Source organism: Engystomops pustulosus, chromosome 4 (assembly GCF_040894005.1).
Source record: "Engystomops pustulosus chromosome 4, aEngPut4.maternal, whole genome shotgun sequence".
In the NCBI taxonomy this organism is placed as follows: Eukaryota; Metazoa; Chordata; class Amphibia; order Anura; family Leptodactylidae; genus Engystomops; species Engystomops pustulosus.
The window spans coordinates 48205663-48307348 of NC_092414.1; the positions used below are offsets into that span (position 1 = coordinate 48205663).

Genomic DNA, 101686 nt, shown 5'->3' on the forward strand with positions numbered 1-101686 from the left:
GGGACCACATCATCAATTTCAGATCAGCATCTGTCCATATATGGTCTCCTAGGGCTTCCCCAGACACAAGCTCTTTATTTAATTGAATTAAATAAATGTTTACCCAGTCTGGGATTCAAACCCCAAAGCATTAGAAATAGGAGTCTCTACCAACTGAGCTATAAGCCCAGTGATTATCTAGCTGAGGAATTTTTTTAACTAAGAACTGTTATCTGTTACTGTTACACTGTGACACAGACTCAATGCACTGATATTTAGAGATGGATCTTCTCAGATAACATTATTGTAATTATTGAGACAATTATTATAAATTTTATTATTTTTATTATTATGGAGACAATTATTAATAATAGTAAAAATAATAATAATCATCTCAATAATAATAATAATAATAATAATTGTCTGAATAATTACAATAATAATCTCTGAGAAAAACCATCTCTATATACCAAGGCATTAAATCTGTGTCCCAGTGTAACAGTAGCAGTAACAGTTCTTAGTTACCAAAACTCCTCAGCTAGATAGTCACTGGGCTCTTAGCTCAGTTGGTATAGTTGCTGTGTCATTATTGCTCGTGGACTCTACAGTTTCTAGGTTCAAATCCCTATCAGATTAAAAAAAATTATTATTGAGATAATTTTTAATATTTTAATATGGTTAAAATTTGGGGCGTGGCCAGGGAGTGATTGGGGGTGTGGCTTAGGGGGATTATGTCCTACTTTCCCTTTCACAAATGTTGGGAGGTATGTATTACTGACTGCTCCACAATTATTACTGACTGCTCCACATTTATTACTGACTGCATCACCTTTATTACTGACTGCTCCACATTTATTACTGACTGCATCACATTTATTACTGACTGCGTCACATTTATTACTGACTGCTCCACATTTATTACTGACTGCACCACATTTATTACTGACTGCATCACATTTATTACTGACTGCTCAACATTTATTAGCGACTGCATCACTTTTATTAAGTACTGCTCCACATTTATTACCGACTGCATCACATTTATCACTGACTGCTCTACATTTATTACCGACTGCATCACATTTATTAATGACTGCTGCACATTTAATACCGACTGCATCACATTTATCACCGACTGCATCACATTTATTACTGACTGCGTCACATTTATTACTGACTGCTCCACATTTATAACTGACAGCGTCAAATTTATTTCTCTGGAGAGAAAAAATATCATGGGTTATGGGGATAAAACATTTATTTAATTCTTAAAGGTTGGACTTGATGGACTTGCGTCTCCTTCCAGCCTTATATACTATGATACATTTATTACTGACTGCTTCGCATTTAATACTGACTGCTCCACATTTATTACTGACCGTGCCACATTTACTACTGACTGCTCCACATTTATTACTGACCGTGCGCCACATACACTCACCGGCCACATTATTAGGTACACCATGCTAGTAACGGGTTGGACCCCCTTTTGCCTTCAGAACTGCCTCAATTCTTTGTGGCATAGATTCAACAAGGTGCTGGAAGCATTCCTCAGAGATTCTGGTCCATATTGACATTGACATCACACAGTTGCCGCAGATTTGTCGGCTTCACATCCATGATGCGAATCTCCCGATCCTAGATGCTCTATTGCATTGAGATCTGGTGACTGTGGAGGCCATTTGAGTACAGTGAACTCATTGTCATGTTCAAGAAACCAGTCTGAGATGATTCGAGCTTTATGACATGGCGCATTATCCTGCTGAAAGTAGCCATCAGATGTTGGGTACATTGTGGTCATAAAGGGATGGACATGGTCAGCAACAATACTCAGGTAGGCTGTGGCGTTGCAACGATGCTCAATTGGTACCAAGGGGCCCAAAGAGTGCCAAGAAAATATTCCCCACACCACCACCACCAGCCTGAACCGTTGATACAAGGCAGGATGGATCCATGCTTTCATGTTGTTGACACCAAATTCTGACCCTACCATCCGAATGTCGCAGCAGAAATCGAGACTCATCAGACCAGGCAACGTTTTTCCAATCTTCTACTGTCCAATTTCGATGAGCTTGTGCAAATTGTAGCCTCAGTTTCCTGTTCTTAGCTGAAAGGAGTGGCACCTGGTGTGGTCTTCTGCTGCTGTAGCCCATCAACCTCAAAGTTCGACGTACTGTGCGTTCAGAGATGCTCTTCTGCCTACCTTGGTTGTAACGGGTGGTGATTTGAGTCACTGTTGCCTTTCTATCAGCTCAAACCAGTCTGCCCATTCTCCTCTGACCTCTGGCATCAACAAGGCATTTCCGCCCACAGAACTGCCGCTCACTGGATGTTTTTTCTTTTTCGGACCATTCTCTGTAAACTCGAGAGATAGTTGTGCGTGAAAATCCCAGTAGAACAGCAGTTTCTGAAATACTCAGACCAGCCCTTCTGGCACCAACAACCATGCCACATTCAAAGGCACTCAAATCACCTTTCTTCCCCATACTGATGCTCAGTTTGAACTGCAGGAGATTGTCTTGACCATGTCTACATGCCTAAATGCACTGAATTGCCGCCATGTGATTGGCTGATTAGAAAATTAAGTGTTAACGAGCAGTTGGACAGGTGTACCTAATAAAGTGGCCGGTGAGTGTATGTACATACATAAACACACACATATCTACACTAGCTTTATATATTAGATTTGTGTAAAGCCCAGTTCATCTCTCCATTGTTGCCCCTCCATCTACCTGTGCAAAAATATATCTGCAGCCTGTATCATTTTGGAAGGGTGCCTTGTATATGTGTAACTCAGATGCTAAATAGAAGACATTATTATGACCTTTAGTTTACAGTTTTCATTATGCTCTTTGTGGTAATATTACAGCAAGAATACATTTTTTATAGAGAGTCTACCTTTTGTAGTACAAGCCTCATTTGCAAACCTTAAATGTACTCACAACCTTGCAAGATAATCTGATTCATACCTAAACACTAGGCCAAATGTTCTCTCTGCCCCCCTCTATGCTTTCTCTACCCCAGGATTACGTGCTTTCCGGCACCTTCCTGCGCTTGTGTGTCATGTCCCTTAAAGGATCATGTAAAAACTATACTTCAAAGACAGCTTTATCATAATTCATAGTTCTGTAATCAGGGTCCTTAGATACTTTTGGGGTGTCAAGCTAGAAATTAATAAAAAATATGATCCCAAGCCCACACCATGGTACAGGTGTAGCCACGCCCATCTCACATGACAAAGGAGGCAGAATTAGGTAGAGATTTTAAAAAGAACATGGCAGCATCTACCCTTTGTAAGTCTTTTGGGGAATTCATTTATCACATAGATAGGCTGCCCGGAGAAACTTCTGCTGAAACCCCATAGCATGAATGGAGCTATTCGTTACTTAGGCATTAGTTTTTATTCCCTTTTTATTTTACAACTGTTTATGTATTTGCCTTTCCATTAATAATTGAATGAATGAAACATTGATTATGGCAGTGATATGAGAGAGTGATGACTGAGAGAGTAACATTTTAAGTAAAGATGTCATCTTGCGTAGGTGGACTTTATGTCCTAAATTTAGAGGCTCTCTAGCATAGGTGCACCCTGCAGTGTAACTCTAGAGTGGGGGGCTTTGTCACTCTGTAATGGAGTAGCATTACGGACTAGTAAACCATTATTTAAATTCGAAAACTAGCAGCGCAAGCTATGAAGGGGTAATGGAGACCTTGCATACGTGTAACACTATGTGGAATGGAAGGTCAATTGGGAAATTTCCCCCAGTTTCTGTATTTAGTTTTCTATTCTTTTCTATAGTGGAAGAAGATAAGGGAAACTTTATAACGGAATGAACCCTTAATCTACAAGAACAAGAATGCATACACACTGGACTAAAATGCTGCAGAATTTCCACACAAATTTTTTTTAGCTGCAATGCATCACTGAGGTGTATCTTATGATGTTCTGCAGCATCTGAGGTGTTTATTATTAGGCTCTGCAGCAGCTTAGGTGTGTATCACGATGTTCTGCGGTAGCTGAAGTTTGTATTCTGATGTTCTGCGGCAGCTGATATGTGTATTACAAGGTTCGGCGATAGCTATCAACATAGCTTAGTGGGGCACAAATTTTTGTTGCATGAAGAATAGTGCAGCCGCGCCACAAAACAATCACATGCGACCCAAATGTGGCGCAGATACTCCTTAACCGGTTTGCGACCGCCCGCCGTGTATACACGGCGGCGGTCGCGTTCCGATGCATGGAGAGGGCTCGCGGGCCGAGCCCTCTCCATAGCCGGTAAGTCTCTGCTGCATATTGCATCAAAGGCTTACCGGTAACACCCGCGATCGGTGCAGGCACCGATCGCGGGTGTTTTCTTGCTGATCACCGCCGTCAAAGCTGCAGGCGGCTTCAAACATGCGCCGCCATGCGCCGCCATCTTTCCGAGGATCGCCGCTCCCCGTGATGTCATCGGGGAGTGGCGATCAGTCGCCATGGTAGCTTCGGGTCTCACGAAGACCCGAAGCTACTTCGGGTTAACCCATTCATTACAATGTGCTATCAGCACATTGTAATGTATGAGGAGTAAAATCCCCATATACTGCCATACTGTAGTATGGCAGTACATGGTAGGATCGATCAGACAACCTAGGGTTAAAGTACCCTAGGGAGTTTGAAAAATAGTAAAAATAAAAATAAAAAAAAGGTAAAAAAATATATATATATATAATAAAAAAATAAATAAACAGTAAAAATCATAAACACATTAGGTATCGCCGCGTCCGAAAATGCCTGATTTATCAAAATATAATAACGGTTTTTCACTGCGTTTAACCTCGTAACGGAAAATCGCATCCAAAGTCAAAACTGGCACTTTTTTGCCATTTAAAAAAAAATTAAAAATTCGATAAAAAGTGATCAAAAGGTCGTACCGTCCTAAAAATAATATCATTGAAAACATCATCAAAAGTCGCAAAAGATGACCCCACCCTCAACTCCATACAACAAAGTATGGAAAAGTTATAAGCACAAGAAGACTGCAAAATAAAAAAAAATTTTGTTCATGAGGTTTTAAAGGAAACCTACCACCACAAATCTACCTATAAAGGTAGATCGGGTGGTAGGTGAATCAATGGGACGTGAGGATAGCCCTTTTAAGGGCTAATCCTCACGTCCCCGCACTGTTTTGTAAACTTTTATTACCCTAATATGTTAATTTACTTATGCGGCTACTGGGGCGTGCAGTAGCCGCATCTGAGGTTACACGAGGCGGCTACTCCACGCCCCGGTAGCCACATTACCCCTCCTACTCACCATGTTCGGCGCGCAGCTGCTCGTAGCTGCGCGCCCTCGTCCGCCGATCCTGCCGTCTGCGCATGCGCAGAACAGCAGGCCCGCGCCTGCGCGGTCACTGCTCTGAAGCCGGGGCTGCACAGACGCGGGCCTGCTGTTCTGCGCATGCGCAGACGGCAGGATCGGCGGACGAGGGCGCGCAGCTACGAGCAGCTGCGCGCCGAACATGGTGAGTAGGAGGGGTAATGTGGCTACCGGGGCGTGGAGTAGCCGCCTCGTGTAACCTCAGATGCGGCTACTCCACGCCCCAGTAGCCGCATAAGTAAATTAACATATTAGGGTAATAAAAGTTTACAAAACAGTGCGGGGACGTGAGGATTAGCCCTTAAAAGGGCTATCCTCACGTCCCATTGATCCACCTACCACCCGATCTACCTTTATAGGTAGATTTGTGGTGGTAGGTGCCCTTTAATTTTTGTAAATGTATGAAAACATTATAAAACCTATACAAATTTGGTATCCCTGTAATCGTACCGACCCAAAGAATAAATTAGATCCGTCATTTGTGGCGTGAAGTGAAAGCCGTAATATCCAAGCCCACAAAAATACGACACAAATGCTTTTTTTTCACCATTTTCACTGCATTTGGAATTTCTTTCCTGCTTCCCAGTACATGGCATGGAATATTCAATGCAATCACTATGAAGTGCAATTTGTTACGCAAAAAATGAGCAGTCACACAGCTTTTTACGTGTAAAAATAAAAAAGTTATAGATTTTTGAAGGTGGGGAGTGAAAAATGGAAATTAAAAAACGGGAAATGGCCCGGTCCTTAACCGGTTAAATACCTGTGCAAGCAGTTTGTACAGAAAAGAATGTGCAGAAAACTGGAGCATAGCCCTTAGTAAATTAGTTCAAGGCTTCAATGGGGGATATTTATCAGGGATCTGCGCCACCGCCCTAAAATAATCGCAAATGCTAGCTTATTGCTAGCACTGGTATTCGCTAATCCTCCACATATATATTCCAATATTCCCCAATCCTCCACATTCACGCCAGTGGGGTGTGAAAGGTGGGTGAGGCCAGCCGCCTGATTACTCGCTGCAGCCACCAAATTTTCACATGTATAAACGCTGTGCAAGACCCTGCCGGATACATTAATAAAGCCTCTTGATGTATCGGGTTGCGTAAGAGCAGCAGCGGGGCTGTCATACGTCGGGCCCACTAGCGCCGCGTATGATAAATATCCCGCAATGAGTAAAAGAAAAAACTTGCTAAATATACACACATTGAATAACAAAAAAGTATACATCAAGAAAGAGTTGTTGGAATCAAATAATACTTTATATGTGAGAATTTGATGATGGTTTACATAGTAAGAACAGAACACAGTAACTTTATTGGAAAAAAAGCACAGTTGAAAAAAGACCTTGTTAGTCAAGTTTGCATAGAAGATGAGATGGAGGCTCAACATCTGTGGGTATCCTGTGGTATTTGCCGCCAGATGTTGCTGCTGGGCTTGTAGATCCTAAAATGGGCAGAATCCCATCCTACGCACTATGCCCGATCTATGAAACTCGACCAACCACTGCTGTCTGCTTGAGCCCTTACATGGCGGGAGGGGCATAAGTCCTGTGTAAGGAAAGAATGTGCATGTGTGGGGGACAGTTAAAGGTTATCATTACGAGTATTGCCCTTGGCGTTCCTGGTTTTGGTTCAAATAACAATAACTAATACACTTATATAATAGAGTTGTGAACTGGCACTAAATCATGATTTAATGAGCCATTCGCAGTTTCACCGTTAAGCACCGATTGCTTTAAAGTGTATATCTACCTCTCTTTGTGTCAATTAATCCAAGAAACTAAATTTGAGCAAAATAGTGAAAGAATGTATAAAACCTTTCATCATTATTCAATGTATTGTGATAGCCAACGAAATCCTTCCCCATAACCTTGTCTCTTCAGTATACTACACATGAAAACTTCAAGAGGTCTTGTGTTTAGTTGCTTTAAAGACACTTTCCCCTAGGAATTGAGAAAAAAATCTTTATTAATTACAAACAACAGACATTATACACAATAAAACCATTACACAATAAAACCATGGATTGGTGTTTTAGGCTGAAATAGGGAGTGCCAGAGATAACAAAGCTCTGTGCTCTGCATTTTCCAACACTCTCACACTATTGAATGGATTACTTAGTGAGAATGCAGCAGTCATGTATTTATTGTGTCAAGTCAGATGCCCGGGCTCCTTGACACTGTGGGCCTCATAGCAGCTGCTGTGGCTTCTACCCATGTAGTTACAAACCCATGTAGTATGTGTTTATATGTTGTGTTTATACTATATGGATTTGTATGTATTGTGTGTGTGTATAATGTATGTCTAAGTATATGATATATATATATTATATGTGTGTGCATGTTTGATGTCTATTTACTGTATATGTTATCAGTATAAATGTATGGATGTGTATTCACTGTATAAGAATATGAATGAATACATGAGGGCATAAATTTGTGTATTTGAGGATACACATGTGTGAGATATATATATATATATATATATATATATACACACACACACACACACACACACATGTGTGTGTGTAAACATGTAGAAATGTGAGTGTAGAAATGTATATTAATGTATTAATGTGTGTATGTATTAGTGTAAAAATGTGTTATGGGGTTCGGGCCCTGATCAGATTGTTATTCCCAACCCCCAATAACATGAGAAGTTGACAGCACCCTTCTAAATATTGCAGTTTCCCCTACATTGATGGAGAAACAATGATTAAAACTATTAATTTACTAGTCAATCCAATACCTTTCCTGTTGTGTGACCATAAATTCCGAATGTATGTAAAAGTCTCTCCTCACTGATAGCCTCTGGTCTATCAATTTTGTTGCCAAGAAGCAGTATAGGTACACTTCCTATTGTTTCATCACTTAGCAATGCCTAAAAGACAAAATCGGTTATTAGGGGTAGAATAGGGGCACATGTATAATTGCGTTTATGCTGCCTCTTTTCAAAGTCGAAACTAGTATTTTGAGTGTGATATAATACCCAGAGAAGTATCATGATACTCGATACATATATCCAATACTTTCAATACATATACAATACTTTCAATAAAAGAAAAAAAGTATTACCTGAATTGAACATTAAGGGTGTGGTCACATGGGGCGTTTACATTGCATTTAGAAACACAATGCACATGCCAGGGGATGGGACCTTGCATATGCGTGTTCCAATTAAACAAATGCAATCAGTAATGATCAACGAGCATATTGCAAGGAGTGCTTTAGTTGTTTTTTTATGACAGTTTATTATATATGTTGTAATGTTTGTCCTGGTAATGTTAATATAAAATGCATAATTTATTTTGTGTCTTATACATATTAATTAATGCAATTTACTGTATTAATTATATGTTAAAAAAAGGGATAATGTAGTGATATATAGAGAGATCTCTGTGAAAATACATCTCTATATACCAGTGCATTGAGCTTGTATCGCAGTGTAAATCTATGGATGCTCTAGTGTAGCTCTTAGTTAGATAAAATTCTTCCATTGACAACCAGTTAGCCCATAGTCTTGTGGATGGAGGTTCAGAGTGAAGGTTCAGAGTTCAAAATCCCATTAGGGCAAAAAATTATTTAATTGCATAACACCTCCTGTCAGGTGAAGCCCTGGGAGATGTACAAACACCATATGAAACACCCTGCCAATACATAGGCAGACTGGTAGTTGCAAACAATGCCCTCTCTAGCTTAGGAGTTGACAAAGGGAGTCGCAAGCCCTATGTGAAGGTTCTAGAAGCTGATCATGATGTAATAGCAGCTGTAGATCCTGCCTGAACATGGTTAAGTGAGTGTAAGTTATTGACCAATGATGTTTCTGCCATGTACACTGGAAGGAGAAAAAAAAACCTGGGCAGGGAGTAGCACAAGGTCCAGTCTGTAGGTGCATGCTCCATCAACCCCTGCCTCTACCGTTCCTTCACGCACTGGCTATTTGCATTCATTTCAAACTATCTTCTGGGTTTTCCCTCTTTTGGCTTCTCAAATGGTTCCCACTAAGGTCAATACCTTATGTCCATGATTGATGGGCCCAGACATTTGATGTATACTCTGCACTCGGCATACACAGACAGATGTGTACAGATCTCTACACACATATTGTGATTTAAGATTAACAGTAGCCAACACCTTTTTAAGCATGTATTTATGAGACTGTCTACGGCACAGATTAACAGTAGCCAGCACCTTTTTAAGCATGTATTTATGAGCCTGTCTACGGCACAGGTTTTTCTCCCTTCGGGAGCTTTAATTTTAAGGCTTTTTTTGTATAGTATATTCCCACTTTAACACAATTCACAGATTAAAAGTTATGTTTTAAATAAGTTATCCACCGATTTGTTACATTTACTTTGGTGGATTAAGTGGGGAGTCTACACTACCCTCCCTTGTGTATTTTTGTTTATTTTTTCGTACTGATCCAAAGAATAAAAGAGAGGTGTAATTTCGATTGCATATTAAAAACTGTAAAAATAAACGCCCATTAAAATATGGCGTAACTGTGTTTTTTTTTACAGTTCCACAACATCTGGAAATTTTTCCAGCTTCCCAGTACATGGCACAGAATATCAAATGTTTAAATATTAAACTAGAATCTGCAATTTGTCTCACATATAACAAGCCCACATATAGCTTGTAAATAAAAAAAATCTAAAAGTTGTGGCTTGTAGAAAAGATATGAGTTAAAAACAGAAATGCAAAAAAAGAAAGAAACTTTCTCTTGAAGTGAGCACATGTTTCGATGATACATAGATTTTACTTTCTATAGCCATACAACCCTTTTAAGGAACACTGGATCTATAATATGAGTTAGCAGCAAATATTAATGCAGATTCACTCTCAGCACATTTATGAGTATCTGATGACATCTACTGGATGCCAAGTTTTGTTACTATTTCACAAATTTAAATTCTCTGTTACTCCTAATAGTATTAGTATTGGGCAACAGAGTAAAACTGAATATTTCCAAGGAAATTATTTTTAATTTATATAAATGACAAGAAAAAAAAAGGATAGTGTCTGCTTCTCAACTGTCTTTACCCTGGAAAATCCCTCGGCGGAAGACATGATGAGGGATAATGAAAATTCTCTTTTTAATGTCAACAGTTTAACCTAGGAAGAAGTGCTGCGCTGCCTCCAAACCACTACAAATCACTGGGCCCAGAGGGTTTACACCACTACTGTGATAGACAGACCATTATTTTTAATATTTGAAGATTTCTTAACCCCTTCACGCTCTGCGCCGGATATATCAGCTGCAGAGCTATGAAGGGCTGAGCCCTCTTCAATCAGAGATGGGCTTTGCTGCATATTGCATCAAAGACCTATCGCTATTACCCGCAGGTGTTAACCTCTTCTTTGCCGGTGGCGAAGTCGCCGGCAGCACTTAAAACGTGGCAGCGCATGGGCACCACCATGTTACCTCTGATTGTCGCTCCCCCAAACATCATCGGGGAGGCGATCGGTAGCCATGACAGCCTCAGGTCCTTGGGCTCATTGTAATGAATCACATGCAAAAACTCCATATACTGCAATACAGTTTTATTGGAGTATATGGTAGGAACGATCTGACCATCTAGGGTTAATATACCCTAGAGGGTCTAAGAAATTGGAAAAAAAAAAAAGTTTAAAAAAATGTATAAAATATTAAAAAGTCAAATCACCCCCCTTTCCCTAGAACTGATATAAAATATAATAAACAGTAAAAATCACAAACACATCAGGTATCGCCGCATCCCAAAATGCCCAATCTATCAAAATATAAAAACGGTTAGAAACTGCGGTGACCTCCGAGACGGGAAATGGCGCCCAAATGTCCGAAAATCGAGTTTTACACCCTTTTACATGACATAAAAAATGTAATGAAAAGTGAGCAAAATGTCGCACAGTCCTCAAAATGCTAGCAATGAAAACGCCAGATCATTTCGCAAAAAAAAAAGACATATAACACAGCTCCGTACACCAAAGTATAAAAAAGTTATTAGCGTCAGAAGATGGCAACATTTTTTTCTCCGTATTCGTAATTTTTGAAAAAGTATTAAAACGCAAGACATGCTCTAACTGTCCACTCCCCGCCCCCCATATCCCCCTACCCTTCCCTATCCCCTTTTGAACCCCGTTACCCTATTGTATATTGTCTTATCTTTTATCTGTAAACTACCCCCAAGTTTTTCAACTACCCTAGGTTGATATGTTGTTTTGTTACTGTTAGAAGTTAACTTATTGCTTTATATGCGATGTATACCATTCTCTAAGTGTACATACCTAGATTCTCTCAGTGTACACGCATGCCTGACCATAAATTCTCATGATAATGATTTGCCGTTACACAAATCCCTTGTCAGAACACACAAGGAGTACTGTGTTCAGTTTTGGGTACCAGTGTATTAAAAGGGCCTAGAAAAACTGGAACGGGTGCAGAAGAGAGCAACCAAGATTATTAGAGAAACTGGGCGACTAGAATACAATGATAGATTACCAAATTTGGGATAATTCAGTTTAGAAAAAAGGTGGCTGATGGGAGACCATATTCCAATGTAAAAATACCTGATGGGCAGAAGAAGGAACTCTCCGAAGGTATACCTAGACCTGTGGCCAGGATAAGGGTCATCCTCTATGCCTAGAGGAGAAGCGGTTCTACTATCAGCATAGACAGGGATTCTTTACTGTAAGAGCAGTGAGCATATGGAAATTTCTGCCGCAGGAGGTTGTTATAGTGGACTCTGTACGTGTTCAAGAGAGGCCTGGATGCCTTTCTGGAAAGCACGGGTTATGGGTAAAAAACATTGATAGACTTGCGTACTTTTCCAACCTTATATACTATGATGATGTGTAACAAGCAGTGGGTGATGTGGCTTTTGGTGGTTGTGTGCCTCTATGGCAGCGGTTCTCAACCTGTGGGTTGTGACCCTGGTGGGGGTCGAAAGACCAAAACACAGGGGTCGCGTGATTTGTGGCAAAAACGGAATAAAACATGTGTGCAATATGAGGACCTGTCGGCTGGTGTATACAGGGGAAGCTGGAGGACCTGTGGTGATGTCATCATCACATGACCCTCTGGCTTCTCCTCTATACAAACTCCCGCGGAACAGGACTGCTCTGCTCACATTGAGTAGAAACTACAACTTCAGGCAGCAAGGGGGCAGGAAGGGGGCACTAGACCTGGGGCAGGAAGGGGGGCACTAGACCTGGGGGCAGGACGGGGCGCACTAGACCTGGGGGCAGGAAGGGGAGGAACCAAAACTGGGGGCAGGAAGGGGAGGAACCAAAACTGGAGGCAAGAAGGGGAGGCACCAAAACTGGGGGCAGGAAGGGGGGCAACAGAACTGGGGGCAGGAGGTAGGGGCAAAACTGGGGGCAGAGGGGGGAACTAGAACTGGGGGCAGAGGGGGGGACTAGAACTGGGGGCAGGAGGGGGGGGACTAGAACTGGGAGCAGCAAGGGGTGGGTAAACTAGAACTGGTGGCAGGAGGGGGGGAGTGAAAACTGGTGGAAGGAAGGGGAACTAGAACTGGGGGTAGGAGGGGGGACTAGAACTGGGGGCAGGAGGGGGGACTAGAACTGGGGGCAGGAGGGAGTTAGAACTAGGGGGCAGTATTATAGTAGTTATATTCCTGTACATAGGGGGCAGTATTATAGCAGTTATATTCCTTTACATAGGGGGCAGTATTATAGTAGTTATATTCCTGTACATAGTGGGCGGTATTATAGTAGTTATATTCCTGTACATAGGGGGCTGTATTATAGTAGTTATAGTCCTGTACATAGGGGGCAGTATTATAGTAGTTATATTCCTGTACATAGGGGGGCAGTATTATAGTAGGTATATTCCTGTACATAGGGGAGTACTAGGAAAACAGAAAAAAGGGGAAGAAGGCAAAACAAGAGGACGGCGCCTCGTGTATTATTGTGGGGTAGGAGAATATATCAAAGGACGTCAGGGTCGTTCGAGGGGATGGGTGTAAAGGACACCCCCCCTATATGTTATGCTCACCTTAGTGCGCTAAAGAATACGCATAAAATTACATCAATAGCTGCCCATCAGCTTGCCGGTGTGGGTCCGTCGGAAACGGTTAGCCGGTGTAGTCAATTACAGAGTTGGGTTGGGAAACCAAAAAGAAAAACTGGCACGGCGCTATTCATAGTTTCATAGTATATAGTTTCATAGTATATAAGGCTGGAAGGAGACGCAAGTCCATCAAGTCCAACCTTCAAGAATTAAATAAATGTTTTATCCCCATAACCCGTGATATTTTTTCTCTCCAGAAAGTCATCCAGGCCTCTCTTGAACATGTACATAGAGTCCGCCATAACAACCTCCTGCGGCAGAGAGTTCCATAGTCTCACTGCTCTTACAGTAAAGAACCTTTGTCTATGGTGATGGTAGAATCGCCTCTCCTCTAGGCGTAGAGGATGCCCCCTTGTTCTGGTCACAGGCCTAGGTATAAAAAGATCTTTGGAGAGATCCTTGTACTGTCCGTTCAGGTATTTGTACATTGTAATGAGGTCTCCCCTCAGTCGTCTTTTTTCTAAACTGAATAATCCCAAATTTTGTAATCTGTCATTGTATTCTAGTCCCCCCATTCCCCTAATAATCCTGGTTGCTCTCCTCTGCACCCGTTGAAAGGATAGTCTTCTGGTAGGATTATAGGTTTATTAGTTCCAAAAGTAAACGCGTTTCGGGCAGAATGCCCTTCTTCAAGTACAATATGGAAGAGGGTTTAGTCCTTTGTAGGTTGTGTATCCATCCACCAGCATGAGAAGACAATGTCACTATTGCTGGTCCCTGGCTGTGTAACACCTCCAGCTCTGCATGCAGTATAGCAGACTCCCAGACTGCAAAAACCAGTCTGGGAGTCTGCTATACTGCATGCAGAGCTGGAGGTGTTACAAAACCAGTCTGGGAGTCTGCTATACTGCATGCAGAGCTGGAGGTGTTACACAGCCAGGGACCAGCAATAGTGACATTGTCTTCTCATGCTGGTGGATGGATACACAACCTACAAAGGACTAAACCCTCTTCCATATTGTACTTGAAGAAGGGCATTCTGCCCGAAACGCGTTTACTTTTGGAACTAATAAACCTATAATCCTACCAGAAGACTATCCTTTCAATAGCGCCGTGCCAGTTTTTCTTTTTGGTTTCCCAACCCTACCCTGTACATAGGGGGCAGTATTATAGTAGTTATATTCTTGTACATAGGGGGCAGTATTATAGTAGTTATATTCTTGTACATTGGGGGGCAGTATTATAGTAGTTATATTCTTGTACATTGGGGGGCAGTATTATAGTTGTTATATTCCTGTACATAGGGGGCAGTATTATAGTAGGTATATTCCTGTACATAGGGGGCAGTATTATAGTTTTTATATTCTTGTACATAGGTGGCAGTTTATAGTCATTATATTCTTGTACATGGTTTGGGGTCACCGCAACATGAGGAACTGTATTGCGGGGTCACAGCTTTTAAAAGGTTGAGAACCACTGCTCTATGGTATTCACCCTATACATGGATCTGGACTTTGCTGCAGAGAGATCACAAGGCCGCTTACTCTTGTGGTGATCCCAGTGTGGATAGCAGCTGGCCCAGCTTGCACAGAAGCTCAGGCAGAGGGGTAGTCAAAGTCAGTCTGAGTTGAGGCAGGCAGCATAACGTAAACAAGCCGAGGTTTGTGGCAGGCAGCACACGTTCAGAATACAAGCCGCAGTCATATAACAGGGAACGCCACCAGCGTTACATGATGATGATCTTAAGGCCCCGTGCCCCTAATTCCAAGCCATATCACGTCTGGTAGATTGCGCTGTGTCCCTCACCTATATGAAACATTTATTGTGACCCCTCAATAAATGATAATATATACTATACCATCCAAACATATTTTTATATAGTTTTCGCTGAATGAAAAAATACTTTACTAACTAAAAAAAATCTGCTGCTTCTTTCTCAGAGTTAACTATAACCGTGTGTTAAGCATAAATAACATTTTATGGACCGACAGGTGCCTCCCTAAGAAAAAAGGTTTGCTTTGAGCTTTAGATATGCAGGTTTTTGGAAATGGAGGCTGGCTTGGTCATATGAGAAGTGCAACACCCCTGCAGATGCAAATGATTAATATGTGTTGCAAACTTATCCCTCTCCATGTCAGGAGGTTCCTGGTGAGACTTATCACCTCACTAGGAGGTCTCTAGCATGTCGGGTTGTTTGGCGGACATGCCCCCCGACTTGTGTTGCATGAAAGCCGGCACCGATGCGCCACAATCCGATCGTGTATGACACAATCCTCTGCGCGATTAGGCGCAGAACATAGTATGTTGAGAAAATCAAAAATCTGATGTAAATACTTTTGTGTAAAAACTACAAAAGTGCTTAAGGAATGATACCTTTATTAGCTAACCAGAAAAATTATATTTGGTGCAAGCTTTCAGGGCACACAGGCCCCTTCTTCAGGCATGGATACAAATGAAGCACTGAGAGAAAAACACAATATTTGAGAAATGTTACAATAAGATAATTAGTACATATATTGAGACTCAATTAAGATATTGAAAATCCAACTCAATATCTCAATTGAGTCTCACCATCTGTACTAATTATCTTGTTGTAACATCCCTCAAATATTGTGTTTTTCTCTCAGTGCTTCATTTGTATCCATGCCTGAAGAAGGGGCCTGTGTGCCCTGAAAGGTTGCACCAAATATATTTTTTCTGGTTAGCTAATAAAGGTATCATTCCTTAAGCACTTTTGTAGTTTTTACACAAAAGTATTTACATAAGATTTTAGGCGCAGAACAGAAATAGTCGGGAAACCCGACAGAATCGTGGTCCACGGACCCTTAGTAAATGTGCCCTATTGTTTTCCATTAAACACTTGGAAAACATATTTGCATTCTTCCCAGAATTCCCTAGTGGAGCATCCATGGCTTTAAGTCTCCACACGCCTTTAAGGTCGCCTTAATTGGCAATCTCTGCTTAAGGAGAACACATACTATCTGGCTCTGGAGAAGGGAGTCAGTCAAAGAAGTCAGACCATGTAGCAGAGGTGTCTTCGGCAAGTTGCCTGACACCTTGGCCAGCCAGGAGACTAGGCACAGAGCAGAGCTCCACATCAGAACTCTGTTCCATCTCTACCAGCCCAGCCTGAAGCTTTTAACCAGGCTGCGAGCATACCTTCCTAAGGACTAGAGGTCTAGCCAGCTACCTCCATCAAGTTTTGCTGCAGTTGAGGCCGTTGATTGTTCCAATAAAGAACTGTAAGTTATACTTCACCAACATTACTCTGAGTGATCCCTGGGTCTGGCTGTACACCATCACGGGCACCCACATCCTCTATCAACAGGTATCCTATCTACACACCAGGGAGAAACCTACTATGTCAGCCTCTCCCTCCATTTTCTTGCACACACCTGCTGGAGACCTGCCAGGCTGTGGAGAAGCTCTTCGCTCCTGATTAGAGATGTTATTCGAGACGAACTTTTCCCGATGCTCGAGTGCTCGTCTCGAATAACGAACCCCATTGAACTCAATGGGAGACTCGAGCATTTTTTAAGGGGACCAAGGGTCTGCACAGGGAAGCTTGGCCAAACACCTGGAAAACTTAAAAAATGATGGAAACACCACAGAAATGGACAGGAAACAGCAGGGGCAGCATGCATGGATGCCTCTGAGGCTGCTTAATCGCACCATTATGCCAAAATTATGGGCAACAGCATGGCGATGACAGAGTGACAGAATGAGGCTACATAGCATCTAAAACATCCAATAATTGACCCTGACACTATAGAAGACGGCATGTAGCGGCAGGCTAGAGAGTGGCATGGTGACATACCCCAAATGGACTCAGGCTTCAAACCAATTTAAAAAATTCCTTTTGGCGAGGATAACGTGTAGCACTGTATGTATCAGTATTTTGCCTGGTTAAAGCGGCAGAGAGGAACCAAAGGAGGTGAGCAAGAAGCGCTGAAATGATTTCCTATGTGGACAAAAGGTTGACGGTATATTTAGTCGATAACATAGCATGGTGGCGACATAGTGACCAAGTTCCATAACGTATCTGGTGAAACACCCGAAAAATAAGCCTGACACAGCTTGTTTGATAAGGGGACGACATGTGGAGACGACTTCCATGATTAAGAGCGACAGTATGGGCCATCCATATTGCGCTGCTATGATTAAAACTTCAGGTCTCCCGCATGGCGGCGACAGATGGGCCGAGTTCCTTTATGTATCTGGTGAAACACCTGAAAATTCTGCCTGACACAGCTCGTTTGCTAAGGGGATGATGTGCTGTATATCCTCTCACGCTCCAGCGTCTGGGATATAGACAGTTGAAAGTTGCGCATGGAGACATTGGTGGACGCTGTGGAGTATCGTGGAGGCGAAATGGACAGGAAACAGCAGGGGCAGTATGCATGGATGCCTCTGAGGCTGCCTAATCTTGGGATTGAGCTGGCGGTCCGCTGCTAGGCGAGCTTTCGCCTGTCCAAGCCCCTGTCTCTCGGATCATCCACACCCAAAATGGGCCTGGGGGCCAGAAGCGTTTACTTTGAAAAAATTATAATTTTCAAAGCAGGCGGGGGCTACAAACAGCACTTCTAAGAACCTTTTGGATAAGATCAAGTGTAGTACTGTTCTTATAAGTTTTGGTTATGGCGGGTGAGGGGAATGTAAACAGATGCGCAAGAAGCGCTGAAATAATATCGGTAAATGATAAAAGTTTACCAGTATATTTTGTGGATAACACAGCAGGGTGGCAACAAAGTTAACAAGTTTGATGTGGAAGCCATGAAAACAACCCACAATTCTGCCTGTCACAGCTCGTTTGCTAAGGGTACGATGTATCCAGGCAGCTATATGGACGACTTTGGGAGGCAGCTATGGAGATGATGTGTGGAGGTAGCAATGGAGACAACGTGTGGAGGCAGCTATAAAGACGACGTGTGGAGGCTGCTACGGAGACAATTAAATTTGGATATTGCCTGTATGTGGCAGTCCAAAAAAGTTTTCAAACCGGAGGACCGGGTGGGTGGCCCTCCAGAAAAATTAAATACATAGAGTACCTGTATGTGGCACTCCCAAAAATTTTTAAAACAGAGGACCAGGTAGGTGGCCCTCCAGAAAAATTAAATACATAGAGTACTATACCTAGAGCCAGTTGGCCCTGGCAAAAAATAGCCAGTTTCCTCTGCTTTAGTGTACAAAGAGGAGGAGAAGGAGGAAAATGAGGAAGAGGAGTGCATACATTATTCAGGTTGAGCTTCTTTCACCTGGTGGAGAATGGAAATCCTGAGAAATACAGCCTTTAATCATCTTGATAAGCGTCAGCCTGTCAGTCGACAGGCGTGTGCGCTTATCGGTGATGATGCCACCAGCTGCACTGAAAACCCGCTCAGACAACACGCTAGCGGCAGGGCAGGCAAGAACCTCCAAGGCGTACAGCGCCAGTTCGTGCCACATGTCCAGCTTTGAAACCCAGTAGTTGTAGGGAGCTGTGTGATCACTTAGGACGATGGTATGGTCAGCCACGTACTCCCTCACCATCTTTCTGTAAAGATCAGCCCTACTCTGCCGAGACTGGGGACAGGTGACAGTGTCTTGTTGGGGTGACATAAAACTGGCAAAGGCCTTGTAAAGCGTACCCCTGCCAGTGCTGGACAAGCTGCCTGCTCGCCTACTCTCCCTCGCTACTTGTCCCGCAGAAGTACGCCCTCTGCCGCTAGCGCTGTCAGAAGGGAAATACGGTTTCAGCTTGTGCACCAGGGCCTGCTGGTATTCATGCATTCTCACACTCCTTTCCTCTCCAGGGATGAGAGTGGAAAGATTTTGCTTGTACCATGGGTCCAGGAGAGTGAATACCCAGTAATCGGTGCTGGAATAAATTCTTTGAACGCGAGGGTCACAGGATAGGCAGCCTAGCATGAAATCTGCCATATGCGCCAGAGTCCCAACTCGCAAGAATTCACTCCCCTCACTGGCCTGACTGTCCATTTCCTCCTCCTCCAACTCCTCTTCTTCTGCCCATACACGCTGAACAGTGAATGCTCCCCTCTTCTGTCTCGCCAACATTCTTCTCCTCTTCCTCCTCATCCTCCTCCGATATGCGCTGAGAAACAGACCTGAGGGTGCTTTGGCTATCAACAAGGGAATCTTCTTCCCCCGTCTCTTGTGACGAGCGCAAAGCTTCCAACTTCATGCTGACCAGAGAGTTTTTCAACAGGCCAAGCAGCGGGATGCTGAGGCTGATGATGGCGGCATCGCCGCTGACCATCTGTGTTGACTCCTCAAAGTTACTCAGCACCTGACAGATATCAGACATCCACGTCCACTCCTCATTGTAACTTGAGGAAGCTGACTGACCTGACTACCAGTTCTGGTGGAAGTTGACATCTGGCAGTCTACAATCGCTCTGCACTGCTGGTAAACTCTGGATAACATGGTTAATGTTGAATTTCACCTCGTGGGCACGTCGCACAACAGTCGGTGAGCAGGCAGTTGGAGGAGGCGCTGCGCTGCCCTGAGAGTGGCAGCATCTGTGCTGGACTTCCTTCGTGAGCAAATCAGACAGATTGGGGTAAGTCTTGAGGAACCGCTGAACTATGAGATTTAACACATGGGCCAGGCATGCCGAGTTGCAGAGCCGCCACCAGGTTACGGCCGTTGTCACACATAACCATGCCTGGCTTCAGGTTCAACGGTGCCAGCCAAAAAACAGTATGCGCTGTGATGCCCTGTAATAGTTCTTGGGCGGTGTGCCTTTTATCGCCTAGCAGTTTGAGCACCGCCTGGTGTCGCTTAGCGACGGCACTGCTGCTGTGCCTAGAGCTACCGACTGATGGTGCCATGCCCACTGATGGTAATTTGCCGTCAGCGATATATAGTGGCCCTGCCCGGCAGCACTCGTCCACGTGTCCGTGGTCAGGTGGACCTTGTCAGAAACGGTGTTGGTCAGGGCACGGATGATGTTGTCTGACACGTGCTGGTGCAGGGCTGAGACGGCACATCGGGAAAAGTAGTGGCGGCTGGGGACCGAATACCGAGGGGTGGCCGCCGCCATGAGGTTGCGAAAGGCCTTGGTCTCTACCAGCCTATAGGGCAGCATCTCCAGGCTAAGTAGTTTGGAGATGTGGACGTTGAGGGCTTGGGCGTGTGGGTGGGTTGCACTGTACTTCCTCTTGCGCTCCAGCGTCAGGGGTATGGAGAGCTGAACACTGCGCATGGAGACATTGGTGGATGCTGTGGAGGATCGTGGAGGCGAAGGTGTGGTTTTCGCACGGAAGGTGTTTGGGCCAGGGTCCTGGGCAGGGGGCTGACTAGCAGAGGCAGCAGGTGACACAGGGGAAGGAGCAGTCGTGTGCCCGGCCGGAGGTGAACGGCCTTGGTTCCATTGAGTGGGGTGTTTAGCATTCACATGCCTGCGCATACTGGTGGTGGTTAAGCTGGTAGTTGTGGAACTGGTGTGGTACAGGTTGCACACCACAGTCCGTCGGTCATCCAGTGTTTCTTTAAAGAACCTCTAGACTTCCGAAAATCTAGCCCTCGCCACGGGAGCTTCACTACGTGAAACATTTGGCGCTGATGCACCAGCTCTGGCCCTGACTCTCCGTCTGGCCCCACCACTGCCTCTTCCAACCTGTTCTGTCTCAGAAGCACTGTGTTCACCCGGCCTATCAACCCAGCTTGAGTCTGTCACCTCATCATCCTCCGATCCCTCAGTCTGCTCCCCCTCGGACTTCCTGCCCTGACAACAACTTCACCACTGTCTGACAACCGTGTCTCCTCATCGTCTGACACCTCTTTACACACTTCTTCCACTACGTCAACAATGTCATCATCACCCACAGACTGCGACCGGTGGAAAACCTGGGCATCGGAAAAGAGCTCAGCAGCAAATGGACAAGTGGTTTGTGACTCTGGGAAGGGTCCAGAAAACAGTTCCTCAGAGTATGCTGGTTCAAATGCCAAATTTTCTTGGGAGGGGGCAGACTGGGGGGAAGGAGGCTGAGGTGGAGGAGCTGGAGGAGTGCTGATTTTGGTGACATGAGTGGACTGCGTGGAAGACTGACTGGTGGAAATGGCTAGAAGCATTGTCCGCAATCCACGACATCACCTGTTCGCACTGTTCTGGCCTCAACAGTGCTCTACCACGAGTCCCAGTAACTTGAGACATGAACCTAGGGAGTGTAGCTCTGCGGCGTCCCCCTGCTCCCTCATCAGCAGGTGGTGTCTCACCCCGCCCAGGACCACGGCCTCTGACCCCTGCAGTAGTTGGACGCCCACGCCCTCGTCCTCTAACCCTAGCCCTCGGATTCAACATTTTCAAAATTAAAGTGTAAACTGTACATTTTTTTTGTGTTTTTGTTTTTTTAACAAAACGATGCTATCCTATTGCTATGGCTAGTTTCTAATATACACTGACAGCACACAACAGGATTTTGTGCTGTGCCTGATGACTTTGAGTTTTGAAAAAAAAAAAAAAAGAAAGAAAGAAAAGAAAAAGCGGACTGTGCCTAATTCAATCAAACCCCTAATAAATTGTCCCACTTAGGTGTTTTAGATGGATATGTGTGTCACTAAGAGTTAAACAGAACGTTCGCAAGACTCCCTGCAAATTCGTCACAATATGGTACTAGCTGCACTACTAGTGCCAGCAAGGCCAGCCACAAGCATATCAACCAAAAATAAAATATATAACGCTATTGTAGCCCTAAGAAGGCCTGTTGGGTAGTTTCTATATGGCTAGTTTCTAGCCTACACTGACAGCACACAACTAGATTTTGTGCTGTGCCTGATGACTTTGAGTTATAAAAAAAAAAAAGAAAAAGCAGACTGTGCCTAATTCAATCAAACCCTTAATAAATTGTCCCACTTAGGTGTTTGAGATGGATATGTGTGTCACTAAGAGCTAAATATAACGTTCGCAAGTCTCCCTGCAAATTCGTCACAATATGGTACTAGCTGCACTACTAGTGCCAGCAAGGCCAGCCACAAGCAAACGAAAAAAAAAATATATAACGCTATTCTAGCCCTAACAAGGGATGTTGAGTTCTTGTATGCCTAGTTTCTAACCTACAGTGACAGCACACAACTGGATTTTAAGTCACTTTAAGTTTTGAAAAATAAATAAAATAAATAAATCGTCAGACTGTGCCTAATTTAATCAAAACCCCTAATAAATTGTCCCACTTAGGTGTTTGAGATGGATATGTGTGTCACTAAGAGCTAAATATAACGTTCGCAAGTCTCCCTGCAAATTCGTCACAATATGGTACTAGCTGCACTACTAGTGCCAGCAAGGCCAGCCACAAGCAAAAAAATAAAAATAAAATATAACGCTATTCTAGCCCTAACAAGGGCTGTTGGGTTCTTGTAGACTCACTCCTGCCTAACAGTAAGCGAATATAACAGCCTAACGTTATCCCTGCAGCAGCAGCAGCTCTCTCCCTAATTGCATCCAGACAGCGAATGATGTGAGCAGCGCGGGCAGGGGCTAGTCTATTCCAGGGTCACCTGATCAGGCCAGCCAACCACTGCTATCGACGTGTAAGGGTACCACGTCATGCTGGGTGGAGTGCAGAGTCTCCTGGCTTGTGATTGGCTCTGTGATTGGCAGGAGATGCCATTTTCTCGAGCTGGCGAAGTATTCGTCCAAGCAACGAGCAGTTACGAATAAGCTAATGCTTGAACGAGCATCAAGCTCGGACGAGTGTGTTCGCTCATCTCTACTCCTGATACCAAGCCCCATGATAATTGTCAGGCACTTGCCAGCCACTCTAGTATTCAGGACCCTGTCTTCCTCCAACCACTGAATAAGGTCAGGCTCTGGTGGGGGATGTTGTACAAGCACCATCAACCCCTCTCCTTCCACAAACCACACTTTGTATTAGGATCTGTCAAAGCTACAGCATGAATCAAAATGCTGCGGCTGGTTCCAGCATAGGTTCCAACTGGAGCATTATTTTGTTAATATTTTGTTAATATCCCTGCAGATACTCATATATAGAAAAAAGTCCACGGCAGTCCATGTCAAAATCCCTCAGAAGGGAGGGTGCACAGACTCAAGAGTCATGGTATGAGACTCACATGCATATATTTCGAAAAAAATGAGACGGCACTCCAGGTTCCAAAGTGAAAAGAAGGAAAGATTAAATCCTAAACCAGCAATGTTTCTGTGTGTTACTACCTTTTTCAAGCCTTGAAAAAGGGTAACACACTGAAACATTGCTGGTTTTGGATTAAATCCTTCCTGCAGATACTCAGTTAGAGGGTTTTTCTCATAGATGTAAATTGGCTCAAAATGTTTGAGAAAAACTGATCCCGTGGAACGGGATGTGTGCTGATTGCATTGGCGTTTCAGAGGAAACGCATTAGTTTAGTAACTAGCACCACATGTTTTGCATGTCAAAAATGCAAAATGTAGGGCTAGTTACTGTTTGCATGCATTTCATCTGAAACTCAGATCCAATCGGCACAAGCCCCTGCCCGCTCAGTTTTTTTGTGTTTCAAAATGAATTGCAGATGGAACCTGTGACTGCACCCTAACTTGTGCTTATCAAGTAAATGTCTGCACAAAGCTGAAAAAGAGTGATGGTGGAAATTAACTGCATTACACAGATGGATGCAATTAAGCCAACTGGCATATCTGCTACAATATATAACTAATTTATTTAGACATTAGGTTCTAATTAAATCAAATACATAAAAATAATTTAAAAATAATAAAATAACTTGTAATAAAAAAAATGTACTCATTGAAGTTCTGTACTTACATCAAGTTCCTCTTTAGATTCAGCCAGCCGTTCGTGATCAGCACAGTCAATAAGGAACACAATGCCATTTATTGCAGGGAGGTAGCTTTTCCATACTCTACGTGCTAAATGAAAATAAAACAATATTATTATATTGGTCAGGGCCGGGTTGTGAGAAGGAGAAGGGGGAGCCACAAACTTGCTGCCTCAACACCTTCCACATAATAGGCAAAGTCAGAGTGTCCTGGTTGCTAATACAGTACATGGAGTCTTAAACTCCCTGTATGATCCTTGCTCCTAACCTCAGCTTCTGCAGAACCTCAAAATAGACACCTTAGCAGCTGAAGAACCTCATAATACACACCTCAGCTGCCACAGAACATTATAATTCTCACCTTAGGTTATGCAGAACATCATAATGCAAACTTGAGCTACCACAGAACCTCATAATACACACCTCAGCTGCTGCAGAACATCATAATGCATGCCTCAGTTGCCACAGGGGTGTATTGTGATGCTTTGCCACAGCTGATGTGAGTATTATAAAGTTCTGCAGCTACTAAGGGTGCGATCGTTTACCGCATTGGAATAGCTAAAGAGTGATTTGCCTAATTAAGGTGCGATCGTTTACCGCATTGGAATAGCTAAAGAGTGATTTGCCTAATTAAACAGCTGTTAACACTTGCGTTTACAAAATGTGTTACAAAATGCATGCGTTTTGTAAACACACCTGTTAACAGCTGTTTAATTAGGTAAATCACTCTTCAGCTATTCCAATGCGTTTTAAACGCATGTGGTAAACGCAACGTGTGACTGCACCCTAAGGTGTGTATTATGAGATTTTGCAGCTGGTGAGGTTTGTATTAGGAGGCTCTGTGGCAGCTGAGGTGTGCGTTACAATGTTTTGCAGCAGCTGAGATGTATAATATGAGGTTCTGCAGCAGCTGAAGTGTGTAATATGAGGTTCTATAGCAGCTGAGGAATGAGTTTCTCAATAAGTTGCGCTATGGAAATAAAGATTTATTCATTTTGTATTTAGTATCAATTTTTGGGAATTAATTTGGGACCCCCTATCACCCTATATCTTGCCCTAATATTGGTTGCCATATAATTTCTACTGAAGTACTTCAGAATTAACTGAAATGGAAACATCTTATTCAAATATCTAAATGGAGTTCATAAAAATTCATTATACTAAAGAAAATTTTTTTTCAATATTTAAAAAATTATATTGATTGAACATATTGGCCCACATTTTTTAAAGCACCCGCGCCTGTTTGTCTCACTTTCCACATTCTTTTAGTGTAAACTGCTAACTATTTATAAAGTGTCGGATTTGTGACGTGGCTGCACTATATTTGACGCAACATAAAATTCTGCACTAAAAGGAGCGTTGCGGTGCACAGAAGCATTGTGCGACACATTTATCATGCAGAATTGTATTGCATGCCTTATGTTAAAGGTGCACCAAAAAAAAATTGGTGCACTCTGTCGGAGCAGTGCAGAGTGCGCCAGTTACATGAAGAGCGTGTGCCACCATTCATGAATCTGGTGCTCCCTGCATACTTCACAGGCAAACCACACCTTTATCTTTGATAAATGAGGGCCATTTTGGTCACATTTCCATCACTATAGTAAATAAATAAATAAAAGTAGGTAGTCCATTGAAGGATAGCTGCGCTATTTATGTGGAGTAAATAGGATTTTAAATATATGATAATAAAAAAAAAAAACAATTGAATGGTGTGCGTGTGCGTCTGCAAAATGAAAATATTTATTGTAGATTGCAGTCAGCTCCATAATAGTATCACTTAATGGGGCTTATTTACTAATGGTCCCGTGGCCACATTTCCGTCGGGTTTTACAAATTTTTGGGGATCGCGCCTTTGGGACAGGGATTTAGTAGGCGATTGTGTCCCACGCAATTGGATTTTGGCGCATCTGCGGCAGCTTTCATGTGACAGAAATGGGGGGGGGGGGCGGATGTCGGACGATCCATCTGATTCAGACTGAGCGCGGGATTTAACTTTCGATTTGTGTTGCAAGATCAAGCACTTACATGCACCAGGAAGAGGATGGTGAACTCAGGCGGACCTGGTCGGGGAATCGACACATGCAGTAAATCGAAACAAGCAAGAAAAACATGCGTCAAGTAGCCATGATTATAGACAATACTTTATTGAAATTAATGCAAACCAGGAGACTCCAATAGGGATTAGATTCCTTTCTTTGTACCACATGCAGTAAATCGGGCGCACAATCTTCTTGAATTGCAGCAGAGTGCATTTGGGTCGGACACTCCGGATCGGGGAACGCGCACAGACAGGTAAGTAAATGTGCCCCAATGTCTAAATGACTATTTTTAAAGGAAATATATTACTTTACAAAAGTAAAAAACACCTACACATACTCACTTGCTCCTTTGCTAAGCTTGACATGCCATGATGACCTAGAAAAAAAAGTTATAAAAAGCAGCACAGTGCACAAGGACTAGATGTCTGGCGCTTCAGCTTGCTAATTATTCACGCTCTCCCATGATGAGAGAATAAGGTGACTTCATGCATGATAGATGCCTCCCTCTACCATGTTGGAGAGGGGGTGTGATGTCACGCAGGAAGTATGAATGATTAGCAGTCCGAAGCACTGAATATCTTGTCCCCACGCTCCTGGCTGCTTTTAGAACTTTTTTTTTTATTTTTTACATTTGTAAAGATTTGGTAGATTTCCTATAAGTATAGAAAAATCACCAATCTTTACTGAGGTTTCCAGTATAAAGCAAATTAGTATTTTTTATCTTATAGGCTTTAGGGGTTTGTCAAGAACTAGGGGTAGAGGACCCACTGGGCCACCATGGACTATGACGTAAGCCGCCATCCGGGACTGGAGTCAAAGTGGCACTCGGTTTTCACCAGAGCCTGCTGCAAAGCGGGTTGGACTTGCTGGTGCATGGTACCACCAGGTCGCTCCACAGGCACGACTTTGTCCACGATGGTAGCCAAGGCAAGGTACAGAATCAGAAGGCAGGCACAGAGTCGTGGTGAGGCAGAAGGTTAGGACAGGCAGCATGGGATCAGAGTCGGGAACCTAGCAGAAGGTCAGGGCTGGCAGCAAAGGAGCAAAGTCGGGTCACAACGGGAAATCACCATAAATAAATAAATCAGGAGCAAGCTTTCTCTAAGGCACAAGGTGCGAAGATCTGGCAGATCGCCCTCTTTTTGGTCTGGAGGAACCTCTGCAACAGACCATGGTCAAGGATGTTATCCATAGGTTCTCAAGACCTTTCCTCCGGCCCCAACTCCCTCCAGCCGACAAGAAAGAACCGCTTCTCTCTAACTGACTTCATCCCCGGGACCTCTTTTACTTCACAGATGTCAAAGGAATCTGGCTCAGGAACAGGAGGAGGTAACTGCCAGGAGAAGCCGTTTAGGATGACAGGCTTCAGTAGGGAGTCATGGAATGCGCATGGAGGGAGACAGAGGTTATAGGGCAGAGGGTTGATGCGCTTTAGCACCTCACATGGACCCAGGAAATACGGGCCAAGATTGAAGCTGGGGATCTTTAGCCAGACATACCTGAAGGACAGCTACACTTTGTTCCCCGGAGAGAAGGTTGGAGGAGGCCTGCGTCTTTTGTCGGCCTGGGTCTTGGTTCAAGCAGATGCCTGAAGTAAGGAGAGTTGAGTCTGCTCTCAGATAGACTTCAGATCCTGGGCCAAATCTTTCACGGCAGGAACATTTGAAGGCACAGAGAGAGGAAGAGGAGGGTCTGGATGCTGTCCATTGATAATGAAGAAGGGAGTGGAGCCAGCAGTTTCAGCGTCCATGGAATTGTAAGAAAACTGTGCCCATGGCAGATTTCTGGAGTAAAGAGAGTCGAGTCTGCTCCCAGATAGACTTTAGATCCTGGGCCAACTCTTCCACAGCAGGAACATCTGAAGGCACAGAGAGAGGAACAGGAGGGCATGGATGCTGTCCATTGACAATGAAGAAGGGAGCAGAGCCAGCATATTCTGTGTCCATGGAATTGTAAGAAAACTGTGCCCACGGTAACAGAGTGGACCGATCGTCCTGTCGGCAGAGACAAAATGACGGAGATAGCAGCTCAGAGTCTGGTTAACTCTCTCGACTTGTCCATTCGACTGCGGATGGTACACCGAAGAGAAGTCCAGTTTTACTTGAAGTTGACCGCACAGACCATGCCGGAACCGGGAACAAACTAGAACCCACGTTCCGAGACAATGTGCAGAGTAAGTCCATGAATCTGGAAGACGTGAAGGAAGAACAGGCTGGCAGGGCGAGGAGCTGACGGCAGACCTGGCAAAGGCACAAATTGTGACATCTTGGAGAACCAGTCTGTTATCTCCCAGATGATGGTATTACCCGAGGAAGGCAGGAGATCTGCGATAAATCAATGGCCATGCAAATCCATGGGTGACAGAAGAAGACCAGCTTGTTTTCAGGCGAGAAGGCTTGTTCCGGGCACAGGAAGAGCAGGAACCCACAAAATCCTTTACATCCTTGACCAGATCTGGCCACCAGTAGAAACGGGAAATGAGGACGACAGAGCATTGCACCCCAGGGTGCCCAGCCACACAAGAGCAATGTCCCCAAGTTTATATGCCCTTCCGAAGAGCAGGTCGGTCATAGGTCTTACCGGAGGGAAGCAACTACCAGTTGTTCAGGAGGAATGACATGCCGAGGAGCTGGTTCTTTCCCAATAACATCAGAGGCACGAGAGAGGGCATCAGCCTTGATGTTCTTTTCTGCAGGACGAAATTAAAACAGGAAAAGAAGTGTGACCAGCAAGCTTGACATGGGTTGAGGCACTGAGCAGTCTGGAGATATAGGAGGTTCTCTTTATCTGTATATATGCAGACTGAATGGCGAGCTCCTTCCAGATGATTGTCCATTCTTCCAGGGCAAATTTTATGGCCAGTAGTCTCCCATGGAATAGCTTCTCTCCGCAGCAGAGAAAGTCTTAGGTCCCTTACACTTGCAAGTGTGATGCGATGAACTTGCAACACGTGCTGCCCAGATCGCACTGCCCAAATGCTGCAAATCGTAACAGAACTCAGCATGTCAGTTCAGTTCCGTTTTGCAGCGTTCAGGCCGGGAGATCCGGGCAGCATGTGCTGTGAGTGTGATGAGTTCATCGCATCACACTCGCAAGCGTGGAAGGGGCCTTAGAGAAGAACCCACAGGTGAGCATTCGGCCTTTGGGCCCTTTCTGAGTGAGCACCGCTCCAGCACGCAAAAGGGAGGCGTCTACCTCCAGCTGAAATGGCTACTCCGTATCAGGCCTTGAGAACGGAGGCAGAGGGGTGAAGGCAGACTTCAGCTTGGAGAATGCTTCTTCAGCCGCCGGAGGCCAGAGTTTAGGATTAGTGCCTTTTTTTGTTATGGAAGACACAAGAGAGGAGAAATGTGGTATAAATTGCCGGTGATAATTAGCTAAGCCCAGGAATCTCTGTAACGCACGATGTCCCACTGGTTGAGGCCACTGGAGTACCGCAACTTGGTAGGACCCATCTGTAGATCCCTGCAGGTGCTTTGCACAGTCCAAAAGGCATAATCAGATATTCGAAGTGCCCATCTCGAATGTTGAAGTTGGTCTTCCAGTCATCGCCCTCCCGGATGCAGATGAGATTATAATCTCCCTGAAGGCCTAATTTATTGAAGACCTTGGCTCCCCGGAGGCAGTTGAAGAGTTCTGTGATTAGGAGTAAAGGATAATGGTTCTTCACCGTACATTTATTAAGTCCACGGTAGTCATTGAAGAGTACCGTCTTTGTTGGCTACAAAAAAGAATACACCACCGCCAGGAGAAGAAAATTTGCGAATAAAGCCCTACTGCAAATTTTCCTTGATATATGGCTGTCATAGCCACAGCACAGAGAGTGGGTAAACTCGACCTTGCAGAGGTAAAGTGCCCGGGAGCAGCACAACAGTCCAAGCCTGGGATGACAGCAGGAACACGGAGGAACATTGGGTACACTGGCATGGACTGGAGACACCGCTGGACTGGAGCCCTGGAAGGCACATCAGGAAGCGTATGGGAACGCTGGAGACAGGAGACACGGAGGCGTCTGGAAACGCTGGTCTTCTTCTTCAGCCTCTTCTTTCGCCTCCTGCAATTCATCTTGGTGACGGGACACCTGAGGTGGAAAGCAGATACAGGACGAACTCTGCTAACTTGCATAGACTCCACTGCAAGCAGTACGGCCGGAGGCGAAGTGGCTCTTGAGAACCCATAGCAGCATTGGCAAGCTGCGGAGGCAGGAGCGGCTCTTGGAAAGCTGGAATAGCTTTGGGAAGCTGCAGAGGCTGGAGGGCTCTTAAAAGCTGGAGGCTAGAGTAGCTTCTGGGAAAGCCAGAGACTCTGGAGAGGTTTCTGGGAAAGCCGGAGACTCTGGAGAGGCTTCTGGGAAAGCCGGAGACTCTGGAGAGGCTTCTGGGAAAGCCGGAGACTCTGGAGAGGCTTCTGGAAAAGCTGGACACTCTGGAGTGCTTGGAAGTTTTGGAAGCATGGTGGCCGGCTGGAGTGGTTCTTGGAAAACAGCTTGGAAGCAGGGCGGCCGGCTTTTGGAACTCCGGAGCCAAGCGAAGCCGACATGGAAGCCGGACTTGTAGTTGCTGGCAATCAAACAGCTGTTGAGGCATGGAAACAGGCTGGAGTGGCTCTTGGAAAGCCAGAACAGCACTGGGAAGCTACGGAAGTGGAGCCTGTGGTAGCTGGGAGTCTAGCAACTGTTGGAGCAGGGTGGCAACCCTACTCAGATCCTCTCCCAAAGAAAAAAAATCAGTTGAGACTGCTGGGCGAGAACATCTGTCAGCAATTGGTAAGAGTCTTTGGAACAGTCCATGACGGGATCCATGGCCTTGGCGGGGTCCATGGCCGGATTTTGCTGTAACGGTCGCACACACAACAGGAAGGTACCTGGGAGTACCCGGGATAAAAGTCTCTATGGGAAGAGTTTGGAGGGAGGAATCTGTGGACCAGTGGACCCTCTGGACCACTGCGGGAGAAGGTATGAGGCCCGCGGTGGCAGCCAAGGTACAGAAATGTGCCTGGAAGGCACAGCAGGAAGACTATGGGAAAGCTGGAGACAGGATACACAGAGGCGTCTGGAAACGCAGGAAGACAGGAGCGTCTGGGAACGCTGGTGGGCAATCACTTCAATCACTTCCACACCTCGCTGTGGGAAGCGAGGTGTGTAAACCATGGAATTTCTGTTAGAATGCTTAAGATCCGGCCAGGAAGGAAGGGAGGTGCCTAATCAGCGCTGGCCCTTTAAATCTTGAGAAGTCTACACGCCGGGACCTAGAGCAAAGCCTGGAGCCAGGAGAGGTAAGTGCGGGCAGGGGAATGGGGACAGGAACGCAGCGGAGCAGACACTCTGCTTGCCACAGCATAGTCCACATAAGCAGTGGGAAGACCCAACAGAGGCTTGGATGACAGTGAATAAGACATGGAGGAGACCGGGTGGAGAGCCTTAAGGCAGTGAACCCTCCCCAGTCTTCCAGTTGAGAACAGGAGCGTATTGCTGCAACCAAGGAAAGCCCAATAATACAGAAGATGTGGACCGGGGACTGTATGTAATGTAATGTAATGCCCCAACTTGCAGAAATAGAGGCTCATTGCGATACTGGACCAAATAACAGAGAATCTGCCCACTTATCGAGGAGATAACCAGCAGTCAGCATCCAAGAAATTTCCTGCAGAGCCGGAATCCAGGAAGGCTTTGCTCTCACTTAGGGATGCTTCTTCCAAGAACCCTAGGTGCATGTGTTTCCCGGACACTGAGGACAGACTGGAAAAGACAGAAGAAAATGCTCTGGGCTGGCACAATAGAGGCAGAGGTTCTCCTGTCATTGCCTACATCGCTCTTGGGAGGTTAGCTGAGCTGTATCCACCTGCATGGGTTCCTCAGTAGTAGGCACAGAGGGTGGTAGAGGTGGATTTTGAAAAACTGGAGCCAAGTGGGGTAGACGTCAGACTCGTCTACTGACTGACTTGCGCTTGTACAGCTTGCTGTTCCTCCAAGCGTTCAGAGAAGCAGATCATGGATCAGGGAAGACTGCAGGTCCCGGCCATCTTTGATTAGACAAGGGGTGCACAACCAGGGTGCGATTTTATCCAGTTTTTGCCACAATTCGCTGCAAAAACAGAATAAAACATGTGTGCAGTAACCTCACAGTGCTGCAGGACCTTCTCTGCTGTATAGAGGAGAAACTTGAGGACCTGTAATGATGATATACAGCCTCCTGCGGCATAGGGATGCTCAGTGAGATGAGGGGAGCTACAACTGGGGCAGTGGGGGGACTAGAACTGGGGGCAGTGGGGGACTAGAACTGGGGGCAGAAGGACAGAACTAGAACTGGGGGCAGCAGGGGGGGACTAGAATTCAGGTTACCGACTAGAAATAGGCAGAAGGAGGGGGCGACTAAAAATGGGGGAAATGGGGGGACTACAACTGAGGGCAACGGGGGGGGACTAGGACTGGGGGGCAACGGGGGGGAATAGGACTGAGGGCAACGCTGGGGGGGACTAGAACTGGGGGCAGGAGAGGGCTGTCTGAGTGAAGAGAGAGAGAAGACCTGGGGGACTAGGTGTCTGTGGAGGGGGGGGGGGGGAGCAGTTTAATAGTAGTTATATTCCAGTTATATTAGTTAGTTATATAATAGTTATATTCCAGTACATAGGGTATTATAGTAGTTATATTCTTGTACATAGGGGCAATATTATATAAGTTATATTCTTGTAAATAAGGGCAGTATGATAGTAGTTGTACTCTTGTACATAAGAGGCAGTATTATTGTCGTTATATTCTTGTACAGTATATGGGAAGTATTATAGTAGTTGTATTCTTGTATAGTAGTAGTATATATTTATAGTGTATATTGTTCTACAGTATATGGGCAGTATTATAGTAGTTATATTCTAGTAAAAATGGGGCAGTATTATAGTAGTTATATTCTTGTATATAGGGGTCAGTATTATAGTAGTTCTATTCCAGTACATAGGGGTCAGTATTATAGTAGTTATATTCTTATACATAGGGGCAGTATTATGTTAGTTATATTTCAGTACACAGGGGCAGTATAATAGTAGTTCTATTCTTGTACATAGGGGGCAGTATTATAGTAGTTATATTCTTTTCACCTAAGGCAGAAACAAGGCTAGAATCAGCTATGTACAGAAGATAATAAATATGAATACTTGGTTGGTTGCAGGCAGGGCACAGTACAGGCCAGTTATTCACAATTACCTGCTGCATGGGTTAAGACAATTTCCACCATCATTACTATTGTCTTGTTTGTGCGCTGTATTGTAGTATGCTCTGAGGTCTAAATGATTACAACTGCAGTATTATGCAGTAGAGGTTTCTGGGAGGTATATACTCTTATGTACTATGGTTTTTGCCGCATCTAGGGTTTTGCTTAATAGTGCAGTCCCCTGAAGGATAGCGGCATATCAATGCGACCCTTTGGCCAAAAAAGGTTGGGCACCCCTGGACTAGACAGTCGTTTTTTAAAGGTAGCAAGCAAAGCAACCTCATTCCAGTCCAGCTCGAAAGCTATATTACGGAATCGACCAACTGAGGAGTCCCCTTGGCGCAGATTCAGTAAGGAAATCTCAGCGGAAGATGCCCAGGCTGGTTCCTCGAAGACTGAGCAGAATTAGTCAAGGAAAGAGGAGTTCTTAAAACTGAACTGAGAAACTATAAACTGTCTACTCAATGTGTAGAGAACACTGTGTGATGAGCCCCCTACACACCATGGGGTCTCCATCATTCTTAGAGGGCATGTACAGACGCAGTCTGAGTTCTGCTGAATATGATGAAGCTGTGGTAACAGACGCTGTTGTTGCGTCGCCAATAGCTGCTGCATGATGTATGCCAGCTGATCAAGTTGTGGACCCTGCACGGCAATCTGCTGAGACAGCTGGGCCATAATGGTGGTGAGATCGGATACTTCAGGTAGTGGAACCTTGGCGGGATCCATGGCCGGATCTTACTGTCAGGAACCAAGGGTAGTGGACACACTGGGCCACCACGGATGATGACGTAAGCCAACACCTGGTAGTGGAGTATACTTAGCGCCCGGTTTTCACCAGAGCCCACGGCAAAGCGGGTTGGACTTGCTGCGATGTTGTACCTGGGTCGCAGGGGAACATGGGTCGCAGGAGCACTTGTGACTAGGTGAATGAATAAATCGATTTTGTTCTTTTTTTAACACATTAAAGCCAGGAGTAGTTTAACCCCTTAAGGACGCAGGGTACTTTCTCTCATTTCTCACTCTCCATCTTCAAAAATCCTTACCTTTTTAATTTTTCGTGTACAGAGCTCTGTGAGGGCTTACTTTGTGCGTAACAAATTATAATTTCCCATGATGTTATTTATTTTTCCCTGCCATGTAGTGGGAAGCCAGAAAAAAAATACAAATGTGGAAAAATTTTTAAAAAACGCATGTGCGTCATGTTCTTGTGGGCTCAGTTTTTACGACTTTCACTCTTCACTCCAAATAACACCTCCATTTTATTCTTTGGTTCGGTATGATCGCGGTGATACCAAATTTACACAGGTTTTATTGCTTTTTAATACATTTTCATTTTGGACATTTGGGCGCCATTTCCCGTCTCGGATGTCATCGCCAGTTATAACTGTTTTTATATTTTGATAGATCGGGCATTTTGGGATGCGGCGATACCTAATGTGTCTGTGATTTTTACTGTTTATTATGTTTTATATCAGTTCTACGGAAAGGGGGGTGAGTTGAACTTTTAATATTTTATAATTTTTTTTACATTTTTAAACTTTTTTTTACTTTTTTTCACTATTTCTTAGACCATTTAGGGTACATTAACCGTAGATGGTCCGATCAATCCTACCATATACTGCAATACAACTGTATCGCAGTATATGGCATTTTTGCACAGTATAAGTTACAATGAGCCACTGGCTCATTTGTAACGAATACTCAGAAACCATATAGCCTCGGGCAACCGATCGCCGCCCCCGATGACGTTCGGCGGAGCTAAGATTGAGGGGAAGATGGCGGCGCCCATGCGCCGCCATATTTAAAGTGCCACCAGCGACTTTGCCGGCGGCAAACAAGAGGTTAACACCCGCGATCGGTGCAAGCAGTCACTGAGTGACTAAGAAGAGCTTGCCCTTCCCTCTGGGCAGCCTGGTCCATATGAGACACTATATGCTCCAGTAACTGAGGAAGTCGCCAAGAAAACCTGAATATTAGGAACACCTCAGGAAGAAGAGATGGCCACAATATGAAAATTCTCCTCAACCTCCAACACCATCAGATATGAGACAGAGCTTGCTGGTGGAAGATTGCCACCTTTGCAGCCATTGGATTGTTCTGCTGGCTGCCTGGAGCTTTCTGACCCAACCTCTTCATCTAAACTATCCATGCCTTCCACCCTTGTAGGGCCTAGAAAGTCATCATCACCCTACCAGCGAGCCCCTATCGCTGCTCTACCAGCGAGCCCCTATCGCTGCTCTCTTTCTCCACCAGAGTATTTGGCAGTTGGGTTTTATCAACATCGTAGATCTCTTCTGATGGTCAACTGTCCACATCCCCATCCTCCAGCACAAGGTCTTGGGAATCTTGCAATTCTAAGTCTGGGGGACAGATTCACATTTAGAGGAGGACATCAGACAGAATAAGTGACTATTCCATGACTTTTGTCTGAGATGGCTTTTCTTTTTGCAAAGGGGGTGAGGAGAAAGGCTTTACACTTTCAACAGAGGTTTAGCATGTCAAAGATAATCCCATGGAAGTTGAGGCACTGTCTGCCATTTGTTCAATCAAGTGATCAATGCCTCAACTTTGCACGACCTATTAAGGAGAGCAGTATACGGTTTGGATAAGATTGGATCTTGGATCCTCGATACAAGGATAGCGTAGCATCCTTAAAATGGTATTGCCACACCGACAAGATTCTTAAATAAACTCAGGATAACAAAATAACACATTCTCTAATTCAATGTTATTAGCAAAAATACAGCATTTCACAGATAAATACACCAGGACTTACAGAGATAGGTTGGAATTATAAGTGTGGTTGCCCTGGACTACGACCTTATATCTTTTGATTTTTATTTTAGGGCATGGCAGATTGTTCTTATGCATTGCTTCTGTCTGCTTGATGCAGTGTGATCTCTGTCCCCCCTGCATTACAAGCCAAGATCACAGTATAAGTCAATGTCACGAGTCAAGGGGGAGTCCATGGGTCACGGGATACGCGTGAGGGATGAACAGAGACTGTGGACCCTCTGGACCACCGCGAGAGATGGTACGGCGGGGTGCAACCAGGTCGTTCCATGGGTGTGATTAGGCCCGCGGCGACAGCAGAAGAACAGCGATGGGAGGCACACTGGAACTCATGGCAGGAACACAAGAGCTGGCACACGGTATAGGCAGGCAGAAACGGACTGGCACACGGAACAGGAACACGTGAACGGATGATATTGGACACGGGAAGACAGGTACAGGATAACAGAAACTCAGGAGACACAGGAGGGCTTTCACTTCAGATAAATATGGCTGAAGATCCGGCGGGGCATGATGGGAGCCACCAGATTATAAAGCAGAGCCTGATTAGCCAGGGCCAGGTCACCAAATAAATACAGAAGAGCCGCCGCGCGCGCGCCCTAGAGAGCGGGGGCGTGCGCAGCCTAATCGGATCCGGAGCAGGAGTGTGGAGTGGTAAGTATAGGCCTGGAAATGGGGCAGCGGGGACCTCGCCACAGAGAGTCAAGCTCAGCATGGTGCACAGATTTATACTAAAAGCTACAGGAAGATAAGGGCACTCTGTGTTGTAACTCATATGTAACAGAGCTAACAGTGTTTGCTATAGCTCAGATGTAACAGAGCCAAAGTGTGTCATTGGGTGTTCACAATGGATGGATGTGATATGCATCACATGGATCTCCTCTGTCTCATATCTTTTTTTCCGATGTGCAAGATACTAAAAGAATGTTCTGAAGCTATTTAAAATTGTAGATAAACCTGTACCCTGATGCTCTAAGCACATTGTCAACACACAGCATCTCACAGCACTAGAGGGAATATAAAGTATCTGCTTACAGAGTCCCGCCCACACACTGAAATTTTACATTGACCATTAATGAGTTGTAGGAGCAAAATTGTAAAGTGAGGGGGTTAAAAATTATCTTTATTGTATAAACATCACTAGGTGATTCAAATTTGAGAACTTTCTTTCATGGGCAAACCCTTTATTTCCACTAGTAGAGCAGGCACTTCTGGTGGAGTTTGGCATTGAGAGCTTAGTGGCATCATGGGGCAGAGTATGAGAAATGGCCAATGCAGCAGGAAGACCAGCACCACCTCAGGAGAAAGAGTGAGCATGGCCACATGTTTAATTCTCCTCAACCTCTTCCCCATCGTGTATGGCATGTAGTACCAGGAGGCAGATTGTGATTTGCATAGTGGAAGATTATCTGGCCTCACGTATCTGAGGCTAGTGTGTGAATAATTTGGTAAAAGAGTAAAATACTGCATTACCGTGTGCAATATCTTTCTTTGGTGGTGCAACACCACTGCCAATGCATGGCATAGGTTGGTGTTGCAAAAGTGTTCCTCTCCATGTCTGGTGAGCCTGCACACCTCACTAGGAGGTCTCTAACATTAGAAACTTGGTAATTGCAGCTGGAAGATTCTGCCTGGGAGGTCATGGGTTAAATGTCTTGTCCAATTATATGCTTTGTAATTGCTGTCGGAAGTAGTAAGCTGGTTGGACAAAGTGCTTGCTACCTCACAAGTTGAGGTTATAAAACCCCTTGTGGGTGGGAGCACAGGTCTTTCTCAAGTGGAATGTTCCAGAGGTCAGTCTTGCTCAGCAAGTCAGCCCAGGAAGCAGAGGTGTCCCAGGCAAGTTATAAACCAAAACGCAATACAATGATCCAAAACGAATAATATTTCTATGATATCAAAAGTTTTTTTGTACTATCAGGGCTATGCCTGAACCAATTATATAACCTATTTAACAGTCCCTATGCAATTGTACACTCAAAAATTAATACAAAACACCAATATATTAAGAATCAATATTTATTAATTTAATCAATTAATAAATTTATTAATATTTATTATAATACCCAGATGAAATGCAATGAATGATGAAACACTATGTGAAAATTAAGAGCATAATAATATAACAACCTAAAACTCGTAAAATAGATAATCATATAAAAAAATGCATATGTGAAAAGTGCCAATGTCCATAATTAATGAATAAAATATTAAACAAGTGTCATTATAATGTACTATAACCCCAATATCAATTATGTGTCAATTACTCAATTTCATGTAATACATACAAGAAATATATATATACAGGCGGTCCCCTACTTAAGGACACCCGACTTACAGACAACCCATAGTTACAGACAGACCCCTCTGCCCACTGTGACCTCTGGTGAAGCTCTCTGGATGCTTTAAAATAGTCCCAGACTGCAATAATCAGCTTAAAATTGTCTGCAATGAAGCTTTATTGATAATTCTTGGTCCTATTACAGCAAAAAAATTTGAAACTCCAATTGTCACTGGGGCAAAAAAAAAAATTGTCGGGAACTACAATGATAAAATATACAGTTTCGACTTACATACAAATTCAACTTAAGAACAAACCTACAGTCCCTATCTTGTATGTAACCCGGGGACTGCCTGTATATATATATATATATATATATATATATATATATATATATATATACACACACAACATGGACAACCAGACACTCGTACAACAAAAACAATCCATAAACCATTACCCAATTGTATTATATACTTAGTATATACTTATAAACGATGCATTAGGACAAAAAAAAAATAACCAACCATAAATAGGACAAACAACTCCAATATAAAAACTGACACCTTGGCTAGTCAACAGACAAGGCCCAGAACAGAGATCCACCATTCGGACTCCATCCCTATCAGCCCAGCCTGAAGCTATCTACCAGGCTGCGAGCATACCTTCCTGTGGACCAGAACTACAACCAGCAACCTCCATCCAGCTGAGGATTTCCTGCTGTTCCAGTAAAGAACTGTAGGTTATACTTGTTATACCAATGTGCCTCTGAGTGATCCCTGAATCTGGCTGTACATCATCACAGGCACCCCCATCCTCAACCACCATTGTTGTCCCAGGGAGAAACCTACTCTATCAGCCTCTCCCTCCATTTTCTTGCACACACTACCTGCAGGAGACTTGCCAGGCTGCCGCTCCTGATACCAAGCCCCATGATCATCACTAAGACACACTAGCCAGCCACTCCAGTATTCAGGACCCTCCAGCCTCCAGCCACCGAAAAAGGTTAGGCCCCAGTGGGGGATGTTGCACTGGTCAGGTTGTCTGCTAGCTTTCTGTCGGTGCTCTTGCTATTCTGTATTATTCTGGTTATTTTGATATTGCCTATGTCCTCAGCTTTTCTCAGGTCTATTTGATTCTGTATTTTACTTGCTATTTAGTTGTGATGGGATTGTTTTACTCCACCTTGGCCCAGGAAGGGAACAACACCAAGTTTTTGGCCACAATTTAGGGTGGACCAAATAAGCAGGCAGGTAACAGTTTGCGGGGGCTTAGAATTAGGGCTCACTGGCCTTGTCTATATCCTTACATTATCACTATGAGAATAACTGGGTGTGAACACCCAGAGCACCTTTCACTGCAATGAGAAGAAGGGTTTGTGTTTTTTTAAATTGCTTTTTTTTAAGGCTATGAGAATAACTGGGTCTGAACACCCAGAAAGCACCTTAAACCACATTGAGAGGAAGTGTTAAGAGAAGAAATAGGAAAAACACAAACCCTTCCTCTCACTGTGGTTAAAGGTGTTGAGACCCAATTATTCTTCTGGTGTTAACAGCAATTTGAAAACCACAAACCCTATAAAAATTACTGCCAAGTAAAAGCCAAGTTAGATAAAGATCCAGTAGTTTGATATGAGCATACAATTGGGTACTCTTCTTGAAGAAATCAACCACCATTAGAGGTAGCCAAGAGAATAACCAAATCCTTGTTTGGTGTCAGAAAGAGGGGATGGGAGCTCGCAATGTCCATGAAGTTAGGATATATATTGAAGTGACCTTGCCTGTCTCAAGTGATGGAGGGAAAAGTGTGATGCTATCGCTGATTGGAGAAAAGGCAACAGATCGTAGTAGATACAGATCACGTAGTATACAGACATCTTAACATTCTCCTACTTCCAGTATGAGGAGAACATCTGCAATTAAATTATGACATTTATAATAACTCACCTTGAGCATGTCCACCTAGATCAAATGTAGTGAATGTCATTCCAGCTATTGTTAATTCTTCTGATGCTGGAAAAATACAAGACCTATTAAAGATTTATCAAGTATTGAACATTTTGAAATTATTTTAGTAATTGTGCAACACAAAAGAATGTTCACTCTACAAAGGACAGTGAAAACTACAGAAACAGTTTTTGGCTGAAAAATTTACTTGAAATATCCCCCCCTTCGCACACACACATACAAAAACTTACAAAATTCACAGTATTTTTTAATTTAAAAAAAAAAAAAAATATATATATATATATATATATATATATATATATATATATATACAGGCAGTCCCCTACTTAAGAACACTCGACTTACATATGACCCCTAGTTACAAACGGACCTCTGGATATTGGTAATTTATTGTACTTTAGTCCTAGGCTACAATGATCAGCTGTAACAGTTATCACAGGTGTCTGTAATGAAGCTTTAGTGTTAATATTGATTCTTATGACAATCCAACATTTTTAAAATGCAATTGTCACAGAGACCAAAAAAGTTCTGGCTGGGATTACAATGATAAAATATACGGTTCCGACTTACATACAAACTCGACTTAAGAACAAACCTACAGACCCTATCTTGTTTGTAACCCGGGGACTGCCTGTATATATACATAAAATATTAGCATTCCAAGATTTTGGTGAGCAAAAATCAAAGTACTTTCCAAGTAAAAGCCGAGTAAATGAACAAGTGGCATCATCCAAAATTTCATGATACAATAGATATCAGCATATTCGAAAGGATAAGTGTTTGTTTCTCCCCTCGTCAGTGCACCCGTCTGGGGTGCACTGACGAGGGGAGAAACAAACACTTATCCTTTCTAATGTTTATCTAATATCTAATTACAATTGGATTGTGTCTAGAGATGAGCGAGCACTAAAATGCTCGAGTGCTCGTTATTCGAGTCAAACTTTTTCCGACGCTCGAGTGCTCGTTTCGAATAACGAACCACATTGAAGTCAATGGGAGACTCGAGCATTTTTCAAGGGGACGAAGGCTCTGCACAGGGAAGCTTTGCCGAACACCTGGAAACCTCAGAAAATGATGGAAACACCACGGGAATGGACAGGAAACAGCAGGGGCAGCATGTATGGATGCCTCTGAGGCTGCCTAATCGCACCATTATGCCAAAATTATGGGCAACAGCATGGCAATGACAGAGTGACTGAATGAGGCTAGATAGCATCTAAAACACCCAATAATTGACCCTGACACTATAGGGTATGGCATGCAGAGGCAGCGGCAGCAGCGGCAGGCTAGAGAGTGGCATGCCGACATACCCCAATTGGACTCAGGCTTCAAACCAATTAAAAAAAATGCCTGCAGCACTGTACGTATCAGTATTTGGCCTGGTTATGGCGGAAGAGAGGAACCAAAGGAGGTGAGCAAGAAGCGCTGAAATAATTTCCTATGTGAACAAAAGGTTGATGGTATATTTAGTCGATCAATTAGCTCAAAGACATCATTGGATGGAGTCAGACAAGTTTCCTCACACAGAAACTTTGGAGGAAATAACCACATGTGATCTAAAAGACGTGCAATTGGTGCAGGTCTTGTTCCTCGATCAGCAGGGTTAAGTTCCGTGGAGATGCCCAGGCATAGAAAAACTCCTGATGTGTTCTACTCGGTTGCTGACATACATGTAAAACTGTTTAGTCTGGTTATGTATATAACCGAGCACGACTTTGCTATCAGTGTAAAATGTAAACGAATCAATTGAAATGTCTATTTCGTCTCGTATTACTTCAGCAATTTCAACTGCTAGCACGGCTGCGCAAAGCTCGATTCTCGGTTTTGGAGTAAGTTTTGCCTTACCTAAGACAAATCCACAATGTGTCTCATTGCTAGCTCCTGTGGTCTTCAGATAGGCTACCGCAGTTATGGCTTCCACTCCATCAGAGAAGATGTGGACTTCCGTTCTGATGGCTGTTGAAAGGGAGCTGGCTGAATAACAACGCGGAACTTGGAGTTGCTCTAACACTTCAAGAGACCTTTTCCATTTTTCCCACCTTAGTTGTTTCTCAATAGGTAGCGGAGAGTCCCAGTCCGTATTTTCAGTGGTAAGCTGTCTTAGCAGTATCTTGCCTTGGATGGTGATGGGCGCAATGAACCCAAGAGGATCATAAATACTGTTCACAACAGATAAAACTCCTCGCTTGGTGAAAGTAAAAGTATCTTGTTCAATGTTCCACAGCAGCCCTAGGCTGTGCACAGGAGGAGCGTCAGAACCAAGATCAAGACTCTTCAAGTTGATGGCATGATCTTCTGAGGGAAAGGCTTTCATTACCTCATGGTTAGTGGAGATGATCTTGTGAAGTCTGAGATTCGCTGCAGACAGCATCTCTTGTGTTCTGGTAAGAAGATCAACTGCCTCTTCACTTGTGGGTAAAGACTTAAGTCCATCATCAACATAGAAATTCCTCTCAACAAACTGACGAGCATCAGGACCATACTTCTTCTCACCTTGTTGGGCTGTCCTTCTGAGTCCATAGATTGCTACAGCAGGAGATGGGCTGTTGCCGAAGACATGCACCTTCATTCAATAATCTATGACTTCCTTGTTGACGTCGTTGTCCTTGTGCCAAAGAAACCGAAGATAGTTTCTGTTGTCTTCTTTAACAATGAAGCAATGGAACATCTGTTGAATGTCGGCCATTATTGCAACAGGTTCTTGTCTGAAGCGCATTAGGACCCCTAGAAGACTGTTGTTGAGGTTAGGACCAGTGAGGAGCATATTGTTGAGAGACACTCCCTCAAACTGTGCACTAGAATCAAACACCACTCGGATTTGGTCTGGTTTCCGAGGGTGATACACACCAAATGATGGCAGGTACCAGCATTCTTCTCCTTCCTTTAGTGGCGGTGCAGGTTCTGCATGGTCTCTGTCAAACACCTTCTGCATAAAGTCTACAAAGTGTTTTTCCATCTCTGGCTTTCTCTTTAAGGTACGCTTTAAAGATGAAAATCTTGAGGCTGCTTGCTGCAGATTGTTTGGTAGTTTTGTTCTTGGAGTACGGAAAGGTAAAGGTGCTACCCAGCCGTTGGAATCATTTTGAGTAAATTCCTCATCCATTACTTTGAGAAATTCTTTATCTTCTCTAGCAGGTGCCAACTTGTTGTCATCACTTGTGGTGTTGAACACTGTAAATCCAAGGCTATCATCCCATGGAAGGCAAATGGTCATGCTGCCCCTTACAGTTACTCATCTTTTCTTTCACCTGGTAATGACATGGGCATAGCTCAAAATAAGTGCTGCGACCATTTGGCAATATATGAGTCTTAAATGAGGATATCTTGGTAGGCCTTTTCATTCGGTCAATGCAGACGTTGCCTATAATAACCCAGCCTAAGTCAAGGCGCTGGGCAAATGGTGCATCATGTGGACCATTGATTTGCTGACGTATTTTGTGCACTCTGAGAATGTCCCTTTCCAGTAAAAGCAGGATCTCTGCATTTTTGTCCAGAGCTGGTATTTCACTGGCTATGGTCCATAGATGAGGATGATGGAAAGCAGCTTCTGGTGTAGGGATCTCCTGTCTTTTTGATGGTATCTGGTTGCATTCAACAAGTGTGGGCAAAGGTACCTCTAGATTTCCCATTAGAGAAGCTACTACAAGTCCACTGGCTCTTCTCCCTGAAACCTCTGTAATGCCACTACAAGTACCCAAGGTATATGAGTAAGCATCCCCCTTTAGGTTAAACAGATCAAAAAGTTCTGACCTTGCAAGTGATTGGTTGCTCTGGTCGTCCAGGATGGCATACACATTTAAAGTTTTTTTCTGGCTGACCATTAGGGTACACCTTGACTAGGCATATCCTTGCGCAAGACTTGTCACAAAGATCTTCTCCGCAGACTTCTGTACATGAAGAGGATACTGTAATAGGCTTTGCTGCTTGATCTGTGTTCTCCCTGCCATGCTTTGCCGGAGGAGGGAGATCTGTAGATGGTGTAGGTCTGGACTGAGAGGGGTGAAGAGCTTGTACGTGGTTCTCACTGTCACATTCTATGCACTTTATAGTGGATTTACAGTCCTTAGCAACATGTTCAGTGTAAGCCCAACATCGGAAACATGTTCCAAACTTCTTTAGCAGCTCCTTGCGCTCTTGAAGTGGCTTCTTTCTGAATACTCAGTATATATTTACACTCACCGGCCACTTTATTAGGTACACCATGCTAGTAACGGGTTGGACCCCCTTTTGCCTTTAGAACTGCCCCAATTCTTCCTGGCATAGATTCAACAAGATGCTGGAAGCATTCCTCAGAGATTTTGGTCCATATTGACATGATGACATCACACAGTTGCCGCAGATTTGTCAGCTGCACATCCATGACGCGAATCTCCCGTTCCACCACATCCCAAAGATGCTCTATTGGATTGAGATCTGGTGACTGTGGAGGCCATTTGAGTACAGTGAACTCATTGTCATGTTCAAGAAACCAGTCTGAGATGATTCCAGCTTTATGTATAATCAACGTTTATTAGACAAGACAAAAATGTATAACAGTACAATACAATATAATGAGGAAATAACTGTACAAGGCTGATCACGCAGAATCAGAAATATTGAAAACATTTGGTAATGGTAAATTGTAGATTAGGGGTTGGAGTTAATTTGTATTACAATGAATAAGAAGCCCCAAGGTGACAGCTTGTACAGAGTAATTATCGCAATATGGCCAACATGGTCACATAAAAAGGGAATATAAACTAACAAACATGTACATATAATATGAGAAAAAAGGAAACGAAAAGGAGGGGGGGTGGGAGGGAAGAAGGGGGAGGGAAAGGTGCGAGGAAAGAAGGGGATACACATAATGGGGGTCATTTATTAAGGGCCCGATTCGCGTTTTCCCGACGTGTTACCCGAATATTTCCGTTTTGCGCCGCTTGTACTTAAATTGCCCCGGGATTTTGGCGCACGCGATCGGATTGTGGCGCATCGGCGCTGGCATGCGCGCGACGGAAATCGGGGGGCGTGGCCGAACGAAAACCCGACGTATTCGGAAAAACCGCCGCATTTAAAAACCGAAAATGTGTCGCATAAGGACCGCTTACCTTCACCTGGTCCAGCTCGGTGCATTCCGGCGCGATGAGTTTACTTTCAGCGCAGCAGCGCCACCTGGTGGACGGCGGAAGAACTACCTTATTAAATCCCGGCCGGACCCGAATCCAGAGCGGAGAAGCCGCCGCTGGAACGCGAATGGACCGGGTAAGTAAATTTGCCCCAATGAGTGGAGGATTTGTAAGACCGAGTTCCAGCGACTGGGGAAGGGCTGTGGCATGTGCCCGCTTATGATAGGAGATCATGAAGTTCCTGAGAGTTCGAGAATGTTTCCCACGGGATCCTAGCTGTGTTCGCCTTGCCCGGGTCTGCTGAGTCATTAGCTACTAACTCCTCCATTCTACGAATAAACCCAAGCTCCTGAATCCATTCAACTATTGTAGGTGGATGAGGGCTCTTCCAATGTCTAGGAATGACTGTGCGAGCTGCGGTTAAAAAGTGGCGAAGGAGACCTTTTTTGATGGTGGAGATGGTACCGGGTATAATCGACAATAATGCTAACTGAGGAGAGGGAGTGGCACTTTTACCGGTAACCTGATGGTAGACGTCAAAGACCTTGTTCCAGAATGGCTGGAGGATCGGACAGCTCCACCATATATGGAGCAGAGTACCCACTTCCGCACCACATCGCCAACACACGTCTGAAATCTCGGGAAAAATTCTATGAAGCCACGAGGGGCATCTATACCACCTGGAGAGTATTTTATAGTTCTTTTCCTGAGCACTACATGGAAGTGGCATTTTGTGCGAGAATAGAAAGGCCTTATCTAGTTCCTCATCTGTTAGTTCCGTAGAGAGAGCTGTTTCCCAAGCTCCAATGTAGTTTGGCCTACCTGGAGTGGCATCCTCTAGCAACAGACCGTATATGGTTGAAAGAGCATGAGCTGGTGAGGAGGACAATCTGAACAATGCTTCTAGGGCCGTGGGAGACGACCCGAACGCGGTACGATCAGGGTCGGCCGCTATGTATGATGCTAATTGTCTATGTTCTAGCCATGATAGTGAAATATCAGGGTGGGAGGCCCTCAGAGACTCCATAGAAGGCAAGGTCCCATCGACCACAATCTGGCCCAGACGGGTGCCGGAAGAGGCCTCCCAACAGAGGAATCGCTGTCTACCCACGCCAGGTGGGAATGCAGGATTATGAAATAAAGGAGTCAAAGGGCCCCCCATCCTGAGTAATGTACTCTTGCTCATCAGTCCGTCCCACGTGGAGAAAAAGTATGGGGAGAATAGTGAGTGAACGAGGTCCGGTGGCCTAGAGTTAACCAGAATCCAGGGAAGGTAGTGTAGCGTAGGAGATACTAAATCGCGTTCCAGCCGGACCCACTGTTTAGTCTCTGTATTGTAAGTCCAGTCTACCAACCGCTGAACGATGGCCGCTGTATGATATAGCCGTGGGTCAGGGAGTCCCACCCCCCCCCTAGCTTTCGTTCGGGACAGCACGGAGAAGCTAATGCGACTAGAACCGCCTCCCCAGATAAACCTCCGAAAAGCGCTACGGAGTTTTGAGAAAAAAAAACTGGGGGGTCGGATCGGCAATGTCTGAAAAAGGTACAGAAAGCGGGGCATTATGTCCATCTTTAAAACATTAACTCGGCCGAACCAGGAAAGGTGGCGGCCACGGTACTGGCTGAGGTCGCTAAGGGTTCTCTCTAAGAGAGGTTTGTAGTTCAGGGCATACAGAGAGGAAAGGTCTGCTGAGATATCAATACCCAGGTAGCATATGTGGGAGCTCTTCCATTTAAAGGGGAATTGAGAGGCCAAATGGAGCGCTTTAGCCCCAGGGAGGGAAACATTTAAGATCTCAGATTTCGAGAGATTTACCTTAAAATTACTAAGGGAGCCGAATTTTGTGAATTCTTCTAGAATATTGGGGAGAGTAATTCTAGGTTGCGAGACATATAAAAGGAGATCGTCCGCATAAAGGGCCATCTTATACTGGTGGGTTCCAATTTGAAGACCGTGTACACTAGGGTTCCGGCGGAGGGCAACAGCCAAGTGTTCCATAACTATAACATACAGGAGAGGCGATAGGGGGCAGCCCTGTCTGGTGCCATTCTTAATATGGAAGGGATCAGACAGGATACCGTTAGTTCGGACCTGGGCCGTGGGGGCCGAGTATAAAGCCTGTACCAAGCCCAGGAAGCGAGGGCCAATGCCCAGCTGTTTCAGTGAGGCCCAGAGGAAACCCCAGTGTACACGGTCGAAAGCTTTCTCTGCGTCCACCGAGAGCAAGCACATCTGCTGTCTAGTCGACTTAGCCCTGGAAATAAGAAGCAGAGTCTTATTAGTGTTATCGCGTGCTTCCCTCCCTTGGATAAAGCCCACCTGATCATTGTGGATAACGGCTGGAAGTAAAGGCCCCAGGCGGTTGGCCATTAATTTAGAGAGTATTTTTATATCCATGTTAATAATGGAAATTGGGCGGTAGCTGGCGCAGATGGAGTGATCTTTACCGGGTTTGGGGATCACGGAAATAGAAGCCTGTAACGATTGCGGTGGAAGGGGGGCCTGGGAGGAGATGCAATTGAACAGACGCGTCAAAAATGGGACTAAGTCAGTCTTCAATATCTTATAGAAACGGGGAGTAAAACCGTCGGGGCCTGGGGACTTGCCCGCCGGCGTGGTTTTGATGACCTCCATTACCTCTGATTCAGAGAAGTCAGTCTCCAGGTCCTCACAACCCTCTTTAGTTAGTCTCGGAAGAGCATTATCCTTAATGTACGCTTGTATTCTCTCCAGCTCTCTGGCCCCAGCCGAGTCAGATAATGGGCCCTGCAAGTTATATAAACTTTCGTAGTAGCTCTGAAAAATTTTATTAATCTCGTTGGGGTCGTGAGTCAGTCTGTCTGAGCGGTCCTTAACCTGTGGAATATATGTACCAGTTGTACGGGGGTGGAGGTACCTAGCCAGGGCTCTCCCACACTTGTTAGAATACTCATAGAAGAAACGTTTGTTCCTATCCACAGACCTCAAGTAGTTCTGGTTCAGTAATTCCTTCAGTTCCTCACGGGTATTCAAGAGTTCATTCAATACCGCCTGGGACCCACCACTTTTGTGCTCCTGTTCTAGGGTACTAATCCTGGACAAAAGTGCTAAGGTTTTGGCCGATCTCTCCCGCTTCAGACGGGCCCCGTGTTTAATAAATACAAGTTGAAGCATACCCTTGAGGGCCTCCCACTGTATTGGAAGTGGAGGTTGTTGTCCGGAGTGAGTAGTAAGGAACTCGGCAATTTGCTTACGAATGTCCGCAAGACAAACAGAGTTCTTGAGCAAATTATCATTAAGACGCCACCGCCATGGCGAGGCATATGGGCCTGGGATATCTAGAGCGAGAGAGATCGGGGCATGGTCCGACCACAAGGAAGGAGCCACTGACGCTGCGGGCCTCCACGTAAGGGCATGATGGCTCAAAAAGAACATGTCCAGTCGGCTGTGAGACCGATGAGCCGGGGAATAATAAGTATAGTCTCTGGACTGCGGATGGAGGATTCTCCAAACGTCTATTAGTTGTGATTCCCACAAGGCTTTACGTAGCTTCCGCATTTGGGCTGGAGCCAGAGAGGGTCGTGCCACGGAACAGTCAACAGTCGGGTCCATCGGGAAATTAAAGTCCCCCCCCCATAACCACTATGCCCTCCGAGAAGTCCCGTAGCCTAGTCAGAAATCTGCGGCAGACTCGTATCTGATCTCTATTAGGGAGGTACACTGAAGCCAGCGTCAGCAGGTGACCCCATAGCTTTATTTTTACAAAAACATATCTACCCTCGGGGTCAGTCTGGGAGTCAATAACTTCGTGCTGTAGGCGCCTGTGGATAGCAATAGATGCCCCCGGGATTTAGCCCCAGAGTGAGTGCTATGGAACCAAGTCGTATAATATCTATCCCTGAGATTGGGTATGTTGTCGGTGCGGAAGTGGGTTTCCTGTAGGAATAGAAGGTCGGCCCTCAGTTTATGCATACGGAACAATATCTGGCTGCGTTTCTGAGGAATATTCAACCCTCTAGCATTGAGGGAGTAACAAGTGATCGGAGCCATAATCATGTCTAGTGCAAGGAAATGAGCTCAGTCCTAAACGGATAGGTGCGCACTGGGGGGGGGATAACAATGGGGTAGGGGGACAACAGTAGGAAAAATTCAAGGAAGGTCAAACGATGGGGAAGGGGATTCAAAAGCAACAAATAAAACAATAATAAGGCAGCTTCAAAGGCCGCTAAGGTTCTAGGGTCAAATTCTGACGAAATCGACAGAAATGAGCCTATTGGGGTCAGGTTATACCACGAGTAGACCTGCTAGTCGTGGGGCCCACTGGGAAACGAGCTGTCTATGCAGGGCGCCCCCGGGGGCCAGGGACCGCCAAGAGAAGAGAACAACAATGTACAATTATCCATGCCTTACTTTAAACAAAACACTGGCAGAGCGAACATGTATATAAGCAATCAATGTAACGGTGCAATGTTGTAATTATATAACAAGGCAGCCAACACTGGGCCAATATAAAGGATACGTTTGAGGACCGGAGGCACTGTTCCTGAGTAGGGGGGGTAGAGACCCAAGATGTCTTGGAGGGTGAGTGCAAGTCCAATTAAAGGCAAAGAGTCCTCATCTCGGCTGGGGGGGACCCTGGACGTCATCTCCTACTCTGTCAGGAGAGCGTCTCCTGCCCCTCCGGCGAGGGAATCTCTGAGGCCTTGCTGGTTGGAAGGGTAGATTGGGTGGGAGAAAAGAGGGCCAGTCCGATATAAGAACATCCGGCAAATTAAGAGCAGCAAGGAATGCAGGGAGGTCTCCAGGATGACGAAGTGCTGTTGTTAGGCCGTCGCGCCTGACCTGGAGGCGAAACGGGAAGCCCCATGAGTATGGTATATTCCTGTCCTGTAGGATGTTCAGGAGGGGCTTAAGGGCCCTGCGCTTCTGAAGTGTTAGGCGAGACAGGTCAGGCAGCAGCTGAATTTCTGCATCCCGGTAGCGTACTCTGCCAGCCTCCCGTGCTCTATTCATAATTTGCTCCTTGAGCTGGTATCTATGGACTCTGCAGATGATGTCCCTAGGTCGAGACAGATCATTCGGACGAGGGCCCAAAGCTCGGTGGGCTCTGTCGAGCTCTAATGGAGAGTCCACAGGGACCCCAAGAATGTTGTTGAATATGGCTCTGAGGGTACTGTCGATCTGCTGGTTATCGATAGCTTCTGGTAGTCCCCGCACTCTGATATTATTCCTGCGGCCCCTATTCTCGGCATCATCCATCTGCTCAGAGAGGGCCAGGATTTGTTGTGAGTGAAGAGAGATCTGAGTATCATGAGCTGAGAGTCTTTCAGTAACGGTGCGATAGGAGGACTCGTTGGTGGATACTCTTTGTTCAATCTGTTGGACTTCCTCACGCAGGCCGGCCATCTCCACTCTGTACGATTGTTCAAGGCGAGCCACATAACTCTCCATATCCTCTCTGGTTGGGATGGCTCTGATATGGTTGCGGAGGGCCCGTATGTCTGCCAGCACACCTGCTTCAAGCGGGTTGCGTTGATAATTTGAAAAAGGCTGCGGGGAGATTGAAGCTGCCCTTGTGGGCGATTTACCAAGAGATTGATCAGGATCACTGTCCTGGGTGCTGTTGTAGTATAAACGCGGGCTCCTTGATAAGGAGGACTCTGGAGGGCCAGGAGACTGTGCCATCGGTGCACTTTGATGCCAGGTACCAGGAGAGTCCGGAGAGGCTCCCGGGGAACCCCTGATGGTGCTAGCAGGTAGGTGTGGGGGCAATGAGCCTCTCTCGCCGCTCAGCGGAGGGGCCTTCAGGACCTTCACACTTGGGTATAACCCTGCATGGAGGGGGGATGTATCTGCTGCTGACCCATAAGCAGCGGCCCCCTCAGTGCCTGGGGGGTAGAACTCGGGGGTCAAGGGACATAGGTCTGTGGCCTTCCCAGGGTGGGTTCCTGTGGCCTCCTGCACTTGTGAGACCCTTATCGGGTCAAAGTCCAGAACCTCAGGGGGGATTTGCCTCTCACCTGTCGCCGCTGGAGCTGCAGAAGGGCTGTGCTGTGGAGAGGTGTCACCCCGGACTGGAGTGAGGCATGTGCCGTTCAGTCCTGACCGGAGGGCAACAAGGCCAGGAGATACTGCGTGGGACCTCTCAGGGGGCCGCGGTGGGACGTTCACGCTCAGGGCCCTCAGCACCGGAGCGTCGGCGGCCTCCTCTATGTCTTCTGGAGCCGGAGCAGGGTCGGGAGAGGACGGAGCCGCACCAGCACAGTGTGCGCGGTGTTTCGGAGACCCGGCGGAAGTGCAGGCGCCCCCCTGAGTGTGAGAGGAGGCTGCGACATCCGCCATTATGGCGCGCTCACCTTGCCGCTCCGGGCACCCGGCATCGAGTCCCTCTGCTGGCTGCGGACCACTTCCCGATGAGCAGGGAAGGGCTGTGAGGATGGACCCTTGAGGTGAGTCGTCCGGGGGGGCCAGGTCAATCAGATCCCTCGCGTCCGCTGGCGGAGGCCGCGTGTCCTGGGAGGCCTGAGGGACCATGTACCGGTCTATTCCCTTCGGTACGGGCCTCGATGGGGTTGGGGCGGCAGGCCCTGTTCCCCTCTTCTTTCTGGGACCCATGTGGGGAGGAATCAGGCAGGATGGGTATGGATTCTGTGGCGGAATCCTGGCTAAACCCGGGAGCTAAGCAAGGTTGCTTCCTTACTCCTCCATAGCCAGGCCACGCCCCCCTGATTCAAGTTTTATGACATGGCGCATTATCCTGCTGAAAGTAGCCATCAGATGTTGGGTACATTGTGGTCATAAAGGGATAGACATGGTCAGCAACAATACTCTGGTAGGCTGTGGCGTTGCAACGATGCTCAATTGGTACAAAGGGGCCCAAAGAGTGCCAAGAAAATATTCCCCAGACCATGACACCAACACCACCAGCCTGAACCATTGATACAAGGCAGGATGGATCCATGCTTTCATGTTGTTGACGCCAAATTCTGACCCTACCATCCGAATGTTGCAGCAGAAATCGAGACTCTTCAGACCAGGCAACGTTTTTCCAATCTTCTACTGTCCAATTTCGATGAGCTTGTGCAAATTGTAGCCTCAGTTTCCTGTTCTTAGCTGAAAGGAGTGGCACCCTGTGTGGTCTTCTGCTGCTGTAGCCCATCTGCCTCAAAGTTCGACGTACTGTGCGTTCAGAGATGCTCTTCTGCCTACCTTGGTTGTAACGGGTGGCGATTTGAGTCACTGTTGCCTTTCTATCAGCTCAAACCAGTCTGCCCATTCTCCTCTGACTTCTGGCATCAACAAGGCATTTCCGCCCACAGAACTGCCGCTCACTGGATGTTTTTTCTTTTTCGGACCATTCTCTGTAAACCCTAGAGATGGTTGTGCTTGAAAATCCCAGTAGATCAGCAGTTTATGAAATACTCAGACCAGCCCTTCTGTCACCAACATGCCATGTTCAAAGGCACTCAAATCACCGTTCTTCCCCATACTGATGCTCGGTTTGGACTGCAGGAGATTGTCTTGACCATGTCTACATGCCTAAATGCACCGAGTTGCCGCCATGTGATTGGCTGATTAGAAATTAAGTGTTAACGAGCAGTTGGACAGGTGTACCTAATAAAGTGGTCGGTGAGTGTATATATATTCAGTAGTCATGTTGAGGTATTACAGCAATAAAGAACTTTCTTGCCCTTTTCTCTCTCTCATGTGAAATTCAACCATTTTTAGTGTCGCAGGGTTTGCCAGATTATTAAAGACTGTGTGCTAGTCTTCAATAATCTGGAGCACTGTGCACATTAGTGAGCCAAACTGGCCCACATTACTCTTTAATATTCTGTGCCATGTACTGGGAAACTGGAAAAAATCACCAGAGAGTGCAGAAAATATGGCAACATCACTGCATTGCGTCTCACAGGTCTTTACAGTGGCCAGGAGCAGTGTCATAGCAATTTCCGGACATACGGACTGGTTATGACTGATTCCACTTGTTGAGTGCTTGATAAATTAAATCATTAGAATGCACTTTCATATATGTATGTCCCTATTATAAAAATATTAATGGTGATTAATAGATATACATATTTACATTGTGATTTTTTTATATTATGGATGATATTATGTAATGTTTGTACCTGACACCACTGTATATACTAATAAAACTTTAGCTTTATTGCTTTTGCTTGAGAAAAGTTGAGTCCTAGAGAGCCGAAATCGTAGCTGAACATACATTATAGTAAGTACTTTGATTTTTGCTTTTTGATTTTTTAAGAAAAATCTTAAAGGGGTTTGCCCATGAAAGAAAGTTCACAAATTCAGATCCACTAGTGATGTTTACAGAAAAAAATATAATTTTAATCCCCTTTTCTTTACAATTTTACTCAGTTTTGTCTCTGTTTTAGCTCCTATGAGCTCAGTGATGTCAATGTAAAATTCCAGATTGTGTCTATTGTGGGGAATTGCTCTGGTAGTTGACTGGTAGCAGTGCAGAAAGCAGGGACACAAGCAGGTTAAAAGTCCAACTTAAGTGTTTTATTCACACTTGCAAAACAGAATACAAATTCAGCCTCGACTTAGGCACATGCAAAAAAAACTTTACAAAAGTAATTCCTGCCCGGCTAGGCGCTGTCTAACACATTTGGCGGACCCTAGCTATCCGGGTACCAGGCTGCCTGGCACTCGCTCTTGGCCAGCAGCAAGACAGGAGGCCCTCAGTTACCTTTGCTGTGAGAATGCAATCTCGCTTTCAGCTCTCCAGGTAGGGCCTCTCCTACTGCTTCTGGCCTGCAGACTAAATCAGGCCCTAACGAGACCTGTGACCTGCACCTATGGACTATACAAAAGCCCAGGACCAAAGCCCGGGTGGAGTAGGAGTCCCACTACCAGCCTACCCCTACTCCATAATAAGCAGGCCCAGTACGGACATTACAAATGTGTCTGTGTTAGCTAGGCCAACACAGACAAAACAGACTATTCCTGCTTATCATGTCTGTATTAACCCTTGGGTTACTGCAGACAAACCCAGGGCTTTTACCACATGCATTTCATCTGCCTGTAAGACAGATAGCGGTTTTCCCACACAACACCTCTCACTTTCTCACATACCCTCCCCCTCAGTTCAGACCCACCGGGGCGAACTCCTGACATTAAGCAATGCGTTCGGGACAAGGCATCCGCATTGCCCTGTAGCTTCCCAGCTCTGTGCTCCACCATGAAACTGAAATTTTGGAGGGACAAGAACCACCTAGTGACCCTGGCATTCTTCTCCTTAGTTCTACTCATCCACGTGAGAGGAGAGTGGTCAGTTATGAGACGGAACTGTCGTCCCAGCAAGTAGTACTGTAGGGACTCTAATGCCCACTTTATCACCAGACATTCCTTCTCTACGATACTGTAATTTTTCTCTGCTGGCGTGAGCTTCCTGCTCAGGTAGGTAATGGGGTGTTTCTCGCCATTCACCTCCTGAGACAGGACAGCTCCCAGTCCTACATCTGACGCATCTGTCTGCACAATAAACTCTCTCTTGAAGTTTGGCGTAATGAGAACGGGAGATCCACACAGCGCAGACTTCAATGCCTGGAAAGCACCTTCTGCTTGTTCATTCCACCGCACCATGACAGGCCTTTTACCCTTCAGCAGGTCTGTCAGGGGAGCGGACATGGTGGCAAAGTTTGGTATAAACCGTCTGTAGTACCCGACAATGCCCAGGAATGCCCTGACTTGCTTTGTGCTCACTGGTTGAGGCCAACCCTGTATAGCGTCAATCTTGTTGACCTGAGGTTTAATTATACCTCGACCGATCACATACCCCAAATAGTGTGTCTCCTCCATTCCTAGCACACACTTCTTGGGGTTTGCGGTCAGGCCTCTGCCCTTAGCGAGTTCACTACGGCCTGTACCTTGGCCAAGTGACTCTCCCAGTCTTGACTGTAGATGATAATATCATCTAGATAGGCGGAGGCATATCTCCTATGTGGCTTTAACACTATGTCCATTAACCGTTGAAAGGTAGCGGGGGCCCCATGAAGCCCAAACGGTAACACAATATAGTGAAAAAGGCCCTCAGGGGTAACAAAGGCTGTCTTTTCTTTAGCCCTATCAGTCAGGGGTACCTGCCAAGGTACCTTTAGTTAGCTTTAATCCTTTAGTCCTTTAGTTAAATCCAATGTGGTGAAGTACCGAGCTCCCCCTAGTCTCTCAATAAGCTTGTCCACCCGGGGCATGGGATAGGCATCAAACTTAGACACCTCATTCAATTTTCTAAAATCGTTGCAAAATCGCAACGTCCCATCCGGTTTGGGAATTAGAACAATTGGACTGGCCCACTCACTTTTGGACTCCTCAATTACCCCTAGCTTCAGCATCTTCTGAACCTCCTCTGATATGGCCTGTCTACGAGCTTCAGGGACTCTGTACGGCCTTAATCTTACCCTTACCCCTGGCTCAGTGACAATGTCATGTTTAATTACAGATGTGTAACCAGGCAACTCTGAGAACACATCTGTATTCCTTACTACAAACTCTCGAGCCTCTTGCTGTTGTCCTTTGGTAAGGGTATCGGCTATTCGCACCCCTGCATCTGCTACAGGCTTATCTGCAGCCTGTGAGGGTATCGCAGGAGGTGGACTAGCCAGAACCATCTCTGTATGCAGACTTTCTCTGTCTTTCCAGGCCTTTAACAGATTAACATGATAAGTCTGCTCGGGTTTTCTCCGTCCGGGCTGACGTATCCTGTAGTTCACCTCTCCAATTTTCTCTATAACCTCAGACGGTCCTTGCCATTTAGCGAGAAACTTACTTTCTACAGTGGGGACTAGCACCAACACACGATCACCGGGACTAAAGCTCCTTACTTTTGCTGACCTGTTATAAACCCGGCTTTGAGTCCTTTGTGCCTCCTCCATATGCTCTTTGACAATGGGCATGACGGCCGCCACCCTGTCCTGCATATCTGCGATATGGTCTATTACACTTTTGTGGGGGGTGGGTTCTTGTTCCCATGTCTCCTTGGCTATGTCCAGGAGACCCCTGGGATGTCTGCCATACACTAACTCAAACGGTGAGAACCCAGTAGAGGCTTGTGGGACCTCTCGGATGGCGAACATTAAATATGGCAACAGTACATCCCAGTCCTTCCCATCCTTGTTCACCACCTTTTTTAGCATACTCTTTAAAGTTTTGTTAAACCGTTCTACCAATCCATCCGTCTGAGGATGGTACACAGAGGTGCGTAACTGTTTAATGTTAAAGAGCCTACATAGCTCCGTGGTGACTTTTGACATAAAAGGAGTCCCCTGATCTGTGAGGATCTCCTTGGGAAGTCCCACCCGGCAGAACATGGCAAACAACTCTTTAGCAATTAGTTTCGCCGAGGTGTGCCGTAATGGGATGGCCTCAGGATATCGGCTAGCATAGTCTATGACTACCAGGATATGCTGATGCCCCCGAGCAGATTTAACCAAAGGACCGACCAAATCCATGGCGACCCTTTCAAAGGGTACCTCAATAATGGGCAGAGGTACCAACGGACTTAGAAAGTGTACCATGGGAGCATGCACTTGACAATCAGGGCAAGTTTCACAATACCTTTATACCCTATCATACACTCCTGGCCAGTAAAAACGCTGCAAGATGCGTTCCAGAGTTTTTGTGGTACCTAGGTGCCCTCCCATCACATGCTTATGGGCAAGGTCTAACACCATCTGACGATATGGCTGAGGTACCATTAACTGCTCCCGGGTTTCACCATGGACCTTATCAATGCGGTACAATAACTCCTGATTTACCACCACACAAGGGAACAACTTATCCGCACCTGGGTGCTGAGGTACACCATTAATCTCTACCACATTTTCTCTGGCGCGGACCAGAGTGGGGTCCTGGAGTTGTGCAGTACCAAAGTTGTCACGGGATACCTCCAAATCCGACAACTGTGGTCCTGTCACTACCTCCTCAGTTTCGCCTGCCATAACATCTAGGGGAAACATTACACTTCCATCTTCTGTGGGGGTCACCCCTACGGCAGGAACTCCAGAGTCTGGGTCATCAGGCTCGGGTTTAGAGATCTGACCAGACAACACAGGAGAACAACCCCCCAACTCTTGGTTTCCCCGCCATAGAGTCCAGAACATGGGGAAGTCCCGTCCCAAAATAAGATCATTGGGCAAGTTCTTGACAACCGCGGCCTCATGTAGTGTCTCTCCACAAGAGGTCTGGAAGTTAATAACTGTGGTGGGGTAGTCCTTTACATCCCCGTGGACGTACAGGACACCAATTGTGCGCCCTGTGACTGTCTTGGGGTCTATGAGGGTCCCATTAATCAAGGTTACCCGACTGCCTGAGTCCAGCAGGGCCAACGCTGGATGCCCTGCCACAGTCACCCGGCACAGGTGGCGCTCATCAGCAGAGTCTAGTAGCTGTGTAGACAGGGGCAGTATAGAGAGAAACCCTTCTGGTGGAACTGCAGTCCATGGGCTCTGAGGAATTGGGGCAATGGGCTGCAATATGACCTGGCTCATGGCAGGTCCAACAGGTGGGAGCCTCCCCCCTCCTCCTCCCCTGGGGTACTTCCCGGACATTGGGCGTTGTCCTGCGCCGGGTATTTGTGGGTGACACGGCCTTCGGTGCCTTAGGGCCTGCCTGGGTATAAGGGGCTTTCTTTGTTAGGGCCTGGGTGGCACAAAACCTCTCCACCAACCCCACCAGCGCCTCGGCATCAGACGGGTCCCCGCGTCCCACCCATTGTTGGATCTCACCCAGCAAGGCCCTCAGGAAACGGTCCAAAACAACCTTCTCGACCATCTGGGCTGGGGTTGATATCTCCGGCTGAAGCCACTTGCGGACCAAGTGAACAAGTTGGTGCATCTGCCCCCTCGGTGGTAGCGCCTCCTGGTATCTCCAGCTATTCACTCTTTGAGCACGTAGATGCTGATCCACTCCTAGTCAGACCAAGATCTCTGCCTTTACCTTGGTGCAGTCCCGGGCATCCTCCTCTCTCAGGTCGTAGTATGCCTGCTGGGGATCAGCGACGAGGAAGGGGGCCAACACTTCTGCCCAGTGTTGCTGTGGCAACCTCTCTCGGGTGGCCACCCTCTCAAAGCCTGTCAGATAGGCCTCCACATCATCCTCGGCGGTCATCTTGGTCATAGCTTTGCGGACCTCTTTCCTGGCGTCCTTCACCGTCATTGCTGGGACAGTCCTTTGCTGAGCAGCGGTCAGGGCTGTTATCTGCTGGAGCAGCAATCTGTTTGTCTCTTGCTGCTGCACGTTGGACTGGACAAGCTGCTTGATTAACTCCTCCATGGCTGTGGCTTGCAGCTTCAGTGCTGTCAACTTCCAGGACATGCACTAGTGTATACTTTGCTGCACTTTGCCCGCTCCGATCCACCATGTGTGGGGAATTGCTCTGGTAGTTGACTGGTAGCAGTGCAGAAAGCAGGGACACAAGCAGGTTAAAAGTCCAACTTAAGTGTTTTATTCACACTTGCAAAACAGAACACAAATTCAGCCTCGGCTTAGGCACATGCAAAAAAACTTTACAAAAGTAATTCCTGCCCGGCTAGGCGCTGTCTAACACATTTGGCGGACCCTAGCTATCCGGGTACCAGGCTGCCTGGCACCCGCTCTTGGCCAGCAGCAAGACAGGAGGCCCTCAGTTACCTTTGCTGTGAGAATGCAATCTCGCTTTCAGCTCTCCAGGTAGGGCCTCTCCTACTGCTTCTGGCCTGCAGACTAAATCAGGCCCTAACGAGACCTGTGACCTGCACCTATGGACTATACAAAAGCCCAGGACCGAAGCCCGGGTGGAGAAGGAGTCCCACTACCAGCCTACCCCTACTCCATAATAAGCAGGCCCAGTACGGACATTACAAATGTGTCTGTGTTAGCTAGGCCAACACAGACAAAACAGACTATTCCTGCTTATCATGTCTGCATTAACCCTTGGGTTACTGCAGACAAACCCAGGGCTTTTACCACATGCATTTCATCTGCCTGTAAGACAGATAGCGGTTTTCCCACACAACACTTCTCACTTTCTCACACTATATACAGACACTTCATGGTTCTTCTGTTCTATGAAATGCTGTGTTCCGACCATTTGCTTAGATTATCACGGTACATGTTTTATCTACTAGTATCTGACACATAGGAAAAGAGAGATGACACAGATCAGAGATGATGAGATCCATGAAATGGATATAAAACACAATGACACTCCCAGCTCTGCTAACTGACAATAACACACACACATAGTGAGTCCCTCCTGGATAAAGACCTTATCTTGCCTGTAGATCATAGAGAAAGTTTCTGCACTCTGCTGCTTGCTAGCAGGAAATGTCTGTGTCTAAGCTGTTCTTATAATGCAGGGGGGAGGCGCAGGAGGCAGAGAGCACATCAACCATGCAGACAAAAGAAGCTATTCATGAGAATAGACTCTGACCATAGTCAAAAGATTTATGGTGGGATCCAGGGGCAACCAAAATTGTAAACAGCAATACTGATAGAATTAGATTTGTGAAATTATTGTGCTGTATTTTGTGTTAATTACAGTGAATTAGAAAATGTGTTATCCTGAGGATATTTAAGAATCTTGTCTTCATGGGCATACCTCTTTAATACTAAATAAAACAAAACAAAACAAGTTACTTCACAGAGTTTTCATACTCACTTGGGTGAAGTGTAGGAACATACTGGCCCATTCTTCCATCTTTAAGCATCTGTAATAAAGTAGTTTTACCTGCGTTATCCAATCCCAAAAACACTAATTTACCATTTTTCTTATATAGACCTGTAAAATAAAAGAAAACCTATTGTAACTGATATATTCTGTATTTAAAAGTCCATGTTTAATTAATGGTGATGGTAATGGTTAATCTATGGTTTCATATTCATTTAAAAAAATTGGATTTTATCCTCCCCCATTTATTGGACTTCTTGTTTTGGGTTGCACATTTACTAAGCAGTTTGCACCAGTACTCTGGCATAGACTTCACTTAAATATATGTGCAAATTGCTTGTACATGTATTAATGAAGTGTTTCTGCCAGTATTGTGTCGCATATTCGCAAAGTCCAACATAATTATGGCTCACGCCCATTATACTGGATGCATCCGAAAAAAACTGGTGCAGAACAGTCGGTCCACACGTTTTTTTTTTCCAAAGGCCACCACAGTTCTGTATGTGGGGGGGGAGGGGGGGGGGGCTAGTTTGAGTAAATTTCATAATACCACTGGAAGAGTAACTTTTACATTTTCTGGTTTATTGTATGAGGGAGACTACAGTTCAGGTTTGTGACACTGCTGGCAAGGATCCTAATTCTAGAGCCCAAGGTAAATAAAATATTTCTTGCGGAAGACACAGCTGACTGGTTCATTTACCACTGCAGAAGGCTTAAAGCATGTAATTCTTGGGTGTTACTACTACTACTACTACTGTAGAGTAGTAAAAGAAGTAACTTCATAGTTTTGGTCGAATTACCAACTTTCACAGGTTAGGCACTCACGGACTTGGAACCCAAACCAAGGTCACTATTGACCTGCATAGTTCTGGTCGAACTACCGAATTTCACAGGTTAGGCACCAAGTTCCTGGGTTCAGGTTCGAGAAAAAGTTTGAAGCTGTTTAGCAACCACAGGCATGTAGGCATGCTTGTGATTAGCTGGACTGGACAAGTGACTCAGCAGTGTAAGAGCAGGGTCACACATCCAGATCTGATTACATGTAGCCGACAGAGCTAGGGAGAGCTTCTTGTTCATCATAGGTTCAATCAGCTAGGCAGAGACCTGTGAAACAGCAGTAATTGCCCTGGCCAGGGCACTTAGATGTATAGCAGAGGCTGTTATTATTAGTGACAGGTGGAAATCTAAAATAATTGCTGGCACTCAATTGCATCAATGCAGGGATATTCTTACTGATTATAGAAGATTATACAGCAATACAAACAGGATTATTAGGATTCACTGTACTGTACTACAGCAAGATCTTGAAGGTAATGTCTCTGTAAAGTGTTCAGCTCCAGAAAATCATCACCAATCATACCTTGATTGCAAACTTCCTTCTTTCAGTGAATAGCGCACATAATTAAGTGGCTCAGAAAAGTAGTATTATTACAGAATTATTATGAATCAGACAAACTTTGTTGTGAGTAAAAAGCGCTAAGTAATAAGTGAATCAGAAAAACTTTATTGTCAGTAAAAAGCGCATAGTAATGCATGAATCAGAAAAGTTTTGTTGTCAGTAAAAAGCGCTTAGGAATATGCAAATCATAAAAGTTGTGTTGTCACTAAAAAAGCGCTTAGTAATAAATGAAGTAGAAAAACTTTGTGGTCAGTAAAAGCGCTTGGTCAGCTATGATGCTATTAACCTCCTCTAAAGCTGTTAGAACAATTTATGGCTGGGATAAATCTTGCTAGCCTGTGACCTTTTTTGCAGACTTCGAGGGGACCACATGCAGATCATCCCCCACCAGACCTCCATCAGGATTTTGAGACAAAAAGACCATTTAAATATTCCTGAACTCTCTCCCTCATTAACACTTTCTCAAATACTGAAAGACCCTACGGACTAATTCATAGTATCATAGTTTATACCAAAGGTAGAGAACCTATGGCTCGGGAGCCAGATGTGGCTCTTTTGTTGGCTGCATTTGGCTCTTAGACAGATCTTTGATAAATAGTGATGGCTGCTGCGTGTATCTTAGACTGGTTAATGGACACAGGCAGCGATGTTACCGCTGCCTACGTCCTTTGTGCGACCCAGGTGCCATCGCCACCATCGTCTAAGCCTAGGTGAAAGAGAAGAGCATGGGAGCGATGAGGAGCTGGCTGCAGGGAATGCAGGTAGGTGAATATTCTTTTTTTGATGTGACTACCAATTTTCTGGAAAGCATGTGCTGTGGCTACCAACCTACTTGGGGGCATGTGCTGTGCCCACCTATCTACTGGGGGATATGTGCTGGGGCTACCTATCTACTGGGAGGCATGTGCATGTTGTAGGGCTCTTACGGAATAACATTTTAAAATATGTAGCGTTCATGGCTCTCTCGGCCAAAAAGATTCCTGACCCCTGGTTTATACGGTTGAAAAAATGTCCATCTAGTTCAACTAAGGAACGGAATGGATGCGGAAAATTGTTTCCTAAATAGGGGAAACAATTCTATATAACATAACTGTCAATGTTATTTAGGTGTAAAAAGGCATCTTGACCCTATTTGAAGCTCTCTGTTGTCCCTACTCTGACCAGTGCCTGAGACATATTGACAGACTGCATTACACTACAGTCTCTGGTGTCATCTTCAAAAATAGTGGAGTATTGGAAAAATGTCTAATCGAATCGTACACTAGGAGCCCAATTCTGAATTTTTGTTAACAAGGTCTTAAAGACACAACACGTTTTGGGGTGAAATCCCCCTTTCTTAAGTGAAAAAGACTGAAATAAAACAATAAATATTCTCAGGCACTAGTGGTAGCAGACCCACTGGACCACCGCATACAATGACATATGCCAACACCTGGGAGCGGAGTCCAAGTTTCACACAGTTTTCACCAGAGCCGACCACAAAGCGGTTAGACTACCACCAGGTCACTCCACGGTGCGACTTTGTCCGCAGTGGCAGGCAAGGCAAAGTACAAAGTCGTATAGCAGAATCATAGTTGGGGACAGGCAGGAGGTCAGGACAGGCAGCACAGGATCGAAGTCGGGGAAATAGCGGAAGGTCAGCGGAAGCAGAGGGGCATGGGTCGCAGGGGCCCAAGTTAACAAGGAAAATCACAAAAAATATTGAATAGATGAGATAAATATATATGTATATATATTTTTTTTTTTTTTTTTTTTTTAAGAACATATATATGTATTAAAAACTAGACAAACATCTAAGAGTATATGGCAGTGATGGCGAACCTTTTAGAAGCCGAGTGCCCAAACTGCAACCCAAAACTCTGCTTATTTATCGCAAGGTACCAAGCAAAAATTAAAGCAGTAACTTATTGCTCCCTGTTCAACAACACCAACACAGTAGAAAGATGGAAAATTTTCATCATTTTAGCTTCTTTCCAGTTTCCCTCTGTACACAGAGAATCCTGGGGCCAGCAGGAGGTCCTCCAAAAATAATTCGACCCTGTCTAATTCTCCCTCTTCCTACATTCCCAAGTAGCGAAGTAAGTGTCAAAATATTAGTGAAAGCATCATCTTTTAAGTTGCTTGGAACTGGAGGAAGATTCTTTGAGTCTTGTCTGGTGTGCTGGGGAGATGGCCTGAGTGCCCACAGAAAGGGCTCTGAGTGCCGCCTCTGGTATATGGTATGGTATAAGGGACTTAAAACAAATGTATCCCACGGCTATCAGCATATACCAAATGGTAGACTGTATATGATCCAAAATAAAAACATGCTAGTAGGTATATGGATGACTGTAAATATGGTTCACCCAATACCCTTCAGAGGCAATAATATCTTATCTTTGGTCGAGAAAGAATTATGCTGCATTAACTCTAACATCCAACTCTCATATAATTTGACACATCAAGAAAGAACAGCAATTAAATAATTGATGGATAATCAATGTAATTCGTTGTGCAGTTGCATGAGGCGACATTGTCATTCAGGACAAGATTTGGGTACAAGATTTGTCTCCAGTTTCGCAAATTTGTATATTTGTACTGGTTATATGGAATGGTACTCAAGACAAAATCCAGTCTTTTGTTACTTTCATTAATATAAACATCTTGGGCCTAGCGTTTACCCAAACCACCTTGAAGACAGAGAGAGTGTTTCTCAATTTACATCTTCTAACGAAAGACAACAATATCAGGACAGGCCCATTCTTCAAAAAGGTAGACAGCAATAGCTTCCTACATTTTAAGAGTTCACCAGGGACGATTCTAACCTTTTTGCCCCCCCCCCCCTCACCCTGTATACACATGTCTATTTAAATGTTTGTTTCCACACTCTTTGTGTATAGACAATCAGTCACACACATGCCAATATTTATCAATTGTTTACGTCATGAGTATTTTCTCCCTCTCTGTTAGGTGGAGGATACAACTCACTCCAAGACTCGAGGTGCAGCTCAGCCACCATCACCCTGTTCCCCCTTCTTCTCTGACCTGCAGTAATATCCTGCATTAACATAGAGGGGGAGGAGGGCTCTAAACAGAATATGAACAGGGGCAGAATAAATGGCAGCTATTTATCCTCACTTTTCCCCTGGTGGCCTGGTCTATAGAGTCTATCCATCTTTGGGGTAGGTGGAAATCGCGTAACCCAATAAAGAGTAAAGCTAATTTCGGTTGTAATGTCGCTGAAGACCCAGTGAGTGTGTTGATTATTTGAGCAGTTGTTTGCCAAAGGTGAAATATTCTATTACATGACCAAAGTGTGTATAGTAGATCCCCTGTATCCGCACTCTCTCCAACATTCTTGGGGTGTCGATGGAAAAATCAAATGTAGCCGAGTAGGGGTATAATACCATCTAAGGGCTTTCTGATGGTTTGGGATCTGAACATCTGGTAGATGTCTGAGGTGGCCTGTTGCCACTCTGTAGGAGAAATTGAGTGTGAATGCAAATAAAGTAATAAATGTAATTAGAGTATATGAACACAATTATTGCCATGTGAAGACTGTCTTTGGTCATTGACATTGTACAGCTCTTTGAATGACAGCTGTAGCTGGACTCTGCAAGACTCATCCTCCTCACTAAAGACTATTTTTTTATTTAGTTGCACATTTTAGCTTTATCATCAGCTTTATGTAAAGGACATATATGGCATCATGTGTTCTCTTATGTCATCAGTCACATGTGTATTTAGATTGTGAGGGGCAGTCCCAGGATTTCATTATATATAATAAAGTTTATTTGAATGCTCTGGGGGGAGGTGGATAGAGCACTGAGCAAGATGTGTCACCTGTGTCTCAGTCTCTACCCCCACCATCTCCCAATGGGGGGATGACTCTGTTCTCTTTGTATGTCTGTCAGTCTGTCTGTCTCAGTCTAACACCCACAGATAAATAAGTGTTAGTCATTGCAACAACATGAGCTATCTAAGTCTTTGCTCCATTTCTTTAAAGGCGTTGGCAGGAGCATGGTGTTTTCATTGTTGATGAGTTTATAGGTCAGACCTATGGTATTTATCTTGTAATGCTTTAAGTTGTTCTGTGGCGATAGCGTTGGGGAGAATTTGGGATTTGGAGTTGTTAACTTTATAATATCCCACCTTCCCGTACTCTTCTAACTGTTGGTATACATGGTGCAATGAGGATGCTGGTTGGGTATTAATAATTATTATATCATCAGCGAATAGGCCAATTTTGTGAGAGACTTTATTAATTTCTCCTCCCTTTATTAGGGGGTTGCATCTTATGGCCTCTGCCAGGGGTTCATTTGAAAGGTTAAAAAATATAGGGGATAAGGGACAACCCTGGTGAATTCCGTTTGTTAGTGGGGAAGGGAGGGAGAGAGCACCATTTACAAATGGCATTTGCACATGAATATAGAGTCTGAATTGCTGAATATATAAATCCTGAGAATCCAAATTTGCGTAGAGCCGAGAAGGCAAACCACCAGTTGACCCTGTCGAATGCCTTCTCTGCATCCACTGTCAGGAAAGTAACAGGGATTTTATGGTGTTCACAGTATTGCATCAATGATATGATTCGCCTAGTTTTGCATATAGTTTGACATCACTGTAAAGTAACGACATTGGCCTAAAATTGGCAGGTTCTGTAGGGGGTTTTCCTGATTTTGGGATTGTTACAATTGTAGTCGCCAGTAGGTCTGGTGGAAGGGTGCCTGATTTCGCTGCTCTGTTGTATAGTTTTAAAAGGTAGGGGGCTAACAGGTGGGATAATCTTAGGTAATTTTCATTTGAATATCCATCTGGGCTCGGTGATTTGTGTTTAGGTAGAGTTTTTATTGTTTTGAGGATCTCGGGTAGGGTGATTGGCTGGTTGAGATCTTTTAGCTGGGATGGGGAAAAGGAGGGCAGCTTTAAGTTAGTTAAGAAAGAGTCGATCTCCTCCTGAGAGGGGTTTGGAGCTGTTGGGTCATCCCTTAGGTTATATAAAGTTTTATAGTAGTCTTTGAAGGCATTGGCGATGTCTCTAGGGGCCAGAATGCGTTCTTTGGTATTTGGGCGGTTAATATAAGGGATTCTTTTCTTTTGAGACAGACTTTTGATTCTAGAGGCTGCTTTGTTATCTTGGGTGTAGAATTTTAATTTAAGCTTTTTGAAATTATGGTCATGTTTTTCCATCAGGATATTTCTAAGACGAAGTCTCTCCTCTCTCAATAGTGTAGCTACATTGGGGGATTGGTTGGCATTGTTTAGTGACTCTAGGTGGTGGATCTTGTTTGTGATGTTTGTAGTCTCTTTTTCCCTTTCTCGTTTTACTCGCCCCCCCAAGTCTTGAAATCTCGTCTCTCACATATACTTTGTGAGCTGCCCAAAGTGACGTTATGTCAATGTCGTCTGTTGTGTTTAGTTTGAAATAGTCGGTAATAAAGGTCTCAGTTTTTTGTGAATGGAGGTCATGAGCTACCAGAAAAGAGTTAAGTCGCCACACCTAGTCATTGTGTTTGGGATGCTGGTCTGAAAGTGTAAGTGTGATAGGACCAACTTACACCAACTTACACTCTGACCAACTCATTGTTCCAATACTATCGGCTTCAATCCTGTCCAGTAAAGGTTTTTCTACTAGGAAAAAGTCTATTCTCGAATACATCTGATGTCTGAGCGAATAGTATGAATAATCTCTTTCATCTGCATGTCATGTTCTCCAAACATCAAATAGAGAATGTGACCAAATTGTTTGGCCCCGGCTAGGTCGGGGATGGATAGTTGCTGATGATGTGTCGGTAGAGGGGTCAGGGGTGATATTGAAATCGCCACAGATTAGGAGGGAACCACGTTTTATCTTGGAAGCTATTCTGATTATTAGAAAAAGTGGATTTGTCTTTTATTGGGAGCATAGATATTGACTAAGGTCAGATCTATATTGTTGACTGTACATACAACAATTATGTATCTGCTTTGTATATCTACCAACATTTGGTGGATTGTTACCGCTATTTCTTTTTGGAAAAGGAAGAGGTTATAATCTCTGGGAAATCTTTGTGTTATAAGGGAGGAGGCGAGCTGCGTGATACATGGGTTTCTTGTGCGCAAAGAATGGAAAATTTTTGTGCTTTGGCCTCACGCCAAAGTAAAGACCGTTTAAATGGGCTGTTGAGGCATTGAGGGAAAAAATTTTTGGGCCCATGGAATTAGTGGTGTTTGTCAGTCGGTGTCTTTGGAAGTCTAGCTAGAAAACGCTTGATTTGGGAGCAACCTGTTTCACCTGATCTCTTTATATGTAGTTAGTAAAACAGAAAAAAGGTTAGTTACAGACAACAATTTAACAAGGTAAATACAATGTTATTCTTTTAGGTACACTTATAGGTACTCAAAAAATGAGAGGGGTAGTGCGGATATTGCATAAACAAGTATCAGCACAAAACTGCACTTTAAAAGTAGGGAATAACGGACTAGATCCTGTAAACAGAGAGATTGTTACCATAGTAGGGTTATAGTCCCTTTTGTGATGAGGATCACGTTTGTTCAGGGAATATGTTCCAGTAGCTGCAGACCTTCTTTTCAGAGGCAACTACATGGATCACATCTTGGTACTTGATCAGTAGTTTAATCAGGAAGCCCCAGCGATATTGTATGTCATTCTGTCAGAGCAACAATGTTACTGGGCTAAAGTCTCTTCTGGCTTGAAGCGTGCCAGCGGATAAATCGGCGAACATCTTAATAGCCATGTAAGGGGCAATAGGCAGCTGATGTTTTCTGTCAATAACTGATCTTTGACTGTAAAGAAGGCGAATCTAGCTAGGACATCTCTAGGCGTGTTGTCAGGTAGGTTTTTAGGCTTTGGCACTGTATGTGCTCTGTCGATTTCGATTTCATGGTCAGTAAGGTTCGGAAGACACTGCTTTGTAAGCTATTTTATGTAATCCAAAAGCTTATGGGGTGGGATGGTTTCCGGGATGCCCCTAAATTTGATATTGTTCCGCCTATTGCGGTCCTCAAAGTCCACCAGTCTTGCAGTTGATAGACTCTAAGGCTAGATGACCATTAGCCAGGTTATTAAATGCAGAGGCATTTTCCTCCATTTTGGTCTTAACATGTGCCACTGATGACTGTAGCTCTGTTACTGTAGTTTGAAAGGGAGTCACCATTTGAAGCATATTTTGTGTTAGGGAGCTTCTCAGTGCCTCCAACATTTCTTTTAGCATATTTTCGGAGACCATTTGGTCGGAGGTCTGAAACGCTGCAAATGCGTCATGTGGAGGGAGATCACTAGTAACAAGTGTGTTACTGCTTTTAAGAGTCTGGTTGGCAGTATGCATTTTCTGCCATTGTTTCGCCGGACTTAGCGAGGTGTCGCTTTGCTGCATGCTGGGAGGTAGCTGGTGACGCCTAGTTGATTGTGGTCCTTGTATCCTTGCTCGTTGTTTGGAGGAACTGCTTGGTCCGTCCGCCATCTTGGGCCCTTTAGGTGACGGTGTGTCTGACCACTGGGCCGGAATATTGAAGGTAGGAGAAGTTGATTCACCCGATGCACCGTGAGAGGGTAGTTAGTATGTTGTCCTGATTCTTTGTGATGTTGTGGTAGAGGTTGCAGCTGCAGCGAAGAAATGCTGAATGGATCCGTCCGGCTGCTATTCTATGGCCCCTTTCTTGCCCATAAGCTCTCCAGTTGTCCAAGAGCCCTTTTCCACTGATAGGGTCATCGCTGACAAGAGATTAGGGTCCTCGGCAGTTGTGCTGAAGTGGAGCTCTCAGACTATGCGGCCATCATCCACGCTGGCCAAGCCATGCCCCAAAAGGTTTTAAAAGGTAGAATTTTTCTAAATTTTCACCAAATTTCCATATTTCATTACTAAATGTACGGTAAGATATCACCCAGATTCTAAAAATACGGCCTTGTCAGTAAGGTAAAAACTGGCTTAAGCGGCAAAGGAATAAAGTTCAAAACATTGAAAGAGGAAATGCTTGTGAATAAAGGGGTGAATTTCTTACCCTACCCGACAGGTTCCCTCCCCAATGGTTAATTCATTGTAACCTTGTGAACAACAATTTACATACACAGTAACATATAATTTTTGATTTTGCATTTTTTTTTCGATTTTCGTACCATCAACATAATTTATAGCTGTCGAGCATAGTTTTTGGAAGGAAAATACATTATATTTTTTGGTGTTTATAAGTATATATAGTCTTACCTAAAAATTGAAGCATGCTGCTGAAACCACTGTATATCCAGTTGAAAAGGAAAGACATTTTGAATACTTAGTATTTATCTGAAAGAAAACAAGAATTTATAGTTTTATAGTTAAATTTACAATCTACTCTTTTTAGAAGACATGAATTTAAATGAGATCATTGGTAAAAAAAAACTATATAAAAAACTCGACTCTGTGTCATCACATAAAACAAAATGATTACTATTCTACCTTGCAGAGTAGTTTGACACTTAAGGGCTTAACAATCGCGATTGCAGGGGTTGCGACCAAGCCCACAGAAAGGGTAAGGCCAGCGGCTATCACTGTTCAGTGAAGCAAAGTCTGCCACTAGCGCTGCACTGTTACTTAGATGCATGGGGCAGTTTCTGTTATCTTGAACTGTGACAGCCTCGTTTCCCCCCCTCCCCGCCCCCATCAGTCTGACACTGCTCATGTCCACCACTTGACAACAGCGGCTTGCGCCAGTGTTTAGAGATCTATCCCTTTTGTTGAAATCAGTACAGCAGCGCACAGAACAGAAGTGTCCCAGCACCTGTCCCTATATATGTATGTATATATAAAATCCAAAAAATGAAGCAGCACTCCAAATCCAAGCAGGTAAAAGTGAAGAAGAGTTTATTCCAAAACTGGCCGCTGTGATCTCACTCTGAGACTGCGCGTGCACTGTTCCCGGTCATGAGCAGTGTGCAGTGAGAATATACATTCTGAATATTTATGTCGATATAAACATTGAGGCACCAGGTACCGATCACTTGCGTAACCCCTTTGTGTCTATGCCATTTTAGACCTTTAGGACCAGGCCTGATTTTTAAAATTTGCCCTGTGTCATTATAGGTGGTTATAACTTTGTGATGCTTTAACTTAACCAGGGGATTTTGAGATTGTTTTCCCATCACACATTGTACTTCAAAGTAATAGAAAAATGTTGATGATATCTTTTGTGTTTAGTTATGAAAAATATTGAAATTTGGCAAAAATTTCTTTAAATTATTCATTTTCAAAGTTCAAAATGTTCTGCTTTTCAGCCAGATAGTCATAGCGCCCAAGTAACTCTATAACTAACATTTCCGGAATGTCTGCTTTACATTTGCATAGGGTTTTATGAATCCTCTCTCTTTTCTAGGTTGTTATGAGGTTCAGAATTTTGGGTGCAATTTTTCTCATTTTTATGAAAATCGCCAAAACCCTTATTTAGAGGCTCCTTCTCAGCTTTAACTGACTTTGAGAGGCTTAAACAGCAGTAAAACCCCATAAATTATGCCATTTTAGAAACTACACCCCTCAATGTGTAAAAAATCTACTTTAAGAAGTGTGTTAACCCTTTAGATGCTTCACATGGGTTAAAACAATATGGAGGTGTAATTTAGACAATATATTAATTTTGGCCAAAAATTAAATCGTTATAAAGAATTAAATGACAAAAAACTCCAAAAAGTTTGATATCCAATTTCTCCCGAGTATGAGGATGCCCCATATGTGGTGGTGACTGCTGTATGGGCGCACGGCCAAGCATAGAAGGGAAGCTGCGCCATTCAGAGCAGATCTGCAATGTCATATTTTACAGGCTATAAAATGTTTATTTTTTGTAATTTGGACATATGGGAGATTATTTTTTTTGTGGATGTTTTATTTGTGGATGAGATCCACTTTTCAGGTACATCATTTACGGGGGGCTCAATAGCTAATAATCAGATTTTATTAACTGTTTCTTGGTGGTGGTTAAAAAAATAATTAATTCTTGTTTATGGTTTTTAGCATTTTTTTCGCCGGAAGTTCCCCGTACCATAAAAATAATGTATTATCATTATTCTATGGGTCATCACGATTACGGCGATACCCCATTTATATGGCTTTTTTATGGTTAACTTGTTTTGCAGAATATAGAACTTTGCTTGTTTTTGTATCGCCATGTAACAATGGGCAGAACATTTATATTTTTTTGTTTACAGAGCTGGTTTAGAGCTTATTTTTTGCGGGGCAAGCTGTACTTTTTTTATTTTATTGTACAGGTTGTAACGGACTTTGTGATGCCCAATATGTTGTGGTTTTTTGGGTGATTTTCACTTTTTTATGTTATATTGGATTATTGCATGGGAGGGACTTCAAGGGAAAATTTTAATAATTTTTTTTAATTGCACTTTTTTTTAAACAGTTTTTTACTGTTTTATTTTGTCCCAGAGTGGGACATGAACAAGTGATCATTTGATACTAATGTATTGCAGCATATTACATAGTCAGCCTATGCATTCTGCATAGGCTGACATCAGCACTGATAGTATTGTGCTGTAAGCACGATACTAACAGGCTTCTAGTGAAGGCAGCCCTGGGGTCCTTATCGGGCTTCAGGGTTGCCACGGCAACGATTGGCACCTCCTTGCCATGCACAGAGGGTGCCGATCGTCACGGTGATTCACCCTAGACGCTGCGATCACAATGACTGCGGCATCTATAGGGTTAAACAGCCAGGATCGCGATAGTCGCGATCCTGGCTGTTACTGCGGGATCCCGGCTACCGCGTACCGCCAGGCTGAGCTTCTGAGCCTGGGTGATCGCCTTGACGTGATACTACGTGGCAGGATTAAGCGCTTCTACAGCGCTAAACGGACCGTCGCCTTCTGTGGGCTCCTGCAGCTTATGTTCTCCCCTCCCGCAACCATGTTATTTTAACCATGATGGTATAAAGCCCTGGATTTTTTAACTGGGTGAGTGCCAGCTTTTTTCTTCTTATGAACATTCATTGCTACTACTATTGACCTTTCCTTGAGCTAGAGCCCCAGCACTTATATTGATAGGTAACCCTGCAACGTTTTTGTGCAAAGTGCAGCCTTTTGCCACCAACGAAAAACGGTTGTCTAAGTGCAGTGCCCCCCTTATGCCTTTTCTTGCAGTGTTCTGTGACCAATACATTTCCCAACCTCGGCTTATACTCGAGGGAATAGGTTTTCCCAGTTTTTCATGGTAAAATTAGGGGCTTCGGCTTATACTCGGGTCGGCTATATACAGTATTTTTTTTTTCAAAGCAGACAACCAAGCAATTGCATTTGGCTAGACAGCTTTTACCACCCTCATGTAACTTGTGACAAACACAAATTATTAAACAAAAAGTGCACTGAAAATGCCAAGAAAACATACGTTTTTACATAAAACTCACATAAAAGTGGAGTTTTACGCACAAAGAGGTATTTACAAATAATAACACAAACTGAGCAGATTTATTTATTACCACACAACATCAAGAATTTACACTCCCAAACCATGCCATTGTCAGGATCGGGAGTCTGTGGACCCTCTGGACCTCCGCGGGAAGTGGTACTAGCCGACCTGGGACCGGAGTCTAAGTGGAACCCCGGTGTTCACCAGAGCCCGCCGTAAAGCGGGATGGACCTGCTGCAGCGGGATTCCACCAGGTAGTTCTACAGGTGCGACTAGCCCGCGGTGGCTGCCAAGGTAGCAATACAGGAGACACCACTCACGTCAGAAATCGCAGGAGCTGGCGCACAGGAACGCAGGACCACAGGGACGGACTGGCACACAGGAACGCAGGACCACAGGAATGGACGGGCACACAGGAACGCAGGACCACAGGACCACAGGAACGGACTGGCACACAGGAATTACAGGATACAGGAACGGACTGGCACACAAGAATCACAGGAACGCAGGAATCACAGGGGAGCTTTCTCTTCATGGAAAGACTTGAAGATCCAGCAAGGGCAACAGGAAGAGGCTGGAATTTAAATCAGGCCAGCGCCAATTATTGGCGCACTGGCCCATTAAATCTTAATGAGCCGGCGCGCAGGCCGAGCCGCGGAAGCTGCAAAGGCCGCCGCTGGAGGAGAGTCCGATCCAAAATGTTCTCTTCGGGCTCCCAAGATCTTTCCTCGGGCCCAAACCGAGGAACCGCTTACCCCTAATGATCTTCATGTCCAGAACCTCCTTAACTTCATAGACATCTGGGGAATCCGCCTTAGGAGCCGGAGGAGGGGATTGCTGGGAGAAGCGGTTCAAGATGACTGGCTTCAGGAGGGAGACATGGAAGGAGTTCGGGATGCGCATAGATGGAGGAAGGCGGAGCTTGTAGGCTACTTGATTGATGCGCTTTATTACCTCAAAGGGACCAAGGAACCGGGGACCAAGTTTGTAACTGGGTATCTTAAGCCGGACATATTTGGAGGATAACCATACTTTGTCGCCAGGAGAGAAGACATGAGGAGCTCGATGTTTCTCATCAGCCTGGGTCTTGGTATGGTCCATAGCACGTAGAAGAGACTGACGGGTCTGATCCCAAATAGACTGGAGGTCCTGTACCAATTCCTCTACCGCAGGGACATCAGAGGAAGTAGACAATGGGAGAGGGGGGCGAGGAATATGTCCATAGACCACAAAGAACGGAGCAGAGCCAGTAGACTTCGAGTCCAGGGAATTGTAGGAGAACTCAGCCCAAGGTAGCAGGTCAGCCCAGTTGTCCTGACGAGCTGAGACGAAGTGACGGAGGTAACAGCCCAAAGTCTGGTTCACCCTCTCCACTTGGCCATTAGACTGCGGGTGGTAGGCAGAGGAAAAGTCAAGGTTGACCTGCAGTTGGTGACATAAAGAACGCCAAAATTTTGATACAAACTGGACTCCTCTATCGAACACGATGTGTAGCGGAAGGCCATGCAACCGGAAAATGTGTCTCTAGAATAACCTGGCAAGCTGTGGAGAAGACGGAAGACCTGGAAGGGGAACAAAATGGGACATCTTAGAAAACCGGTCCGTCACCACCCAGATAACAGTACTGCCCGAGGAAACGGGCAGATCGATGACAAAGGCCATAGCCACGTGGGACCACGGGCGACTGGGTATCGGTAACGGCAGTAACAGTCCAGCCGGTTTGAGACGGGAGGCTTTGTTGCGGGCACAGGAGGAGCAGGATCCCACAAACTCCCGAACATCTTTGACCAAGTCTGGCCACCAGTAGTAGCGGGAGATGAAGGCCACAGTGCGTTGCACCCCAGGGTGCCCAGCCACATGAGAAGAATGTCCCCAAGATAAAATCCTCTTCCGGAGAGCAGGTCTGACATACGTCTTGCCGGGAGGTAGCTGCTGAAGATTCACTGGAGCTGCAAGAACAAGCTGGTCTGGAGACATTATGTGTCGAGGAGCTGGTTCTTCTCCGACAACATCCGAAGCCCGGGACAGGGCGTCAGCTTTGATGTTCTTGTCAGCGGGACAAAAATGGATCAGCAGGTCGAAACGGGAAAAGAACAAAGACCACCGGGCTTGCCTGGGATTCAGGCGCTGGGCTGTCTGGAGATATAACAAGTTTTTGTGATCAGTGTACACACTCACAGGATGGAGAGCACCTTCCAGAAGATAGCGCCATTCTTCTAGTGCAAGCTTGATGGCTAACAGCTCCCTGTCTCCAATCGAATAATTTCTTTCAGCTGGGGAAACGGTCTTGGAAAAGAAGCCGCATGTAGAAGTTCGGCCCTTAGGCCCTTTTCTGCTCCAGCTCCTACGGAGGATGCATCCACCTCAAGATAAAAAGGCTTGTTGGTATCAGGCCTAGAGAGGACTGGTGCCGAGGCAAATGCGGACTTTAATTTGGAGAAGGCCTCTTCAGCAGTAGGAGACCAGGCACGTGGATTGGCACCCTTCTTAGTGAGTGCCACGATGGGAGTCACGACAGTGGAGAACTGGGGAATGTACTGTCGATAATAATTTGCAAACCCGAGGAATCTCTGTATGGCTCGGAGACCCTCTGGGTGTGGCCATTGAAGAACAGCAGACAGTTTTGCGGGATCCATTTGAAGGCCTCTATCGGAAATTATATAACCCAAGAATGGAAGTCTGTGCTGGTGAAACTGGCATTTCTCCAGTTTGGTGTACAGATGGTTGGCACGAAGTCGACCAAAAACTTGCCGTACGTGTCTCTGATGGGATTCAAGGTCTGGAGAGTATACCAAAATGTCATCCAGGTAGACCACGACAAACGTATAGAGAAGATCCCGAAAAATGTTGTTCACAAATTCTTGAAAAACGGCAGGGGCATTACACAGTCCGAAGGGCATTACTAAGTATTCAAAATGCCCGTTACGGGTATTAAACGCCGTCTTCCACTCGTCACCTTTGCGGATCCGGATGAGATTGTATGCACCCCGAAGATCCAGCTTGGAGAACACCCTGGAACCGCGTAGGCGATCAAAAAGTTCCGTAATCAATGGCAGAGGGTAGCGATTTTTAATGTGATCTTGTTCAGCCCTCGATAGTCTATACAGGGACGTAAGGAGCCTTCTTTCTTGGTGACAAAGAAAAAACCTGCACCAGCTGGAGAGGAGGACTTGCGTATGAATCCCCTCTGCAGGTTCTCCTTGATGTATTCAGACATTGCAGCCGTCTCTGGAACCGAAAGTGGATAGACTCGACCTCTGGGAGGGGTAGTGCCAGGCAGGAGATCCACTGGGCCATCATAGGGACGATGGCAAGGTCTCCGCTTGCTTCTTAGAAAAAACGTCAGAAAAGTCCCGGTAACAAGCTGGCAGACCCTCCAGAGAGTTGGAAGACACAGAAGAGGATAAGACCGGAAGTGGAGCCACCATACATCGGGATTGGCATTCAGGACTCCAACGTAGAATCTCACCAGTCTTCCAATTGAGAATCGGGGCATGTAGCTGGAGCCAGGGAAGAGCTAATGTGGAGCGAGGCAAGACATAGAAGACCAAATCTTCTTGATGTAGGGCTCCAACCTGAAGTCGGATAGGTTACGTGTGGTTCTGGACCGGATCGGAAAGAAGCTATCTGCTTACAGAAGAAATTACGAGAGGAGACTTGAGAGGGACCACCGGAATGTGATGCCGGGAAACTAGAGAGGCATCCACAAAGTTCCCCGCCGAACCGGAATCCAGGAATGCTGAAACCTGCACGGGAGCACCGGTGCCAATACTGAGAAGCACCGGAATAATCAGACGTGGAGAAGCTGAATTCACACTTAGGGACGCCTCTCCCAAAAGCCCTAAGTGCTGCCGTTTCCCGGACGTTGGGGACGCACTGGACAAGTCCCGATGAGGTGCTTGGGACTGGCACAGTATAGACAAAGGCGTTCTTGGAAACGTCTGGATCGTTCCCCAGGTGTAAGTCTAGCTCTATCAACCTGCATAGGTTCACCAGCAGACTGAGTAATGGGAGGTTGGAATGGCTTCTGGAAAACCGGAGCCACCGTGGCAGACGTGGGAGCCGGACTACAGATCGCTCGTGCCGCAATTCTTCAGCTCTTTCCAGGAACCACACATCAATTCAGGTGGCCAAGGTGATAAGACCACTCAGAGTAGTCGGAAGATCACGAGCAGCCAAAGCATCCTTAACCCGTGAGGACAGGCCTTTCTTAAAGGTTGCACATAAGGCCGCCTCGTTCCAACAGAGTTCAGACGCCAAAGTGCGGAACTGGACAGCGTATTCACCCACGGTGTAGTCTCCTTGGCGTAGGTTCAGTAATGCTGTTTCCACAGATGAGGCTCGTGCTGGCTCCTCAAACACGGACCGGAACTCTGCCAGGAAGTTGGTAAGGGTGGCCGTAACTGGATCGTTCCTGTCCCACAGAGGCGTAGCCCAGGCCAGGGCCTTCCCGGTGAGGAGGCTGATGATGAAGGCCACCTTGGAACGTTCGCTGACCAACTGAGATGACATTAGTTCAATATGCAGCGAGCACAAGGTGATGAATTCTCTGCACTGTTTGGGATCGCCATCATATTTGTTAGGTATAGAGAGACTCATCCTAGGCTCTGGTGCCGGGGAACAACCCGGGATGACAGGCGAAGTCGCAGGAGTAGTCAAAGAAACGGCTGCAGGAGTAGTCACCAGAACTGGATGCTGAGGCCTGGAGTCAAGCAGCTGTTGTAGAGTGGAAGCAACTTGGCTTAAAAGTTCTCCTTGGGCAGCAATCTGCTGCGACTGCCGGGCCACAACACTAGAAAGTTCAGCCAGTATCTGACTTGGCTCCTTGGCAGGGTCCATGGCTGGATCTTACTGTCAGGACCGGGAGTCTGTTGACCCTCTGGACCACCGCGGGAGGTGGTACTAGCCGACCTGGGACCGGAGTCTAAGTGGAACCCCGGTGTTCACCAGAGCCCGCCGCAAAGCGGGATGGACTTGCTGCAGCAGGATTCCACTAGGTCGTTCGACCGGTGCGACTAGCCCGGGGTAGCTGCCAAGGTAGTAATACAGGAGACACCACTCACGTCAGAAATCGCAGGAGCTCGCACTCAGGAACGCAGGACCACAGGAACGCAGGACCACAGGAACGTACTGGCACACAGGAACGCAGGACCACAGGAATGGACTGGCACACAGGAACGCAGGACCACAGGAACGGACTGGCACACAGGAATCACAGGACACAGGAACGGACTGGCACACAGGAATCACAGGAACGCAGGAATCACAGGGGAGTTTTCTCTTCATGGGCAACAGGAAGAGGCTGGAATTTAAATCAGGCCAGCGCCAATTATTGGCGCACTGGCCCTTTAAATCTTAGCGAGCCGGCGCGCGAGCGCCCTAGGAAACGGGGACGTGCGCCGAGCCGCGGAAGCTGCGGAGGACGCCGCTGGAGCCGGGGGAGGTGAGTGCAGCCGAGTCACATACAAAATCGATAAATGCACGTTGGGCATTAAATAACACGTCCCGAACACAATCGATCCCCAAGTATTGAGGGATACGTGTGTAAGAGCTCTCCAAGTTGATTTAGGCTAAATGGTATTTCTCTTGCCAACGAAAACCTTCTACAATCCTCACAAAGGCATTGGTATCCTAAGGTAAGAAGGTATATCTGATAACACAGGTCGGAAAAAGTCCAAAATTTGTGACAGGGATTCAAATAACGAACCTATCCCTGCCACAATCAGACGCCTAGGCGGCTTAGACAGAGAAATTTTGGATTATCAGGAAACAATTTTATAGCTGTCCTCTCTCATAGAATATGTGGTTCATCACTTTGATGTAAAAATTACTTATATGTGTTCACATCTGATAACTGCCTTATAGCCTGTTTCACGTAATATTCCCTAGTCATGAAAAACACATTTCTTGACGGTTGTGACAATTTGTCCTCGGAAAAAACACTCTGTACCTCACTAGTCCATGTTTCCATAGAGGGATCAGAAAAGACGAATCCTGCCATCTATTATAACTCCTCAAAGGGCTAGAATTAAATTAATTCACTGCTAACAAGTAGATAGTGTATGGATGAAACCTCTCATTAACAATCAAAAAATAGGAACATTGCAACATGGCTTGTCTGTGAAAAATGTAACTTTTATTCACAGCTACTGTAAAAAATATAAAAATGGGTGAATTTTTTTCTTTCCACCAGATAAAAAGCAGAAAAATGTTAGCCCTGGACTAGTATAAACATTATGTTACCACTCAGTCCTAGAACAGATAAACAGTTGTGTGTCTCATGTGTAGCACACATACAGAAGTGTGTTATACTTATCCATGAGTCTCTCCCTAAGTTCTTCTACTTGGACGAGGAACTCCATAATTTATCATATTAGTCCACTGCGAATAACATGATGCAACACTATCACTCTCTAACACCAAATGACACCACAATATGGTAGTAAGGACCTTACACGTTTCAAGTACATAATACTGTCATCAGGGGTCAGCAGTACAAGATTGCATTATAACAAATAGCAGCGTGGGCTCCCGCCGCACTGATATCAGCAGTGCCAAGCTGCAGAAAACGCTGGGTATTTAAAGGGGTTATGCCACAAAACTAATTACTTAATAAAGCTCCCAAAGAGGTTAACATATTTCAAAAACCTATACATAATGGTTACCTGGAATTATAAATACTTTTTTATTTGTTTTTTTGATGCTTGTCCGGCATCTATTCTGTGTCACACAGAAACAGATGTGGGAGGGGCCTAGCAGGCTCATGCACAGCACTGACACAGGCAGTTTAACCACAAGTCCTATATGCTTTACGGGTGACTCTCTCTCACTGACCAGTGCTACATCACTGCTTTTAGAATATGCTTCCTTCTGCTGTGTTCAAGTAGTCCCTACACTTACTGATCCCCAGCACCATGTTTCCTCCACCATGATACAGTTTAATTCAGCTTTTAATCCTTGTCCTTATGTGAGATACATATAACAGCTACTTCTAGGCAACTACACAAGGCCCCACCTGGCTTTACCCTTCTCTGGGAACTGGCACAGTTGTGTCCCCTTCACACGAGGTGCTATGGAGGTAAAAAAGGAACAGTTATTTCGGGGCTTGTTACTCCTGATTTCAGGTGCATCAGCTCTGGTTAATACATCCCTACACTGATTACTACACTCTAGCTCCTGATGCTGGTTGTAAGCGCATCAGGGCCAAGCATGTAATTCTACAATATGGTTAAAACAAAGATCTTTGGCGTGATATATATCCAGCATCCAGCATATGATGTAAATCCCACCCCCCTCAATATGAAGCTAAAGTTGGATAGATTAATGATAGATAGACGCAGGGCAGGATTAAGCTTGGTGGGGGCCCCTGGGCGCAAAATCTGGTGGGGGCCCATTGAATGTAGTCCAGACAGGGAACAGCAATTGATATATACTGCTCCTGAGCAATAACTATATACAGCATCCCCAGTATTCACTATATACAGCCCCCAGACATCAATATATACAGTTCCCAGCAACCACTATATAAAGCCCTCCAGCAACCACTATATAAAGCCCCCAAGCAACCACTATATTCAGCTCCCCCAGCAATCACTATTTACAGCACCCCAGTAATCACTATATACAGCTCCCCCAGCAATCACTGCATACAGCTCTCCAAGCAACCACCATATCCAGGTCTCCCCAGCAATTACTATATACAGCCCCAAGTAATCACTATATACAGATCCTCCAGCAATCACTATATACAGCTCCCCCAACAATCACTGTATACAGCTCCCCCAGCAACCACTGTATACAGCTCCCCAGTAATCACTATATATAGCCCCCCAACATTTCCTATATACAGCCCCCCAACATTACCTACAAACAGCTCCTCCAGCAATCATTATATACAGCTCCCCCACAAATCACTATATACAACTCCCTCAACAATCACTATATACAGCTCCCCCAACAATCACTATATACAGCTCCCCCAACAATCACTATATACAGCTCCCCCAGCAATCACTGTATACAGCTCCCCAGTAATCACTATATGCAACCCCCAGTAATCACTATATATAGCCTCCCAACATTTCCTATATACAACCCCCAACATTACTTACAAACAGCCCCCTAACATTACCTATATACAGTCCCCAATAACTATATACAGCCCTCTATAATAACTATATGCAGCCCCTATAATAACTATATTTACCTCCTACAATAACTATATACAGTTCCCCTATATTAACTATATACACCCCCTATAATAACTAATGTAACGGTCACACAGACAACAGAACTAAAAGTCTCTATGGGAAGAGTCTGGAGGGAGGAGTCTGTGGACCTGTGGACCCTCTGGATCACTGCGGGAGATGATATGAGGCCTGCGGTGGCAGCCAAGGTACAGGATATGCAGGAAACAGTCAGAGCCTGAGATGACAGCAGGAACACAGAGGAACACTGGTAATGCTGGCACGGACTGGAGACACTGCTGGACTGGAGCCCTGGAAGGCGCAGCAGGAGGCGTATGGGAACGCTGGAGACAGGAGACACGGAGGCGTCTGGAAACGCTGGAAGACAGGACACACCAGGAGCGTATGGGAATGCTGGAGACAAGAGACACGGAGGCGTCTGGAAACGCTGGAAGACAGGAGCGTCTGGAAACGCTGATGGGCAATCACTTCAACAGGAACCGCTGTGGAAAGCGAGGTGTGGAAACCTTGGAAGTTCCATTAGAATGCTGAAGATCCGGCGAGGAAGGAAGGGAGGTGCCGGATTATAAGGCACGGCCGGATTAGCGAACTCCAATGTAGGACACTGGCCCTTTAAGTCCTGAGATGTCGGAGCATAGCCCTAGCAGCGGGAGCGTGTGGCCTGAAGGGAAGGAGGCGTGCGGCCTGAAGTGAAGGAGGCGTGCGCCCTACATGCCGGGACCCGAGCAGAGCCAAGAGCCTGGAGAGGTGAGTATGGCCGGGGGGACTGGCGGTGACAGTACACCCCCCCCCCCCATAGGACCTCTCTCCTTCTTCAGCCTTCCCCGATGCGCTCCGTCCCTCGCGGTGTTAGTGTGGATATCTGATGTAAACAGAGATGACGTCACGGCGCTGTGACATCACACGCTGCAACGTCCAGTGGCAAGGCACCGCCATCTTTATTTACATCCTATCGTCTATGGCAGAGCAGGGAACTCCGTGTGCCCCCCCTATAATCCGGCCATGGACAGACGATAGATACATAGATAGGATGGAAATGTCCATGCAGCACATAGGTCCTTCAACAATATCATTAGAAAGTAAGCAGCACTCCAAACCAATTGTGGTGAAGAATTGTGGTTGTCTTTTATTCCATAATGCCAGTTCCATGTGCATCTGTGCCAATAGAATACCACACTGTGTAGTAGTGGGACATCTTCCCATATGTTCAACATATTAACCCTTTCATACTATGTTCCGTACATGTACGGTGCAGAGGTGTGGGGGGCACGGACTGAGCCCTCTTCATACAGAGGTGGGGTTTGCTGCATATCGCAGCAAACACCCACCGCTAATATCCGGCAGCATTTGAAAGACGTGTGTGGGTGTGTGAGTGCAGCCCTCTTGATCCCAGCTATTGCCATTACAGCGTCAGGTCCTCATCAGACCCAAGGCCAACTGGTTTCTGCAGATTTGTTACAATGAACCAGTGGCTCATTGTAATGATTATTGTGTAAAAATGCCATATACTCCAATACTGTAGTATTGCAGTATATGGTAGGAACGATCAGACCATCTAAGGTTAATGCTAATCAAACACATTTGTTTAATTTTTGAAAATGTATTAAAATGCAATAAAACCTATATACGTTTGGTATCACCGTGATCGTACCGAACCAAAGAATAAACCAGAAGTGTTATTTGGAGCACACACTGAAAGTCGTAAAAACTGAGCCCACAAGAAAGTGACGGAAATGCAAAAGTGACACTTTTTTTTTGCCAATTTCACCACATTTTGAATTTTTTTCCAGCTTCCCATTACACGGCATGGAAGTAAAATTTGTTATGCAGAAAATAAGCCATCACACTGCTCCGTACATGCAAAAATGACAAAGCTATGGATTTTTGAAGGTGGAGAGTGCCAGTGTCTGCATAATGATACCGAACGTGTTTTGTGATAATATTACCACTCTACAGTTTGTTTGTTTTTTTTATTTTTCCTGCTTTTGTGTTGCGTCATTATGTCCTGTCATGAGGCTCCATTTGGCTAGAGCAAATGGCTGAAAGGACACATTGCTTTCAACCAGCCAGGAAGAGGGGCTGGGCAGTGAGTCTCCAAACCCCAGAAAATCTCTTTTTGATCAGACAAACATGCTCTTCACTAAGTGGGAAATTTGACACCTTGGGCCAGCGTGTGGTGAAGGAAAGTGGATGAAAGAAACAGCAGACTGTGTGGTATTTTCCCTCCAAAACTCAGACAAAGGAAAATATCATAGTTTTCCATAACTGGGGCATAATTCATAAGTATGGGTCCCCAGTTACACGGGACCATCATGGGCTCTAGATATACTCTTAGACCGAGTTTCAAAAGCCAAAGCCATCCAGTGGCAGAACTCCTCTAATACTAATAAGGTACCCGGTTGATTGGAAGCAATGGTACAGTTGTGCCATCTTCCAATCAAAAGTTATGGGGTTTTGATAAAACCCCAGACCCAGAAAGTACCTCTGTGTGTAGGAGGGGGATGGAAAAACTCCCCCTCACAGTGACATCACAGCCAGGGATGGGGGTCAAAAATCCCCGGGGTTCAAATCAGTGAAGCAGCCACATGGCTTTGGTTCAGTTCTGAGGAGTCTATTCATTAGAAGACTGGATCGCTCTCCATACCCTGTCCTCTACCTATTTCCATAGCAACAGTTTTTTGTTTCCGTTTTCCCTAACTGTTTGTAAGCATATGTGTATTGTTTTTTTTACTTTTTTCATTTTATCTGACAATCTTATTCTTTGAGTGTACTGTATTTTTTATGTATATTAAAGTGTTAACTAATAAGCCTCTGCATGTTGCCTTAAAGAGTCTGAGTCTCTAAAGGGAATTACATTACCAGAAGTAATTTTTAGCATAGACTATGTATTAAGCGATCAAATGTTCTGTGTGAATTCATTTTATTCATTTTAATATAGTATTAGTACTATTCAATGTGCATGTGCTGTGTGCAATCATCAGTGTGCATTGTCTGTGTGGATGAAGTGCCTACGGCCTTCTTTGCGTAAGTAGCTCATGCGTGTTGGCAGTGTGGACTGGGTGCCAAGATTGCGTGGAGTAAATTTAGCATTAGGATGCCATATTGTGGAAGTGGACGGAGCTTAAGGGCTTACTTCTGGGACTCTATAGAGTAGGTGCACCCCGTGTGTGAACTCCGTTGAGTGAGGTAAAATGTGAGAGTGAGTGAGTGTGGTAAAATGCAGGAAATTTTGGTAGATTTTTACACAGCCACATGCACGTCACTGTCACTTATTTTTGAATAAAAGAGGGCCATAGTTCTTTACCACAAATGCTTTAGTGTGCTGCTTACTTGATAGTGACATGATAAAGATAGATAAATAGATAGATAGATAGCAGACGTGTGGCACACTAGCTCACACATCAGTTAACACCCGACACTCATTCACCTATGGTTTCAAAGAAGAGGGGGACCCCACAGAACCCTGTGAAGTAGTTATACTACTTCACAGTAGTGAAGTATAATATTTAGGAGCACAGTGTTGTTATCCAAGTGACTTTATACTGTAAGTGACTGTAGTATTTTTAGGGACATCGGGTGGAGATGCACAGAGCTGAAGATATTTGGCCGTGAATTCAGCATTGATACTTCATGGATGGAAGAACCCGGAATAAAGTCCTCTTCCTGATGGAAGAGAATGTCATCTATAAGATACTAGATGCCACCAATACCTCTCAGTCAGTCACAGAGTGTCATTGATCCTGCCTGTCAAACTGTTAACAATTGTTAGTAAAGTTTTCACAGGAACAGGATGTGGACACCTTTAAAAGATGTATATTTCCCCTCCATCTGTTAAAGTTTGATAGTTAAACCTACTTTATCAATTTCTTCTTAGTTTGTCTCCTTTTTCCACTCGCTGTTCCTTTTGCTTTTCCTTCGGCTCGTCTTCTTCCTCGTGTTCCCCCTTTTCTTTCCTTCCCGACTTGTGTCTGTGGTGTGAGTAGTCGTTCTCATCCTCTATGCTCTCTTATCTTAACCTAGCCCATTGCCCTCATCAGGCTCTGGTGCAACCTCTCCCCATTCCCTCAGTGGGCCCTACTAGTACTCAACTGCAGTTCGGAAGAATTATTACAGATACCCCATTATGGCAGCTGTTAAGCTAGGTTCCCTGAATACTAGGGGTCTAACTGCAGAAACGCTGCCAAATCCTGTGTAGAATGCACAAACAAGTGGTTAAGGTCTTATTTTTGCAAGAAACTCATTTTAAAACCATGCCCCTGCAATTAGGGAACGATATTTAAAACATGGTTCCACAGTACTAGCCCTGAGTCTTGCTCCAAAGGTCTATCAACTGCTATCCACCGCTCGCTCCCTCACCTCTTCTTGGGTGAGGAGATTGATGAATTGATGAATTCCTTGAACTTCAGATTTATGGTCAAACATTCACTCTTGCCAACCTATATTTGCCCAATCGCTCCCCAGTGGCCGCCTGCAGACGCATTCTAGCAACCTTATCAGAGTTCTTGGAGGGGATGTTGGTGGTAGGAGGAGACTTTAATTTCCCTCCAGATGTCAGACCCGAGCTCAGGAATCGGTTTATTGATCATGGGGTTAGATTGAAGAGGGAAAACTCTGCTAAATTGACATCCCTACTCCAACAACTCAATACTCTAGAAACAAAACACAAATCCTTACAAACACCTGGGAATTTAGCGAAGTTGATTCTAGTCCGGGATAACATTCGGACCTTATTAGACGAGAAGGCCATGGCCAACTATATGCCATTCAAGAGTCGTCTCTTTGAGCGCTCCAACAATTGTGGAAGGCCTTTGGCCCGCCTATTACACCCACGATCAGACAACTCACATATCCCATGCATCTCTTCTGCAAGGGGTGGGGGGAATCCATAAGCCGGGGGAAATGAGCGTGGAATTTGGTTCATTTTACTCCCATCTGTACAATATCAAGGGACAGGAAGCTGATCGTGACTCTTAGCTGTTGAGTGAGCGAATACAGGCTTATACTGAAGAAACACTGCTCCCCCGCTTAGAGGCGGAGGTAATAGAGGAGCTAGAGGCGGAATTTAGTGAGACAGAGATCTCTGAGGCCATCAAGAATTCCCCTTCTGGGAAAAGCCTGGGCCCAGACGTCTTCACTCCAGCCTTTTATAAGTCCTTCCAAGATACCCTGTCTCACCTCATGATGAAGTTCTTCAACTCTATCTCCCCTACTACGGCTTTCCACCATCAGTCACTAGAAGCCAACATTAGTGTCTTATTGAAACCAGAAAAGGGCACTTTATCCACAGGCAGCTATAGACCTATTTCGCTCTTGAAGATTCTGGCCTAGCTCCTCACCTCCCAAATGTGATCCATACTGATCAAGTGGGGTTTGTAAGAGGCAGGGAGCTAGGGACAATCTAAACAAAATGTTCCTTCTCATAGCACACGTTCGTAAACATCCATTCCCTTCTTGCCTCCTGTCGATTGACGCAGAGAAAGCCTTCAATAGGGCCACTGGGACTGTCGGCCACACTCTCACAGATAGGACTTGGCCAGTCATTTTTGGGGAAGGTTAAGGCTCTTTCTAACAGACCCACAGCTAGGGCTCGAGTTGACGGGTTCGACTCAAACCCTATCACTATCAGTAATGGCACCCCTTACTATACATCATTGTGATGGAAAACTTGGCATGTGCCACTGAACCCCAATATACACAGGAACCAGGTGGGCCAATGGCAGTATAAAATGGCGTTATTCGCAAACGAAGTTCTAGTTTACGTGATGCAGCCAAGAATCTCGTTTCCCTCTCTATTCAAAGAATTTGAACGCTATGGCCAACTGAGCAACTTCAAAATCAACTATAGCAAATTGGAAGCGTTAAATGTCTCACTATCACCCTCCGAAGTTCAAGCCGTTAAGGACCTCTTTCCATTCCGTTGGCACGCAATTGCGATCACGTACCTGGGAATACAGGTCCCCAACAACTCCTCTAACCTATACTCTTGGAATGCACACTCAAAGATATCTCTTTGTACGACAGAAAACAACTGTCCCCCAGTTCCTTTACCGTTTTCAAGGTAGAAACGGTAAAGGAACCTTTACCTTTTTTAAATCCATCCCTTTGGCGTTACTATGCTGTATCCAGGGAACAACACACCCTAGAATTGGTTGGCGGTACCTTGTCTGGTCAAAAACGGCAGGAGGGGTGGCTCTGCCGGACTTTAGACTCGATCATCAGGGGTCTTCCCCAGTGAGGCTTTTAGACTGGCACTATCATCAGGCCTCCAAACAAGAGCAGTATTGCTCTACAATCCCAATATGCCTACTTCCTTGGGTGTCTTCCCGACAAGTGGACCTGGCACCGCAATCTCTTTTTCTTTCACAAACCATGAAGCTATGGGATTCCCTCATTAAATGTAAAGTGAAATTGCAAAGTCAATATTTGCCTAGAAAATGAACTTTTTCCCCCAAAACACATTTCAACTTCATTGCAGGCCTGCCTTAAAAGGAGCAGCTAACATCGTTTCAGTGATTAACACAGGTGTGGGTGTTGATGATGACAGGGCTGGAGATCAATCTGTCATGATTAAGTAAGAATCATACCACTGGACGCTTTAAAAGGAGGCTGGTGCTTGGCATCATTGTTTCTCTTCTGTTAACCATGGTTATCTCTAAAGAAACACGTGCAGTCATCATTGCACTGCACAAAACTGGCCTAACAGGGAAGATTATCACAGCTAGAAAGATTGCTCCTCAGTCAACAATCTATTGCATCATCAAGGAATTCAAGAAGGTTCCATTGTTGCCAAAAAGGCTCCAGGGCACCCAAGAAGGACCAGCAAGTGCCAGGACCGTCTCTGAAAAGTGTTTCAGCTTCGGGATCTGGCTACCAGCAGTGCAGAGCTTGCTCAGGAATGGTAGCATCTGCACGCACTGTGAGGCGGACTCTTGGAGCAAGGCCTGGTGTCAAGGAGGGCACCGAAGAAGCCTTTTCTCTCCAGAAAAAAACATCAGGGACAGACTGATATTCTGCAAAAGGTACAGGGAGTGGACTGTTGAGGACTGGGGTTAAAGGGGTTATGCAGGTTTTCAAAATTTCTTATGACCGGGCTGGGGAGGGCTATTTCAACATAATAAACATGTACTTACCTCCTCTGGCGCTGCCGATGTCCCGCGCAGCGGTCCCTTCGATCCATGCCCCTGTTTGTTCACAGGGGCACGGAAGCCGCGCACAAGGAGCTTCCGGTCCGCGATGTGGCCGGCTCCTCCCATCCGTCCCTATCTCTCAGCGTTGTAAGTGCTGAGAGATGGTGTTGGATGGGAGCTTCCGGCGCCCTTGTTATGAAACCGGCGCACAGAGAAGACCGGCCGCGGCGCGGGACATTGGCGGCGCCGGACGAGGTGAGTACATGTTTATTATTTTTAAATGGCCCTCCCCAGCCCGGGCCTCAGTTATTTTTAAAACCCGGATAAGTCTTTTTCTCTGATGAATTCCCTTTCTGATTGTTTGGAACTTCTGGAAAACAGCTTGTTCAGAGAAGACAAGGTGAGCGATACCACCAGTCTTGTCTAACTGCCAACTGTAAAGCATCCTGCAACCATTCATGTGTGGGGTTGCTTCTCAGCCAAGGGAATCGGCTCTCTCACATTGTCTGTATACCCCATGACAAAGCAGGGTGCGAAATGTGCGTTGGGGTGTCGGACTGTGTGATTCTAGCAGGGCAATATGGTGTCTGGTGGGTATTTATTTGTTACATTGATGTGGTTATAATTTGATGATCCAGAGGCTCGTGTTTGGTAGTCAGTGGTATTTTACAGTTTGATATTGGGCATCTGGCTTTTCATCTTCCTCATAGACCAAGTCATCCAAGGATTTTCACCAGCGCCTTGATTTATTCATATGCATACAAATGCCCTCCTAGCAATTTACACTGTTTGTGTTTTTTGTTATTTGGTTTTATATGTCCTTTTTTAATTGTATGTCTTGATGTATTCAATATGAATTAAATAAAAAATTTGATATTATCTTAAATAAGTTTATATGTGTGCTCTATCATTGAGGTTTAATAGGGAATTATTTTTCTCTCACAGTCTAGCCTAAAAACACATCCATGAATCGTCCAAGAGCAGTTTGGTGATCAACAATGCCTTTTCCAGCATGATAGAGCACCTTGCCATAAAGCCAAGGTGAGAACTAAATAGCTCAGGGAACAAAACATAGACATTTTGGGTCCATGGCCTGGAAACTCCCCAGATCTTAATCCTATTGAGAACTTGTTTTCAATAATCAAGAGACGGGTGGACAAACAAAAACCAACAGATTGTGACAAAATGCAAGCATTGATTGTGCAAGAATGGACTGCTATCAGTCAGGATTTTGTCGAGAAATTGATTGAAAGCATGCCAGGGAGAATTGCAGAGGTCCTGAAGAAGAAGGGCCAACACTGCAAATATTGACTTGCTGTATTAACTCCTTCTAACTGCTAATAAAAGCTTTTGTTACTCATAACATGATTGCACTTGTATTTCTGTATGTGATAAAAACATCTGACAAACACACATAAAAACCAGAGGGCAACAGATCATGTGAAAATATAATATTTGGGGGGCCCATCTTCTTCCCACAGATTCCTTTTCCCCTTAATCGTCTTCCTCTCTTGTCATTTCTAGTCTTTGTTTAATCCCTAAAGTACTTCATCCGTATGAATGTCTTGTCTTGGCCCTTTGCACTAGTCCTATAGGCTATCTTTACTCCTAGGTAGGGTTCATAATGTGGTGTATCACACGAGAAAGTTATCACAACTCATAGCGCCTTTCTTAGGCCCAGAATCACTGATTGCATCTCCACAACTGGAAGTGCTCCTATGCTGCTTTCAAGATGATACCAGGTTCTCTGTATTGAGTTATCCCCTCATGGAGGACTTTATATCCGTCAGTGTTTAAAGCCGTGTCCTTGTTATGATTTACACATCTGTGCTGAATCCCTTATGTTTCCCTTGTTCTGTATACACTGTTAGTTATAACTGTGTTTATTTTTCTGATGGTTTTTTATTCTGTGATTTCTGATTTATACCACTGAAAACTTTAATAAAATTGGTTGAACATTTAGATAGATAGATAAGTCAGATAATGAATAGATATAAAATAGATAGATGACAGGAGATAGGTAGTAGAGAGGGATGCTCATTAGTTAAGAAAGGAGGGCTTGTCTGAGATGAAGAGAGGTCAGAGCTCAGCTCCTTTACTTGTTTTGACTTTTGACTAATGCATACATGGGGGAGGGACTTTAATATGATAGGCCGCGGTCACACGTACCGCTAGGCGTCCGTTCATAACGCGACACAAGCGCACAGGGGGAGGTCTTCGGCTCGAATGCACATGCGCTTCCAGGGAAACGCATGCGATTGTTAAGCCGATTGCATGCGTTTCTCTGGAAACGCATGTGCGTTCGGGCCGAAAACATCCCCCTGTGCGCTAGCGTCGCGCTATGAACGGACGCCTAGCGCTATGTGTGACCGCAGCCATAGAGCTACAGACATGGTAGGAGCAGACTGTGATCTACATAGACCCTCTTCATTCCTGGATGTATTTACCCTGAATGTGCCCCTGTTTGCACTGGTGAAGCCTGGTGCTAGCAGCACTGAGACACACAGTGCAGATCACAGCCTGCACTCGGCTACACAGCTCATTCGGCCCCTCCCCTCTCTCCCATTGGCTGCTCCCTGTCAGCTGGTCTCCTTCAGTGTGAGGCAGCAGAGGAATCTGCAGTCAGAGATGTGAACTGACAAGCAGAAACTGAGTCCTTCTGGGCAGACTTGGCCAGGAGAGAAGGCAGGTCCTGATCATGTGATTGGGCAGGACTCGTCAAGCATCACATGGCAAGTCACTTGATGATGGGAGCATCCCGTTACTACAGCAACCCAGGAGCACATAGCACGAATACCTCAGGGCATATTGGTGCATCCCGGGATTTTAACCGCTGTGTGAAGAGGCACAGCCACATACCCAGGATGGAACAGAGCTGATCCCAGCACTAACAGGATGACCCCATGGCCACCTGAATAGACGGAACAATGGGGATTAGGTCATGTGCCACATTCGTAATACCATGGCCCATCTGTCTAATATCCTTGTCTCCTGTTGTAGGGAAGACAGGTGGGGATAAAAAGGGAGTAATCAGGATGGGGTCAGATAAATAGAGACTAATTGGCGCACGACAGTAGGGGAGAAGGGTGGAACCTGTGATGTTTTCAGGGGCAGAGCCTTTTGGGATTGGGTGGGAGGATCATGGGCCTATGCATTGGGGAAGGAGCTTCCTGCTTAAATAACCAGCGTCTTTTGCAGCTCGGCGGCGCTAATATCAGCGCGACGGGAGCCCACGCTGCTGTATTGTAATGCAATCTTGTACTGCTGATTTCTGATGACATTATTGTGAACTAGAAACACATAGGATGACTACCATATTGTGCTGTCGTTTTGTGTGAGAGAGACAGTGTTGTATCACGTTATCCGCAGTGGATTAACCAGGACAGGCCCTTTTTCGTGTCTTTATTTTTCACTCCCCACCTTTAAAAATCTATAACTTTTTTATTTTTCCATGTAAAGAGCTGTTTATGGGCTTATTTGCTGCGTAACAAATTGCACTTCGTAGTAGTAGTATTCAATATTCTATGCCATGTACTGGGAAGCAGGGAAAAAATTCTAAATGCAGTGAAAATGATGAAAAACACATTTGCGCCATTTCTTGTGGGCTTGGTTTTTACAGCTTTCACTGTGCACCCCAAATGAAAGGTCTACTTCATTAATTGGGTCAATACAATCACAGGGATAGCAAATTTGTATAGGTTTTATAATGTTTTCTTGCGCTAACTTTGAATTTTTATGCTTTTTTAATATCATTTTTTTAACTTTTTTTTATTTATTGTTTTTTTTACTATTTTTCAGACCCCCTAGGGTACTTTAACCCTAGGTTGTCTGATTGATCCTACCATATACTGCCATACTGCTGGGGGATTTTGCACACCATCTATTACAATGTGCAAATCGCACATTGTAATAGATAGTCTAAAACATGATAGCCTCGGACCTTTGTGTGACCCAAGGCTGTCATGACAACAGATCGCCACTCCCCGATGACATCATGGGGAGCGACGATTGGAGCCAAGATGGCGGCGCCCATGCGCCGCCAGCACTCTAATGCTGCCAGCACCGATCGCGGGTGTTAGCGATGGGCGTTTGCTTCATTATGGAGCAAACGCCCGGTGAGTATGAAGAGGGCTCAGCCCGTGAGCCCTCTTCATACTCCCCCATGCGCAATAAGATGTAAGGTTACGTCTTATTGCGCTATGGGGTAAATACAATAAATGTTGGATCCACGTGCGGATTTATAAGTACACTGATCTCTAACGGAATACACACATTTGGCTATCTGTCCTAGGACTGAGTGGTTACATTGATGTAACACGTATGCATTATACAGTGCCATCTGCATGATATGCATGGCCAGTACCCCCCACCCCCCTCGATTTCCATAGCATTATAAGATTTAAGCACCTGGTCAGACAAGTCAACCCTTCCCATGTACCTATTGTAGTCCAAAATACAGACTGGTTTGGGGGTTTCTATACTGGTACCATGTATTGTTATTAATACAAGGACCTATTGTCCTTGTCCTTAACACACATAGAGTCACTTCATAGTGCTCAGCTCTCGTGCCTTCTAAGTTTTCACCAAGCAGCAGACTTCCAGAGACCTTGGATTCTTTTACTTACAGTGCCGCATGCCACAGTTTTTCTGGAAGCAAGGCACTTGAACAGTGTAGTGGTGGTATAAAAATTGTCTAGGTAGAGGTGGTAGGCCTTGTCCAATAGTGGGTGCACTAAATCTCAAACTACTTTTACAGCAATTGCCAGGTAGGGGGGTATTCTGGGGGCTGTATTCTGGAGACCTTCCCTTATACACTCTGAACTTGTATGTATACCCCAATGTACTCTTACACAGCTTAGTCATCTTCTTGTCACATTTGGTGGGAAACTGGAAGAAATAATGTCTCCCTTTAAAATGTACTGGGTTTTCGTCAATAGATAGGTGTTTCTCGGGGGTATATGTTCCACATATTTGGGACTAAAATGGTATATTATGGGCATGACCTTATATATCTGGAGTCATCTCAGGGTGGTTGTCACAGGTGCTCCCGCGGTCCTCCGTGTGCCCCAGCGCCCCGATCCATCCACTTACACCTGTCCTCGTTCCTGCTTCCCGTCTGGCGGCCGTGCACGCGTGTCCCCAGCTCCTACCCGGCTCCAGAACATTTAAAGGGCCAGCGCACCGCTGATTGGTGCTGGCCATTAAAGGATATGGTAAAAAGCGGGTCTGTCCCAGCATTCCCTGCCGGATCTTCATGCTTTATGCTGTTCAGAAAGCTAGTGTCCTTGCCTTGTGCCTGTTTATTTATTTCCCGTTGTGACCCTGGTTCTGTATTTGACTTTGATGCTGTTCCGCCTGCCTTGACCTGCGGCTTCGTCTCCGACTCCGAACCTGAGCTGCCTATCCTGACCTCCTGCCTGTTCCCTACTACCATTCTGCCTAACGTCTGTGTACCTCGCCTTGGCTGCCACTGAGGACAAAGTTGCACCTGTGGAATGACCTGGTGCTCATTCTGCGGCAATTCCAACCTACTTTGTGGGGGGCTCTGGTGAAAGCTGGGTGCCACTTAGATTCCGGTCCCAGGTGTTGGCTTACGTCATCATCCGCATTGGTCCACTATCCCTGGAGCCTGACAGTGGGCACTGTTTGTTATCCACATAATGTATTTATGGATAGCTGCAAAGCATGTCCTGATCATCACCATGCGTAACATTGTGGTGTGGTACAAAATATCTGTGCTCCAATATTTGCTGATTGTGGGCTTTTTTACCAGCCCAATAAGAAGTATTCCCCCCCCCCTTCCCAGTACAGTGCATGGAATATTCAATACCATCACTATGAAGTGCAATTAATTACGCAGAAAACAAGCTGTCGATTTTTGAAGGTGGGGAGTGGAAAATGGAAATGAAAAAAACAAAAAAGGGCCAGGTCATTAAGGGGTTAATTTCAGTAGCAAGTTTTTTGCCACATAAACAAATAACAACGTAGACCAATGTAAAGCCTAGTTACTTAATAAAATGCAATTCAGTAGAGTAACGTTACAGTAGGCAGGCATAAAAGACAGTAGGTTTCAAAAACTTTCGAGACAAACCAGTTAGAAGTATACCCAAATCTTTGATAGCTATGCATTGCAAACATATGGGTGAATTTTAGACTTTCATCTTCAAACTCTAACACAATTACCTTGTCCTACAACACACAACCAGAGAGAAGTGGTCACCTTTAGACGAGGTTGTTATAATCCAGTATGCACCGTCTTTAAGAACAGTCACAAGTTCTTTAGCATACACCCTAGGAATCACTGTGTCTCCTCCCCAGTGCAGCAACCTCTGTACTGTCACAGCTGATAACTGCTTCTACTGTCACTCATAAATCTGCTGACTCACACCTGTCCCAGGTTTGTCATCTGCAATCTCTTTAAACTACGTTTGCTGGAGCATGTGTACTGTGGATTATATTTAGGGCACCAGGGTCATGCACCCTTGCCCCCCCCCCCCCCCCCCAGCAATGTCCGAAAGTCGGCTCACAGCCCCACAATCGCTGCAATCGACTGGTCAATTCAGACCGGCATATTGCGAGTAGATAATGGGGAGAGATGGCTTATGTATCAGCCATCGTTCCCTTGTGGTCCAGGGGATGTTATCCCCCCCCTCTCCTGGCCATGATTGTTACAATTGGCTGGTCAACATAGACAAGATAATTGCAGCAATTTACAGGATAAATTAGGGGGTGCAGATCAGCCCCCATCTAGAACAGCACCCATCACCACTAGATTTTTTTTGAGACATCACGCCATCATGTCACTCTCAGATCTGTACTGAGAAACCAATCCGCTCCCAAGAATAAGGTGGAACCTTCTACACAATGCTCCAGGCAGCTTTAGTATAGGTGGCTTTTTTAAAAACTTTTGAACACAATGCCAGCGCAGACACCTGTTAAATACCTGTCCAAGCCGCGCAATCCCTGAAAACGCCGAACAGTCCAACGAAAGTGCGATTGGCGACCCTTAGTAAACGAGCGCCATATTGCGCATTATAGATTATGGCCCACCACAAAGATTGGGTGGAGATAGGATTTGTACTTTACGCAAGGCGGAATTAGAAGGGATCTATAAATTAGAGACTTTACTTTGAGGCCAAAAGGTTTCAATTTAGAATTATGGATCACCGATGTTGTGTAGGTATGGGCACCAACCAAGCTTTCTTGTTGCCTGATCTTCCTCATTTTGAGAAACTGTGGTGTTAATAATTATTATTTTTTAAAGATGCAATAGATGTTAAAATACAAAAAACATTTATGTACTTTATGACAAGCTGACTAATTTTATAATTTTATATTTCTTTAATTTTTAGATGGTACCAATATTCTACGTTTGATCACTTCACTATATTGACTGTTAAAGATATGACCAACGCTTTAAAAAAAACAAAAGGATCGTAACCAAAAGGATTTTCTTTTTATATTGTACCCACATTTGCAAAATATGGGGGACCATTTATTGATCCAATAATTTTTATGACCTTATCTCAAATGTGTTGGGGTGTGAATTTCTCAGTTTTTGGGACCTGTTAGGCATACTTTTCATACCTGCTCTGTGCACTGCCAGGATACAAACACCCGGTTTGCCACTGGTTTCGTAGTGTTTTTTGTTAGCCATCTAGTCCACTTAGTGGAGACAGCCAGGACACTTGCACCTAGGCCCCTTTGGAGATCGTAGACCACATATGGCAGTGACGGCAAACCTTTTAGACACCGAGTGCCCAAACTACAACCAAAACCCACATTTTTTTTGCAAAGTGGCAATGCCACAATTTAAGCAGTTACTTATTACTCCCTGCTCTTTCACAGGTTTAAAATGAATAGACCAACATGGGGAGAGAAAAAGAACTGGACCGCACATCCACACATCACACAATGATCTAATGCCGCTAGGCTACATTATATAACGAACTCGAGGTTCTTAGTTACATTTTGATCAAATTGTATAAGCCCACCAACCACTTCACGGTGACCTCTTTATGGTGGGTCCCTACGCTATTTTTTAAAATGAATAGACACCTGAGGACACCAATACAGTAGAAAGAAGAAGACGTTTGGATCATCATTGTAGCTTCCTTCTAGTGTCCTTGGCTGCCTGTGATTGCAAGAGGCCTTGAGTCCTGTCTGGCAAACTCTACCCTGGGGTGATGGCAAGGGTGCCCATATAGAGGGCTCTGAGTGCCACTTCTGGCACCCGTGCCATGGCTTCGCCATCACTGACCTATGGTTAATAGGTCTTTATACTGATTTTGTATATTTTTAATTTTTCCAATGCATATTCCCATATCTAAGATGGCAACATCAGGAGACGCATTGCTTATATACACATGCGTCAGCACAAGGGTCATGTGGTCTCCTAGCATGTAATGGTACTATTCGCATGACCAGGGACTTCCAGGCTTGTGCAATGCACTCAATGCATTTTCATGCAGATGCTTTTGTAAACGTATGATATTCTTTAAGTATTTAAGTATATACTCATACTTATTAATGAGTGTAGGTAATTTTATTTTATTTATTTATCTATGCCTTTGGATGAACTTTGTTGAAGTTCTGGGCTCTGCACCTAAATATATATTCTCTGTACATGTGCTGCTTGTTTTTTCTCATTGGTGTATATATATATATATATATATATATATATATATATATATATATATATATAAATCTATATATATCAATCATACAATTCTCTATATACAGTGAAGGAAATAATTGTTTGATCTTTGGCTGATATTGAAAGTTTTCCCACTGACACAGACATAAACAGTGTTTTATTTTAATGGAAGGCTTATTTTAACCCCTTTAAGCGGTTGTCTGGGTTTATTCCAAAATATGTAACTGATCAGAGGGGAAAGAAAAAAGAGCTTATATTTACCCTAGCCAGTGCTCCTGTTGTCCTGCGCGGTCTTCCATCAGTGCCATGCCTCTATATGTTTACAGAGGCAGGGCACGTTCACCCGACTATTGCCTTGCGCCGAATGCAGCATTAGATTCAATGCTGGAGCCGGCAATTTTAAGTTGTAGTGTTGAAATAACACATTTGCACCACATATTGTTTTCGAGCTTTTAGTTCTCCCCTTTATGCCTTGGGTTGGAACGATCATGGAGATACCAAATTTACATTAGGTACTAATATGTATTAATAGATTTATAGAAAGTATAAAAAAAAAAGTTTACATTTTTGCCATCTTTTGACTCTAATAACCCTTTCAACATACAGATCTGTGTACAGTCTAATTTTTTTATGGTACAATATTTTTATTGGCACCATTTTGAGGACTGTATGACCTTTTGATCACTTTTTATTAAAATTTTTAGTTGCGAAATGTAAAAAAAAGTGGCAGTTCGAGCATTTGGGCACTATTTTCTTATGGGGTTCAACGCTAGAAGTAAAGTGTTATATATTATTATGTTATATTTTCTTAGATCGGCATTCTGGGGTACCAAACATGTTTATGATTGTTTCGTTTATTTCTGCATTAGTTTTAGGGACGGGGGGGGGGGGGGGGGAATTTAAACTGTTAGGTATTTATAGAATTTTTAAGAGAGACTAACTGACTACATGTAGAAACACTGTAATTTTGCTTCTGTCTTACTTTCCTATCGAGACAAACTGAAGGGTAGGCATGCACTACTTTAACTGATAGACGGACAATGGGGTACATTTACTTACCAATCCCTGCGCGATCCCCGAGGTTCTTTCCCCGACGAGAATGCACAGCTGCCGCGATTCCCTATCAGTGTGCGCTTGATATCCTGCATCTGTCTCTTCTCCGATCAGGTCCGCCGGAGTTCACCTTCTTCCCAGAGCATGTAAGTGCTTGGCTTGCGACACAATTTAAATGTTGAATTCTGCGCTCTGTCCGAATCCCTTGAATCATCTGACGGTACGCACACGATTTCTGTCGCATGAAAGCCGGCGCCGATGCACCAAATCTGATTGCGTGCGTCCCCAACGTGATCCATTAAAATGCGGGCCCGGGACCCTTAGTAAATAAGCCCCAATGTTTTCCTTTCATTTCACGCTAATGGAGCTAAGTTTGTGATTATCTCTGTTGCTGAATGAGAAAGGCAGTTAGCTCAGTTTTAACAGAGACCAACTGACTGCATGTAGTAACACCGTAATTTTGCTTCTATCTCACTTTTCTAACAAGACAAACTCAAGGGTGGGCATGCACTACTATAACTGATAGACGGACAATGTTTTCCTTGCGTTTCAAGCAAATGGAGCTAAGTTCGTGATTATCTCTGTTGCTGAATGAACCGAGCAGTTATTTAGCTCAGTTTTAAGAGAGACCAACTGACTACATGTAGAAACACTGTAATCTTAGTTTCCCGAAGAGACAAACTCACGGACAAGGTTTTCCTTGCATTTCACGCTAATGGAGTGAAGTTCGTGATTATCTTTGTTGCTGAATAACCTAGGCAGTTATTGTGTGGAAAAATCATGTTTCCTAAAACATTCTGATAAACATTTCAGTTATTAGACTCATTACATTCATTATCTTCGCAGAAAAAATGTTTTTGAACTGTAATAAAACAGTTAATGTCCCGCATCGTAGTATATAAATCAAAATTTTGCGTGGGGACAAAGTTCATACCCAACGAAAGTAATGATTCCTTTATATGCGCAAATGTGGGAGAGTGCTGAAGCCAGTGCCAGAGAAGGTGTATGTCATTGCAACCTGGCCCACCCCCATGACTAAAAAACAGGTGATTTCCTTCTTGGGCATGGCAAAGATTCATACATCACTATAATACACTAATTGAGCACTGATGGAAGTCACCAGGAAGAAGTTGCTTTCCGCACTCGAATTGGTCAAACAAATGCGAAGACTGCTCTCTCTACCTTCCCAGTGCTACAATCAATTGACTTCAGCCAGCCGTTTATAGTGTAAACTGACGCCAGTGAGTTCGGCCCCTGTGCCGTACTCAGCCAGGTAGACCTAACGGCCACGAACGCCCCTTTATGTACCTGAGCTGGAAGCTCCTGTCGAGGGAGGTGGCCTACTCCACGGGCGCCACTTCATGGCGGAGACTTCATGATCCCCTCAGCTGGTTACACACACTATCCGGTACCAATGGGAGGTTGCTGGAGCCCCACAGTACAACTTTGCCATTCGTCACAAAAAGGGCCGTGAACATGGGCATGCGGGTGAACACAGAAGGGTCCCCTAGTGCCCTCTAGAGGAGGGAGGTGTGATGAACAAGGGAGATCCACATGCCAGATATTGTCCTGTCCATAAAGCCACCCAATTGGTCAAACAAATTCCCCCATCCTCAGCTTAATAAGCCTAATTGAGCTAGCTAGGGTCTTAACTATCACTCCAGGAGGGGTAGCTTCAAAAGATTTCCGCAGCCGCATCGACTCCTTGGATCTCCCTCCATTTCTTAAACAAGAGACACTGGGGCTTATTAACTAAGGGTCGCGGATCACACATTCGTTAGATTTGCATGGCTTTGGCGGGTATTTAACAGGTGTCTGCACTGGGAAGTGCAGCTGCGCAGGCTTTCATGCGACACAAATTGGGGGGCATGCCGTTGGACAATCTGACAGATTATGACTGAGCGCGGGGTTTAACTTTCAAATTGTGTCGCAAGAAAATGCACTTACTTGCACCAGGAAAAAGAAGGTAAACTCCGACGAACCTGAGCGTGGAAGCGACACATGCAGGATATTGGGTAAATGTACCTCAATAAGTCATAAAACTTTCGTACCAATATGTTGGTTATGGAGTTATGGTCCATCTCAGCCCAAGGGGAACTACATTTTTGGATTCGTTATTGTCAGGGTATCACATTACCCCAATTCCCAAGGCTCTAACACACTTGGGTCCAGAAATATACATATCTTGGGATGGGACCATAGCAAATGTGTCAGGTTTGGGATCAATGCGATCCAGGGATTCATCCGGATCCAATGACACCAGAACCCTGAGCCTATGACTTCCCTTTCAGAAGCTATGACTTCTCCAAGGTTCTCGACTTAATACGAGGTAGAGGGATCCTATGAGCATCTCAGAACCCATATGTTCTGGGAGTGTCAAAAAGGATAATTAAGTGGCTTTGCGTACCCTTCAGAAGTCCAAAACGACATGGTTTCCATCATAAAAACAAATAAAGATACCAGTATCCCATTCTCTATATACTGCAATATAATGCTATATCGAGGGGCGGTGTACACAGACATGGGGGCAGATTTATCAAGCGTCTGAAAGTCAGAATATTTCCAGTTGCCCATGGCAACCAACCACAGCTCAGCTTTCATTTTACCAGTGCTCATGAATATTTTAAAGGGGAGCTGTGATTGGTTGCCATGGGCAACTGGAAATATTCTGACTTTCAGTCACTTGATAAATCTGCCCCATGGTGTTCACCATCTACCAGGCGTGACAACATTCTGGTCCCCGTCCCTCTCCATTCACTATAAGCGCTCTACAGGGCTGGGGGTGTGCCCGGCCGTGAGGTTGGATGGCCGGCCCAAGTTGGGGGCAGGAGGATTGGACCGGGCATGTGACCTCGCGGCGGGTGCATGCGCAGCCAGCATGAGCAGACGCAGAGATCCATCATATACAAGTTTATCCAAGATAGCAAACTATACAGTTCCATAAATAGGGACAACACATGGCCCAGAATCATTCACCCACAAGGCTAGGTGGCAGAACGCGTGGGGAGCCAGCTCCCTCCTAATACCCGGTGATATTCTCCATTTATTACTTTATCTTTTTTCATTTAGCATGCTATTTTTGTTGGGTAAAAACAGGAGTAGGGAGAATAGCAACCACTGCTTATTTTGCACAGTATTGTATGGCTGTTTCAGCAACTAGTGCTTAGTCATGCATAAATATTTCTGGTTGCTTTGTTAAGATTTATGCACGATAGTGCTTTTGAATGTTTTTAACATGTTTGGTAAATATTGTTATACAAATTATAAATAAAAATGTATTTTTGTAAAGATGTATTTTATTCATTTTCGCATTGTGTCAGTACCTATAGAACGTCACACTGGTTGTATATGACAAATAAAGATACCCCAATTTCCAGACACGTGAGACTTCCTCATGGTAGCAACACTGGAGCTCTAAAGTTTTGGGCGTTTGACCAGGTCTAAATAGGTCCTAGACAGGGAAACATTGATCGGAGGTGACATTGATCGCCTTAAAGGGGTATTCCCATTTGGGAATTCAAATTTAATTTAATTCATTTGCCATATGTAAACATTTCTTCATGTTGGATGTTATTTAAAAAAATATGTTCCTGTGTGAAGATAATTTCTCATAAATGCAGCCATGTTGTCCCTTAGAAACAAGATCGCTTTCTCGGATACGACCACCTCACATTTTGGCAGCAGTGGCCAGACAGGCACTATTGAGTCCTGCCGTACCTTCAGGATTCAGCA

At 45.0% G+C, this 101686-nt stretch overlaps 1 protein-coding gene across 2 annotated transcripts; it reads right to left on the bottom strand.

Annotated features, from left to right (window-relative positions):
- Positions 1 to 6585: 6585 nt before the first annotated feature.
- On the bottom strand, positions 6586 to 94567 carry SAR1B (secretion associated Ras related GTPase 1B). Of its 2 annotated transcripts, none has more exons than XM_072150628.1 (7): positions 94466 to 94567; positions 69738 to 69815; positions 60147 to 60266; positions 40376 to 40441; positions 24099 to 24202; positions 8083 to 8214; positions 6586 to 7277 (listed from the first exon to the last, which is right to left on the bottom strand). In XM_072150628.1, the coding sequence occupies exons 2-7, from the start codon at positions 69793 to 69795 to the stop codon at positions 7161 to 7163; spliced, it is 597 nt and encodes a 198-aa protein (XP_072006729.1). In that variant the 5' UTR covers positions 69796 to 69815; positions 94466 to 94567; the 3' UTR covers positions 6586 to 7160. The 2 variants fall into 2 exon arrangements, with proteins under 2 accessions (XP_072006729.1, XP_072006728.1); XM_072150627.1 differs by having other exon boundaries at positions 94429 to 94567.
- Positions 94568 to 101686: the final 7119 nt, after the last annotated feature.

What these genes read in the sequence shown, in the direction of transcription:
- SAR1B (XM_072150628.1), bottom strand. Translation starts at nt 69,795, where the DNA reads ATGTCTTTCCTTTTCAACTGGATATACAGTGGTTTCAGCAGCATGCTT. An exon ending in CAGCATGCTTCAATTTTTAG is followed by an intron (nt 60,267 to 69,737) that starts GTAAGACTATAT and finishes TTTATTTTACAG; the next exon opens with GTCTATATAAGAAAAATGGT. An exon ending in AATCTAAAGAGGAACTTGAT is followed by an intron (nt 8,215 to 24,098) that starts GTAAGTACAGAA and finishes TTTGTCTTTTAG; the next exon opens with GCATTGCTAAGTGATGAAAC.